The 144,179-nt window shown below is 44.5% G+C and overlaps 1 long non-coding RNA gene across 1 annotated transcript; it reads left to right on the top strand.

Moving 5' to 3' along the window:
* The first annotated feature begins 60,219 nt into the window (after nt 1-60,219).
* LOC130361865 (uncharacterized) lies at nt 60,220-138,047 on the top strand. Its single transcript, XR_008891185.1, has 4 exons — nt 60,220-60,450; nt 68,065-68,139; nt 69,634-69,718; nt 137,911-138,047. It is a non-coding gene; the product is annotated as an uncharacterized LOC130361865 (long non-coding RNA).
* Nucleotides 138,048-144,179: the final 6,132 nt, after the last annotated feature.

Below are 144,179 nucleotides of genomic sequence, written 5' to 3'. Positions count from 1 at the left end.
ACCGGCAAAGGCTGTCTGGGCATGCTGGTAGTTGTAGTTTCACAACAGCTGGAGGCCCCCTGGTTTTTAATATACAGTATTAGTTTTTACCTGCTCTGGCCGGCCCCCGCCTGCAGCCGCACACAGGAGCCGGCCCGGGCAGATAAAATCATAGGTTTTCCTATGCCGGACATCCCTATGTCCTGAAAAATCTTTTCGGGACATAAGGCTGTCCGCGGGTCACTCACCATTCCCCGGCCAATGCGCATCCTCCTCCGGTCCTCCTGCGGTCTTCCTGCGATCCTCTGCCTCTCTATGGTTGTACGCATGGGACCTCAGTGACGTCCCGTGCGTACAACCATAGAGGCGCCGGAGGACCGGAGGAAGACGCACGCCGACCGGGTCCCGGCACCTACTGCTATGGTCCATAGGCCATAGCAGTAGATGTGACACTGGGCCAGAGGAGCAGTGACTGGATCACTGTGGGGGCAGCAGTACAGACATACAGCCTCCAGCCATACACTGTATATGGCTGGAAGCTGTATGTCTGTGGGGGGGAGCTGCCTACTATTGCGGGGGAACTATACTGCCAGCCATTGTGGGGGAACTATACTGCCAGCCATTGTGGGGGAACTATACTGCCAGCCATTGTGGGGGAACTATACTGCCAACCATTGTGGGGGAACTATACTGCCAACCATTGTGGGGGAACTATACTGCCAACCATTGTGGGGGAACTATACTGCCAACCATTGTGGGGGAACTATACTGCCAACCATTGTGGAGGGTGGGGAGCTGCCTACCATTTTGGAGGGGGGGGGCTGCCTACCATTGTGGGGGAACTATACTGCCAACTATTGTGGGGGGGGAGCTGCCAGTGCCTACCATTGTGGGGGAACTATACTGCCAACTATTGTGGGGAAACTATACTGCCAACCATTGTGGGGGAACTATACAGCCAACTATTGTGGGGGAACTATACTGCCAACCATTGTGGGGGGGAGGGGGGAGGAGCTGCCTACCATTGTGGGGGAACTATACTGCCAACTATTGTGGGGGAACTATACTGCCAATCATTGTGGGGGGGAGGGGGAAGGAGCTGCCTACTGTTGTGGGGGAACTATACTGCCAACTATTGTGGGGGGAGGGGGGGAGGAGCTGCCTACCATTGTGGGGGAACTATACTGCCAACTATTGTGGGGGAATTATACTGCCAACTATTGTGGGGGAACTATACTGATATAAAATATTTTACTACAGTATTTGGTTCAGAATCTTTTTTTTCTAGATTTTCCTCCTTTAAAATTGGGTGCGTCTTATATGCCGGATCGTCTTATATGGCGAAAAATACGGTACATGTACGGTACATACGCACAGGCGAATGGGGGTAAAATTGCTTGATTTACTTAAAGTATACAATGATAAATTCCCCGCCTTAGACAGTAATAAAATCAAGATTAAAATACAAACAGGGTGAAACCGTGAGGAAACATCAGAGGCAGAATCAGAAGTCAGAAATGAGGTCAATATCAGGCAGGAGGTCAGAGATCCAGGAGTCCAATACAGTGTAAATGTTGCAGCCGTGTATGAAAATAAAAAAATTTACCCCATCAATCTGCACTCCATAAGGGTTTGTTCACACGTGCAGAATCTGCTGCATATTTTTGCTGCATATTTTGAGCAGCTGGATTGGCTATCCATTAACTTCAATGGGTAGCAAAATCAGCTGCACAAAATATGCAGCAAAAATATGTAGCAGATCCTGTAAGTGTGAATGTTTTCAGCAGAACACAGGATCGGAGCTAGACCAGCGAGGACGCCGGACCAGCTCACCGCTGCGAACACGCTCCTGCTCTCGTGTGCTCGCTGAGTTTGATGACCTGCCTCACTAGCAACCACCCGCTAAGCTAGAGGTGCCGACGGCAGTGCGAGCACAGAAGATATCGTGCCAGGCTGTTACCCAGCTGGATCGGGTGAGAGGGACATAGTCCCACCGCTTTCCTCCACAGGAATACATCTACATTAATGCTCAGCTGGAGCTAATTGAGAACTTTATATGTATGGGACTGTGAATATTTGTGCACCAGACCGGAGTGTTTTGCTTGCACAGGACGCATATCTCCTGCAAACTAGTAGAGACTTGGAATTTGCTCTTTTTTTTAATAGGAACCTTATTCTCACAAGTACCGTGCCTTACCTTTCTTCTGCAGGATTTTTTCACATACCAGTGAACATATGTATAAATGAACTCTGATATATAGGACTTTTTCTTCCATCTGGGGTTTTACCTATATTTTTTATATATTTATATGATTTTGATATTCTTTTTTTTTGCATCTTATTGGTCATTTAGCTATTTGTGGAGGAGATTCGCAAGGGCCCTGCATCACTTCCTCCCATATAGGCTTATTTTATTTGAATGTTATTTTTTATTAAGTATTTATTTTATTCATTTTCTCTGGTCTAATCTCATTATTCATCACTCTATAATACTTTACTTCACCTTTCCTCTTTCCCCTTCCCTCTACCCCCCCTTACCATTATCTTGTAGACTTGAGGACTGTAACTCTGTTTGTTTTTTTTTGTTTTTTTTGCATCATACCCAAGAAGACTGGTGGTGATCACTGCCAAAGATGCTTCAGCTAAGGACTGAATAAAGGGTCTGAATACTTTTGTCAATTCAATATTTTAGTTTTCCTTTTTAATAAATTAGCAACTATTTTTAACATTCTATTTTGTCTTTGTCATTTTGTGGTAGTGAGTGCAAAAAGATGGGGAATACAGTGGTCCCTCAACATACGATGGTAATCCGTTCCAAATGGACCATTGTTTGTTGAAACCATCGTATGTTGAGGCATCCGTGCAATGTAAAGTATAGGCCAGTGGTCTACAACCTGTGGACCTCCAGATGTTGCAAAAATACAACACCCAGCATGCTCGGACAGCCAACGGCTGTGCGAGCATGCTGGGAGTTATAGTTTTGCAACATCTGGAGGTCCGCAGGTTGAAGACCACTGGTAGAGGAAGTTGTACTCACGTGTCCCCGCAGCTCCGGACCATCACCGCTGCCCTGGATGTCGCCTTCCATCGCTATCGCCGCGTCCCCGAGGTGTCCCCGACACTCCGGTAAGGCCTCTGCTTCCCCGGCATCTTCGCTTTCTGTCGCCGCCATCACGTTGTTACGTACGCCGCACCTATTGGATGACGGGACGGCGTGCGCAGCGACGTGATGATGACGATGGAGAGCGCCGACGATGCAGAGGATCCCAAAGAGGACGCGCCGGAGCCCCGAGGACAGGTAAGTGATCGTCAGCAGACCACACGAGGCACCGTAAACGGCTATCCGGTGGCAGCTGAAGCAGTCTGCGCTGCCGGATAGCCGTTTATGCGATGGCCCCGACATACAAAAGCATGGTATGTTGATGCTGCCTTCAACATGCGATGGCCTCTGAGAGGCCATCGTATATTAAAATGATCGTATGTCGGGGCCATTGTAGGTTGGGGGTCACTGTACCTGATTTTTTTTTATGTCTGCAAAATGCCAAAATTTGAAAAAAGTTACTTTCTACATGCACTGTGCTTTCTATAATAAAGTGTCTGTTCAGCGTGTGCGTACGTATAGATATAATATACAGTATGTTGCATGTTCCATTAAAACTAAATGGTTATATATACATTGAGTCATGCATATAATGTTCTCATGCAATTTCAGACTTTGCTAATTAAGTTCATTGTATGAGCTTGTAGTTCTGGGAGTGTGATAAAGGTCTTATTTCTCTGCCTGAAGGTGTTTTAGCTAAGTGTTCTGGATAACGCTTATCATAATGATCCTCACAGCTTCCATCCTATATTATGATCAGCTTAATGCCATTTAGATAGAACTGAAAAAGCTATTTTACAAGCATTTGTTGATCATTCACGGTTCTTGCATCTTTGTGATAAAATGGACTTCTAACGGAAAAAAAAACCAGAGCAATGATCCTTTTAACCACTTAATGATTCCCATGCAATAGTAAGAGATGAATGTGAATGTGTCAAAGGTGTCAGTAAATCCGGTGAGATCAGGGTAGCTTGGAATTTTTCTGACATGAAGCATAATGCATCCCAATTATGTTGGTTTGTGCTAGAGGAAGTACCACGGTGGAAGGGAAAATCATAGTAAAACCCATTTGCTTAAAAAAAGGAAGTTTTTTGGACCAGGGGAAGACTTACTGGTCGGCCGATCAGGCACTGTGGGACAGGAGGTGAGTATGTGTTTTTTATTCTCATAGTGGCAAAAAGAGGGGCCATATCTGGCTACTGGGGGGTTCCTACTTAGCGACATGTGTAGTTACTTTGGGGGGATACTTACTTACCTACCTGGCTATTTACCTTCCTAGCTACCTACTTGGCTACCTACCTACTTGGCTTCTTACCTAGCTAGCTGCATAACTACCTAGATACATACCTACCTACATAACTTCCTAGCCACCCAGCTGACAACCTACCTGGCTACCTAACTAGCTAGCTTTCTACCTACATACCTGCATGCCTACCCAGCTACCTATTTACTGTACCTGCATGTATAGCTACCTACTTGGATATCTACCTAGCTACCTATCTTGCTACCTATGTAGCTACCTACCTTACTTTCTCTCTACCTCCCTGGCTACCTACCAATGTATTTATCTACTGGGGGGATCAATTTACCTAACTACCTAAGTATAAATGTATCTATTGCGAGGGGAGACCTCAGGTTCTACCTAATAAGGGTATTATCTAACTCCTGTGGGACTTACCTAACTAATGGGGAATTAACTCCACATTACCTCCCTACTTAAATGGGAAATCTACTATCCTACTCACTTTTATTGTGCTTTGCACCAAGGAGGGCGTTATTACAGTTTGGGGTCCTACAAATGGGGAGATTGTGTAGAGATGGGAGATGTAGAGAAAATACAGTCAGTTACTGTGTAATTTATAGTGTGTTCCTGATGCCCTAGTACTATTTTGCCCTGGTATTTTTTGTGTACTGGTATTATTGGTATTGTTGGTCTGTGTAAAGTGTTTTTTTTTTTTTTTACAAAGTATTGTGGTATTTTCCATTCTGTGTGTGGTAGTATAATGGTTCCATGTATACTGGTATTATTGGCAGTATTAGTTTCAGTATACAGGATGTGGTCAGTAACAGTTTGATGATAATATGTATGGTGATAATTTTTCCTCTTTGTATACTGGTATAATTAGTGATATTGGTCTCAGTATACAGGATGTGGTCAGTAACAGTTTGATGATAATATGTATAATGATAATATTCCTCCTTGTATACTGGTATTATTGGTAAGATTGGTCTCCATTTAATGCTTTTGGTCAGTAACAGTATGATGGTAATATGTATAGTGACAATATTTGCAACTTGTATGTTGGTATTGTTTGATAACTGTATGACTATGGTATTGCGCTTCTGTAGAGAATGCATGGAGCATTTTCATGGATTGCAAAGTGAGAAAATGAGCAACCATTAATGCAATGTGTTTACAAAGTAGTTTATCTTTTGATGAAGGTTCATTCCATATCTAACCTCTCACATGGTATTATAAGGGGGACTATGCATGTTGCTGCACTGATTATTTCAATTCAAATTGAAGCAAATTTATATATACAGTATTGTGTTAATTAAAAATGTCAGAACATTTTCTTGCATTAGGGTTTGTGCAATTCTTTTTTTTAACTGCATGTAGTATGCTGTCAGATATACTTACCAACTGCGTACTGTTCCTGTCTCATGCGGTCCTGGAAAAATGTGTAAAGTGGGGCACCAACTGCTAAAATATTGTACCAACACAGTTACAATTAGTCATTTCAGAAGACAATGGTGTTGCTACAGTGTTCCAAGATTAGAGGCCTAAGTCTCCAGGCCTATATCACACAGCCTCCTCTTTTCAATAATTTAGTCAATGATTTCAATTTCCCATGATATACACAAAGGAAAGGACACATCTGTAACCCCCCTAACCTCCAATACACACATACTTAAATATATATATATATATATATATATATATATATATATATATATATATATATAAATACTTTAATAGTTATCAAACAAAACAACAATATTAGGACTAGAGGTGAGAGAACTTTTCAAAATTTTGATTCGCCAGTTTCATCAAACTCTCATAAAAATGTTTGGGTCACGACAAACAAGTTCTCAGCTAGCTGGCAATAAAATAAGCCTTAAAACGTGTATAGCATTACATGTGTATAGCCCTGTATAACATTGTTAGGGTCATCTAGGAATGTATTCAAGTAGTTTTAAGGCTACATTATAGCAATATGCAGTAACCCATGGTAATTAATAGCTTGTTTAAAAACACACTGCAGATTTTGTATGCTTTTTAACACTAAAATAAAGGTGCACTAAGTATCTCGGGTTGTTGGCAGATGCCTGTTGGTGTTAAAATGCACCCAGAGGTAATGGTGCAATGGATTTTCCCAAGCGTTCCAAAAATGATCCCTTTTTAGGGAGTAGCAACAGGTTTTAATTCTTACAAGTGAAGAAGACACACTGGATTTTTTCAAGCATTCCTAAATGATCCCTTTTTGAGAGTAGAAACTGGTTTTGAGTTTGGCAAGTAAAAAAGACGCAATGGATTTTTCCAAGCATTCCAAAAAGAATTATTCCTTCTTTTTGGCATTACGGGTTGTGTATGTATAGACCTGGCTGCTAATTGTGGTAGCAGAAAGGGTGGTGGACTGGTGGGAGATGTAGTGCCAAGTGGACAGCAGGCAGTAGAGGACTGGTGGGAGATGTAGTACGCAGTAGACAGCAGTGGTGGTAGTAGTAGTGTCTTATCAGTGGCATCTAACACAGTAGGTTTAAATTATTCACTGCTCCAGCCCTGCTTAATTTGAACAAATATGAGTTTTTCAACGTTGCTGGTGATGACAGGCAGTAATGTCACCACCTGGCATGCTGAACACTCTCTCTGATGCTACGCTGGAGGGTGGATAAAGCATCCCTGGTTATTGGCAGGTGCTGCCGTTGTTAAAATTCACAAAAAAGGTATCAGAAAATGCAATGGCTTTTACCAAGTACATAAAAAAATTATTCTTTTTTTGGGAGTTGCAACAGGATATTGAAGAAACCATACACAACAAACAAATCACTTTTTAAAATAAAGTGACAATATTCTCCCTCTTTTGGAGTTGAAACAGCATATTGAAGTACACCTGTACACATTAGAGAAACAGCTTTTCTAAATTATGAAAAAATTGACACAATTAAAAGTAACTACTGTGGCATGCACTGTGCTGCACACTGACAACTGCATCCCCATCTTTTTCCCCACATGATTGTGAAGTGTGGACTAGTGGCAGCTGTAGCGAGTGAACAGCAGTAAGTGGTGAACTAATCTTAGCTGAGGTCAGCAAACAGCAGTCATTGGTGGACAACTGATACTTTAAGCCAGGCCTTGTGATGCCATGTGCTTTTATAGAGCTGTAATTCCCTGGCTATGCCTTATTTTCTTTTTGTAGAGACAGCACGGTATCTGGTTTGCTGCATCTGGTAAGATAGTAAAGCAGGATACTGCACAGCATGGGTGTCAAACATGTGCCCCGCGGGCCGCATGTGGCACACAATGAATATTTTTGCGGCCCAAGCAGAGCCAGTGCTTGCCCTGCAGTGGCGGATCTCCCCATCACTATCAAGGACATCCCAGTGCCCGAAAAGATGTTAGGGATATCCCCGTCAACTTTCAGCGGCCCCGCGTTAAGTTTAAAAATGCAGGGGCCGCCGGGAGATTATCGACGTCCTGTTTGTGCGCCCATAGCAATGGAGGCCCGAACGAGTGGAACATGGAAGAAGGTGTGGTTAGAGCACTGAAGTGGGGCAGTACACAGGCATACAGCCTCCAGCCATATACTGTATATGGCTGGAGGCTGTATGTCTGTGGCACCTAATGTGGGGAGCTATACTGCACCTAATGTTGGGAACTATACTGCACCTAATGTGGGGAACTATATTGCCAACTTAATGTGGGAAACTATACTGCCAACCTAATGTGGGGAACTATATTGCCAACCTAATGTGGGGGGAACTATTTGGTTGGCAGTATAGGGGCCTCCGGGGAGAGATAACGCACGCCGGGCCGTCACTGACGTACCGTGTGTGCGCCCATAGCAATGGAGGCGTGGAGAAGTGGAACATGGAAGTGGAAGACGCGCTGGCCTGCATGGTAAGTGACCAGCGGCACGTCAGCTTTCGTGCTCAGACCACCGCTCCTCCGGTCCTGGGACCTACTGCTATGGCCGGACCGGAGGAGTAGTGGTTAGAGCACTGAAGTGGGGCAGTACACAGGCATACAGCCTCCAGCCATACACTGTATATGGCTGGAGGCTGTATGTCTGTGGGGAACATACTGCACCTAATGTGGGGAGCTATACTGCACCTTATGTTAGGAACTATACTGCACCTAATGTGGGGAACTATACTGCCAACCTAATGTGGGGAACTATACTGCCAACCTATTGTGGGGGAACTATACTGCCAACCTAATGTGGGGGAACTATACTGCCAACCTAATGTGGGGGAACTATACTGCACCTAATGTGGGGGAACTATACTGCACCTAATGTTGGGGAACTATACTGCACCTAATGTGGGGGCCTCTTATTGACGTTCGCTCACATCACGTCATGCTCCCAAAATTCAAGGGCTGGCGTTACTACGTCCTTTTTTAGATGCGGCCCACATAAACTTAAACCTTATTTTTTAGCCCATGTTAGTCTTTGAGTTTGACATGCTTGCTGTACAGTGATAAGTACACTCCCACCTGACTGTACCTTTCCTCTGGAAGGATTTTTTTCTCAAGCCTGCAGATGCAGAAGCATCGCCGTCAACTCCTCCTCATTGTCCCCACCGATACTGCAAATTGAAACTTCTGATGTCTGATCGTGGGCTCTTTGCTCCCTCTCAGCATATTTATCATGATTCCTTACAATAGTGCTATGCTCGGCCACTGCTTCAAACTACACTACCTCTGCAACACACTACAGAGATTAAATGTCCTTGCGTAACTCCCCCTTCTGCTTAGCACTTGGAGAGGATGATGGAATATACCCTCTGGAATGGACATTTTCACAGTGACATGTAACTGTGGACAATGTGAAATCCACTGACACCTAGCTCAATGTCATATAGTCAGATACGTCTCCCTTCTCCTGAGAAGACATTGAACCAGTCAGCCAGTCCACAAGGGCTTTTCTGTCCTCCAAAACCCTACCTGCTCTATCCTTAAAACCACACCTGTCCAATAATTTATTTTACCACACGCATTTTTTTTATTGTAAAAAGTTTTTTTTTTTACCTTTTTAGGGTGATTTGTCACTTACCTGGTCAACTAGTCAACACTTTTAACTGTGTAGTTATGCACAACCCAGGTAGAAATACTATTTTAGACTAAACACAGTAAATACATTTAACTATGCTTTGGATGGCTATGCCAAGTTCACTCTCAACAATTTTAACTGAGTAGGTATGCAAAACCCAAGTAGAAATACTATATGTTAGAGTTAACACAGTAAATACATGTAATTGGTCCTTAGATGGCTAATGCATGTTCACTTTCAGTGCTTTAAATTGGCTTGTTATAGTAAACCCAGGGAATAATACTTATATAAAATGATTATACCCAGAAAATACACATAACTTGTCCCTAGATGGCCGTGTACACAACACTTTTAATACATATTTCTAAAATAAAAGTCAGCCCACTGCTTTGCTCCGTTTGCCAAGTATTTGTATATGTGATAGTCTTTATGGGCTGGTTGACTGCTGGCTGGGATTTGTAGCTCACCAACTGTATTGCAGGTGATAACAGGTCTCTGTCTGAGGTCAACCCACTGAACAATGCATTGCTCTGCTTGTAATATGAATGATTTTCTGTGCTCAGCTTGCCTTGGAATTGTAGAGGATTTGTAAAGGCTTTCTGGTATCAGTAGTCCTTGCTCTCTCTGAGCTTTCTCTCTCTCCAAAATGGTGGCCATAATGCAGTGCATGGGGCATATCAGCCTCTTAAGTCCACTCCTGTGCTGTGGCCTATTGGTCTGGGAGCTGTATGACACATTAATGCTAGCAAATGATTTGATAACAGGGGTCATGTAAAAGCTGCAAGGTGTGTCGGCCTACCCTGATGTAATCTCACTGTTCTCTGTACTACCTTCTTTTATTTAGGTACCAAAACATCATGTGTTCCTCATCCCTTTTACTATATTACGACATTGCCAATTATGCACAAACCAAATCTGGCAATGTTTGAAAGTTTGGTGAGCAGCTGTCATCCAGAAATTTAACTCAAATACGGGTTCACATGGCGCATCTCAAATTAGGGTCAAGTATTTCCATTATACAGAGAATAAGTATGTTACCAATAATACCACTGTAAAAGGCCCAGATAATACCATGTCACGACCACTATTAATACTACTTAATAGTCACTAAACAATATTACCATGCTGCTAATAAATAAAAAGCACTATACAATAACTAATATTACCTCCATACAGAAACAATATATAAGAGTGGATACCAGTTTTATGCAGTTGTTCTGCAAACCATTAATGTACAGTTAAATCTAGTGACTCACAGTTTATGTCTTCATAGATTACAGACCACCACAAAGACTTTTGTCTGCAAAGTTTACAACCCAGACATTTGGCTTCTTAGTTTTCCAATAGCCTCCCTAAATCTTGCAGATACCGTATATACTCGAGTTTAAGCCGACCCGAATATAAGCCGAGGCCCCTAATTTCACCCCAAAAACCCAGGAAAAGTTATTGACTCGACTATAAGCCTAGGGTGGGAAATACATCATCCCCCCCTGTCATCATTCAGGCCCCATCATTAACACCCCCGTCATCATCACCCCACATCATTTTCACCCCCGTAATCATCACCCTGTCATCATCCCTCCCCTTCATCATCACCCCTGTCAATCTCAGTGGTCTTCAACCTGCGGACCTCCAGATGTTGCAAAACTACAACTCCCAGCATGCCCGGACAACCATCGGCCTTAGTCATCATCCAGACCCCCCTTTAGTTTTCTACTCCCCTCCCCTCGGTGGGAAGGAAGGGTGAGCTGGTCTGGGCCATCTATGCTGCCGTCACCGTCCAGTGGGGAGGGTTAGTCGTTCCGGGCTGTCCATTTTCACCGGGAGGCCCTCTTCTCCGCTCCGGGCCGGCCCCAGACTAGTGACGTTGCCTTGACGACGACGCACAGGGACGTTCATGCGCAGGGACGTCTATTGCGCACGGGACGTTGTGAGGGCGCAGTAGACGGCCCTACAGCGGCGTGCTGTTTCCAAAGGGAGAGCCCAGATTAGACTGAATCTCCCTCTTATATACACCTCCCTTCCCTGCTGCTTCATTAATTAAGAAGCAGGTGAGAGATTCTCCAGGATGAGCTAAGGAAATACATTTCCTTGCCACCTTATCTCACTATCTCACTATACATATGTACTGGGAACCTTAAATCCTTGTTTAAAAATATTTAAATAGATTATCAAAATTTAGATATACTCTGACCGCCACCAGTGCTCTTGAGCGCTGCAGAGTCCCCTTATTTTGCACTATAATTCCACATACTGTAAGCTTGACTGTTATTACACAAATTGCACAGCAGCACACAACATTACTACATGTTATTGCATATTTGTCCATACCTTAGATTATTTCTGCTTGTGTGGAAGTTCAAAATCTATAATTACAAAAAAATATTTAAAAGTCCAGATACTCTACTGCAGCTTCATAATTACCATATTTATCGGGGTATACCACGCACCGGCCTATAACACGCACCCTCATTTTACCAAGGATATTTGGGTAAAAAAAGTTTTTTACCCAAATATCCATGGTAAAATGAGGGTGCGTGTGTGCGCGTATATACCCCGATACATCCCCAGGAAAGGCAGGGGGAGAGAGGCCGTCGCTGCCCGCTTCTCTCCCCCTGCCTTTCCTGGGGTCTAGAGCCCTGCTGCCGGCCCTTCTCTCCCCCTGGTTATCAGCGCCGCTGCCCGTTCTGTCCCCCTGACTATCGGTGTCGGCACCCCATTGCCGGCGCTGATAGCCAGGGGGAGAGAAGCGGCGCCGACAGCCAGGGGGAGAGAAGGGGCAGCGGCACCCATTACCGGCACCGCTGCCCCGTTGCCTCCCCCATCCCCGGTGGCATAATTACCTGGGTTGGGTCCGCGCTGCTCCAGGCCTCCGGCATGCGTCCCCTGCGTCGTTGCTATGCGCGGCGCGGCGCACTGACGTCATGCGCCGCACCGTGCAGCGCATAGCAACGACGAAGGGGATGCACGCCGGAGGCCTACAGCAGCGCGGACCCGACCCAGGTAATTATGCCACCGGGGATGGGGGGAGGCAACGGGGCAGCGGCGCCGGCAATGGGTGCCGCTGCCCCTTCTCTCCCCCTGGCTATCGGCGCCGGTACCGATAGTCAGGGGGACAGAAGGGGCAGCGGCGCCGATAGCCAGGGGGTGAGAAGGGCCGGCAGCAGGGCTCTAGACCCCAGGGAAGGCAGGGGGAGAGAAGCGGGCAGCGACGGCCTCTCTCCCCCTGCCTTTCCTGGGGCGGTATCGGCGTATAACACGCACATAGACTTTAGGCTAAAAATTTTAGCCTAAAAAGTGCGTGTTATACGCCGATAAATACGGTATATACAACAATATCCAGAATCGTCCTTATTATTAACGGCTCCAATATATTATTCTTGTAGAGCGTGTTGTACGTCTGTTGTAGCATACGGCCCCTAACAACATTAGTTAGTCTATTCTGCAAATATATCCTGACAATTTAACTTCTAGCGTTGAGCACGAATATTCGAACTGCTAATTTTTACCGCAAATATTGGCACTTCGTGATTTCATAAATATTTAGAAAATAGTGATATATATTCGTAATGACGAATATTCGTTTTTTGATGCGAATATTTATGCGAATATGTGTGCAAATATTTATGCGTATATCGGCACTTCCAGACTGGACATTGATCCCTCCCTTCTTTTAGGTGAAAGATATAATTGCGCATACGCACTATGCAAATTTCCTTACAAATTTTTGCATGAAAAAAAAGAACAAACATAGTGAATATTTGAATTTCTCAAACATAGGACAAATATTTGTCCATACATTTGCAAAATATAGTGAATTCGAATATGGCCCCTGCTGCTCATCACTATTCACTTCCACCGCTTTATAGGCATCTAGTGCATAGTTCTAGTGCATAATTCAATGCGGCATGTGATCACCCACTGCAATTGTCCAAGCAAGTAGCGCACTGAATAATACCGAACAGTATTATATTCACTTTCACTGCCTTAAGGACATCCAGTACACAGTTCACATTTAATGCGGTATATAGTCACTAGTGTTGATAGCAAATATTCGCAATTCAAATATTTAATGCGAATTTAGCATATTCGTATATTTGCGAATATGGTGAATATAGCGCTATATATTCGCAATTACGAATATTTGTAATTTTTTTTCCCCACAGAATATATCATGGTCATCTCATCCATCCCTGCTTCCAGCTTGTGGTCTAAAGAAGGCTCCTATACTATTTACTGTATTAGGCTGGAGAGTGAATATTCGCGAATATGAGAATATGCGAATATTGTCACAAAAATTTGATAGGTAGATAGATAGTGACGATATTCGCAAATATGACATGACAATATTCAAAATGAAAAATGTCATAGACCCATTATCACTTCGGTATAGACCAAGAATATTAGGAGATAGATAGATGGATAGATAATATACATAGATGGTGGATAGTGGTGGACTCTTCCCCTTTCAGAAAACTGATGGCTTGTGCCGAGCCAAGGTGGAGAATGCCAAGCCATCATTTCTTTGCGAAGAAGGCAGTACCAGCCCTGCACAATTTTGTGGAAGAGAAGGTGGGCCAGTCCTTGAGCCTGTCGGTTTGTACAAAAGTGCACAGCAGCGCCGACATCTGAAGGTGTAACTATGGTCATGGAAAATACATGTCCTTTACGGCCCACTGGGTGAATGTGGTTCCCGCTCAGCCACAACACCAACTTGAACAGGTCACGCCACTTCCTCCTCCACGCTCTGAGGCCATTGGTCCTGTGACAGTGTGCAACTCTGCCTCCTCCACCGCATCCTGAGCCTCCACTGCACAGACAAGTCTCAATGCCCGTTCAGCATACCATGTGTGCAGGGCATGACGGTGTCACGCTGTTCTTCGCATGGTTTGCCTTGGCCAACGGAGTCATACAGGGGAGGAACTGCTAAAAGTCATTCATAAAGAAATCGGAGCATGGCTTACTCCACAAAAACTGGAATTGGGAACCATGGTGACTGACAACTAGAAGAGCATCTTGTCTGTGCTGCAACAAGGAAGGCTGAGCCATGTGCCCTGCATGACATGTGTTCAATCTGGTTGTCAAGCGGTTCCTGAAGTGTTCCCCCATTTGCAAGACATCCTAACAATGGGAAGGAAACTTTTCCTGCACTTCAGCCACTCGTACACCGCAAAGCATAATACCGAACAGTATTATATTCACTTTCACTGCCTTAAGGACATCCAGTACACAGTTCACATTTAATGCGGTATATAGTCACTAGTGTTGATAGCAAATATTCGCAATTCAAATATTTAATGCGAATTTAGCATATTCGTATATTTGCGAATATGGTGAATATAGCGCTATATATTCGCAATTACGAATATTTGTAATTTTTTTTCCCCACAGAATATATCATGGTCATCTCATCCATCCCTGCTTCCAGCTTGTGGTCTAAAGAAGGCTCCTATACTATTTACTGTATTAGGCTGGAGAGTGAATATTCGCGAATATGAGAATATGCGAATATTGTCACAAAAATTTGATAGGTAGATAGATAGTGACGATATTCGCAAATATGACATGACAATATTCAAAATGAAAAATGTCATAGACCCATTATCACTTCGGTATAGACCAAGAATATTAGGAGATAGATAGATGGATAGATAATATACATAGATGGTGGATAGTGGTGGACTCTTCCCCTTTCAGAAAACTGATGGCTTGTGCCGAGCCAAGGTGGAGAATGCCAAGCCATCATTTCTTTGCGAAGAAGGCAGTACCAGCCCTGCACAATTTTGTGGAAGAGAAGGTGGGCCAGTCCTTGAGCCTGTCGGTTTGTACAAAAGTGCACAGCAGCGCCGACATCTGAAGGTGTAACTATGGTCATGGAAAATACATGTCCTTTACGGCCCACTGGGTGAATGTGGTTCCCGCTCAGCCACAACACCAACTTGAACAGGTCACGCCACTTCCTCCTCCACGCTCTGAGGCCATTGGTCCTGTGACAGTGTGCAACTCTGCCTCCTCCACCGCATCCTGAGCCTCCACTGCACAGACAAGTCTCAATGCCCGTTCAGCATACCATGTGTGCAGGGCATGACGGTGTCACGCTGTTCTTCGCATGGTTTGCCTTGGCCAACGGAGTCATACAGGGGAGGAACTGCTAAAAGTCATTCATAAAGAAATCGGAGCATGGCTTACTCCACAAAAACTGGAATTGGGAACCATGGTGACTGACAACTAGAAGAGCATCTTGTCTGTGCTGCAACAAGGAAGGCTGAGCCATGTGCCCTGCATGACATGTGTTCAATCTGGTTGTCAAGCGGTTCCTGAAGTGTTCCCCCATTTGCAAGACATCCTAACAATGGGAAGGAAACTTTTCCTGCACTTCAGCCACTCGTACACCGCAAAGCACACCCTCCTTGAGCTGCAGCATCAGAATGTTATCCCCCCAACATAGTCTGATTTGCCATGTTGCCACATGTTTTAATTCCACCCTCCATATGTTGGACCGACTATACAAACAGAGAAAAGCTATCACCGATTTCAGGATGATCCAAGCGGATAGGGGGACTCCCCTGTGTAGCTTCAATGTCAACCAGTGGCAGCTCATTCGTGACACCTGCCGTTTGCTCAGGCCCTTTGAGGTAGTCAAATTTTTAGTCAGTCGACAGGATTACGGGATGAATCCCTGCTTCCAGCTTGTGGTCTAAAGAAGGCTCCTATACTATTTACTGTATTAGGCTGGAGAGTGAATATTCACGAATATGAGAATATGCAAATATTGTCACAAAAATTTGATAGGTAGATAGATAGTGACGATATTCGCAAATATGACATGACAATATTCAAAATGAAAAATGTCATAGACCCATTATTACTTCGGTATAGACCAAGAATATTAGGAGATAGATAGATGGATAGATAATATACATAGATGGTGGATAGTGGTGGACTCTTCACCTTTCAGAAAACTGATGGCTTGTGCCGAGCCAAGGTGGAGAATGCCAAGCCATCATTTCTTTGCGAAGAAGGCATTACCAGCCCTGCACAATTTTGTGGAAGAGAAGGTGGGCCAGTCCTTGAGCCTGTCGGTTTGTACAAAAGTGCACAGCAGCGCCGACATCTGAAGGTGTAACTATGGTCATGGAAAATACATGTCCTTTACGGCCCACTGGGTGAATGTGGTTCCCGCTCAGCCACAACACCAACTTGAACAGGTCACGCCACTTCCTCCTCCACGCTCTGAGGCCATTGGTCCTGTGACAGTGTGCAACTCTGCCTCCTCCACCGCATCCTGAGCCTCCACTGCACAGACAAGTCTCAATGCCCGTTCAGCATACCATGTGTGCAGGGCATGACGGTGTCACGCTGTTCTTCGCATGGTTTGCCTTGGCCAACGGAGTCATACAGGGGAGGAACTGCTAAAAGTCATTCATAAAGAAATCGGAGCATGGCTTACTCCACAAAAACTGGAATTGGGAACCATGGTGACTGACAACTAGAAGAGCATCTTGTCTGTGCTTCAACAAGGAAGGCTGAGCCATGTGCCCTGCATGACACGTGTTCAATCTGGGTGTCAAGCGGTTCCTGAAGTGTTCCCCCATTTGCAAGACATCCTAACAATGGGAAGGAAACTTTTCCTGCACTTCAGCCACTCGTACACCGCAAAGCACACCATCCTTGATGTTGCCACATGTTTTAATTCCACCCTCCATATGTTGGACCGACTATACAAACAGAGAAAAGCTATCACCGATTTCAGGATGATCCAAGCGGAGAGGGGGACTCCCCTGTGTAGCTTCAATGTCAACCAGTGGCAGCTCATTCGTGACACCTGCCGTTTGCTCAGGCCCTTTGAGGAAGTCAAATTTTTAGTCAGTCGACAGGATTACGGGATGAACGATGTCATTCCACTGCTTCATTTCCTACAACACGTGTTGGAAATGATGGCTTGTCAGGGCAATGGAGACGTGGCGCCTACATCTCACGGCCACATGAGCCCTGTGGAGGCTGAACTGGAGGAGGAGGAGGAGTAGGGGCACAGTGGAGCACAATTTAGGTTTCACGAAATGGGCGGTTTTCTAGTCATCTTACAGGAGATGAGGATCAGGGGAAGCTAGAGGAGCTAGAGGGTTATGAGGAAGGCGAGACAGAGGACCCAGACACACCGTGGCAGTATGCAGTGGGGAGGGAGGCAACTAGTCTCTTTGAGTAACTTGCACAAATGGTAGAATGCATGCTCACTTGCTTGCGTAGTGACCGCCGAATTGTCACTATTCAGCAGTGGGGAACATCGCTACAGCCACAAAATGGTGGCCTTTTTTTTACACCCACTGAGAGGGAGACATCCTACGTAGTCAGTTGGCTGATGTCTATCAGCGCTATTGTCCATCCTCTCGCAGGTCTGACTCAAGGGGGCCTCTGTGCTCACCTTCCACAGCCATGTCTGCTAGGGAGGGGTGGGGTGGCATGAGCAGTACCAGCTCCATCAGCAGCAGCCTGAGTCTACAGTCACTGATGAGTAACTTTCTTCAACCGCATAGTGAAGCAACTAATCAGCAGCAGGTAGACCTGGAGCAGAACTTGAACCAGCAGGTGGTGTCATACATTGACATGCCCATGCCAACACACCTTGAAGATCCACTGGACTTCTGGGCAGCCAAACTTGATTTGTGGCCGCAACTAGCAGAGTTTTCCCTGTAATGGCTTAATGGCTGTCCTGCCTGGACAGTAGTGTGCCATCAGGGGGGGGGGGGTGTTTAGTACGCCGGGGCATAGTCATCCCAAGGAGAACTTGTCTGTCAGAGTGGAGAGACTGACCCTTGTAAAGATGACTCAGGCATGGATCAGCCAGGATTTCCACCCACCAATGCCTGATGCATGAGAGTAGATTGACCATGGTGCCCCACCAACACTTTACAAATATGTATAGTGTCTTAAACAGATTTAAGGCGCTGTTCCCCAGTTACAAACATTCCTCCGCATCTCACCCACCTTCCTCACCTGGTACTGGAATTGCCATCCACCACACCAGTCTGTCACTGGGTCACTTTCAGGACTCCTGATGCTGCTGCTGCCACCTCCAGGCTGTCTCATTCTGCCACCATATGGTCTCCTCATGCTTCCGCCAACTCCAGGCTGTGCCATTCAGCCACTATAAGGTCTCCTCATGCTTCTGCCAACTCCTGGCTGTGCCATTCAGCCACTATATGGTCTCTTCATCTGCAGCCAACTCCAGGCTGTCCCATTCAGCCACTATATGTTCTACTCATGCTGCCACCAACTCCACGCTTTGTCATTCAGCCACTATATGTTCTACTCTCACTGCCACCAACTCCAGGCTGTGCCATTCAGCCACTATATGGTTTACTGATGCTGTTGGAGCTGGGACATTACCTAAATTTTTTATGGTAGCACTAGCTACCATAAATCTTCAATTTAAATTAGAAAATTAATCTTTTAATCTTAGGGTTTGTGAAGCCCTATTGTCTCCTCATGCTTCTGCCAGCTCCAGGCTTTGTCATTCAGCCACAATATGGTTTACTGATACTGCTGGGTCTTGGACATTACCTAAAAATTTTTATGATAGCACTAGCTACACTAGGCTCTGTCATTGTGCGCCATGTTACTCCTTGTTAGTTTGGGTTTTGTAGTCATACAGTATTAACCCCTTAAGGATGCATTTAGGAAGCCCCTTTGGTGCCAGGACAGCAAAAAAAAAACCACATGGCATACCATTTTGGAAACTAGAGCCCTCGGGAAATGTAACAAGGGGTTAAGTGAACCTTAATACCCAACAGGTGTTTCACGACTATTGCATATGTAAAAAAAAAAATAATAATTTTTACCTAAAATGCTTCTTTTCCCAAAAATTTTACATTTTAAAAAAGGGTAAAAGCAGAAAATACCCCCCAAAATTTGTAACACAATTTCTCCCGAGTACAGCGATACCCCATATGTGACCCTAAACTGTTGCCTTGAAATACGACAGGGCTCCAAAGTCAGAGCGCCATGCGCATTTGAGGCCTAAATTAGGGATTGCATAGGGGTGGACATAGGGGAATTCTACGCCAGTGATTCCCAATCAGGGTGCCTCCAGCTGTTGTAAAACTCCCAGCATGCCTGGACAGTCAGTGGCTATCTGGCAATACTGGGAGTAGTTGTTTTGCAACAGCTGGAGGCTCCGTTTTGGAAACAGTGGCGTACCATACATTTTCCATTTTTATTGGGGAGGGGGGCTGTGTAGGGGTAAGTGTATATGTAGTGTTTTTTACTTTTTATTTTATTTTTTGTGTTAGTGTAGTGTAGTGTTTTTAGGGTACAGTCGCACGGGCGGGGGTTCACTGTAGTTTCTCGCTGGCAGTTTGAGCTGTTGCAGAAAATTTGCCGCAGCTCAAACTTGCAGCCCGATACTTACTGTAAACCTCCGCCCATGTGAGTGTACCCTGTACATTCACATTGGGGGGGAGGACATCCAGCTGTTGCAAAACTACAACTCCCAGCATGCGCTGACAGACTGTACAAGCTGAGAGTTTTAGTTTTGCAACAGCTGTAGGCACACTGGTTATGTATCACTGAGTTTGTGACCTTACTCAGTGTTTCAAAACCAGTGTGCCTCCAGCTGTTGCAAAACTACAACTCCCAGCATGTACGGTGCATGGTGAAAGGTGACTGCTGGGAGTTGTAGTTTGCAACAGCTGGAGGCACACCGGTCGTGAAACACTGAGTTAGGTAAAAAAAAAATGAGTTTCACAACCAGTGTGCCTTCAGCTGTTGCAAAACTACAACTCTCAGCAGTCACCGACAGCCAATGGGCATGCTGGGAGTTGTAGTTATGCAACCAGCAGATGCACCACTACAACTCCCAGCATGCACTTTAGCTGTTTGTGCAAGCTGGGAGTTGTAGTTATACAACAGCTGAAGGTACACTTTTCCATAGAAAAAATGTGCCTCCAGCTGTTGCAAAACCATAAGTCCCAGCATGCCCATAAGGGAATGCTGGGAGTTGTGGTGGTCTGCCTCCTGCTGTTGCATAACTACAGCTCCCAGCATGCCCTTTTTGCATGCTGGGAGCTGTAGCTAAGCAACAGCAGGAGGCTGTCACTCACCACCACGGAATTCCCACGGGCGTATGGATACGCCCTGCGTCCTTAAGGACTTGGAATGCAGGACGTATCCATACGCCCTGCGTCCTTAAGAGGTTAATTCAAAGTAAACACTGGGACATTAACCCCTTAAGGACCGGAGGTTTTTCAGTTTTTGCATTTTCGTTTTTTGCTCCTTGCCTTTAAAAAATCATAACTCTTTCAAATTTACACCTAAAAATCCATATGATGGCTTATTGTTTGCGCCACCAATTCTACTTCGTAATGACATCAGTCATTTTGCCCAAAAATCTATGGTGAAGCGGGAAAAAAAATCATTGTGCGACAAAATTGAAAAAAAAACGCTGTTTTGTAACTTTTGGGGGCTTCCGTTTCTACGTAGTACATTTTTCGGTACAAATGACACCTGATATGTATTCTGTAGGTCCATACAATTAAAATGATACCCTACTTATATAGGTTTGATTTTGTCGGACTTCTGGAAAAAATCATAACTACATGCAGGAAAATTAATACGTTTAAAATTGTCATCTTCTGACCCCTATAACTTTTTTATTTTTCCGTGTATGGGGCGGTATGAGGGCTCATATTTTGCGCCGTGATCTGAAGTTTTTAACGGTACCATTTTTGCATTGATAGGACTTATTGATCATTTTTAAATGATATAAAAAGTGACCAAAAATGCACTATTTTGGACTTTGGAATTTTTTTGCGCGCACGCCATTGACCGAGCGGTTTAATTAATGATATATTTTTATAATTCGGACATTTCCGCACGCGGTGATACCATATATGTTTATTTTTATTTTTATTTACACTGTGTTTTTTTTTTTTATTGGAAAAGGGGGGTGATTCAAACTTTTAATAGGGGAGGAGTTAAATGATATTTATTCACTTTTTTTTTCACTTTTTTTTGCAGTGTTATAGGTCCCATAGGGACCTATAACACTGCACACACTGATCTTCTATGTTGATCACTGGTTTCTCATAAGAAACCAGTGATCAACGATTCTGCCGGATGACTGCTCATGCCTGGATCTCAGGCACTGAGCAGTCATTCGGCGATCGGACAGCGAGGAGGCAGGAAGGGGCCCTCCCACTGTCCTGTCAGCTGTTCGGGATGCCGCGATTAGCCGCGGCTATCCTGAACAGCCCGACTGAGCTAGCCGGGAACTTTCACTTTCACTTTTAGCCGCGCGGCTGCGCGCTATTAGAGGCGGGTCCCGGCTTCACTATGACGCCGGGCCCGCCATGATATGACGCGGGGTTACTGTGTAACCCCGCGTTATATCAGAAGAGCAGGACCAAGGACGTACCGGTACGTCCTTGGTCCTTAAGGGGTTAAACTTGGAAATCTAATATAAATTTTAAAGTTAAAAAAATGAATGTAATCTTTTCAAGACTGAGGCCCTATGGTCGTCGATGTCACATTACCTGTGGAATTATAACAAGAATCCAATGAAACAACTTGGAGCGATAACAATGAACCATAACTGATTAAAGGGGTACTCCGATGAAAATTTTTTTTTTTTTTAAATCAACTGGTGCCAGAAAGTTAAACAGATTTGTAAATTACTTCTATTAAAAATTCTTAATCCTTCCTGTACTTGTATTAGCTGCTGAATACTACAGTGGAAATTCTTTTCCGTTTGAAACACAGAGCTGTCTGCTGACATCATGAGCACAGTGCTCTCTGCTGACATCTCTGTCCATTTTAGGAACTGCCAGCGTAAAAGGAAATCCCAATAGCAAACATATCCTGTTCTGGACAGCGGTGACATATCCTGTTCTGGACAGAGATGTCAGCAGAGAGCACTGTGCTCATGATGTCAGCAGACAGCTCTGTGTTTCAAAAAGAAAAGAATTTCTGCTGTAGTATTCAGCAGCTAATAAGTACAGGAAGGATTAAGATTTTTTAATAGAAGTAATTTACAAATCTGTTTAACTTTCTGGCACCAGTTGATTTAAAAAAAAAAAAGGTTTTCACCGGAGTACCCGCCATCTCGATGCTCACCAGAACGGGTAATCAAAAAATTTGAATTAATTTGAATTAAATGAAATAAAAATGACATAAAAAATCTGCCACATCCAGATGCTCTGCGGCAGTGATTCTAATAGCTATGTCTGTAATCTGCATGTCATACTGAATAACAGTATCATTTCACTAATACAGCACACTCCCTATGCATTTTGGGACAAACCAAAGTGTTGTACACCCCTATTGACCCTCTCTGTAGGCCAGAAATAGGCGTTTTAATAGTGATTCGCTGCGAATAAATTCGGACCGAACCAAATTTTTTCGGAAATCGGCAGAATCGAAATTTTTAAAAATTCGCTCATCTCTAGCTACAATAACAAAAAAAGGGCCACACAAAGACCACCCTTGAAAGCAATAGTAGTGCTAGATAGATTGTTTTGTGGACAGTGCTTAGAACAAATCTTTACAAGGATTTGCGTTAAAAATAGGAACAGTCCCATCAATTTAAGAACTGTCGAAAATATGAAAGACAAGGGAACGACATAAAGCAAAGCAGTTACATAGGTTATACTGGCCTTGGAGGGGGTAGCATAACATGGGGACACACGTGCAATTTTCAGTGGAGTGTCCCTTACAGTGGGATGTGCATGTCCAAAAATTATCCACTTAATGCTACTGCTAATACCCTAGCCCAAAAGCTAATAATTGACAGATTATTCCAGATATACAATGATAAGGAGAACTGGGTCTAAAACATTGGATAACAAAAAATTTGCTTTTTGGACACTGCTTGGTGCATCTTATAGATTCTTGTTTTATCATGTTTTGCTCACATTCTACAATGCCTTTTGTAGCTCAGGATCTGCACTCAGGGAAGGTTGCCTAAATTTTGTGGAACTATTACAGTTGGGCATGACTAGTCTGAATGGACACTGCCTCAAAAGGATAGCACATACGCAGATTATGCACATTACGTTCATCTCAGTTTGTATGTATTTTATTGGGACTTTTTTAAGTCATAGCATTGCCTAATGTAAGTTGCATTATCAGTAAGCCAGTTCTAGACTCAGGATGAATGGTGACAGTATAAATGTCTGGCTAATGTCGTAACAAGTACATGCTTAAGCCTTAAAGACGCACAATAACTTGAATTGTTAAGAAAGCAAATGAACTATAGTTTCGTAAGATTGGTGATTAAAATTAGGCCTCAGAGGTACTCCAAAGGCAATGCTGTTTGCTATCCCAATGATATGGCGAGAGCAGATGGATGCCATAACAGACTGTTACTCTGCTAAACTAATGTGTCTGGTTTTTCTGCTACAAAGAAGAAATCAATTGAAAACCCAATTCTGCCTTTAGCCATGAGACCAGTGCCACGTGACGACAGTCTTCCGATACCAGAGCCACCAGAAAAATGAAACTCAGACAAAACAGGTGATGTTGCTGCAATGCACCAGCTGAGCATGGATTTTGAACCATGCATGTATGGTGAACCTCATCTTAAATCACAGTCTGAATAAAACAATCTGGTGAGGGATTTGAGTCAGAACCCTCATAAATTAGTTCAGCTTTCCGGTGCTCCGGTGGGCTGGAAAAGATGCATACAGTCCTAGGAGACTCTTTCCTAGGACTGTATCCACCTTTTCCAGCCCACCGGAGCACCTGAAGGCTGTACTAATTTACGTGGGAAAAGTCATCAACTGCCGAACGGATAAGTTCGTGACAAATCCAATTTACTGTAAGTTCGCTCATCTCCAATCTCTACCTATTTAGTAGCTGAAGCCCTGAGCATATATAGGGAGGAATTCCCATTTACGTGAATGGATGACATGTAATGCTACAATTATAAGTAAGCATTTTATGTACGAAAGTAATAGTTGTCTTTCTTTTATCACATCTGCACCCCCAAATAGTTTGAAACCATTATCCATTATACATGTTAGAATCTTTCAATCAATACTTTTATTACAAAGCTGAATCCTAAATATATCTTGTTAAATTATACATTATTATTATTTGTATAGTTGTAAATGGTTAACCCATTAGTACTTTACAACCTCTTTCCTGATACCAGTTTGATGAGTTAATTGAAACTGCACATAATAACAATTTATATCTTTCCGGCCCACTAAGTAAGAAACCTTTTACAGTTCTGTGACAGTTCTGACTGCTTGGTTTGTCTTTTCTTGCTTCAGCTGGCACAATATTGAGCTGTAATTATGATGTCACCTTGTCTAAATCGCATAATTGCAGACTGTCAAAGAACAAAATTCTTATTAAATGTTATACTGTACTTTACCTGCTTGTATACTAAGATGAGAATCATCATTGTTTGCCTCTAAAGCTGTAGGTTGAAATCAAATTTTCCATTGTCAATGCTACTTGCTTAATTAATATGACTATTGAGGTGGAAAGAAAGTAGGCTCATAGATTAAAGTGACTGGGGATCAAATAGATATTTTATTCTACTCTCTGATGTTTGATAGCTGTTATGGATAATATCAAGCTGTATTCGAGCTGTAGAGAGAGACAGCCCATGGCATTTGGTGGCAAATTCCTTTGTAGGTGTACTAGGGAGTAGTGTTGAGCGGCATAGGCCATATTCGAATTCGCGAATATTCGCGAATATATGGACGAATATTCGTCATATATTCGCATATTCGTAATATTCGCATTTTATTTTCGCATAAGCGAAAATTCTCGAATGCGAAAATTAACATATACGAAAATTAGCATATACAAAAGTAGCATAAGCGAAAATTTGCATATGCAAAAATTAGCATATGCAAATTTCGCATATGCGAAAATTCGCACAGTAGTATTAGAGCCTTCTTTACACCACACAAGCTGGAAGCAGAGAGGGATGATCACTGTGATGTGTACTGTGAAAAAAAAATAAATAAAAAATAAATAAAAAATAAAAAAAAACGAATATTCGTAATTACGAATATATAGTGCTATATTCGCGAATATTCGCGAATTCGCGAATATGCGATATTCGCGAATAAAATTCGCATTGCGAATATTCGCGAGCAACACTACTAGGGAGTGCAGGGGAGCAGTTGTCTCGGACGAAAAAGTCTGATGATCAGACCAATGTACTGTATGCATCACCACACAGTGTACATAAGCAGGGAGTCTGTAACCCCTTAAGATCATGAGCTGTAAATGTACAGGGATGCTGCGAGTAACTATGCACAAGCTTCGCTGTACATTTTATGGTAAAATTAAAGATGTCATTACAAAAAAACAATTGATCCAGCAAAAAAACAAGCCCTCATGTGGGTCTGTAGATGGAAAAAATAAAAGAGTGATGTCTCTTGAGCACGGAAAATGAAACCTGTCTGGTGTCTTCAAGGCCCAAATGGGCTGTGTTCTAAAGGGGGTTAAACAGGAATCTCTGATCCTGTACGCACATTGGCCCTAATTTTTCTGTGTGTGGAATTTTGTATCAGACTTGATGATTTTGTCTGTCATAAGATTTTATTAGAATTATATAAAGAATAGACTAGAGAATAAGGGTTTAAGTATGAATAATGTGATACATTGTAATGATATGTATTAGAAAATATTAGTACTCCAGAAATATACAAGGCTTCTTCTTCTCCTCCTTTTTCTTTTTTTTTTATTATTATTATTGCGTTATATTTTTTTTTAACAATTACCTCAGTTTGAAAAGTTAAATACACATATAAAAATATCAATAGAAAACCCACACCCCTAATTCCCTAAGGGCAAGTACTGGAGTGGGGAAAAAAAAGGCCTAAAAAAATAAAGCATCTTGCCAACTACCCCACATGTTATTAAAGTTTTTCACACCTTTCTTTGTCTTTTTTGACAACATCCCTTCGTATTTCTTCCCCTTATCAATAAGTCCAATTCCTAACCACTAATAACTTACCATCGTCAATCAGTCTAATTACCAACTCCTCAACCTGAAATGTCCCCAATATCAATTTCCACTCTACTTCCAATTCCCTTGGTTCAATTAAAACTAATTTTATCAAAAACCCTTCTCCAATTTATTTGTAATTCAGGACACCCTCATAACAGATGACTGATGTCAACATCCGTTTGGTAAAGGGGTACTCCGGTGGAAAAAAATGTTTTAAATCAACTGGTGCCAGAAAGTTACACAGATTTGTAAATTACTTCTATAAAAAAAAATCTTAATCCTTCCAGTACTTATCAGGTTCTGTATAGTACAGATGAAGTTGACTTGTTCTTTTCAGTCTGACTACAGTGCTCTCTGCTGACACCTCTGTCTGTGTCGGGAACTGTCTGGAGAAGGAGGTTTGCTATGTGGATTTGTTCCTATTCTGGACAGTTCCTGACATGAACAGAGGTGTCAGCAGAGAGCACTGTGATCAGACAGAAAACAACAACTCAATGTTCCATTATGCACTCCGGCCGCACACACTGGCCGTGAGTGCATGGTCCAGTTATCTGCTGCCGGCAGGGCTGGGACTCACCTGGTGCTTCTCCTGCCCCTGCCTCTGCCTCTCTGCTCTGGCGCGCATGTCCCCATCCCCTAGGGCGCGCGCCGGAGCTTTAAGATTTAAAGGGCCAGTGCGCTCATTAGTGTAATTCACCTGTGGCTCATTGATAAATTCCTCCACCCTCCTCACTTCCCTGCTGGATCTTTGTTGCCTTGAGCCTGAGAGAAAGCATTCCTGTTATTGGCTTGCCGTGTATCTGATCCTTTGCTCTGTGACCCGACCTTGCTCCTCTGCCGCCTGCCTAGTGACCTCCTGCTACTTCCTGACTATGCTACTGTGCTGCCTGCCTTGACCTTCTGCTATCCTGACTACAAGCTGCCTTACCCAACCTGTGCCTCGCATCTCTTCAGCCGCCTATGTGGTCAAGCCGTGCTAGGGGTAGCGACCTGGGTGCCGCCTGCCGCAGCAAGTCCATCCTGTTTGCAGCGGGCTCTGGTGAAAACCAGTGGCACCGTAGACTCCGCTCCCTGGTACGGTCTGAGTCATCTGCCACACAGGTCCAGCGGATCCACATCCACCGGGGTTTCTGTCTTCTGAAACGTGAGTGTTACACTCAACTTCCTCTGTAGTGAAAAGCAGCTGATAAGTGCTGGAGGGATTAAGGATTAAGATTTTTTTATAGAATTAATTTACAAATCTGTTTAACTTTCTGGAGCCAGTTGATATGAAAAAAATTGCTTTCCCCTTTAACATTTCGGGCATTCCGAGGTAGGCGTTCAACCCATTTTGAATAAACCCTTAGGTGTATAATATAACCAATGTAACATTCGTAACTGAACCAACCTGTGCATTGTATCAATTTACAATTTCCTAATATTAGCCACATAGTTGTCCCAAGAGAGTTTTGAAATTTCCCCACGTTTCTTTTCGCATCTTTTTTTTTAATATTCTGTTGAAACTGTATATAGAAGTTTCACCTCCCATTGACTTATATTTAACACTTAGTGATGTTTTCCTCACAACGTGTACCTCTAAATAGTCTATAATTCCTTGTGATTCTATTATAAAACAATTCCTATATCTAGTCATTCTGAATTTGAAGAAACCTGAACTTATGCTTCTCCAAAATGCCAAATCATTTTTTATTCTCACTAAAGCAATACGTTTACTGTGAGTGAATACATGGCTCACTAATTTAATCCCTCTATCCTTCCAAAATTTGTGTTCCTCAATCTTTAAAAATTCCTTATCTCCTCCAGAAGGTTAGGCCTCTGCTCCTTTTTAGTATATAGTGTAGAAATATAGGTCCTTTCTCTCTGTGCTCTCAAAACATAAGGCAACATTTTATTGGGCCTTCCATCTTCTATTAAATATTTTTGACCTGCAGCATAGTGTTCTATGTCATGACAAACCACCTACTATAATTTCACATTATTTACAATTGAAATGCACAGGTTGGGAAAATAGAGATAATTCTGAAGATCTTATTATTGGTGAGAATTTTCAGCCATATATGACCATGATTTTGGGTGACTTTGTTAGTAAATAGATTGGATAGCACTGAACTCATGAGGCCACACCCCTTTTAAAAGGTTTTTTCCATGATTGGGTTGGGTATATCAGGTTTATATATTTTACACACTATGCCACAGATTCTGGCGCAGACAAAATTTGTGGTGCAGTGTGCCACATTTTGGTGCACAACCCAACAAAAGCAAGTCAGGTTCCAATAGGAAAGCAAGTCAGGTTTCAATAGGAAAGCAGGGCCATGCTCTGAGGGAGGGTCTCCTGCTCTGCCTGGTATTTATGCAAGACATCCCTCCCCAAACACAGATTTTGATAACCAGGTGAACATGATATTCATTATCTGGGTACCCACTTTTTCATCACAATAGAGTGTATTCAGTCTGAGTGCCAAAGGCAGAACAAGCTCTTAATATGGCACTGGGGGCACTTTCTTCTCTATGTCAGCTGCTGCAGTTAACTGTAAATGATATTGCCTGAAATTATGCTGTAAAAATTAGATGTATAAATTACACACAAAATAAGTGCTATTCAGTGCCCAACCTTTGACTGTTTATGAGTAATTCTGACAAACCTAGTGATTTTAAACAAGATATGTGAGGGGTGAACTGGAGGTGGCATGGAAACAGAAATCTACATGAATATGCAAAGGATATAGAAAATACAGCCTGGTATGAAAAATATTGCAATTATTAAAACTGTTACAGTAAATAAAGACTTAAAAACAGGCAAGTCTATTTATATGAAATTTATCTGTAATTTTTGAACATTCACTTAACCACAAGTCTATATCAATATTGTGGTGCCCACGTGAAAGATGGTAGTATTGGTGCAGGGCCAGTTGGTGGTAATAGTATTCCTCACAAAGTCAAGGGTATTACAGAAGCTTTCAAGTCTGGCTGAGCCCTATCTTCTTGTGGTCTCAGAAACTTTTGTAATTGGTGATTGGCACAGTAAAGGTAGTTCTTGACTCCAGGGCACACTATATTGTAAGTGTCTGGGTGCTAGAATGCCTGGGAATTTAAGGCATAGTAAGGAAAATGAAAACTAAAAGATTTCAAGTTTACAGTCATATGCAACAGTTTTGTTACGCCTAGCGCTCCGGGTCCCCGCTCCTCCCCGGAGCGCTCACGGCGTCTTTCTCCCTGCAGCGCTCCGGTCGGTCCCGCTGACCGGGAGCGCCGCACTGTCATGGCCGTTGGGGATGCGATTCGCACAGCGGGACGCGCCCGCTCGCGAATCGCATCCCAGGTCACTTACCCGTCCCGGTCCCCTGCTGTCATGTGCTGGCGCGCGCGGCTCCGCTCTCTAGGGCGCGCGCGCGCCAGCTCTCTGAGACTTAAAGGGCCAGTGCACCAATGATTGGTGCCTGGCCCAATTAGTTTAATTGGTTCCCACCTGTTCCCTGGATATATCTAGTCTCCTCCCTTGCACTCCCTTGCCGGATCTTGTTGCCTTAGTGCCAGTGAAAGCGTTCCTTGTGTGTTCCTTGCCTGTGTTTCCAGACCTTCTGCCGTTGCCCCTGACTACGATCCTTGCTGCCTGCCCCGACCTTCTGCTACGTCCGACCTTGCTTTTGCCTACTCCCTTGTACCGCGCCTATCTTCAGCAGCCAGAGAGGTGAGCCGTTGCTAGTGGATACGACCTGGTCACTACCGCCGCAGCAAGACCATCCCGCTTTGCGGCGGGCTCTGGTGAAAACCAGTAGTGGCTTAGAACCGGTCCACTAGCACGGTCCACGCCAATCCCTCTCTGGCACAGAGGATCCACTACCTGCCAGCCGGCATCGTGACAGTAGATCCGGCCATGGATCCCGCTGAGGTGCCGCTGCCAAGTCTCGCTGATCTTCCCACGGTGGTCGCTCAGCAATCGCAGCAGATTGCCCAACAAGGACAGCAGCTGTCGCAGTTGACCGCCATGTTACAGCAACTTCTGCCTCTGCTACAGCAGCAACCATCTCCTCCGCCAGCTCCTGCACCTCCTCCGCAGCGAGTGGCCGCTCCTAGCCTCCGCTTGTCCCTGCCGGACAAATTTGATGGGGACTCCAGACTCTGCCGTGGATTTTTGTCTCAGTGTTCCCTGCATATGGAGATGATGTCGGACTTGTTTCCTTCAGAACGGTCTAAGGTGGCGTTCGTAGTAAGCCTTCTCTCAGGAAAGGCCTTGTCTTGGGCCACACCGCTCTGGGACCGCAATGATCCTGCCACAGCCACAGTCCAGGCCTTCTTCACTGAACTCCGGAGTGTCTTCGAGGAGCCAGCCCGAGCTTCTTCTGCCGAGACTGCCCTGTTGAACCTGGTCCAGGGTAATTCTTCCGTTGGCGAGTATGCCGTACAATTCCGTACTCTTGCTTCAGAACTATCCTGGAATAACGAGGCTCTCTGCGCGACCTTTAAAAAAGGCCTATCCAGTCGCATCAAGGATGTGCTGGCCGCACGAGAGATTCCCGCCAATCTGCAAGAACTCATCCATCTAGCTACCCGCATTGACATGCGTTTTTCTGAGCGACACCAAGAGCTCCGCCAGGAAAAAGACTTAGATCTCTGGGCACCTCTCCCACAGTATCCGTTGCAATCTACGCCTGGGCCTCCCGCCGAGGAGGCCATGCAAGTGGATAAGTCTCGCCTGACCCAGGAAGAGAGGAATCGCCGCAGGGAGGAAAATCTCTGTCTTTACTGTGCCAGTACCGAGCATTTCTTGGTGGATTGCCCTATCCGTCCTCCACGCCTGGGAAACAAACGCACGCACCCAGCTCACGTGGGTGTGGCGTCTCTTGGTTCCAAGTCTGCTCCTCCACGTCTCACGGTACCCGTGCGGATTTCTTCTTCAGCCAGCTCCTCCCTCTCAGCCGTGGCCTGCTTGGACTCCGGTGCCTCAGGAAATTTTATTTTGGAGTCATTTGTTAATAAATTCAGCATCCCGGTGAACCGTCTCGTCAAGCCGCTCTACATTTCCGCGGTCAACGGAGCCAGATTGGACTGCACCGTGCGTTACCGCACTGAGCCCCTCCTCATGTCTATTGGACCCCACCTTGAGAGGATTGAATTTTTCATTCTCCCCAACTGTACCTCTGAGGTTCTCCTTGGTCTGCCTTGGCTCCGGCTTCATTCCCCCACCATTGATTGGACCACCGGGGAGATCAGGAACTGGGACTCTGCCTGCCACAGGAAGTGCCTCTCCCCCCCTCCCAGTCCCGTCAGGCAAGCCTCTGTGCCACCCCATGGCCCCCGTCCTGGTGTCACACTGCCCCGTGCCAGGTCTCGCCCTCTGCCCTCCCTCCCCATTCCCACTCCTGCTGTACTGCCTGCCGTTGAGGAAACCCTCCATTCTTTCCCGGTGTCCTCATCCCAGGGGAGGCAGTTACTGGACAAAGAGAAGGGGAGACCTAAGGGGGGGGGTACTGTTACGCCTAGCGCTCCGGGTCCCCGCTCCTCCCCGGAGCGCTCACGGCGTCTTTCTCCCTGCAGCGCTCCGGTCGGTCCCGCTGACCGGGAGCGCCGCACTGTCATGGCCGTTGGGGATGCGATTCGCACAGCGGGACGCGCCCGCTCGCGAATCGCATCCCAGGTCACTTACCCGTCCCGGTCCCCTGCTGTCATGTGCTGGCGCGCGCGGCTCCGCTCTCTAGGGCGCGCGCGCGCCAGCTCTCTGAGACTTAAAGGGCCAGTGCACCAATGATTGGTGCCTGGCCCAATTAGTTTAATTGGTTCCCACCTGTTCCCTGGATATATCTAGTCTCCTCCCTTGCACTCCCTTGCCGGATCTTGTTGCCTTAGTGCCAGTGAAAGCGTTCCTTGTGTGTTCCTTGCCTGTGTTTCCAGACCTTCTGCCGTTGCCCCTGACTACGATCCTTGCTGCCTGCCCCGACCTTCTGCTACGTCCGACCTTGCTTTTGCCTACTCCCTTGTACCGCGCCTATCTTCAGCAGCCAGAGAGGTGAGCCGTTGCTAGTGGATACGACCTGGTCACTACCGCCGCAGCAAGACCATCCCGCTTTGCGGCGGGCTCTGGTGAAAACCAGTAGTGGCTTAGAACCGGTCCACTAGCACGGTCCACGCCAATCCCTCTCTGGCACAGAGGATCCACTACCTGCCAGCCGGCATCGTGACAAGTTTATAACTAATTGAGTGTTGGGATCATCAAATTGAGGATCAGCTATTTAATTTTGAGCTATGAAATAGCTAAAAGACACAGTAATACTTCAGTAGTGAATCAGATTTATTGGATGAACAGGAAATGTGAACTCTACATAAAAACAAAAGTACACTGGTGCATAAATGTGGGCACCCCTACAGAAATATCACATTAATATTTAGATGAGCCTCATTTAGCAAAAGTAATTGCCTCTAGATACATCCTATAACATGTAATGAGGGTCTGGATTCTGAATGAAGAGATTTTGGACCATTTCTCCTTCCATCTCCAGTTCAGTCAGGTTTGATGGTGGCCTAGCATGGACAGCCCGCTTCACATCACACCACAGATTGTCAATGATATTCAGGTCTGGGGACTGGAATGGCCACTCCAGAACAATGTATTTGTTCTTCTGTATAAATGCCAGAGCAGATTTTGAGAAGTGTTATGGATCTTTGTCTTGTTCAAATATCCAGCCCTGGTGTAACTTTGTGACTGATTCCTCTATATCATTAAGTATCTGCTGATAAAAGCACACAGCCTCAAAGCATGATGGAACCTTCAACAAATTTTACTGTGGGTAGCAAGTGTTTGTCTTGGAATGCTGTGTTCTTTTGATGCCATACATAATACCCCATTGTTATGATCAAATAACTCCAACTGTGTTTCATTGTTCCACAGCACCCTCTTCTAAAATGAAGCTGGCTTGTCCAAATGTGTGTTTGCATACCTGCTGATCCAAATTGCTGGTTCAAGCACCCAATTATTTATAAAGAAAAATCATGGAAATTGTCAGAAGTGCCTAAGCTTTTGCATACAACTGTATTTTACACTATGGATAGTAAAATTGAAAATTAGAAACAATATCACGAACATAAATTTTTTAATTTATATATATATATATATATATATATATATATATATATATGTGTGTGTGTGTGTGTGTGTGTGTGTGTGTGTATGTGTGTGCGTGTGTGTGACTGTGTGTGTCTGTAACCATACAGAAAAACTGAATATAGCACATACACAATCTATACAATGATCTAATTGCATCTCAGCACAATTTAATAAAAACTAACAGGTTGTTAATGTACTTTTTGATCAAAATGTGCAAGCCCACTCACCAAGTCGAGGCCAACTGATAAGAGTTGAACCCTAAAATGACACTGGCATAGGGCCGGACGGCGACCACTGCCACCGAAATGACCCAGTGGCCAAGCAGCCCTGCTGCTGCCCAACCAAGCCCCTGGCTCTGGGACTCACCAAAACACAAAAAAAGCATCAAAAGATGCACTAACAACCTGTTAGTTTTTGAAATTATGCTGAGAAGCAACAATTTCATTGTATAAGATGCCATGTTCTCTTTCCCTATATGGTTACATTTGCAGTCTGTTCCCTGAGACTGAAGTGAATATTGCTAAACTTTTTAGGTCTGGCCAACATACATCTAAGTCATATAGCCAGCTCAAATAACATCTTGAAGCAGACCTGAATCTTTTTGTAGCTTATTAAACCTTCTTGTAATGTAGTACCTGAATTGTGTCTTTCTCATTTATCTTGAAGTTTTCAAAATTTGACATGATTACTAGATTGTTAATACAAAAGAAAAAATTCTCATTTTATGTTGACCTGACATTTAGTCATCATTATGAAACCCGTTATTTCTTCTGGAAAATTATTTGGTTTCATCTTCTCATACAAGTAACCTCCACCTCAAACTACCGATCACATGCTTCAGACTAATCATAATGAAGCAAAGAAAATACTGTAGTAATTATATATGTGAAGAAAGAAGCTTGTTATGAATTTGACAAAAACATTAATTGCATGTCATGTAAACAGTTCACCTGCACAACAGTCTTTTCATTTGAGGTAGCACATAACTAGAGACACAAAATATTTGTTTTTAAAATGATACCTTATCATACTGAATAATGATGTACATTGACGCATAGAACAATGATTAGTGTTGAGCAAACCCAACAAATAGAATTTGGGGTCAGCGTGGGTCAAAGGCACAAGAAAAGTCTATTAACGCAGCTGCATCAGCCATTTTTGGAAAAAGAGCTGTAAGGAGAAAATTTCTGTGAGGGGCAATGTATTGTCTGAGCCCAGAGAAACACTGCACTCCTTCTACAATACCAAAGCAGTATACATATAGCCCCTGCAGAGTGGGCTGCACTTGCTTTGTCAGGGTCAGAAGAAGAACTCTGTAAGGGATAGTGTGCATTCAGAGTACAGAGAAGCACTACAATCCTTCTGCAATCAAAGCATTATACATATAACAGCTGAAAATAGTTTGCTGTATATGTTTTATTAAAAGGGTACTTCAGTGGAAAACATTTTTTTTTTATCAACTGGTGCCAAAAAGTTAAACAGATTTGTAAATTATTTCTATTTAAAAATCTTAATCCTTCCAGTACTTATCAGATGCTGTGCGCTCGACAGGAAGGCAGTACCAGCATGTGAGCACCAGCCACAAACTCAGGCCAGGTACAAGTAGCAGCAGCAATGTGCCCAGGCTCAGTACAAGTAACAGCAGCAGCCATGTGCCTGGTTGTAGTAGAAGCATTATCAAGCCCATTTCCTCCAGGGGATGTGTTTAGGAGGATACAGATCTGTATTGTCAGTAACGTTGATTTGTGCACACACACAGTCTGTGCTCCCTCAGCAATATGGGAAATGCCTATCTTCGGCAATGGCTGCCAAATATATAGGGCTGTGACATCACAGGGTTGGCTGGCTGCTGATAGGCTGCATGCCGCCATGTGATTAAGGGGGATCTTGCCTACCCGCCTTCCCCAACTTACTTGCCCCATGTCCTTACACGTGTAGCCACCATTTTAGCCCCCCAGCCCGCACAAAATGTAATGAATGAAGTGATTTGTTACCACAAAGCTTTTTCATGAAATTCGGAATGAATTCGACCTCGTCAGCTTCGATTCGTCCATCTCTAATGATAACACATCATGCAATGTACTGAACTGGCTTCATGTAGAAATGGTCTAAGGTAAATTAAATAAAGTCATTGTAAGCAAAAATCCAGGACTAGATGGATTACATACAGGAGTACATACAGGGAACGTTGCAGGCAATATTTTGGATGGACATTTAAACCGGTTATCTATTTTTATCATTTTGGCTTTTTTATTATTCAGCATTTTATACCATTTATCTTATCTATTTGTATATATTAATTGCCTCCTACCAGCAAGGGCCCTGCTGGGGAAAGCATTGCGTATTGTTGACAAATATATCCTTTTAACCCCTTAAGGAAGCAGGGTTTTTCAGTTTTTGCATTTTAGTTTTTTCCTCCTTACCTTTTAAAAATCATAACCCTTTCAATTTTCTACCTAAAAATCCATATTATGGCTTATTTTTTGCGTCACCTATTCTACATTGCAGTGACATTAGTCATTTTACCCGAAAATCCACGGCGAAATGGAAAAAAAAATCATTGTGTGACAAAATCGAAGAAAAAACACCATTTTGTACATTTTGGGGGCTTCTGTTTCTGCGCAGTGCATATTTCGGTAAAAATGACACCTTATCATTATTCTGTAGGTCCATATGGTTAAAATGGTACCCTACTTACATAGGTTTGATTTTGTTGTACTTCTGGAAAAAATCATAACTACATGCAAGAAAATGTATACGTTTAAAAATGTCCCCTTCTGACCCCTATAACTTTTTTATTTTTCCACGTACAGGGTAAAATGAGGGCCCATTTTTTGTGCTGTGATCTGAAGTTTTTTTGTTTTGATCAGACTTTTTGATCACTTGTTATTCATTTTTTAGTGGTATAAAAAAGTTACCCTTTTTTTGACTTTGGAATTTTTTTACGTGTACGCCATTGACTGTGCGATTTAATTAATGATATATTTTTATAGTTCGGACATTTACCCACGTGACGATACCACATATGTTTATTTTTATTTACACTGTATTATTTTTTTTTATGGGAAAAGGGGGTGATTCAAACTTTTATTAGGCAAGGGGTTAAATGATCTTTATTAATACTTTTTTTAAACTTTTTTTTTTTAAATGTTATAGCTCCCATAGGGACCTATAACACTGCACACACTGATCTTTTACACAGATCACTTGCGTGTATTAACATGCCTGTGATCAGTGTTATCAGCGCTTGACTGCTCCTGCCTGGATCTCAGGCACGGAGCAGTCATTCGCCGATCGAACACCGAGGAGGGAGGTAGGGCCCCTCCCGGTGTCCTTTAAGCTGTTCGGGACGCCGCAATTTCACCACGGCAGTCCGACTGAGCAGTCAGGATAGTTTCACTTTTGCTTCAGACACGGCGGTCAGCTTTGATCGCCGCGTCTGAAGGGTTAATACAGCGCATCACCGCAATCGGTGATGTCCTGTAATAGCCGTGGGTCCCGGCCGTTGATGGCCGCCGGGACCGCCACGATATGACGCGGGGTCACCATGTGACCCCACGGCATATCGCGGAAGCTGGTGCAGGACGTAAATATACATCCTTCGTCATTAAGGGGTTAATATCTTAATAAAATATTTGCCATGTATTCAAATCTTGAGCACTAGTTACATTTGTTATTCATATTTATTATTTTATAGACACCTGTAGTTGCCCGGTCTACACACTGTTGTTTTACTATAAGAGAGCCATCCCATTCTATTTTTTCTTACATACAGGAGTTCTTAGAGAAATCAATTTAGTTATTTCTGTACCCTTGTTTATAATATTTGGAGATTCTCTGGTATCTGGAAGGCAAATATGATACCAATCTTCAAAAAGGGCTCTAGGTCTTTCCTAGCTAATTATAGACCAGTAAGCTTAACAAGCATTGTGATTGGTTGGTATGGGCTACTGCACCACTTTTCTGTACATAGAGGAGGAGATCCTGCACTTCTATGTCTCTATATACTGTACACACAGAGGAGGAGATCCTTCACTTCTATGTCTCTATACACTGTACACACAGAGGAGGTGATCCTGCACTTCTATGTCCCTATACACTGCACACACAGAGGAGATCCTGCACTTCTATGTCTCTACACACTGTACACACAGAGGAGGAGATCCTGTACTTCTTTGTCTCTATACACTGCACAAAGAGGAGGAGATCCTGCACTTCTATGTGTCTATACACTGTACACACAGAGGAAAACCTGCACTTCTATGTCTCTACACACTGTACACACAGAGGAGGAGATCCTGCACATCTATGTCTCTATACACTTTACACACAGAGAAGGAGAACCTGCACTTCTATGTCTCTATACACTGCACACAGAGGAGGAGATCCTGCACTTCTATGTGTCTATACACTGTACACACAGAGGAAAACCTGCACGTCTATGTCTCTATACATAGCACACAGAGGAGGAGATCCTGCACTTCTATGTCTCTGTACACTGTACACACAGAGGAGGAGATCCTGCACTTCTATGTCTCTATACACTGTACACACAGAGGAGGTGATCCTGGACTTCTATGTCCCTATACACTGCACACACAGAGGAGATCCTGCACTTCTATGTCCCTACACACTGTACACACAGAGGAGGAGATCCTGTACTTCTTTGTCTCTATACACTGCACAAAGAGGAGGAGATCCTGCACTTCTATGTGTCTATACACTGTACACACAGAGGAAAACCTGCACTTCTATGTCTCTACACACTGTACACACAGAGGAGGAGATCCTGCACATCTATGTCTCTATACACTTTACACACAGAGAAGGAGAACCTGCACTTCTATGTCTCTATACACTGCACACAGAGGAGGAGATCCTGCACTTCTATGTGTCTATACACTGTACACACAGAGGAAAACCTGCACGTCTATGTCTCTATACATAGCACACAGAGGAGGAGATCCCGCACTTCTATGTCTCTGTACACTGTACACAGAGGAAGAGATCCTGCACTTCTATGTCTCTATACACTGCACAAAGATGAGGAAATCCTGCACTTCTTTGTCTCTATACACTGTACACACAGAGGAGGAGATCCTGCACTTCTATGTCTCTATACACTGTACACACAGAGGAGGAGAAGATGCACTTCAATGTCTCTATACACTGCACAAAGAGGAGGAGATCCTGCACTTCTATTTCTCTAGACACTGTACACACAGAGGAGGAGAAGATGCACTTCTATGTCTCTATACACTGTAGACACAGAGGAGGAGATCCTGCACTTCTATGTCTCTATACACGGCACACAGAGGAGGAGATCCTGCACTTCTACAGTATGTCTCTATACACTGTACACACAGAGGAGAAGATCCTGCACTTCTATGTCTCTATACATTGTACACACAGAGGAGGAGATCATGCATTTCTATGTCTCTATACACTGTACACACAGAGGAGAAGATCCTGCACTTCTTTGTCTCTATACTTGGCACACAAAGGAGGAGATCCTGCACTTCTATGCCTCTATACACTGTCCACCGAGGAGGAGATCCTACACTTCTATGTCTCTATACACTGTACACACAGAGAAGAAGAAGATACACTTCAATGTCTCTATACACTGCACAAAGAGGAGGAGATCCTGCACTTCTATTTCTCTAGACACTGTACACACAGAGGAGGAGAAGATGCAATTCAATGTCTCTATACACTGCACAAAGAGGAGGAGATCCTGCACTTCTATTTCTCTAGACACTGTACACACAGAGGAGGAGAAGATGCACTTATATGTCTCTATACACTGTAGACACAGATGAGGAGATCCTGCACTTCTATGTCTCTATACACGGCACACAGAGGAGGAGACCCTGCACTTCTACAGTACAGTGACCCCCTGACCTACGATGGCCCCGACATATGATGAAATCGACATACGATGGCCTCTCAGAGGCCATCGCATGTCGATGTTAGCATCGACATACGATGCTTTTTTATGTCGGGGCCATCACATTAAGTGCTATCCGGCAGCGCCAAATGCTTAAGCTGCTGCCGGATAGCAGCTTAATGTTCCCTGTGTGGTGCGGTAAGTATTACATACCCCTCCACGATGCTCCGGGGTGCCCTCCGGGTCCAGCGCTGGCCTTCCGGCGTCTCCTCGGCCCTCTCCGATGACGTGATACGTTGCTGCGCATGCCATCCAATAGGAATGGCGTACGCAGCGGCGTAATGACGTCGCTACGCAGGCCCAGTAAGGCCTTGCGGAAGACAGAAGAGGACCGGAGAAGACAGAAGAGGACCGGAGAAGACAGCGGAGGACTGGAGAAGACAGCGGAGGCCTGGGATCACCATCGGGAGCGGCGGGGACAGGTGAGTACAGCTTCCTATACTTTACATTGCACGAATCCTTTAACATACGATGGATTCGACAAACGATGGCTCGTTTGGAACGAATTACCATCGTATGTTGAAGGACCACTGTATGTCTCTATACACTGTACACACAGAGGAGAAGATCCTGTACTTCTATGTCTCTATACGCTGCACAAAGAGGAGATCCTCCACTTCTTTGTCTCTATACACGGCACACAAAGGAGGAGATCCTGCACTTCTTTGCCTCTATACACTGTACACACAGAGGAGGAGAACCTACGCTTCTATGTCTCTATACACTGTACACACAGAGGAGGAGAAGATGCACTTCAATGTCTCTATACACTGCACAAAGAAGAGGAGATCCTGCACTTCTATTTCTCTAGACACTGTACACACAGAGGAGGAGAAGATGCAATTCAATGTCTCTATACACTGCACAAAGAGGAGGCGATCCTGCACTTCTATTTCTCTAGACACTGTACACACAGAGGAGGAGAAGATGCACTTTTATGTCTCTATACACTGTAGACACAGAGGAGGAGATCCTGCACTTCTATGTCTCTATACACGGCACACAGAGGAGGAGATCCTGCACTTCTACAGTATGTCTCTATACACTGTACACACAGAGGAGAAGATCCTGCACTTCTATGTCTCTATACGTTGTACACACAGAGGAGGAGATCATGCATTTCTATGTCTCTATACACTGTACACACAGAGGAGAAGATCCTACACTTCTTTGTCTCTATACACGGCACACAAAGGAGGAGATTCTGCACTTCTATGCCTCTATAAACTGTCCACCGAGGAGGAGATCCTACACTTCTATGTTTCTATACACTGTACACACAGAGGAGGAGAAGATGCATTTCAATGTCTTTATACACTGCACAAAGAGGAGGAGATCCTGCACTTCTATTTCTCTAGACACTTTAAACACAGAGGAGGAGAAGATGCACTTCTATGTCTCTATACACGGCACACATGGGAGGAGATCCTGCAATTCTACAGTATGTCTCTATACACTGTACACACAGAGGAGAGGATCCTGCACTTCTATGTCTCTATACGCTGTACACACAGAGGAGGAGATCATGCATTTCTATGTCTCTATACACTGTACACACAGAGGAGAAGATCCTGTACTTCTATGCCTCAATATAATCTACACAGAGGAGGAGAACCTGCACTTCTATGTCTCTATACACTGCACAAAGAGGAGATCCTGCACTCCTATGTCTCTATACAGTGCACACAGAGGAGGAGATCCTGCACTTCTATGTCTCTGTACACTGTAGACACAGAGGAGGAGATCCTGCACTTCTTTGTCTCTATACACGGCACACAGAGGAGGAGATCCTGCACTTCTATAGTATGTCTCTATACACTGTACACACAGAGGAGGAGATCCTGCACTTCTATGTTTCTATACACTTGTTTTGTGCCAAGGGGTGTGAAGATGAGGTGTATGGGGCAGATGTTGTTGCCCAAAGGCAGATGGGATTAACCCCTAAATGTCCATGATGCCAGGGCATGGTTTTCCTATGTAACCACCCGAAGGTAACCCAAGGCCAGGTCAGGGTTAACGGTAGCTTTATTGAGGCAGACAGATGGTAACAGTCTTTACAGCTAGGCCAGGATCCCAGAGAGGTGGCGAGTAACACAGAGGGGACCTTGCATCTTGCTGGGACTTGCAGTGACTTGACAGACCTTAGGACAGCCACGTTGACTATGATAGACTTGACTTGACTGAAGGTAGTGACAGCAGACAAAGATGACTTGACTTACTGACATGTGGCTGTAGGTTAGGCTTGAGGCCTCCAAGTGTGCTGGGCACTGGCTCTGAGATGTCTGGACTGAACTTAAACTCAGGATCTAAGAGCAATGAATGATCAAAGAGAAAAAGAGGCAGATTGCAGCAACTCCATTCCTTATAAAGGGGGGGCTGTGCAAGGAGTCCCTAGGTCAAGCTGCAGGTCACCTGGTTAGCTGGTGCTCTCTGGGTAACAAAACATGTGAATTGAACATGTTACCACATTATCATGTGACTAACTTAAAGCTCCTCAAAGGTCCTTTATACATAATACATATAACACTATGGGGGAGATGCTGCAGGAGAGCCGCTAGGGCACAGAGGGACTTTACCTGACAGGGCCTAAGTACTGTACAGGACTATATCCCGTACTGGGACATCACAAACCCCCCCCCTACCTAACAGAAGTTGCCCTCGACGAAAGTCCTGTCGGGCTTGAAAATCGAAGCTGTCTTGGGGCCGAATGCAGTCCTGGGGCATTGTAACCCAATGTCCATTTCCAGGCTGTTGTTTAACGAAAACTGATAATGAGTCTCTGTATCAATGTCCATACATGCTCTGGTAGATTTTTGGATTTAACGGAGATAACAACATACCTATGACTATGGTATAAACATGACTTATGGACTATGGCTATACATACTATGACATTTGACTATGCATAACAACACTATACATGACTAGACATAACACTGGCGGATTGGGTTGCCGGAGGCTCTCTGCCCAGTGCCTGGGCTACTGGGGTCCCTTGGCATTAAACACTTCTCCTCAGAACACTAGTTATTTTTATGCTAGACATTTTCTTATGCTAGACATTTTTCAGATGACATTTGACATTTGGTTACCTTTGACTTTTTGTTACGTTCTTTTGTGAGCAACAGGAATACCTTCTGGCCAGCAAAGTATCCTGAGCACAAGGACACAAGAAATTTCACATTTGACATTTTAGACATATGACATTTTTATGGACTTTGGTTGTGAGTGTTTCTTGGTTGTGAGTGTTACAATCCTACTGTACATGAAACATGTGTACATGACTTTATGTGTACTTTATGTGTACTTATGACAATGTGTAGTACACGACTTTGATGTTGACTGTACATTATGTTAGTGATGGGGTGAAATGTTGCTTCTCCCAGTTGGTTCAGGACAACCCCTAAAAGAAAACTGCCAGACATCAAAGAATACGGTACACTATGACTTTTTTGGTGTACAAAAAATGATATACCTTTTATTATGCTACACCCATTTTAGTACTGAAACCCAAATATATTGCTTGTGCATAATGGTAAGCAGAAATATATTACTATGGTATATTTACACAAATGTCCATGTATCACTCAGTAGTCCAGATACACTCTAGAGTTCAATTGCTAAGAGCTCATGTTAGTCTCCTGTACCTAAGGAGTCTCTTGGCCGAAGCCGGGCACAACACTTACGAGATTGGTTACTGCAAAAACTTTCTTGACTAGTCGCTCAGGCACTTTGCTTAAACGTTGCTGTAGAAACCTGGAACAACAAAATTTGTACTTTTCGCACAACCTAGAAACCTAGGTGAAGTTTCTGTACACAAGTTACATTGGCATCTTTCCATCTCAGCCTCGCCTATCGGACTGGGCCCTAGGTTGAGACATAAACCTAGAGTTGTGAGACTGGGCTTCCTGCATGGGGTCAACATGAGTGTGCCAGGAAACATGGGAAAAATGGGAGGCAGTGATAGTGGGACTGACAGTGACCACCTCTTGCACCGCAGCAGCGTGCGCCACTTGTCCGTGGGGAAGTAACCAAATGGAAGCTGAGTAGGATTCTTCAGGCGAGTCACAGCAGCTGCCCACTCTCCTCTCAGGCACTGCACTGGCTTGTACTCCACGATCTCCCCGCTCTCTACAGAATGCATAGCTACAGGGAGACAAGGAGGGTTCCCCCGTGTCGATAGTCCATAAGAGTACCAAACCCCCTCACTTTATTGAACTTGACTACAGTGGCACGACCGCGCTACAAGGGAGGTTCCCCCTCTTGGGGGTGCTCTAACTTCCGTATGTATAGGGCCTCCAACTGTTTGGTATCTTGCTGCTGCTTATGTCGTACCTCAAACAGCAGTGCCTTTGGCCCATATCTTTGTAACCTCTGTTCTTCTATGATAGCAGCCACCTCAGCACCTCTTTTGTCCCATTCGGACTGGGCATGAGGAAATGAGGGAAGGGGCTTCCCTGGCATGGTAATGAGACGTTCCCTCATATACTGGATCAATCCGGGCTGGTCGTCAAACAGCCATCTGGTTAACGGTGGTAACTGTGGGCATACTGGAGGCTGTTGGATCTGGGGGCGCGGGCTCTGGACTGGGGGTAGATGGAGGGGTGGAGAATGTGGCCTCAGCCAGGGTACTTACTTCCTACTCCTCTGTCTGTATCTCGGCCCAGGAACCCCAGCTCCGGTGATGGGGTGAGAACCACACCGGTGACAGCTCTCTTGACGACTCCGGCATACCTTCCACCGGTGTTGCAGACCACTCTCCATCGTCCTCTGGCAAAGGCACCCTCAGGTGGGCGTTGTTGGCCCCAGTAGATAGTTTGTACAGGCAATCCAATAACTCTTGGAGCACCCGTGCCGCGGCAATCAGGCAGTCCTCTGGTTCCATCTTGGGACTCTCGGTGCACGTGGATTGCTGAGACTCCGCCATCTTCTTGCTCGAAACCAGCACTTCAGTTGAACTGAAGAGGTCAGGCTCCACGTCGCTTCTTATACTGGTCTCCACCAAAATGGCAGCCAGCCGGAAGGACGTCATCAACGGGGCCTGGGACCGTAAGTGACTGAGCGACGCATCCTCTTCGTCCGCCACCCCCCCCCCCCCGGCAACAAGGGGTGGCCCTTTCGAATTCCACCTTGTACTTGACACAGCAACATGATCCCCACGCCCAGGGGTGGAATGCTGGCTTTGGCGGGAACCTTTCGCGCGCTTCTCGACTAAATACTTAACCCTTTCAGGTACAACAGCAGACATTTTGGCATGTAACATGGCTTCAGTTCTGATTTTGCACATTGTCACGATAACTTTCACATACTTTTCCACAATTAACAGCACAGTATTCTTCACCTCCCCCTCTACTTTATCAGCACCACAGAAGAAGCACATTACAATGACAAAGTCCCGTACACTTTTCTGGCGCAAACTTCTTCGCACCGGCATGCGATTTTTCCTGGACACAATTCAGACTCAGACTAGGGGGAAGGACTTGTGGCTTTATGGCTAAGGCACACACCCATATACTTGACTGAAGGTAGTGACAGCAGACATAGATGACTTGACTTACTGACATGTGGCTGTAGGTTAGGCTTGAGGCCTCCAGGTGTGCTGGACACTGGCTTTGAGATGTCTGGACTGAACTTGACAACAGGATCTATGAGCATAGAATTACCAAAGAACAAAACAGGCAGATTGCAGATCCCCCCTTCCTTATAAAAAGGGGCTGTGCAAGAAACCCAAAGGTCAAGCTGCCGGTCAACTGGTTAGCTGGTGCTCTCTGGGTAAATAAAACATGTGAATTGAACATGTGACCACATAATCATGTGACTAACTAAAAGGTCCTCAAAGGTCCTTTATACATAATACATATAACACTATGGAGAGACGCTGCAGGAGAGCCGCAAGGGCACAGAGGGACTCAACCTGACAGGGCCTAAGTACTGTCTGTGTCTCTATACACTGTACACAAAAAGAGGAGGAGATCCTACACTTCTATGTCTCTATACACTGTACACACAAAGAGGAGGAGATCCTGCACTTCTATGTCTCTATACATTGTACAGAGAGAGGAGGAGATCCTGCACTTCTATGTCTCTACACTGCACACACAGAGGAGGAGATCCTGCACTTCTTTGTCTCTATACACTGTACACACAGAGGAGGAGATCCTGCACTTCTATGTCTCTATACACTGTACACACAGAAGAGGAGATCCTGCCCTTCTATGTCTCTATACACTGTACACACAGAGGAGGAGATCCTGCACTTCTATGTCTCTATACACTGTACACACAGAGGAGGAGATCCTGCACTTTTTTGTCTCTATAGACTGTAAACACAGAGGAGGAGATCCTGCACTTATATGTCTCAATAAACTGCACAACGAGGAGGAGATTGTACACTTCTATGTCTCTATACACTGTACACAGACGAGGAGATCCTTCACTTCTATGTCTCTATACACTGTACACACAGAGGAGGAGATCCTGCACTTCTATGTCTCTATACACTGTACACTAAGAGGAGGAGATCCTGCACTTCTATGTCTCTATACACTGTACACACAGAGGAGGAGATCCTTCACTTCTATGTATCTATACATTGTACACACAGAATATGAGATCCTGCACTTCTATGTCTCTTTACACTGTACACAGAGGAGGAGATCCTTCACTTCTATGTTTCTATACACTGTACACACAGAGGAGGAGATCCTGCACTTCTATGTCTCTATACACTTTACACACAGAGGAGGAGATCCTGCACTTCAATGTATCTATACACTGTACACACAGAATACGAGATCCTGCACTTCTATGTCTTTATACACTGTACACACAGAGGACGAGATCCTGCACTTCTATGTCTCTATACACTGTACACACAGAGGACGAGATCCTGCACTTCTATGTCCCTATACACTGCACACACAGAGGAGGAGATCCTGCACTTCTATGTCTCTATACACTGTACACACAGAGGAGGCGATCCTGCACTTCTATGTCTATGTAAACTGCACACACAGAGGAGATGATCCTGCACTTCTATGTCTCTGTACTCTGTACACACAGAGGAGGAGATCCTGCACTTCTATGTCTATATACACTGCACACACAGAGGAGATGATCCTGCACTTCTATGTTTCTATACACTGCACACACACAGAGGATAAGATTCTGCACTTGTTTGTCTCTATACACTGTACACACAGAGAAGCAAATTTTGCACTTCTATGTTTCTATACACTGTTTACAGAGGATGAGATCATGCACTTCTATGTACCTATACACTGTACACACAGAGGAGGAGATCCTGCACTTCTATGTCAATACACTGTACACACAGAGGAGGAGATCCCTCACTTCTATGTCTCTATACACTGTACACACAGAGGAAGAGATCCTGCACTTCTATGTCTCTATACATTGTACAGACTGAGGAGGAGATGCTGCACTTCTATGTCTCTATACTCTGTACACACAGAGGAGGAGATCCTGCACTTCTATGTCTCTATACACTGTACACACAGAGGAGACGTTGCACACCTGTCTCTATACACTGTACACACAGAGGAGAAGATCCTTCACTTCCATGTTCCTATACACTGTACACACAGAGGAGGAGATCCTGCACTTCTATGTCTCTATACACTGCACAAACAGAGGAGGAAATCCTGCACTTCTATGTCTCTATACACTGTACACACAGAGGAGGAGATCCTGCACACTTATGTCTCTATATACTGCACACACAAAGGAGGAGATCCTGCACTTCTATGTCTCTATACACTGTACATACAGAGGAGGAGATCCTGCACTTCTATGTCTCTATACAATGTACACACAGAATAGGAGATACTGCACTTCTATGTCCCTACACACTGCACACACAGAGGAGGATATCCTGCACTTCTATGTCTCTCTACACTGCACACAGTTGCTATGTTTATTCTATTTAATGAATTACATTTTTTTGGTATTTTATAGTGTGAACCTAGTATGATATGTTGACCATTTATATTTTATATCAACCTTCTCCCTTTTGCCAGTTATCACACATATTATTTATATATACATCAAGTGGGTGTCAAGTATCTGCAGATAACTATCTATCACCAGCAGCAAGAATCAGAGATTTTTAACTTTGAACTTCATTCCTTTAAAGATGTAGGGTGTGATACAAAAAGATTAAAGTAACGGTACACTTCAATACATTAGTATTGCCGCGTATTGTATAAGTAATTTAGTTATCACATAGTAATGTGCCAAGGAGAAATAAAAATTAAAAAAGCAAAAAAGTAAAAAAAATATATATATATATAAAAGGAAGCTCCACTTTAAAATACAAATCACACCATTTTCCCATTTTTCAAAAAACCTTTTTTTACTAAAAATATGAACAGATTTGGTAACCCTGTAAATTGTCATTTTTTTCCTCCCTTTACATCCCAGGAAAAATGAATTGGAAGGAGATCAAAAAAGTCTGATATACGACTATTTTTATACTGATAAAAGTTACAGCTCATCATGCTAAACATGATGAAAAAGTAAAAAAGTCAGAATAGGGTGATGCAAATTGGGTATTACTCTAATTGTAGTGACTCACAAAATAATGTTAACATCTTAGTTTCAACTACAAGACTGATATGTAGTGGTAAAGCGTTAAGGGACCTGGTCAAAATTGAAGAAAAAAGGACACATTGGAACCAGTGCAGTTTGACACATATGAAAAAAAAACATGTATCATAAGATATGCAGATATGGGTCCTAATAGTTTATCTAACTGAACCAACATAATTTAGCCAAAGGAAGTTGGAGCCCAAGACAAAAGGTATCAAAACCCTCTAGAACACAGCATACAGCGGAGAAAAGGATAAGGCTCACACTACAAAATATCAGAGATATTCTGGGCAGATTCCGAGTGCAGTGGCTGCCGATGTAATGCACCTGTGCTAGGATCATGCGGATCACTATTAAAGGGGTACTCCACTTCCCCAGCATTCAGAACATTTTGTTCTGAACGCTTGGAGCGGATGGCAGGGGTCGTGAAGTCACACCCATGCCCTTGTGATGTCACGCCATGTCCCCTCAATGCAAGTCTATGTGAGGGGGCGTGGCATAGACTCACATAGTCTTGCATTGAGGAGGCATGGTGTGACTTCACAAGGGGCGTGGCCATGGTGTCCCGTCTCATGCCGCCCGCACCCAGTGTTCTAAACGAATGCCAGGTGCTGCATAGAGATTGCGGGGGTTCTAGCAGCGGGACCCCCGCTATCAGACATCTTATCCCCTATCAGTTGAATAGGGGATAAAATGTCTAGGGGCAGAGTACCCCTTTAATGGCAATGCAGTCCTCACAGGTTTTCAACAAATGAGAATTCCCGAGTAGAAATTCTGTAATGTGAACATTAGAGATGAGCGAACTTCTAGTAATTTGATTCGTCACGAACTTCTCGGCTCGACAGTTGCTGACTTTAGGCTGCATAAATTATTTCAGCTTTCAGGTGCTCTGGTGGGCTGGAAAAGGTGGATCCAGTCCTAGGAGAGAATCTCCCACCAGAGCACCTGAAAGCTGAACGAATTTATGCAGGCTAAAGTCAGCAACCGACGAGCCGAGAAGTTCGTGACAAATCGAATTACTGTAAGTTCGCTCATCTCTAGTGAACATAGTCTCAGAATAAAAGAAGGAAAGATGATAGACTATATACTCAATGTCGCTGCCGAAGCTGCTATGTTTTTTCTGTGTGCTTTATCTGAAGACTGTTTGCTTACACCTAGCCCCATTTCATTGACAGCGGGTACACAGGAGATGAACAAGAGGAGATGGGCTGGCTGACCCTGGGCACTTTTCATGCTTTCTATGTGTAAAGTTGACCCTCAATTACATATTAACAAACAGGGTTATATATCTGCACAAGAACATACTATGGAAATCATAAAGGTATGCCCAGAATCCTGATGACTAGCTCTATCTAGCATTGGCCTACCTGTTACCCCTGTTTAGCTTCTTTTGGGACCGCTTTAAGCCTAGAATAAGCAGAAATATAAATGTACTACTTCTCCAAAATCTTTTCTCCCAAAACTAAATCAACTTTCTCAGCCTGTTCAATGTGACAGGTTCCCTTTTACAGAATACGATGGCTCAACCTAGTGATATGCCAACGCATTTCATAATAGAAATAACTCCTTAAAAGTATATTAGGCAATTGTTCTAGCCTTAAAATTGAACACAATGGAGCAAATTAGGTGACTCAAATACTATCTTCTTATTAAGATGAAAATGCCACTTCTCAGATAATATCATCAAAGTAAATTTGGCTTCAGCGAAATGAATCTTTAACAGTCTGTCATCTATCTATATCAGGGTAAAAGGGAAATTTCTTGCTGTGCTTGTGTTCAACTGACTGTGCAGATTGGAATCATGATTCATGAAGGTAATGCCTGGGAAAAGTTTCATGTTAACAGTAATATCAAAGATGAGTTCTCTCAAATATTTGGGCGCAAAAATCTGCAAGTGACACGTGCAGCTAGAACAATACAGAGAATGTGTGCTGTAGTTTATAAGCACTATAGACTAAACCTGGCAGAAAGCATTAATTAACTCTTCTGGGTGGCATCACAGATGAGACTTGATAATTAGCTCCTGATTGGCCAGGCGTCTAACTCATCTGCATAATTACACAGCAGAAGTAGCATTGAGAAAGCAAAGGTGGAACACCGGGTACAGAGGTGAATTTTCTATCTTTCACAACTGAACCCTGTAGTGAGTAGTTCCGATTAATCACCACATAGAAAGTGCATTTTCCTTTACATCAGAGGACTACAAATGTCACATTTCCCAACAAATTGTATTTAAATAGTATGCTGTAAAGGCACATCATCCCCGTATCCAATTATATGACTTGGCTTTTATGCAAATGTGCCAGGTTTTTATCAATACATTATCAAGTAAAACCAATTTAGCACTTTGCATTATGATTTTATTCGAGAGCTGAAAAGTAGTTGTTGACCCACTACGTCCCTGTTATGGTCTCTTCTCTGCAACCTACAGTACATTGTTGGTATACTTCAGGAAATTGCTTCACTCTTTTTCGTTCAAAATTAAAAATGTCAAACTTAGACTATTTTAGGCTATCTTCAGATGTGCTGTTTACAACACATTTTTTTTTTCTGCCTGTGGGCTGTGGCTTTTTGTTGTGGCTTTTTTTTTTTTTTTTTGCGATTTTCTCATTACAAGCTATGTGATCCTTTCATCATGTTATGTACCGTATTTTTCACCGTATAAGATGCACTTTGTTTTGGGGGGGGAAGATGTTGCGTCTTATACGGCGAATACACCCCTATCGCGGCGGTCCCTGCGGCCATCAACGGTCGGACCCGCGGATAATACAGTACATAATCGATCGCGGTGATGCCCTGTATTAACCCTTCAGACGCGGTGATCAATGCTGACCGCCGCGTCTGAAGCGAAAGTGACAGTAACCCGGCTGCACCGGGAGGGACCTTACCTGCCTCCTCGGTGTCTGCTCCGTGCCGGGATCACCTGCATGGCCGGCGCTCTCCTTCGTCGTCATCACGTCGTCGCGCACGCCGTCCCGTCGTTCAATAGGAGCGGCGTGTGTAGCGACGTGATGACGGCGACAGAAAGCGTGGATCCCGGGGAAGAAGACGTCCGGAGCGGGGACGCGGCGACAGTGGTGGAGCGACATCCAGGGCAGCGGTGACGAGAGGTGATGGGTCCGGAGCGGCGGGGACACGTGAGTATTACCTCCTATACCAGTGGTCTTCAACCTGCGGACCTCCAGATGTTGCAAAACTACAACTCCCAGCATGCCCGGACAGCCAACGGCTGTCCGGGCATGCTGGGAGTTGTAGTTTTGCAACATCTGGAGGTCCGCAGGTTGAAGATCCCTGTTGGGTTCAGAATCTTTTTTTCTAGATTTTGCACCTTTAAAATTGGGTGCGTCTTATATGCCGGTGTGTCCTATAAGGCGAAAAATACGGTAAGTATTTTTATGGTGTGTTAAAAACACTAGACAAAAGCACCAACATTTACACATAACTTTTTTATACAGGTCTTTCTTTCAACCTATAAAGGCCTAGCTGTGCATGCTGTGTTTTGGACCCCAAAATATGCCACTGAAGGGAAAAAATAATGTCATAAACAAAACATATGATGGAATTTTTTTTTCGCAGAAAAAAATGCCATGCGTTAATCAAGGCTTTTTTTGAATGTATTTTTTGGCTGCAATTTTTTTTTTTTTCTTGTGTGAAACCACCTTAATATTGGTGTCACAATAGACATGCCAGACAAGAATGATCTGCTATGATAGTCAAAACAGGTACATTTTGCAAGCTATAACCATATCCACTGATGTACGTAAAGGGAATCTGTCAGTTGCAATTCACATCCCAAACCCCTATCACTGTTATACAGCTCTTAGGGCAAGGAGACACATGATACCATATATATATATATATATATATATATATATATATACATATATATATATATATATATATATATATATGTCTGTACTTCTCCTGTGCCAGATGTCAAAGAGGCACACTCAAGAAAGTTAATAAAAGCTATTCAATAGGTTAGATATACCACAAGGTGGAACCATTAAATATAAATCTACAATTTATTCTGATAAAAAATCAAGCTATCATACAGCAATACAGACGATAAAAAGTTATGGTTCTCAGAATACTGCAATACAAAAATTATTGTTGGTGGAGTCCAGGTGCTGAGAGTGTTCATATCTGATGGTCAACACTCTGCTTATATAAAGTCGATGAGTTTTCTGTCAATCCGTACAACGCTCGCACAGCTTTTGAAGCAGAATGGTGATGATCAGAAACAAACAGGCACTGTGCTCAGCTGAGTGCTGCTGTTTGTTAATTTTAGGGATTGAGGGATGATTTTAGGGATTTTGGGATGATTTTTAGAGATTTTGGGATCATTTTAGGGATTGTGGGATCTCTGACATAAGTTCTCAGGTCAGAAGTTTTTTTTTACAAACTCTTTTTAAAAAGTTGTGCATTTTATTGGCTTATTACAGAGAAATGTGGTTGCATTTTTTTATATCGCTTGATTCAAATAAAGATTTTTTTATATAATTTTTTTATGTTTAAAGAGAAGCCTGTAAAATTCCAAAACCAGAGAACATTGTGTTTTAAGGAAAATGTCACTGACCACAAAATGTTACAAAAACAGCAAAAAGCTAAATAATGTGTAGACTTATCAAACCATGACTGTAGACTCTCAGACTTTTTTTTTTATAAATCTTCATTATTTTCCATTGTTCATACATATAAATAAACAAGAAAAAAATGTAATCCACAAAATATTCTTATAAATAACCATATCCATCCCCCTTTCCCAACCCCCCTTCCCTCCCCCTTAGAAACGTCCGACACCCGGACACCAGGATTCATATTTATTTATTCATATATCTCTCTACTCTTTCTTCCGCCCCTCCCAGATCTTATTTAAACTTAATTCTTGTTTCTTTTTCCCCTTACAGGATTATAATTTATATTTCATAAAGACCTGGGACCCTCGAGGACATCCAGACACTCATATTGGATAAGTTAGCACAGAAAAACTGTTTTCTTAAAAGAGCTCCTTGTTCCAAGCTGCTTTCCTGAATACCCAATAGGACCTGAAGGGGGAAAACTCATTCTCAACCTGCAATCTTGTTTTAACTTCACCAAATATTTCTTGCCAAAATGTATTAATCTCCGAGCATGCCCACATAATATGAACAAAATCTGATCCTTCTGCCCCGCATCTGGGACACTTATCCTCTTTTCAGTGACCTATTTTCTTTAAACTAACAGGAGTGAAATACACACTGGGCAACATTTTTAATTGAAATAACCTGTAAGAGTTATTTATTGAAACAGTTTGAACCCTCCTTAATGCTGCCTTCCATTAAACCTATTCTTAAAATTTTAAGTAACTTCAAACCGTATTATTTTATATAGTCTGACCATCATTTTCTTACCGGAGCCTACTAATGTTCTTAGCTCTTCAAATATAGTATGGTGTTTAATAGTGAAAAAGCTAAATCTTTAGTGGACCTATGTGTACTTTGTATCTGAAAAAAATCTAAAATCTTTCTATTTCTCTTAATCCACAATACTCCCATATTTCTTTAAAAGTTTTCAAACCATTCTCCCCAATAATGTGGCCCAATTCCCTAATTCCTCTAGATTCCCAAAACACCGGCTCGGGAACTGTCAAAAATTCACTCAAACTTGGGTTATGCCAAATAGGGGTAAATTCCAAACCCCCTTTTATTTTACAAATTTTTTTTTTCAGGCATTTTCGCACCCTCATCAACATATTAGCATTGGTAAACGAAGGTAAAAGGGCATCAGAGGCTTAATAATACTCCTAAATCCCTCTCTATATTTCTATTTATTACATTCAGTTTCCCCGCCCACTCCCATTTTTCTGTTTTATAGCAGTCAATACTTGGGTAATAAAATATAGCCAAAAGGACAGCAAGGCACATCCCCCTTCCTCATTAGGGGCTACCAATTCCAAATATTTTAGTCTTGCTCTTTTCCTTCCCCACTAAAATGTATTCATCAATCTTTCAATTCTGGTAAACCAGTTATCGACTATCCAAATAGGGGACACTTTTAAAAAAAACAAGACTTGGGGCAGAACCACCATCTTCAATACCGCCATCCTGTCGGCCATATTTTATGGCAGTCTATTCCAAATTTCAAACTTTTTCTCAAGTTTATTTAACAATGGTTTTAAATTCTCCTTAAAATAATTAACCGTTACCCTAATACCCAAATATTCAAGAGAACCCACTTCTCCCACCACTTGCATTCCAAAATCTGATTGATCAAAACTATGACCTATGGGAAATGCATATGATTTCAGCCAGTTTATTTCCAGCACGGACTTGCCACCAAAGCCTTAAAAGATTTGTTTCAATCTTGGAACAGCTCTCACTGGGTCCTGCACAAATGAAAGCAAATCATTGGCATATAACACAATCTGTCCTCCTCCCCCCTGCTCCCAAACCCCCTTAATTCCACCATATCCCTAAATACCACAGCTAATGGTTCAATATAGAGGGAAAAAAGAAGGGGGGAAAGGGGACATCCCTGCCGGGTACCTCTAGATAACTCAAAGAGCATCGTCAAATCTTTCCCCAATAACAATTTAGCAGAGGGATGAGAGTACAACAACTTAATCGAATCAATATACCCTGGACCAAACCCAAATTTCGTTAACAAGACCCAGAAAAACCTCCACTCCACCCTGTCAAGCACCTTTGTAGACTCACAGTCAGTTTGACTTGAAACAGAACCAAGGCAATGAACAAGTAGTATATTGCACTGTAACAAACTGGATTTTTAGGAAATCCCTTTTAGACAATGTTGTCAAACTTTATGCGATTTTTATGACATAGCTTGATTTTCTTTTAAAAACGGCTGCATATCTTTTTGATTCCAATTTTTCCAATCAATTTGACTGAGGAAACCAGAACGTGAACAAAGCTTTCATTCCTTCTGCAAAGTGGTTTTCAAAAGATCCTTATAATACACAATAGGTTAGGGTTGCAACGATTTATCAATGTAATCGATCAAAATAGATAATAAAAATCGTTGTCAACTATTTCCATTATCAATTTGTCCACCATTGATTAATTGTTGCGCCTGACCTGTAGAATTTCCCTATCCAGCAGACACCTCTGCGTGCAGTTCCCTGTAGCAGGCCGCAAACCTTATAGATCAGGTGTGAATCCAGCTTATGTTGCATGAAAACAGTAGCTCAGTGTTTCGGCCAACCAGTGTGCCTCCAGCTGTAGCTTTTGGCTGTCCGGGCATGCTGGGAGTTAGTGTTCTGCAACAGATGAAAGCACACTGGTTGGAAAACATTGGCCTATAATATAGGCTCGGCTCTAGAGTATCAGCAAGCACCAACCTGTCCTGTGATTTACATAGAACTTAGATCCACCATAACTGAATACTTGCTATCATGGGTCACTAGCACAATAGAGGGGTTAGACTGTTCTTCAACTTTCTAATATACTTTGTTTTAATTCTTCACTTTTCTTCATTTTTCTAAATCTGCTTGTTGTCAGTGATATAATACAATGGCTAATCACTCTAGTGCCCATCATCCAAGTGCCAGTATTCAATCTATCTGCCAGTACCTTAAAGGGGTATTCCAGGCAAAACCTTTTTTTATATATATCAACTGGCTCCGTAAAGTTAAACAGATTTGTAAATTACTTCTATTAACCCCTTAAGGACCCGGGCTTTTTCCGTTTTTTCATTTTCAATTTTTCCTCCTTAACTTTAAAAAATCATAACTCTTAAAAATTTTCACCTAAAAATATATATAATGGCTTAATTTTTGCGTCACTAATTCTACTTTGTAATGACATTAGTCATTTTACCCAAAAATCTACGGTGAAACGGGAAAAAAAATCAATGTGCGACAAAATTGATGAAAAACACTATTTTGTAAGTTTTGGGGGCTTCTGTTTTTACGCAGTACATTTTTTGTCAAAAATGATACCTTATCTTTATTCTGTAGGTCCATACAGTTAAAATGATACCCTACTTGTATAGGTTTGAATTTGTATCACTTCCAAAAAATCATGAATACATGCAGGAATATTTATACGCTTAAAATGGTCATCTTTTGACCCCTATAACTTTTTTATTTTTCTGTGTTCAGGGCGCTTTGAGGACTCATTTTTTGCACCGTCATTTGAAGTTTTTATCAGTACCCTTTTTGTTCTGATCAGACTTTTTGATCACTTTTTATTCACTTTTTTGTGGTATAAAAAGTGATAAAAAATGCGCTATTTTGGACTTTGGAATTTTTTTGCGCGTACCCCATTGAACGAGCGGTTTAAAAAGTGGTATATTTTTATAATTCGGACATTTCCGCACGCGGCAATACCACATATGTTTATTTTTATTATTATTTACATAATGTTTTTTTTATTTTTGGAAATGCCGGGTGATTCAAACTTTTATTAGGGGAAGGGATAATTGAAAGGGTTAATGATTTTTTTAAACTTTTCTTATGCAATATTATAGCTCCTATAGGGGGCTATAACATTGCATGTACTGATCTTTTACACTGATTTCCATAGGAATGGATCAATCAGTGTTTTCGGCGATTGAATGCTCAAGCCTGGATCTCAGGCTTGAAGCATTCATTCGGCGATCGGACAGCACAGGAGAAGGTAAGAAGACCTCCTCCTGTGCTACAGCTGTTCGGGATGCCGCGATTATACCGCGGCGATCCCGAACCGCTCCCTGAGCTAACCGGCAACTTTCACTTTCGTTTTTAGCCGCCCGGCTCAGCTTTGAGCGCGCGACTAAAGGGTTAATAGCGCGCGGCACAGCGATCAGTGCCACGCGCTATTAGAGGCGGGTCCTGGCTTCACTATGATACCGGGCCCGCCGCTATATGATGCGGGGTCACCGTGTGACCCCGCGTTATATCGCAGGACCGGGACCCAGGACGTAGCCATACGTCCTGGGTCCTTAAGAGATTAAAAAAATCTTAATCCTTCCAATAGTTATTAGCTTCTGAAGTTTTCTGTCTAACTGCTCAATGATCATGTCACGTCCCGGGAGCTGTCCATGATGGGAGAATATCCCCATGGGAACTGCACAGCTCCCGGGACGTGATTCATCAGAAAGCAGTTAGACAGAAAACAACAACTCAACTTTAGAAGCTAATTACTATTGGAAGGATTAGGACTTTTTAATAGAAGTAATTTACAAATCTGTTTAACTTTCCGGAGCCAGTTGATATATATAAAAAAGTTTTGGCCTGGAATACCCCTTTAACCCCTTAAGGACGCAGGACGTAAATGTACGTCCTGGTGAGGTGGTACTTAACGCACCAGGACGTACATTTACGTCCTAAGCATAACCGCGGGCATCGGAGCGATGCCCGTGTCATGCGCGGCTGATCCCGGCTGCTGATCGCAGCCAGGGACCCGCCGGCAATGGCCGACGCCCGCGATCTCGCGGGCGTCCGCCATTAACCCCTCAGGTGCCGGGATCAATACAGATCCCGGCATCTGCGGCAGTTCGCGATTAAAATGAACGATCGGATCGCCCGCAGCGCTGCTGCGGGGATCCGATCATTCATAACGCCGCACGGAGGTCCCCTCACCTTCCTCCGTGCGGCTCCCGGCGTCTCCTGCTCTGGTCTGTGATCGAGCAGACCAGAGCAGGAGATGACCGATAATACTGATCTGTTCTATGTCCTATACATAGAACAGATCAGTATTAGCAATCATGGTATTGCTATGAATAGTCCCCTATGGGGACTATTCAAGTGTAAAAAAAAATGTAAAAAAATGTAAAAGTAAAAGTAAAAAAAAAGTGAAAAATCCCCTCCCCCAATAAAAAAGTAAAACGTCCGTTTTTTCCTATTTTACCCCCAAAAAGCGTAAAAAACATTTTTTATAGACATATTTGGTATCGCCGCGTGCGTAAATGTCCGAACTATTAAAATAAAATGTTAATGATCCCGTACGGTGAACGGCGTGAACGAAAAAAAATTTAAAAAGTCCAAAATTCCTACTTTTTTAATACATTTTATTAAAAAAAAATTATAAAAAATGTATTAAAAGTTTTTTATATACAAATGTGGTATCAAAAAAATGTACAGATCATGGCTCAAAAAATGAGCCCCCATACCGCCGCTTATACGGAAAAATAAAAAAGTTATAGGTCATCAAAATAAAGGGATTATAAACGTACTAATTTGGTTAAAAAGTTTGTGATTTTTTTTAAGCGCAACAATAATATAAAAGTATATAATAATGGGTATCATTTTAATCGTATTGACCCTCAGAATAAAGAACACATGTCATTTTTACCAGAAATTGTACGGCGTGAAAACAAAACCTTCCAAAATTAGCAAAATTGCGTTTTTCGTTTTAATTTCCCCACAAAAATAGTGTTTTTTGGTTGCGCCATACATTTTATGATATAATGAGTGATGTCATTACAAAGGACAACTGGTCGCGCAAAAAACAAGCCCTCATACTAGTCTGTGGATGAAAATATAAAAGAGTTATGATTTTTAGAAGGCGAGGAGGAAAAAATGAAAACGTAAAAATTAAATTGTCTGAGTCCTTAAGGCCAAAATGGGCTGAGTCCTTAAGGGGTTAATATTGGAGATTTGCCTATAACAGTGTTTCCCAACCAGGGTGCCTCCTGCTAAAGGCTGCCCAGGCATACTGGGAGTTATAGTTTTGCAACAGCTGAAACAACCCTGGTCGGGAAGCACTGGAGTAGGGTCATATAGTGTATATTAGCATGTACAACAAAAATAGAGAAACAATTGGTGGATGTGTGGCTGTGTTTCTGTTTCTCTATTTTTGTTTTACATGGTATATATCAGCATTTCTATGGAGTAGCTAATTCTACATAGTTGCTACCTATAATAGTGTGTACATCAGTGTTCCCACACTTGTGACACTTCATCTGTTTAAAAATTACAACTCCCATCATGTCCGGACAGCGTATATATCAGCAAAAACCCTACCCTCACTTTCCTCACTTTTCTGCCACCACCAGTATCAGGGATCTCCAATCCCGTTGAGTTGCTCTTCCAGTTTCAGTGATGGTACGTGGTATTGCCTACTTGGCCAATCAGGGGCCACCTCAGTGTCCTGCCCATGTTATTAATTGGCTGAGCAGGCAATACCATATGCTGTTCTGAGCCGAGTTTAGTTATATTGCTACAATGTATTGTATATTGGTGCACCAACAGGTACCTATGGGATATTAATGCACCAAATACATGGCAACAAGGTTAATAAGCTTAGAACATGTACCAAAATAAAATATTTTTTACTGTAGTAAAGGAGGGTTCAGACTGAGGAATTTCTAAGTGTAATTCCTCTAATGCCCAGAGATTCCGGTTCAGCAGAATTGTATTGCTGTCAATGGAATTTCCATTCACAATGGCATTTCCACCAATGGAATTTCGCTGCCAGAGGAATAATATCTGTCATTCTTTCAGCAGAATCCATGTAGAAAACATTGACATTTACGGTAGCAAGAATTTCCCAGCGCTCCTTGGATTTAAGGAGGCACTCGGATTCTTTGGCCAGAATATTTCCATCCGGAGAATCCTCAATGTGAACTCAGCCTAATAGTTTTGGCCCTCAGCAAGTTGAAAATAGTTCATGATGGACTCTTGAAGTTCTAACAATGTATTTGACTTTTATTTCAGTTAGAGTGTTTTACTTCCATTTGACTTTATTTATAGATTATACAAGGCTAACAGTTGTAAAATCAATATCTGTTTTCACTAAACCTTTTCTCCTGCTAGCTGGTTTGTCTCCTGAAAATGTAGTCATTTACCTGAAAAATGATTCAGAAGATGAGAATGTTTACCAAATCAATATTTGATCTCATCCATGAGCTATTTGTGTTTTGGATAATATAGGTTATTTTATTTGTAACTTGTTTTAGTTTATCATCCGATAAAAGGTAGTAATTACATCTGAAACTCTTATAGCGACACTAACAAATAATTTTTATATTATAGATCTAGATTTATTGAAACAATTACCAAAAGTGAAATGATGATAACCAGACATGAAGTGTACATTTAATGTGTATCTATAATTTCAGACAACAGCTTTAATGTCTATGTAGGTGTACATGAGGGGGGAGATTTATCAAAACCTGTCCAGAGGAAAGGTTGCTGAGTTACCCATAGCAACCAATTAGATTGCTTCTTTCATTTTTCATAGGCCTTTTCAAAATGAAAGACGTAATCTTATTGGTTGCTATGGGCAACAAAGCAACTTTTCCTCTGGAGATGTTTTGATAAATCTCCCCCGAGGTGTAGTGCTATTTCTCCCCACTATATAGATTATATATATGGCATATCTCCCCGAGCAAGTTGTCTCTAAGCAGATGGGGGGAGCCTAACGTCTCTGATGTCTCCCGTTTATGGCACTCACACAGAGAAAATAATCCCGTTCTCCATAGCAAACCTTTAAAAGCAACAGGAGTATGGAGGACATTATAAAGAGGCTGTCTTGACTCTCCAGATAGGTTTGAGCTGTCTTTTAGAATTATACTTAGAGTTTGGTTGATGGGAGGCGGCAGAAAAGGGAGACTGATAAGGGTATAAAAAGGCATTTATCACTGTAAAGTTTTTTTTTATATTGACTTGAACAAATGATTTATGCTACATTTGTTGAAACAAGAGTGACCATTTGAAATGCCCCAAACTGTACACAGTGAACCTGAATAGCCATCTTATTACATATTAGTTGTTTATCTTTATATCTTTATATCATTATATGCATTATATTCGTATATAATTTTGGCATTGTAAAACATTGCCAATCAATCATCAGGTCCATTAAAGAGGCTTGGTTAGTGAACTGATCAAGGACAGGGTTAGTGCAGTTAATCTATGAGCTTGGCCATGTATTTGGATCAGTTTTCCCTCCCTGTACCACTTTATTCATCGTGCATACTACTTGAAAACAGGGGCTGGCTGACAACACTCAGGGCCCCCAGACCAAAAAGAAGCAAGAGCCCCCTGTGAGGCTCTGCCGCTGGTCACACTTCTGCCATGCCCCTAGGTAGGTGACTAGCCAGGTAGGTAGGAAGGTAGCCAGGCATGTAGGTAGGTGGCTAACTAGGTAGATAGACAGCCATGTATGAAGGCCAGGTTTGTACATCGTTAGTTAGGTAGCCAGGTATGTAGGTAGGTAGCAAGATATGTAGGTAGGTAGTTAGATGGACGGTTACGTAGGTAGTTAGATAGACAGGTATGTAGGTAAGTAGTTAGGCATCCAGGTATAAAGTTAGGTAACCAGGTAGTTAGTCAAGTAGGTAGCCAGCACCCTCCCTCCAATCAGTGTCAGATAGACTCTAGTCTCAGAGTATTTTGTGTTAGCGGACAGAAAATAAGGTATTGCTTACTGAAGTTACAGGTAGGTAATGCCCCCAGGTAGGTAGTGTCCCCAGGAGGTAGTGGCCCCTAGAAGGTCATGCTCCCAGATAGTTAATGTCCCCCAGGTAGGTAGTCATGCCCCCTGTAAGTAAATCCCCCATATAGCTGCCCCCTCTATGGAAACCCCATATGTAGGTAGTAGGTAGCCCCCCTTTTAGTTTGATAGTTTGTCCCCATATTAGCTAGGCAGGAACATAGTAAATAGTCCCCCACGTTAGCTAGGCCGTAGTTACTCCACATTTATAATTTACCAAAAAAAAAAAAAGGAATGGAGTCACTTATTACAGTATAAAAATATTTATTTTATTGGTATACATTAAAATAACAAACAATAAAATTACATATCAAGGAAAGAAGAAATTCCACTGGGTGAGAATAAATGAGCGTCACTCCAGATCAGACCCACATCACCATAAAAGAAGAAATTATATGGTAGATATTCCCCATATATATATCTACAATATATGTAATTAAGGGCAAAAAGGTTTTCCCAGGACGAAGGACATCCCGAAACGTGCGTTGGGTTGGTGCCGCTCCAGAGACCTCCACAGAAAACGTTATACATTATCTTGGTATGTATGTATTCCCAATTGTTTTTTACCTATGGATATAATTTGAAAACCTTGTTGCCCCTAATTACATATATTGTATATATGGGGAATATCTACCATGTAATTTCTTCTATTATGGTGATTAGTGTTGCTCGCGAATATTCGCAATGCGAACTTTATTCGCTAATATCGCATATTCGCGAATTTGCAAATATTCGTGAATATAGCACTATATATATATATTTTTTTTCTTCACAGTACACATGACAGTGATCATCCCTCTCTGCTTCCAGCTTGTGTGATGTAAAGAAGGCTCTAATACTACTGTGTGAGACCGGTGTGCGAATTTGCGCATATGCGAATATTTGCATATGCAAATTTTCACATATGCGAATTTTCGCTTATGCTAATTTTTATACATGCTAATTTTCACATATGTTAATTTTCGCATTCGCGAATTTTCGCTTATGCGAAAATAAAGCGAGAATATTACGAATATGCGAATATTCACGAATATATGACGAATATTCGTCCATATATTCGCGAATTCGAATATGGCCTATGCCGCTCAACACTAATGGTGATGGTCTGATCTGGAGTGACTCTCATTAATTCTCATACAGTGGAATTTCTTCTTCCCTTGACATGTATTTTAATCTCTTTTGTTTTTTTAATGTATACCAATAAACATATATTTTTATACTGTAATATGTAATTCCTTTTTTTTTGGTAAATTATAATTGTGTAGGAGTACACAATTGGTCCTATGCTTCTGTGCACATGCTGACATAAAATAGTCATATAGCTATATTTTGCCTTTGTATTTCCCCTACATTAAGTATAGACAGCAGAGTTCCCCCACATTCGGCATAAGCAGCAGAGTTCCCCCAGACTCGGTATAGGCAGCAGAGTTCCCCCACAGTAGGTATAGGCAGCAGATTTCCCCCACAGTAGGTATAGGCAGCAGAGTTCCCCCACAGTAGGTATAGGCAGCAGAGTTCCCCCACATTCGTCATGGGAAGCAGAATTCCGCCAAATTTGGTATAGGCAGCAGAGTTCTCCCCACATTCAGTATAGGCAGCAGAGTCCCCCCTCAGTAGGTATAAGCAGTAGATTTTCCCCACAGTAGGTATAGGCAGCAGAGTTCCCCCACATTTGGTATAGGCAGCAGAGTTCCCCCACAATAGCTATAAACAGCAGAGTTCCCCCACAGTAGGTATAGGCAGCAGAGTTTCCCCACATTTGTCCTAAACAGCAGAATTCTTCCACAGAAGGTACAAGCAGCAGAGTTCCCCCACAGTAGGGATAGGCCACTGAGTTCCCCCACAATAGACATAGGCAGCAGAGTTCCCTCACATTCGGCATAGACAGCAGAGTTCCCCCACATTCGGTATAGGCAGAAGAGTTCCCCCTCAGTAGATATAAGCAACATAGTTCCCCCACAGTAGGTATAGGCAGCAGATTCTCACCACAGTAGGTATAGGTAGCAGAGTTCCCCCACAATAGATATAGGCAGCGGAGTTCCCCCACACTAGGCATAGGCAGCAGAGATTCCTCCCAGTTGGTATATGCAGCAGAGTTCCTTAAAAGTAGATATAAGCAGCAGAGTTCTCCCACAGTAGGTATAGGCTGCAGAGTTCCTCCACAATAGACATAGGCAGCAGAGTTTCCCCACATTCGGCATAGGCAGCAGAGTTCCCCACAGTAGGCATAAGCAGCAGAGTTCCCCCATAGTAGGTATAGGCTGCAGAGTTCCCCCACAATAGGCATAGGCAGCAGAGTTCCCCACATTTGGCATAGGCAGCAGAGTTCCCCCACATTTGGTATAGGCAGCAAAGTTCCCCCTCAGTAGATATAAACAGCAGAGTTCCCCCACAGTAGTAGGTATTGGCCGCAGAGTTCCTCCACAATAAGCATAGGCAGAAGAGTTCCCCCACATTCAGCATAGGCAGCAGAGTACCCCCACATTTGGTATAGGCAGCAGAGTTCCTCCTCAGTAGATGTAAGCAGCAGAGTTCCCCCACAGTAGGTATAGGCCGCAGAGTTCCTCCACAGTAGGTATAGGCAGCAGAGTTCCCCCACATTCAGTATAGGCAGCAGAGTTCCCCCATAACAGGCATAGGCAGCAGAGTTCCCCCACATTCAGTATAGGCAGCAGAGTTCCCCCTCATTTGGTATAGGCAACAGAGTTCCCCCTCAGTAGATATAAGCAGCAGAGTTCTCCCACAGTAGATATAGGCAGCAGATTTCCACCACCGGAGGTATAGGAAGCAGAGTTCTCCCACAGTAGGTATAGGCAACAGAGTTCCCCCACATTCAGAATAAGCAGCAGAGTTTCCCCACATTCAGTATAGGCAGCAGCATTCCCCCACAGTGGGCATAGGCAGCAGAGTTCCCCCACAGTAGGCATAGACAACAGGGTTCCTCAACAGTAGGCATAGGTAGCAGAAAAGCCCCATAGCAGGCATAGGCAGCAGAGTTCATCCACATTAGGCAAAGGCAGGAGAGTTCCCCACATTAGGCATAGGCAGCAGAGTTCCACCACAGTAGACATAGGCAGCAGAGTTCCCCCACAGGCAAAGGCAGCAGAGTTCCTCCACATTATGCATAGGCAGCAGAGTCCCCCCACATTTTGCATAGGCAGCAGAGTTCCTCTACATTCGGCATAGACAGCTGAGTTCCCCCACATTTGGTATAGGCAGCAGAGACCTCCCGTCCCCAGCGTGGAGAAAATTGTTCATCTATTTATATCTCAAGCAGCAACCTCCTCTGGAGCATAGCAGAGCACTGCGCCTTCCATCCTCCACAGAGCAGGCACCATCGGTGCCTGCAATGTGCAGCGGGGTGGAGGTCACATCTCTCTGTGTAGGCTGCAGATGCAGTTCACACAGAGAGGAGGCTTTCTGCTGTATGTGTGTTAGCCGCATGGAGACACAGTGCACCCCAGGGCAAGCACAGAAGTAGGGCAGGGTCCACTGAAGCTGGACAGTTGGACCTCAGTGTATTACAGCAGTCACCACAATGGGGCATTTACTAATGATGCCCTGACCAGTCCCTTGGTGTTATATTTTAAGAAGAAGCTAAGACACCAGGTCTTAACGGTATTGCAGCACAACAGGTAACTTTTACCCAACTTCTTCGATGTAGTGAAAGCCAATATCTTAAAGACTTTCAACAAAAACAGTACTTGAGTGAGTAGATGGCACTGTACCTGAATGGTGGCACTGAAGGAGTTAACCTTTGTGAGGTGTAAATGCTCACCAGCAGTTCCTGAGATTGTAGATCCACATTTTGAGACTTGAAAATCATTGTAGGTTGGCTCCCAACAGTGACCCAATCATCTGGCCTGACCAGAGGAGCAAAAACTGCAAACTCTTGCACAATTTCAATTCCACAATAACAAAAGGTCAGTCCCCTATTTTTCAGAGCTTCATCCAGCTCTAAAAATTAAGGCAATATAGTCAATTATAAGGCATTACGAAAGGCTGACAGACACCAGCTAGGTTTTACATTAAAGTAAGCCATACAGGTATGTTCAGATTAACATTTCTTTTGTTTCATGCCCCCCAAAAATGTGTTTAGATTTTTGAGCATGAGTACATGTATGCTTTGTATGCATTCATTTGAAGTAACAAAAATCTGTCTGTATGGACTACTTTAACCCCCTAAGGAGACCCCCAAAGTGGTACCCTAAACTGAGACCCTCCCAATAAAATGTAAAAAGTTAAAATATATGGTTCAATTTTGAACATACAGTGTAATTTATGAGATGTCCACTAGGTGTCAGGACCCCACTAGAGTTTAAAAACACAGCTCCAGTCTAATAACCATTTTTTTAATAAGGAATGTACACTAATGGTGTAGGGCCCATCCAGAATAGATCAGTTAGTGGTTTTATTGGAGTATGACTGTAAAGCTGCTTATTAAAAGCTACCAGTTTTCAGTTCATTTGACATTTCGCTGGTCCCCCAGCTTCATCAGAAAGGACTGGTGGTTAATGCCCAGCGGGCGTGCAGCTTCTCCTTAAGTAGACTGGCATCTGACATCAGTCATTAGTGACACTGTTCTTCCTCCAATTGGATGTTGGCAACATTATCATGTGATTCTGTTCGTGATCGCATCAGAACGCGCCGCACATGACTTCTAACTTACATGTTTCCCGTTGCATTAGGGTATTACTGCGCAGCTACAAATATCTTGCATAAGACATTGAACTTTTAACAGAATCACAGACGCAATCGTGCTCTCTGTGTATGACAATGGACTTAATCAATGATAACGTGCCGTTATCATTGCTGCACGTTCGCAGAATCCACGCATGGCATTAAACTTAGTAATCATCTCAGATCTCTACCACCTCGTCATTGTCATTGATATTGCATGCATCCGCCGATTTTGAATTGATTGCTGCAATCGCCAGTTATATCGGCATTTAAAACTAGTTGTTAATTCTCTTGATATGTTATCTCCATATTGGGGGTACCCTGCTCAAATAAATATGGATGATATTAAATGTGGCAATATTTGATGTATAATGAGTAATATGATATATAGGCTAGTTAGATTGCTAACTATGGCCACATATTAGATAAATATTTTCATTATATATTATCTGAAAGAAGATTAATATAGGGGTTAATATAGTAATCACTGAACTACTATAATCATGATGCATTACATGCAGTATAAAAATAAGTTGATTGACTAATTATCTATATTTGCCACATGTTTATAGGTTTACAGGAATAATTACCTACATAAAGGTCACCGGTGCCATATGTTTGTTAAATTAACTATATAAATGTCATCCATCAACAACCCCATTGCTAAATATACAAAATATTTGTCGGGTTGTGCGCCAGATTCTGTCGCATTGCATCAGAAATTCTGTCTGCGCCAGAATCTGCGCCACAAATTCTGTCTGCGCCAGAATCTGCGCCACAAATTCTGTCTGCTCCAGAAACTGCGCCACAAATTCTGTCTGCGCCAGAATCTGCGCCACAAATTATGTCTGCGCCAGAATCTGCACCAGAATTTGAGCCAGAATTGAAAAAACCCAGGCTAACTATCCATTTTGCTAAGAAAACCTGAAAAAGGGGCGTGGTTGCCGTGAAAAGGGGGCATGGTCTCTGAAAAGGGGCGTGTTCCCGACATTTTCACAAAAACCCAACATTTTTACTAAGGTTTCCACATAAAATGTGGTGGATTTCAGCTGAGGAAAACCCTAGAGGTCAGAGCATGTGTAAAAAAAGGAAAATGTAGGGAAAGTGGAAAATGTAGGGAAACCTTAGTAAATACCGTGGAAAATAAATTGTAGGAAATTAAAACCCACAAAGAAACCTACACAACACTCTTAGTAAATAAGGGCTAATGTGTGTGTGTGTGTATGTATGTATGTGTGTATGTTCCAGCATCACGTCCAAACGGCTTAAAATATTAACATGAAACAGACATGTTACTTATATGTCAACAACAAACATAGGATAAGAAATTTAACCCTTACCCACCCCCATTTGCCAGGGTCGTTTTTTTTTTTTTTTACAAATCTGTGGGAAATATGTTACTGCATAACTTCCAAACGGCTGGAGATATTTCAATAATACTTGGTCACATGTTACTTATATGTCCACTTAAAATATAGGATAGTTAATTTAACCCTTAACTACCCACATTTGTGAGTGTCAGGGTTTTTGTTTAAAGTCCCATGAAAATCAATGGAAAATGTATGTTCCCACATAACTTCCGTACGGCTGGAGATATTTCAATAATACCTGGTACAGATATTATTTATATGTCAAATAAAAAGATATGATAGTTAAATTAACCCTTACCTACACCCTTACATAAAAGATGGGTTTTTGTTTCAAGTTCCATGCGAGTATATGGGACTTCCAGTGCCTTACTCCACAAGCCCCGCTCTGCATCTCCTGGTGAATGTGTCAATCCGGCTTGCAAGCCAGACCCATTTCACAAAGACACACCCACTGTTTAAGCCCCACCCCTTTTGTTATCTACCCTTTTTGTGCATCGGTCTGGATTGCAATCTTGCCCAGTCCCACAAAGCCACGTCCCCTTCTATTTTCAGCTTACAATATCAGCTTAGAATAAATAATACATATGATAAAGCTCATGGGCACTGTATTCCTATAGGAGATAATGAAAACAAACCAAATGGAAACTCGAACCGACCCCGGAACACGTCGTCCATCACTGCCTTCATCTTCGGTAAGTATATGTTTTTTTAGTTATTCTTTTATTATTTCTTGTCTAAATGTCAATTGTCAATATATCCTATCACAAGAATCAGGTGATGGATCAGAAGGAGCAGAAAAGTGGGGAGGAGGAATCTGAAGTTATAAGAAACGTGTAGGAGATTAACCGATCCTCACTGTAACTGTGTGGTCACTAATAGAACAAAAATGTAAAATCAATCCAGAAATGCGGAAAAAGAAAACCCTCATTTAAACCTAATGGGCTTTTGCAATTTAACTGATAAATCCACCTAGCTTCTTCTCGTAATAGAATGCCATCCATATCTCCCTTGTGGGGTCCCAGTTTAATTTGTCGTATACCCCAAACAGTAAGTGCATTTATTTTAGTGCATCAATTTTAACTTCATATGTCTGCCCAGAGGGGTAGCAGCTTGAGATGTCATGGTGCTAATACGTTTACTGATGCGTCACAGTTCCTGAGTTGTTTTCCCCACATTCAATTTGGGGCAGGAACATTGTATTGCATACATGACATTTCTGCTTGTACAATTGATGAAGTCAAACACTGTATATACACGACAATTTACAGGATCAGTGAACTTCTTGGTTTTGTTCATATATTTGCAAAATGTGCAATGTCCACAAGGAAAATTTGTGTTCTTTTTGGTAACCAGGTGTCTCTGGGAATTTTAGTTTCCTGTTGGTGGCTGTACCAGAATGTCTCTGAGGTTGGGACCTCTCCTATAGGTGATGTTAGGTTTAGAACCCACTTTACCAATCAGATCTTGGTCTGAGACTAGACCATGCCAGTGTCTTTGTAGAATTCTCATCACTTGTGATGCATAAGCATCATAAGTCCCGATGCATCTGATGATCTTATCTGATTGCCTAGGAGAGCAATTGGTGGACAGAAGTTCTGTCCGATTGCTATTATATGCTCTATCATATGTTTTCCTCATGTGTTTTTTGGGGTAACCCCTTTGTACAAATCTGAACATCAACAACTTTCTTGTCTGAAATGTTGTTTGTCTGAACAATTGCACTTTGCCCGAAGGTACTGTCCAATAGGTATGCTTTTTTTGAGTGGAATGGGATGCCAGGTATATCAATGAAGAAAACTGTTGGTGGCAGTGGGTTTATGGTAAATATGGGTCTGTATCCTGTTATTGTCATCAATGTAAATGGTGATTCTAGATCTATATGGACAGAAGGTTGATCCAGGGATCTATTCTGGAGGGATCATATTTGGAGTCGGAAATTAAATTTTTACCTCGAGTATGAGTTTTTTTTTGCATTCCTCTGGATCAACTCAGTAGGGACTCATTAGGGATATAGGTTGAACTTGATGGACTCTGGTCTTTTTTCAACCTTAAGAACTATGTTACTATGTTTCCAGAAACTACTAGACGTCCCTTCAACGGGTTTGTGCCTTTATGTGTTTTGGGTAGAATTTAAAAAGTAGAAATTGTCGGACATGGATTGTAAATGAATTTAATTTCTTCCTCAGTTACTAAACCCTCTCCTCTATCGTCTGTAAGCAAGGTCTGCAACTCTGCCAGGAACTCTGCAGAGGGATCACGGACAAGTGGCTGGTAGGTATCTTTGTCTTTTAATAGAGCTTGGGCAATGTTGATATATGTCTCTCTGTCTAGAAGAACTATCTTGCCGCCCTTATCGTATCTGTTTGCAATGTTTTTAATTCAGTTTTTTCTTCATTTGACAAATTAGAGTGAATTAAATGAGATTTTGGTTTGATCTGTTGAATGTCTTGAGTTACTAAATTGCCAAAAGTATCAATTGCTTAATACTGTGAGAATGATGGTGTCAGCTTTGACCGAGGTTTTAGGTCTGTAAAGAGTGCTGTTAAATTAACTACTTGTCCCTCATTCTCTGTCAGCAAGGATTCTAGAGTCTTGATGGCTAAAGACTCCAGTCTTCTCATAGTTCTTTCTTCACTGGCATGTTGTACATGCAACTTGTGTAGTGCCAACTTACGGGCAAATTGGCTGATGTCCTTGATCCATACAAACTCATCAAATTTTGATGTGGGGGTAAAAGATGGACCCTTCAATTGTAAAGATCTTTTGAATGGACTCAGTATAGGGGAGGAAAGCTAAAAAATATGCATAGCATCAGTTTGTGGTGAGTCTACTGCTTCCATATGGTTCATTTCACTCTCCTCACAATTTGTCGGGCTATTTGTGATCATACAGTCTGACTGTATGTCTACTTCAATTTCCCTAGACAGTACCCTTGTTTCAGATTGTGTCCGTAATTGAGAAACCATTGATCAATGTAAAAGATCAGTGTGTGCAGTTTTATAGCCCAAAAAAGTGGAAAAAAAGTTAATAAAGATCATTTAACCCCTTCCCTAATAAAAGTTTGAATCACCCCCCTTTTCCCATTTAAAAAAAAAAAACTGTGTAGATAAAAATAAAAATAAACATATGTGGTATTGCCGCATGCGGAAATATCTGAATTATAAAAATATATTGTTAATTAAACAGCACGGTCAATGGTGTACTCGCAAAAAAATTCAAAATTCCAAAGTAGCGTTTTTTTGGTCATTTAAAAAAAAATAATAAAAAGCGATCAAAAAGTCCGATCAATACAAAAATGGGACCAGTAAAAACGTCAGATCATGGCACAAAAAATTAGCCCTCCTACTGGCCTGCACTAAAAAAAAATAAAGTAATAGGGGTCAGAAGATGATAATTTTAAACGTATACATTTTCCTGTATATAGTTATGATTTTTTCTGAATGTACGACAAAATCAAACCTATATAAGTAGGGTATCATTTTAATTGTATGGACCTACAGAATAAAGATAAGGTGTCATTTTTACCGAAAAATTTACTGCGTAGGAACGGAAGCCCCCAAAATTTACAAAATTGTGTTTTTTCAAAAATTTTGGCACACAATCATTTTTTTTTTCTGTTTCGTCGTAGATTTTTGGATAAAATGACTGATGTCATTGCAGAATTGGTAGAATTGGTGGCGCAAAAAGTAAGCCATCATATGGATTTTTAGGTGCAAAATTGAAAGAGTTATGATTTTTTAAAGGTAAGGAGGAAAAATGAAAGTGCAAAAATGGAAAAACCCCGGGTCCTTAAAGCGGTATTCCAGGATTTTTTTATGATCATAAAGTGCATGAAGCCCGCCAGCCTCGTCACGGCCACCTGGATGTGGCGGGTCCCTAACATCCCTAGCATAAAATGACGCGGCACCACGCGGCGACCACCACCGCCACGACACCAGTGCCCACGGGAGGGGAACGACCCGCTGGCCGAGCAGCCCTAAATGCCACTTGAACCAGCGAACGGGATGCCCCCCCATGCAGACACGGCGCCACGGCGGGAGCAGCCGCCACGCAGTACCACACCAGTGTGAACAGAGTGTAATAGTTCACCTACCATGTGCCTTCTGCCAGAGACTGGAAGCCTAGCCAGGAAGGGAGGGGCCCTAGAGCACTTCCTGCTCAACTTATATGTGCAAGGGCTATGGGGGAGAGGTGAAGTGCAGACCAAGCAAAAGCAAAAAAACGGAAAGGAGAATACAGAAATGTGGATACAGAGACAAAAAAAAAGACATGGTAGCACATCCACAAAATGCACTAATGATCTAACGCTTCTCAGCTTAATAACTTTACTTGGCATATATAAAACGTATATATGAAAAGAGGTACAGTCTTACAGTCTTATGAACAGCTATAACAGCATAACAGTGCAGTGACTAATGAAGATTTTGATGATGATGATGATGATGATGATGAAGAAAAAGAAGAAATGTTAGTTAAAGGGGTAATTCGGTGGAAAACTTTATTTTTAAATGAACTGGTGCCAGAAAGTTAAACAGAGAAGGAGAGAGCACTCTTAAGAACAGTATCACAGTATGCCAGTAGTACGGTCCTCAACGACTTATGTCGTAGTCTCCTGTGGGGTGCACATACAACAGTATGAAGTATCCAAAGTAAATACAAAAAGAAGCACGAACGTGCACTCACCGCAAAGCAGAGACAGTCAGGTGTGGAGATTCGGTGATGGGGTGCCGGGTCTCGGCATCGGCGCTGGCGTGTGGCGCTCGGAGGCTACGCCGGCAGTTTCGCATGTAAGTGCATGCTTCTTCCGGCCTCAGTGCTTCTTCTGGCCTCAGGCCGACGCCTATACAGCCTTATACCTGACGCCATGATCACACAACGGATCTGCTAACCCTTCCTAACACTTTCTCGAGCATGTTACCCGCCCAGTACTGCCAGCTGATCCACCATCCGTGGCTTTGCCGTGCCCGCTGTGAGGTATGTTCTCTACTCATCTTATCTCATCCTCACCCTCTTCCCCTTCTTCTCCTACCCCCTACCCTCCTCTATCCCCCTTTCTTCTGTCCTGTACCCACTTTCTCTTCTCCTCCTCTCCCCTCCCCTCTCCTTTCTGAGATGGCCTACATTAACCCGGAATCCGTTCTCCATGTTATGGAAATCTTGTCCCCTTTCATAAACCCCTTTGTTCTTTTTGACTCTGTTATGTTTTAGGCTATTGATGGGGTGCCTGCTGCCCATTACATACCTGCCTCATTTGGGCCATCATCACTATGTACTATGAATATTCTTTTGTGCCACCTTTGATGGAGGAGTTTTCATGCACATGTTTTCTATTTGATACCTGTGTTATGTTGGTTGTTACTCGTGTGTTTTCTCTGTATTGAAAACCTTAATAAATCTATATCATTTAAAAAAAATCTTAATCCTTTCAGTTCTTTTTAGCAGCTGTTTGCTACAGAGGAGATCTTTATTTTTTTTATTAATTTTTTTTCTTTATTTTTTGTGTTGTCCACAGTGCTCTCTGCTGACACCTGATGCCCGTATCTGGAAATGTCCAGAGCAGGAGAAAATCCCCATAGCAAACCTATGCTACTCTGGACAGTCCCTGGCACTGACAGAGGTGTCAGCAGAGAGCACTGTGGACAACACAAAAAAGAAATTCAAAAAGTAAATAATTTCCTCTGTAGCATACAGCTGCTAAAAAGTACTAAAATGATTAAGATTTTTTTAATAGAAATAATATACAAATCTGTTTAACTTTCTGGCACCAGTTCATTTAAAAAAAATTTTCCACTGGAGTACCCCTTTAAGCTGCACTCTTCTGAACCTGCTGGTCCCATGTTTAGAATGATGTCTCTTACTGTAACGGCAGAGGAGCAGTGAATCCCCTGAACCTGTATGGATGATGGTGTGGGCCGTACCAGGGAGCGGCATCTAAGGTGCCACTGGTTTTCACCAGAGCCCACTGCAAAGCGGGATGGACCGCGGCACCCAGGTCTCTACCCCTGATACAACTCCTCCACACAGGCTGCTGAGGTGTTACGTGGCACAGGTAAGATGAGGCAAACTCGTAGTTTGGACAAGCAAGAGGTCAGGGCAGGTGGCACAGGAGCAAGGTCAGGTAACAAAAGAGGTCTGGAACACTGTAGACAACACACAACTGAAATGCTTTCACTAGGGCTAGTGAACACACAGATCCGGCAAGGGGAAACAGGAAGTGTTGACACTTATAGTGTCAGCAAGCAGCAGTAACCAATTAAGGGCATACTGGCACTTTAAATCACAGAGAGCTGGCACGCGCATGCCCTAGAGGGCGGGTAGACACGCCGCTGCTGTGGGACAGCGGAGGAAGCAGGAGGTGAGTAGGGAGGGGCAGGAAAGTGCTCGCAGCCAGCGTGTCTGGCCGGAGCGCTAGTTGTAATAGTACCCCCCCCTTTTGGTCTCCCCCTCTTTTTAGCTCACAGAAAATTAAGGACCAGGTCACGGTCCAACATATTCTCCTCCGGCTTCCAGGACCTTTCCTCCGGACCAAACCCCTTCCAGTTCACTAGAAAATAATGTCTCCCTCTCACGGTCTTTGTTGCCAGAATCTCCTTAACTTCGAAGACATCAGAAGAACCAGACAAAGGAGTGGAAACAATATCTTTTTTCAAAAACCGATTGAGAACAACTGGCTTGAGAAGGGAGATGTGAAAAGAATTTGGAATACGTAGGGAAGAAGGTACACGGAGCTTGTATGAAATCAGATACATTGTTTGCAAAATTTCGAATGGCCCCAGTTATCAATTTGTAGCTGGGAACCCTGAAACTGATGTATTTGGATGAGAGACAGACCTTGTCGCCAGGAGAAAAAGTCGGAGGAGGCCTTCTCTTCTTATCCCCCTGAGCTTTCATACGGGAGGAGGCGTGAAGCAAAGAACGCCAGGTTTCCTGCCAGATGGACATGAAATCTCGAACTTGTTCATCAACAGCTGGCACACCAGAAGAGGCTGGAAGAGATAGAGGAGGATTAGAAAGATGACCGTAGACTACAAAGAATTGAGGCATCTTTGTGGACTTAGAGTCTTTGTGGATGTAGGAGAACTCCACCCAGGGTAAGAGATCGACCCAATCATCCTGTCGTGCCAAGACAAAATGACGAAGATAATCTACCAGGATCTGATTTACTCTTACTGCCTAGCCATTGGTCTGGGGATGATAAGCAGAAGAAAAGTCCAGCTTTATTTTTAGACTGGAATAGAGGGACCGCCAGAACTTGGAAACAAATTGCACCCCACGGTCCAAAACAATGTGAGTAGGAATGCCATGTAAGCGAAACATATGTTGAAGAAAGTGTTTCGCCAGCTGAGAAGCAGATGGAAGACCAGGTAAAAGAATGAAATGAGCCATCTTAGAGAACCAATCGACAACCACCCAGATGACCGAACTGTTACAGGAAGGTGGCAGATCGGTGATAAAGTTCATAGCAACACGAGACCAGGGGGTTTCCGGAATAGGCCAAGGCTGTGAGAGTCCTTCAGGTCTCTGCTGTGGAGTCTTGTCATGGACACAGATAACACAGGAACGGAAAAAAATCTGTGACATCGCGTTCTAGGTGTGGCCCCCAATAGTGCCGAGAGATTAACTGGAAGGACTTCCATACTCCTGAATGTCCAGCCAGTAAAGAAGAATGTCCCCAGTTCAAAACTCTACGTCTCAGTTGAGGTGGCACGAAGGATCTTCCAGGTGGAACTTGCTGGAGGTCAACTGGAGCAGCAGAAATCAAACATTCAGGTGGTACAATATGCTGTGGAGTGGAATCCAGCCCAACCACATCAGAGGACCTAGAGAGGGCATAGGCTCAGACATTCTTATCCGCCGGATGGAAATCAATAAAGAAGTTAAACCTGTAAAAGAAAAGAGACCATCTAGCCTGCCGAGGGTTCAGGCGCGGAGCAGACTGAAGATATAAAAGATTCTTATGATCCATGAAGATGCTAACTGGATGAGGAGAACCCTCCAATAGATGTCGCCACTCTTCTAAGGCAAGCTTAATAGCGAGGAGTTCCTGATCTCTGATAGTGTAGTTCCTTTCTGCAGGTGAAAAAGACTTGGAGAAAAAAAACACAGGTAACGGTTTTGTCCTTGGAGGTTTTTTGCGTCAAGACGGCTCCAGCTCCTATGGATGAAGCATCTACCTCCAAAAAGAAGGGTTTCTCAGGATCAGGTCTTGAAAGGACAGGAGCCGAGACGAATGCAGATTTTAAATGAGAGAAGGCCTCTTTGGCTTTCGGAGACCAAGACTTGGGATTACAGTTCTTTTTTTGTGAGAGCCACAATCGGGGCGACCAAAGAAGAAAAATGTGGAATGAACTGACGATAATATTTGTCAAATCCCAAAAAGCGTTGTATAGCTCGAAGGCCAGAAGGTCAAACCAGTCCAAAATTTCAGACAACTTTTTCAGGGTCCATCTGCAAACCTTGGTTGGAGACAATGTAACCTAGAAATGGAAGACTAGATCTCTCAAATAGACATTTTAAAGCTTGGCACAGAGATGATTATCCCTGAGGCGCTAAAGAACCTGTCGGATATGAGAGTGATGTTTCTCCAAATTGGATGAGAAAATCAGATCATCAAGATACACCACTAGACATGTATGAAGTAAATCGCGGAAGATGTCATTAACAAATTCATGGAAGACAGCAGGAGCGTTACAAAGGCCATAAGGCATCACAAGATACTCAAAGTGTCCATCACGGGTAATAAAGGCAATCTTCCATTCGTCTCCTTCACGTATTCAAATAAGATTGTATGCTCCCCACAAATCCAATTTGGAGAAAATCTTGGCACCATGTAGACGATCAAAGAGTTCATAGATCAAAGGTAGAGGATAGTGATTCTTGATCGTGATTTTATTTAATCCCAGCTAATCTATACAAAGACGGAGAAAACCATCCTTCTTCCCAACAAAGAAGAATCCAGCACCGGCAGGGGAGGAGGATTTTTGGATGAAACTCTTTTGGAGGTTCTCTTGGATATATTTAGCCATAGCTTGTGTCTCTGGGACTGACAAAGGATAACTTCTTCCCCGAGGAGGTGTAGTCCCAGGCTGTAGATCAATAGGACAGTCATAAGAAGGATGTGGTGGAAGAGACTCTGCATGCTTTTCGCAGAACACATCTGAATAATCCTGATAAGGAAGAGGAAGCCTCAGCATAGAAGGAGGTGAAGAAACAGTCTTAGGCTGGGTAGACTCAAAAGTTCCCCAACGAGTGACCTCACCAGATTTCCAGTCGAGACGTGGAGTGTGACTTTGAAGATAAGGAAGACCAAGAAGAAACTCCGAAGTACACTGAAGAAGCATGTAGAACTCATTCTTCTCCTTATGTAAGACTCCTACTTGCATGATGAGAGGTTCAGAGCAGAAAAGCACCGTACAATTAAGGTTTTCTCCATTGACAGAAGAGATATACAATTGCTTACTGTCACGATTCGGCTGGCAGGAGGTGGATCCTCTGTGCCAGAGAGGGATTGGCGTGGACCGTGCTAGTGGACCGGTTCTAAGTTACTACTGGTTTTCACCAGAGCCCGCCGCAAAGCGGGATGGTCTTGCAGCGGCGGTAGTAACCAGGTCGTATCCACTAGCAACGGCTCAACCTCTCTGACTGCTGAAGATAGGCGCGGTACAAGGGAGTAGACAAGAGCAAGGTCGGACGTAGCAGAAGGTCGGGGCAGGCAGCAAGGATCGTAGTCAGGGGCAACGGCAGGAGGTCTGGAACACAGGCTAGGAACACACAAGGGAACGCTTTCACTGGCACGATGGCAACAAGATCCGGCGAGGGAGTGCAGGGGAAGTGAGGTATACATAGGGAGTGCACAGGTGAACACACTAATTAGACCAACTGCGCCAATCAGCGGCGCAGTGGCCCTTTAAATCACAGAGACCCGGCGCGCGCGCGCCCTAAGGAACGGGGCCGCGCGCGCCGGGACAGGACCGACGGAGAGCGAGTCAGGTACGGGAGCCGGGGTGCGCATCGCGAGCGGGTGCCACCCGCATCGCGAATCGCATCCCGGCTGGGGGCGGTATCGCAGCGCACCCGGTCAGTAGATCTGACCGGGGCGCTGCAATAGCGAGGATGTTGCGAGCGCTCCGGGGAGGAGCGGGGACCCGGAGCGCTCGGCGTAACAGTACCCCCCCCCTTGGGTCTCCCCCTCTTCTTAGAGCCTGAGAACCTGAGGACCAGACTTTTGTCTAGGATGTTGTCCTCAGGTTCCCAGGATCTCTCTTCAGGTCCACAGCCCTCCCAATCAACCAAAAAGAACCTTTTTCCTCTGACCGTCTTGGAGGCCAGTATCTCCTTCACTGAGAAGATGTCAGAAGAACCGGAAACAGGAGTGGGAGAAACAAGTTTGGGAGAGAAACGGTTGATGATGAGTGGTTTAAGGAGAGAGACATGAAAGGCATTGGGAATACGAAGAGAAGGAGGAAGAAGAAGTTTGTAAGAGACAGGATTAATTTGGCACAAGACTTTGAAAGGACCAAGATAGCGTGGTCCCAGTTTGTAACTGGGGACACGAAAGCGGACATATTTAGCGGAGAGCCATACCTTGTCTCCGGGAGCAAAAATGGGGGGAGCTCTTCTTTTCTTATCGGCAAACTTTTTCATGCGAGATGAAGCCTGTAAAAGAGAATTTTGGGTCTCTTTCCATATGGTGGAAAGATCACGAGTAACTTCATCTACAGCAGGCAAACCAGAGGACAAGGGAATAGGGAGGGGGGGAAGAGGGTGACGGCCGTACACCACGAAAAATGGGGATTTAGCAGAAGATTCAGAGACTCTAAAGTTGTACGAGAATTCGGCCCAAGGTAGAAGATCTGCCCAGTCATCCTGGCGGGAGGAAACAAAATGCCGTAAATAGTCACCCAGGACCTGGTTAATTCTTTCTACTTGCCCATTGGATTGAGGATGATAAGCAGAAGAGAAGTTTAATTTAATCTTGAGTTGTTTACAGAGAGCCCTCCAGAATTTTGACACGAATTGGACACCTCTATCCGAGACAATCTGCGTGGGCAAACCGTGAAGACGAAAAATGTGTACAAAAAATTGTTTTGCCAACTGAGGCGCTGAAGGAAGACCAGGAAGAGGAATAAAATGTGCCATCTTGGAAAATCGATCAACGACCACCCAAACAACAGTGTTGCCACGGGATGGGGGTAGGTCTGTAATAAAGTCCATACCAATCAGAGACCAAGGCTGTTCGGGGACAGGCAGAGGGTGAAGGAGACCAGCAGGCTTCTGGCGAGGAGTCTTATCCTGGGCACAGACAGTACAGGCCCGCACAAAATCAACAACATCTGTTTCCAGAGTCGGCCACCAATAGAAACGAGAGATGAGTTGCAAGGACTTTTTGATGCCCGCATGGCCTGCGAGGTGGGAGGAGTGACCCCATTTGAGAATCCCGAGACGCTGGCGTGGAGAAACAAAGGTCTTCCCTGGAGGAGTTTGCCTGATGGAGGCTGGAGAAGAGGAGATCAGACAGTCAGGAGGAATGATGTGTTGCGGAGAGACCTCTACTTCCGAGGCATCCGAGGAACGAGAGAGAGCATCGGCCCTAATGTTCTTGTCGGCAGGGCGAAAATGAATTTCAAAGTTAAAACGGGCAAAGAACAACGACCACCTGGCCTGGCGAGGATTCAGCCGTTGGGCAGACTGGAGATAGGAGAGATTCTTGTGATCGGTGAAAATGATAACTGGAAATTTTGATCCCTCCAGCAGATGCCTCCATTCCTCAAGTGCCAATTTAATGGCCAGTAGTTCTCGATCCCCGATGGAGTAGTTCCTCTCCGCCGGAGAGAAGGTCCTAGAAAAAAAACCACAAGTAACAGCATGCCCGGAAGAATTTTTTTGTAGAAGGACCGCTCCAGCTCCCACTGAGGAGGCATCAACCTCCAATAGGAAGGGTTATGATGGGTCAGGTCTGGAGAGCACGGGAGCAGAAGAAAAGGCAGACTTGAGCCGTTTAAATGCGTCCTCCGCTTGAGGAGACCAGGACTTAGGATTGGCATTCTTCTTGGTTAAAGCCACGATAGGAGCCACAATAGTGGAAAAATGTGGAATAAATTGTCTGTAATAATTGGCGAACCCCAAAAAACGTTGGATAGCACGGAGTCCGGAGGGGCGTGGCCAATCTAAGACGGCAGAGAGTTTATCTGGGTCCATTTGTAGTCCCTGGCCAGAGACCAAGTATCCTAGGAAAGGAAGAGATTGACATTCAAACAGACATTTCTCCATTTTGGCATAAAGTTGATTGTCTCGAAGTCTCTGAAGAACCATGCGGACATGCTGGCGATGTTCTTCTAAGTTGGCAGAAAAAATCAGAATATCGTCCAGATACACAACAACACAGGAATATAAGAGATCACGAAAAATTTCATTAACAAAGTCTTGGAAGACGGCAGGGGCGTTGCACAGGCCAAAGGGCATGACCAGATACTCAAAGTGTCCATCTCTAGTGTTAAATGCAGTTTTCCATTCGTACCCCTCCCTGATGCGGATGAGATTATATGCACCTCTTAAGTCCAGTTTGGTAAAGATGTGGGCACCTTGAAGGCGATCAAAGAGTTCAGAGATAAGAGGTAGGGAGTAGCGGTTCTTTACCGTGATTTTATTAAGTCCGCGGTAATCAATGCAAGGACGTAGGGAGCCATCTTTTTTGGACACAAAGAAAAATCCAGCTCCAGCAGGAGAGGAGGATTTGCGGATAAACCCCTTTTTTAAATTTTCCTGGATGTATTCAGACATAGCAAGAGTCTCTGGGGCGGACAGAGGGTAAATTCTGCCCCGGGGTGGAGTAGTGCCCGGGAGGAGGTCAATAGGACAGTCAAAAGGCCTGTGAGGGGGTAAAGTCTCAGCTTGCTTTTTGCAAAATACGTCAGCATAGTCCATATAAGCCTTAGGGAGACCGGTTACAGGAGGAACCACAGGGTCACGGCAGGGAGTACTGGGAACCGGTTTAAGACAGTCCTTGAAACAAGAAGTACCCCAGCTCTTGATCTCTCCTGTGGACCAATCAAGGGTTGGGGAATGGCGTTGAAGCCACGGTAGTCCAAGGAGAATTTCGGAAGTGCAATTGGAGAGGACCAAAAACTCAATTTTTTCGTGATGAGGTCCGATGCACATTAGGAGGGGTTCCGTGCGGTAACGCACGGCACAGTCCAATCTTTCATTGTTAACACAATTGATGTAGAGGGGTCTGGCGAGACTGGTCACAGGGATGTTGAACCTGTTGATGAGAGAGGCCAAAATAAAGTTTCCTGCAGATCCGGAATCCTTAGTAGAGAAGGAGAAGGTAGAGGCAGATATCCGCACAGGCACAGTAAGGCGTGGAGAAGCAGAGTTGACATCAAGAACTGTGTCACCTTTGTGCGGAGTCAGCGTACGTCTTTCCAGGCGGCGAGGACGGATAGGACAATCCTTCAGGAAGTGTTCGGTACCGGCACAGTACAGGCAAAGATTCTCCATGCGGCGTCGTGTCCTCTCTTGAGGTGTCAAGCGAGACCGGTCAACTTGCATAGCCTCCACGGCGGGAGGCACAGGAACGGATTGCAGAGGACCAGAGGAGAGAGGAGCCGGGGAGAAAAAACGCCTCGTGCGAACAAAGTCCATATCCTGGCGGAGCTCCTGACGCCTTTCGGAAAAACGCATGTCAATGCGAGTGGCAAGATGAATGAGTTCATGTAGGTTAGCAGGAATTTCTCGTGCGGCCAGAACATCTTTAATGTTGCTGGATAGGCCTTTTTTAAAGGTCGCGCAGAGGGCCTCATTATTCCAGGATAATTCGGAAGCAAGAGTACGGAATTGGATGGCGTACTCGCCAACGGAAGAATTACCCTGGACCAGGTTCAGCAGGGCAGTCTCAGCAGAAGAGGCTCGGGCAGGTTCCTCAAAGACACTTCGAATTTCCGAGAAGAAGGAGTGTACAGAGACAGTGACGGGGTCATTGCGGTCCCAGAGCGGTGTGGCCCATGACAGAGCTTTCCCAGACAGAAGGCTGACTACGAAAGCCACCTTAGACCTTTCAGTAGGAAACTGGTCCGACATCATCTCCAAGTGCAGGGAACATTGTGAAAGAAAGCCACGGCAAAACTTAGAGTCCCCATCAAATTTATCCGGCAAGGAAAGTCGTAGGCCGGAAGCGGCCACTCGCTGCGGAGGAGGTGCAGGAGCTGGCGGAGGAGATGATTGCTGAAGCTGTGGTAGTAGCTGCTGTAGCATCACGGTCAGTTGAGACAGCTGGTGGCCTTGTTGCGCTATCTGTTGCGACTGCTGGGCGACCACCGTGGTGAGGTCGGCGACAACTGGCAGTGGAACTTCAGCGGGATCCATGGCCGGATCTACTGTCACGATTCGGCTGGCAGGAGGTGGATCCTCTGTGCCAGAGAGGGATTGGCGTGGAGCGTGCTAGTGGACCGGTTCTAAGTTACTACTGGTATTCACCAGAGCCCGCCGCAAAGCGGGATGGTCTTGCAGCGGCGGTAGTAACCAGGTCGTATCCACTAGCAACGGCTCAACCTCTCTGACTGCTGAAGATAGGCGCGGTACAAGGGAGTAGACAAGAGCAAGGTCGGACGTAGCAGAAGGTCGGGGCAGGCAGCAAGGATCGTAGTCAGGGGCAACGGCAGGAGGTCTGGAACACAGGCTAGGAACACACAAGGGAACGCTTTCACTGGCACGATGGCAACAAGATCCGGCGAGGGAGTGCAGGGGAAGTGAGGTATACATAGGGAGTGCACAGGTGAACACACTAATTAGACCAACTGCGCCAATCAGCGGCGCAGTGGCCCTTTAAATCGCAGAGACCCGGCGCGCGCGCGCCCTAAGGAACGGGGCCGCGCGCGCCGGGACAGGACCGACGGAGAGCGAGTCAGGTACGGGAGCCGGGGTGCGCATCGCGAGCGGGCGCCACCCGCATCGCGAATCGCATCCCGGCTGGGGGCGGTATCGCAGCGCACCCGGTCAGTAGATCTGACCGGGGCGCTGCAGTAGCGAGGATGTTGCGAGCGCTCCGGGGAGGAGCGGGGACCCAGAGCGCTCGGCGTAACACTTACCAAGCCGAGTCACTGGAAGACTGGAAGCAATAAAATCTCCTGCGGAACCAGAGTCCAAAAAGGCTGAGGCGACGAAAGATGTCTTAGAAAGGTATAGACATGGACCAGCATGGTCAAAAGAGGAGAGGTAGTATTCACACCATGGGACGCCTCTCCTATGTGCCCTAGGTGCGAGCATTTCCTGGATGCTGTGGAAGTAAAGAACAGTCTTTGAGAAAGTGCTCCGGACTGGCACAATAGAGGCATAAATTCTCACTGCGTCAACGGATTCTTTCCTGCTGTGTTAGCCGAGTTTGATACACTTGGTTAGCCTCTTCGGCAGAAGGCCATAGAGATGATAACGGAGAGCGTTGGAACACGGGTGCCAGACGGGGAAATCACCATGTACGGACAGGTTCCCTCTCCAAACGAAGTTCTTCCTGCCTCATGGCAAAACGCACATTAATCTGAGTGGCCAAAAGGATTAATTCACTTAGGGTAGATGGAAGATCACGTGCAGCGAGAGTGTCCTTGATTCTACTAGAAAGTCCTTTTTTGAATGTAGCACACAAGGCCTCGTCATTCCAGTCCAATTTGAAAGCTAAGGTGCGGAATTGAACCACATAATTGCCAACTGAAGAGTCCCCTTGGTGGAAGTTCAGTAAAGCAGTCTCGACAGAGGAAACCCGTGCAGGTTCTTCAAAGACATTGCATAATTGTTAGAGAAAGGCCTGCAGGTTAGAAGACACTGGATCATTATGATCCCAAGGAGGAGTATCCCAGGCAAGGGCTTTTCAAGACAGCAGACTGACCATAAACGCCACTTTAACTCGCTCCGTCGGGAACTGATCCGCCATGAGTTCCAAATGCATAGAGCACTGGGTCACAAAACCTCTACACAACTTGGGATCTCCTTCATACTTCGTAGGCAAGGATAATTGAAGCTTAGATCCGTAAGAAACTGCAGGGAGTGAAGGAGCCTCTGGAACAGGTTGCGGCTGCTGCTGTTGTTGCTGATGAATGGTAAGAAACTGTTGCATCATAGCAGACAACTGAATCAGCTTTTATGCCTGAAGAGCTGTTGCAACTGTTGAGCCACGATGGTGGAAAGATCCGTAACATCAGGCAGAGGCACCCCAGTGGGATCCATTGCTGGATCTTACTGTAACAGCAAAGGAGCAGTGAATCCGCTTAACCTGGCTGCTGAGTTGTCACGTGGCATAGGTAAGATGAGGCAAACTCGTAGTCTGGAGAGGTAAGAGGTCAGGGCAGGCGGCACAGGAGCAAGGTCAAGTTACAAAGCAAGAAGTCTGGAACACAGTAGACAACACACAACTGAAATGCTTTCTCTAGGGCTAGTGAGCACAACAATATGGCAAGGGGAAAAAGGAAGTGCTGACACTTAGTGTCAGCGAGCAGCAGTAACCAATTAAGGGCATACTGGCTCTTTAAACCGCAGAGAGCTGGCGTACGCGTGCCCTAGAGGGTGGGTAGACACATGCCAGCGACCTGGGACAGCGGTAGAAGAAGGAGGTGAGTAAAGGCAATCGTTCACATGCGAGTGCATCTCGCAATGCCGCCGGCAGAGGAGGACAGGGCAGGAGAGCGCTCGCGGACAACATGTCTGGCCGGAGAGCTAGTTGTAAAACTTACTAACTTGGGTGGGACTTATCTTGCCCAAGCACTTAGAAATTCTTATCCACATAGAGTTAACCCAATACCCTCTTGAGCGCAGCTTTCCTCTCTCTAGATAGATTATACTAGGAAAATTACACAAGAACTATGAACCACTGGCATGTGGTATATCCATCCATTCACAGTAATAGTTATTGCTATGTGTTTAGTAATAGCTTAGGCAAATGTGAGGAGCTACTGTTGCATTTGTTCTTCTGTTTTGGGTTTTTTCTATGTATAATTTAACTGTCCATATGAACAAATAGAGACATATATGCTGTAAAATGTGTTTAATGCATGTAGGTCAAGGGTTTTGTTGGGAGACAATAAAAAATTGATATAATTAGAATATTTTGAAATAATTGGCAGTGCCCTATTCCAACTTAATAGGTAGAATTGACTTTATGTAGGGGTAAGAATTGTACAGTTCAGTTGTAGGGTTAAATTAGTTCATGTCTCTATTTGTCTTACAAAGAATAGTTTTTGATTTATGGTAGAATTGCATAGTGCTACATGCCATGACCCCGATGCAAAGCCTTATTCATGGTGGAAAGATATAAATGAGTCTACATAGTCTAAGGGGATTTAAGTTGAGAAGGCTCAGGTGGCTTTGTAAAGCTAGACTGCGGAAGTGGATATTTGCATTATTTTAGGTTGTCTAAGTACTAATTTGGCCTTTTTGTTGTCATTTTGCTATAGGAACAATTGTGTTTTTTTAAACATATGTGAACACATTTGGGTGGCATTGTGTGTAAGATGCATCCACTTTCATTGCCTCTTTCAGACATTTCTCAGTGTTCATTTTATAAGCATTTTAAAACATTTTAACAGGTTCCTCCAAGTAGTTTAGAGTTATAACCTGTATGTCTATCTGGAGAAGTTTGATTACTACTGTACAGAAAATATTGGATTGATTTCTATAATAGGTGAGCTGTGGAAAATAAGTTAACTCTAAAAACAGTAACGATTGAGTTGCTGGACTCCAGATAGGGAATCAATGCCTGTTGCACAAAGGACATTTCTTTAGAGAATCTTATTTCAGCTCGATATCAAGATGAAGTATTTCCCGCTAGCACTGGATTTTACTGGAGGAAACACTTGCTTCCCTGACTTTTTCTGCAGTAAAAGAGATACAACAGGTTTAAAGCTCTGCTAATTTATTCTCTGTCTTCCTCTCAGGTGTGTTTCCTTTTCTTTTATTCCAATTCTTGGCTCATTGACAAGACCTCCCACTGTAACTGGGAACACTTGTCTTTCACGCTTTCATACATGATTATAATTTTCTTATCAAAGTGCAATTACTCTCTAAAATACAGTTCAACCCATTTGTGAACTTTTACAGATAATTCCTCCAAAGTAGTTTTTCTTTTTATTGTAACATGGAAATAAGTTCTTTCCATCTGTTTTTAACACCTGTTTCTGAGTGATAGCTGTTTTCAAATGTAAATTTAAAGACGCAAAATGTAATAAGTAGAGTCCCTGAGCTTCCACTTCTCAGTGGTTAAACCCCTGGACTGACAGCTATAAATGCCCTACTCCACAATATCATTGTCACTTATTGGACTCGGCTGAAAGTGTTTACTCTTTTTGGAACATCAAGATCAAACTGATCCCATTTGTTTGGGAATCTTCACATGATGATACATGTTCTAACAGGCACTTACTACAGCTAAACATCATAGTATAGAGCCGATCCTATCCACTGAACTGTAATTAAGTGGGGAAATCTTACTATGGTAGCATGTAGATATGATGGTATTACTTTATTGAGGCTATGTAGATACTGTGGTAGCATGTGCATGTATGCAACTGCTGGGTACACATGAACACGGGCATGTCTCTTGATCATAGGATCACCTATTGATCATAGGATTTCTCCACCAGGATTCCATCAAGATACTCTGTATGCTCAGGGGTTTAGTTAACAGGTGGAATACATTTATGCCATACATAATTAAAGGTCTCCCTTTGTTCTTATGCGATCTTATAGTCTGCATTTAGTTACCAATTCAATTTAAAGGGGTACTTTAGTGAAGTACATATAAAAAAAAACCCTCCAAAACAACAACATTACCTGTATATGTTACGTTTAAATGATCATGCCTGTTATGCATGGCTCTTGTAGCACCCGATGTCTTCTCTGGGTGCTTGGTATTATGTGCCTTTCTTCCACCTTCAGCATGAATACTACATTTCCCAGCAGCCATTGCAGCTCTCCTCTCACTGCTGTCCTGTCCTCACCCTCCTTATCTGTAAGCAAAGAGATTCAGTGTCTCAGTGGCTAAGGCTGCACAGGAAGCATGACTCATCAGGCAGGGCAGAAATCACGTGGTCTGTGTCTCTGAAGAGGGAAGGGGCTGATTTCAGAGAAGGATTTGTACAGAGACACAGTGGATGGCTGGATGACGTATTTTCCTCACTCCCTGCATGTAAGGTGACAACCAAAAGAGGAGACACAGATCTATATAGCTAATAAATAATAGACTAATAAATAGGTTGGTTTTTAGTTCCCCAGAGTACCCCTTTAAGGCTGCTCATGTAAGATAATGTTTAAAATTAGTACACCAAAGTAATAAAACCAATGTAGTTTTCATAAATCACATAGTGATACATTTAAAGTTTTACACCATGGAGAATAACTGTAAAAAAAACAAAGCAAATCCGCTGCATTTCTATTATTCTTCTAAAAAATGGCACAGTCAAAAACAACCAAGCCAAATAACAATTACAAGGGCAACACCAATATTTAGATTCCAATCAAAAAATGGAGCACCTTCCATAAGTAGTTTATATTTTTATCTTTAATAAATAATCTACAATAAGATATGTATAAAACAATTCAATATAGTATAATAATGATTAGAACAGAAGTAAAAAAGAAATTACAGACACACAATATTACAATAACAAAAATAATATTTTTTTTAGTAAAATAAAATAATGCCTATCTCAATTGGATATCTTTGTAATTGCATGGACCTACAGAATAAAAATAAGGTGTTATTTTTACTGAAAAGTGCACTGCGTAGAAATGGAATTTCACCCCAAAAATTTCATTTTTTGTTTCACCATAGAAAAACAAGGCTTTAAATGGATCTGTAGGTGGAAAATTAAAAGCTTTATGATTATTTGAAGGGGAGGAGGAAAAAACGAAAGTACAAAATAAAAATTGGACTGGTCCTTAAGTGGAGTTTTGTGGTCGTGATGGCACAGTTTTTCAGTGGCTTAATTTATTTTTTGGTGGAGGACCAGCTCCATCAAAACATTGAGTACCACAGGATTCAGTTCTAACCCCAATGCTATTAAGGCAGGTAATTCTGATGAAAAGGTAATTAACCCCTTAAGGATCAGGGGTTTTTCCGTTTTTGCACTTAAATTTTTCCCTCCTTACCCTTAAAAAATCATAACTCTTTTTTTGTGCAACCAATTCTACTTTGTAATTACATCAGTCATTTTACCCAAAAATCTACAACGAAACTGAAACTTCAAAATTGAAGAAAAAAAACACAATTTTGTTTCTACGCAGTACATTTTTCGGTAAAAATTATACCTTATCTTTATTCTATAAAGTACGCCCTTGGGTCCTGGTACTTAAGGATGAAGGGCGTATCCATACGCCCGTGGGAAATTCGGTCCCTGCCGCGCGCCAGCCAGGGACTGGACCGGGGTGACTGCTGATATCTATCAGCATGCAACCCCGTGCAAATGCCCAGGGCGGTCATTAGACCCCCCCATGTCAGCGATCGGTGCAAATCACAAGTGAATTCACACTTGCGATTTGCGTCGATTCAGGGTCATTACGGGTCCATGGAGACCTGGTGACCCGGAATATAAGGGGGATCGCGGTTGTCCAAGACACCTATGATCCCCCTGAAGGGATAGGAGTGAGGTGGCATGGTTGCCACCCCTCCTATCCCTGCTATTGGTCTGCTATTGATCGTCAAAAGCGACGACCTATAGCAGATCGGGGGCGGGGGGGTTAACTTTCGTTTTCCCCCTCCTGCCCACCTACAATAGGCGGGGCAGAACGGGGAACCGAAGGGGACTGGAGCCGAAGATCCACTTACCATCTGGAGGCTGCGGGTGGCGGAGATTGGCGGGCGGCAGAAGAGGACGTCTCCCTGGATCCGACGGAAGTCGGTAAGTTGCCTAGCAACATCTGGAGGGCTGCAGTCTGAGACCATTATACAGTGGTCTCTAACCTGTAGCCCTCCAGATGTTGCAAAACTACAACTTCCAGCATGCCCAGACAGCTGTTTGAGCATGCTGGAATATGTAGTTTTGCAACAGCTGGAGGGCTACAGTTTGAGACCATTATACAGTGGTCTCTAAACTGTATCCCTCCAGATCTTGCAAAACTATAACTCCTAGCATGCCCAAACAGCTGTTTGCTGGCTGGGCATGCTGGGATTTGTAGTTTTGCAACATCTGGAGGGTCACAGTTTGGAGCAGTGGTCTATAAACTGTAGCCCTCCAGATGTTGCAAAACTGCAAATCCCAGCATGCCCAAACAGCAAACAGCTGTCTCGGCATGCTCGTAGTTGTAGCTGCGTACCTCCAGCTGTTGCATAACTACAACTTCCAGCATGCCCTTCGGCGATCAGTACATGCTGGGAGTTGTAGTTTTGCAACAGCTGGAGGCACACTGGTTGGAAAATACTGAGTTAGGTAACAGAACCTAACTGAAGATTTACCAACCAGTGTGCCTCCAGCTGTTGCAAAAGTACAACTCCCAGCATGCACGGTCTGTCAGTACATGCTGGCAGTTGTAGTTTTGAAACAGCTGGAGGTTTGACCCCCCCACATGGGCAGGTTTACAGTAAGTTTCCTGCTTCAAGTTTGGGCTGCGGCAAATTTTTCGCCACAGCGCAAACTCCTAGAGGAAAACTCACTGTAACACGCCAGTGCGAATGTACCCTAAAAACACTACACTACACTACACTAACACAAAATAAAGGGTAAAACACTACATAAACACCCCCTTACACTGCCCCCCCCCCCCAATAAAAATTAAAAACGTATTGTACAGCAGTGTTTGCAAAACAACAACTCCCAGCATTTCTGGACAGCCACTGAATGTCCAGGCATGCTGGGAGTTTAGCAACAGCTGAAGGCACCCTGTTTGGGAATCACTGGCGTAGATTACTCCTATGTCCATCCCTCTGCAATCCCTAATTTAGTCCTCAAATGTGCATGGCGCTCTCTAATTTTGGAGCCCTGTCGTATTTCAAGGAAACAGTTTAGGGCCAAATATGGCGTATTTCCGAAATTGCACTACAAATTTTGGGGGCTTTTTCTCCTTTTACCCCTTATGAACAGGAAAAGTTGGGGGCTACACCAGCCTGTTAGTGTAAAAAAAAAAAAATTTACACTAACATGCTGGTGTTGCCCCATACTTTTTATTTTCACAAGCAGTAAAAGCAAAAAAAAGACCCGCAAAATTTGTAACGCAATTTCTCCTGAGTATGGAAATACCCCATATGTGGGGCATAAAATGCTCTGCGGATGCACAACAAGGCTCAGGAGTGAGAGCGCACCATGTACATTTGAGGCCTAAATTGATTTGCACAGGGGTGGCTGATTTTACAGCGGTTCTGACATAAACGCAAAAAAATAAATACCCACATGTGACCCCATTTTGGAAACTACACCCCACACGGAACGTGACAAGGGGTATAGTGATCCTTAATGCCCCAAAATTTGTAACCCCATTTCTTCTGAGTAAGAAAATACCCCATATGTGGATGTAAAGTGCTCTGCGGGCGAACTAAATGCTCAGAAGAGAAGGAGCGCCATTGGGATTTTGAAGAGAAAATTTGTCCGGAATTGAAGGCCATGTGTGTTTACAAAGCCCCCATAGTGCCAAAACAATGGACCCCCACATGTGACCCCATTTTGGAAACTACACCCCTCACGTAATGTATTAAGGGGTGCAGTGAGCATGTACGCCCCACAGGTGTCTGACATATTTTTGGAACAGTGGTCAGTGAAGATGAAAAATTAAATATTTCATTTGCACAGCTGTTACGCCAAGCGCTCCGGGTCCCTGCTCCTCCCCGGAGCGCTCGCAGAGTTCTTCTCTTTGCAGCGCCCCGGTCAGACCCGCTGACCGGGAGCACTGCACTGGTGTCACCGGCGGGGATGCGATCCACGTAGCGGGACACACCCGCCCGTGGGTCGCATCCCAATCTCCTCACCTGCGCCGTCCTCTTGCTGTTCAGTCCCGGCGCGTAAGGCCCCACTCTCTAGGGCGCGCGGCTCTCTGAAATTTAAAGGGCCAGTGCACCATTAATTGGTGCCTGGCCCAATCAGTACCTACACCTGCGCTATGTGTATAAAGACACACTTCCCCTTCCTGTCCTTGCCGGATCTTGTTGCCTTGTGCCCTGTGAAAGCGTTTAGTGTGTTCCCAAGCCTGTTGCTGCCTGCCCTGACCTTCTGCTACGTCCGACCTTGCTCTTGCCTTGTCCCTGTGTACCGCGCTTGTCTCAGCTGTCAGCTGGGGTTGAGTCGCTATCGGGTGGAACGACTTGGGGGTTACCTGCCGCTGCAAGTCCATCCCGCTTTGCGGCTGGCTCTGGTGAAAACCAGAAACCCCTTAGACTCCATTCCCCTGGTACGGCCCACGCCATCACCCCACTGACGCAGAGGATCCATCACCAGTGTCCTCGTTGCTTACCAGTCCGGATCCTGACAACAGCTCATTGTTCCAAAGATCTGTCAAATACCAGTGGGGTGTTAATACTCACTGCACCCCTTATTAAATTCTGTGAGGGGTGTAGTTTCCAAAATGGGGTCACATGTGAGGGGTCCACTGTTCTGGCACCACGGTGGGCTTTGTAAACGCACATGGCCCCTGACTACCATTCTGAACGAATTATCTTTCCAAAAGCTCAATGGCACTCCTTCTCTTCTGAGAATTGTAGTTCGCCAGCAGAGCACTTAAAGTCCACACATGGGGCATTTCCATACTCAGAAGAGATGGAGTTACAAATTTTGGGGGGCATTTTCTCCCATTTCCCTTTGTAAAAATTGTAAATTTGGGAAAAAACTGCACTTTAGTGAAAAAAATTTTTTTTTTCATTTACACATCCGATTTTAACGAAAAGTCGTCAAACACCTGTGGTGTGTTAAGGCTAACTGGACCCCTTGTTACGTGCCTTGAGGGGTGCAGTTTCCAAAATGGCATGCCATGTGGGGTTTTCTGCTGTTCTGGCACCATAGGGGCTTTCTAAATGTGACATGCCCCCCAAAAACCATTTCAGCAAAATTCACTTTCCAAAATCCCATTGTCGCTCCTTCCCTTCTGAGCCCTTTACTGCGCCCGCCGAACATATGAGGTATTTCCTTACTTGAGAGAAATTGGCTTAACAATTTTGGGGGGCTTTTTCTCCTATTACCACTTGTAAAAATTCAAAAAAGGGCTCTACAAGAACATGCGAGTGTAAAAAATGAAGATTTTGAATTTTCTCCTTCACTTTGCTGCTATTCCTGTGAAACACCTAAAGGGTTAACACACTTACTAAATGTCATTTTGAATACTTTGGGGGTGCAGTTTTTATAATGGGGTCATTTGTGGGGTATTTCTAATATGAAGACCCTTCAAATAAACTTCAAACTGAACTGGTTCCTGAAAAATTCCGATTTTGGAAATTCTGTGAAAAATTTGAAAATTGTTGATGAACTTTGAAGCCCTCTGATGTCTTCCAAAAGTAAAAACATGTCAACTTTATGATGCAAACATAAAGTAGACATATTGTATATGTGAATCAATATATAATTTATTTGGAATGTCTATTTTTCTTAAAAGCAGAGAGCTTCAAAGTTAGAAAAATTACATTTTCAAATTTTTCATCAAATTTTAGAATTTTTCACCATGAAATGATGCAAGTATCGACGAAAATTTACCACAACCATAAAGTAGAATATGTCACGAAAAAACATTCTCAGAATCAAATTTATAAGTAAAAGCATCCCAGAGTTATTAATGCTTAAAGTGACAGTGGTCAGATTTGCAAAAAATGCTCCTGTCCTTATGTTCATAATGCTCTCCGTCCCCAAGGGGTTAAAATAGTTTTTTTTCTGACCCCTATAACTTTTTTATTTGTTTGCGTACAGGGCAGTATGAGTGCTATTTTTTTGCACTGTGATCTCAAGTTTTTAGTGGTACCATTTTTTTTATTGATCGAATTTTCTGATCGCTTTTTATTCATTTTTTCAAGATATAAAAAGTGACCAAAAATACACTATTTTGGACTTTAACCCCTTAAGCACCACGGACGTATGAGTACGTCCCTGCGCCCTTGGTCTTAAGGACCAGGGACGTACTCATACGTCCGTGGGAATTCCGGCCCATGCCGCGCGACGGGCGAGGACTGGACCGGGGTGACTGCTGATATCTATCAGCAGGCACCCCGCGCAAATGCCCAGGGGGGCATTCACACTTGCGATTTGCGGCTATTTCGGGTCATATGGGTCTATAATTACCCGGTGACCCGGAAAATAAAGGGGATCGCAGATGTCCTCGACACCCACGATCCCCTTGAAGCAATAGGGGTGAGGTGGCAGAGGTGCCACCTCTACTATCTCTGCTATTGGTGGTCTAGACGCGACCACCAATAGCAGATCGGGGGCGGAGGGGTTTACTTTCGGTTTCCCCGTTCTGCCCACCCACAATAGGCGGGGCAGGACGGGGAAACCGACAGGGACTGGCGCTGAAGATCTGCTTACCCATCGGCGACGTCAGCGGGCGACGATCAGCGGCGACAGCAAGCGACGATTGGCAGAAGAAGAGGACGGCGACGCAGCTCCCTGGATCCAACGGAAGCCGGTGAGATACTTAGCAACATCTGGAGGGCTACAGTCTGAGACCACTATAGTGGTTTCTAAACTGTAACCCTCCAGATGTTGCAAAACTACAACTCCCAGCATGCCCAGAGAGCTGTTTAGGCATGCTGGGAGTTGCAGTTTTGCAACAGCTGGAGTTCTACAGTTTGAGACCACTGCACAGTGATCTCTATACTGTGCACCTCCAGATCTTGAAAAACTACAACTGATACCATGCCCACACAGCAGTTTGCTGTCTGGGCATGCTGGGAGTTGTAGTTTTGCAACATCTGGAGGTCCACAGTTTGGAGACCACTGTGCAGTGGTCTCTAAACTATAGCTCTCCAGATGTTGCAAAACTGCAACTCCCAGCATGCCTAAATAGCAAACAGCTGCCCCTGCATGCTGGGAGTTGTAGTGTGTACCTCCAGCTGTTGCATAACTACATCTCCCAGCATGCCTTTTGGCAATCAGTACATGCTGGGAGTTGAAGTTTTGCAACAGCTGGAGGCACACTGGTTGGAAAATACTGAGTTAGGTAACAGAACCTAACTGAAGATTTTCCAACCAGTGTGCCTCCAGCTGTTGCAAAAGTACAACTCCCAGCATGCACAGTCTGTCAGTACATGCTGGGAGTTGTAGTTTTGAAACAGCTGGAGGTTTGCCCCCCCAAGTGAACGTACAGGGTAAATTCACACTGGCGGGTTTACAGTACATTTACTACTTCTAGTATGAGCTGCGGCAAAGTTTTTGCTGCAGCGCAAACTCCTAGCGGTAAATTCACTGTAAACCTCTGCCAGTGTGAACGTACCCTAAAAACACTACACTACACTAACACATAATAAAGGGTAAAACACTACACTACACTACACTAACACATAATAAAGGGTGAAACACTACATATACACCCCCTTACACTGTCCCCCCAATAAAAAATAAAAAAACACATTGTACGGCAGTGTTTCCAAAACAGAGCCTCCAGCTGTTGCAAAACAACAACTCACAGCATTTCCGGACAGCCACTGACTGTCCAGGCATGCTGGGAGTTTAGCAACAGCTGGAGGCACCCTGTTTGGGAATCACTGGCGTATAATACCCCTATGTCCACCCCTATGCAATCCCTAATTTAGTCCTCAAATGCGCATGGTGCTCTCTCACTTCAGAGCCCTGTCGTATTTCAAGGAAACAGTTTAGTGCCACATATGAGGTATCTCCGTACTCGGGAGAAATTGCACTACTAATGTTGGGGGCTTTTTTTTTCCTTTTACCCCCTTATGAAAAGGAAAAATTGGGGTCTACACCAGCCTGTTAATGTAAAAAAAAATATTTTTTACACTAATATGCTGATGTTGTCCTTTACTTTTTACTTTCACAAGAGGTAAAAGGAAAAAAAAGGCCCCCAAATTTGTAACACAATTTCTCCTGAGTACGGAAATACCTCATATGTGGGTGTAAAATGTTCTGCGGACGCACAACAAGGCTCATGAGTGAGAGCGCACTGTGTACATTTGAGGCCTAAATTGGTGATTTGCACTGGGGTGGCTGATTTTACAGCGGTTCTGACATAAACCCAAAAAAATAAATACCCACATGTGACCCCATTTTGGAAACGACACCCCTCACGGAACGTAACAAGGGGTATAGTGAGCCTGAACACCCCACAGGTGTTTGACAAATTTTCATTAAAGTTGGATGGGAAAATGAAAAAAAATAAATTTTCACTAAAATGCTGGTGTCACCCTAAATTTTTCATTTTCACAAGGGAAAATAGGAAAAAAGCCCCCCAAAATTTGTAACCCCATTTCTTCTGAGTTAGAACATACCCCATATGTGGAAGTAAAGTGCTCTATGGGTGCACTACAATGCTCAGAAGAGAAGGAGCGCCATTGGGATTTTGTTCTGGCACCATAGGGGCTTCCTAAATGCGACATGCCCCCAAAAACCATTTCAGCAAAACTCACTCTCCAAAATCCCATTGCCGCTCCTTCCCTTCTGAGCCCTCTACTGCGCCCGCCGAACACTTGACATATACATATGAGGTATTTCCTTACTCAAGAGAAATTGGGTTACAAATTTTGGGGGGCTTTTTCTCCTTTTACCCCTTGTAAAATTTCAAAAACTGGGTCTACAAGAACATGCAAGTGTAACAAATTAAGATTTTGAATTTTCTCCTTCACTTTGCTGCTATTTCTGTGAAACACCTAAAGGGTTAACAAACTTACTGAATGTCATTTTGAATACTTTGGGGGGTGCAGTTTTTATAATGGGGTAATTTATGGGGTATTTCTAATATGAAGACCCTTCAAATCCACTTCAAAACTGAACTGGCCCCTAAAAAGTTCCGATTTTGAAAATTTTGTGAAAAATTTGAAAATTGCTTCTGAACTTTGAAGCCCTCTGGTGTCTTCCAAAAGTAAAAACATCTCAACTTTATTATGCAAACATAAAGTAGACATATTGTATATGTGAATCAAAATATTATTTATTTAGAATGTTTATTTTCCTTACAAGCAGAGAGCTTCAAAGTTAGAAAAATGCAAAATTTTCAATTTTTTCATAAAATTTTGGAATTTTTCACCAAGAAATGATGCAAGTATCGACAAAAATTTACCACTAACATAAAGTAGAATATGTCACGAAAAAACAATCTCGGAATCAGAATGAAAAGTAAAAGCATCCCAGAGTTATTAATGCTTAAAGTGACAGTGGTCAGAATTGCAAAAAATGCTCCCATCCTTAGGGTTATAATGGGCTCCGTCCCCAAGGAGTTAAAGTAGAATATGTCACGAAAAAACTATCTCAGAATCAGAATGATAACTAAAAGCATTCCAGAGTTATTAATGTTCAAAGTGACAGTGGTCAGATGTGCAAAAAACGCTCTGGTCCTAAGGTGTAAAATGGCCTGGTCCTTAAGGGGTTAATAATTTGAACATTTCCACACGTGGCGATACCACGTATTTTTATTTTTATTACACAGTTTTTTTTTTAAACGGGAAAAGGGGGTTGAATCAAACTTTTATTAGGGAAGGGGTTAAATGATCTTTGTTCACTTTTTTTTCACTTTTTTTTTGCAATGTTATAGCTCCCATAGGGGGCTATAACACTGCACTCACTGATCTTTTACATTGTTCAATGGTTTCTCATAGGAAAACATTGATCAATGATTCTGCCGCTTGACTGCTCATGCCTGGATCTCAGGCACTGAGCAGTCATTCGGCGATCGGACAACAGGAAGAAGGTAAGGGGACCCTTCTTCTGTCCTACAGCTGTTTGGGATGCCACAATTTCACCGGGGCGATCCCAAACAGCTCCCTGAGCTAACCGGCATTGGTTTACTTTCACTTTAAACACGGCATTCAACTTTGAATGCCGCATCTAAAGGGTTAATAGCGCGCGGCACTACATTCAGTGCCGCGCGCTATTAGCCACGGGTCCCAGCCGTTGTTAGAGGCCGGGCCCGACCCGCTATGACACTGGGCCACGCCGTGGCCCCTGCATTATAGTGAGGGAGAGGACGTACCGATACGTCCTTGGTCCTTAAGGGGTTAAAGGCAGGTAATTCTGATGAAAAATTCCACTTAATCCTTAATTTACACTTGTTCAAATAAACTTTCTGCTGCCACCTTTAGTAGAAAGCAGAATGTTAGTTAAATGGGCACTGTCATTAAAACAATTTTTTTGCTATTGCACCCCTTATGATAAATAAAAAAAAATCTTTCTAATGTACTTTGTTTAAAAATGAAGATTTCTATGTTTTATTTGTGTTTATAAAAAAGTGGCCACTAGGTGTCTCCCTACTTGTTCAGAGCACATTTCCCCCCATCTTTTTCTACAGGTTTTGGACTCTAAAATCAGGAAATGCTGAATTCTAATGGCTTTGAAGTCTCCTCAAGCTTTTTAAGCTCTGTGCCACTTGACTTCCTATACAATATTTTGTGGTGATTTGTACATTGTACACATTGACAAACATTTTACATGCTTGGGGGAGGGGTTTAGGCTGATGGGAGCCGTAACAATCACAATGCAGCGGGCTCAAGGGACAGATGCTTGTGCACCACAGGAATGATGGGACACAGGGCAGCTGCCCCTTTTACCCTAATTGAAAGACAGACCTGGACTAAAAATACAGTCACATCAACATAAAAATATTATGGCTTCTGGAATACAGGGAGACTAACATGAAAAAATCCTTACATTCTTATGCACAATTGTTAACATTTTAACATTTCATTATGGATTTTGAAATGATGATAAAAAAGCCACAGAGCTGTCCCTCTCCTAAACATTCTGTGAATATTCAGTATTATACATTTCTAGTGTAATTGGGATAACTGAAAGCATTTTCCCTGTAACCTGGCATTCTGTATACTCTGTATATCCACTGAGACCTTTTTAGGTAACAACACAGATGGCTGGCAGCCTCCTGACAACAATGCTCTGTCATTATGGGCCTTGAGTTGCAGGGCTAAGCACAGCTGTGAATATAACAGCTGGTATCATACAGGACACATTATAGCCATTTATACCACAGCTGAGTTCTTCCTGATCACCCAAAATCCGCTCTGCTCAGCCCATTATTCCCTGGTATTGTTATAACACTGTAACAGTTAATGAAACGTTAAAGCATCACTCTAATGGCTTACAGACTACATTGTAGAGATTTCTAACAATCCCCCAGCCATTAGAAAATTGTGCGATCATTTTATAGACCTGCACCTAAGAGCAGCTGTCAACAATTTCTTTCTTATACACCGATTGGTAATAACATTAAAATCACTGACAGGTGAAGTGAAGAACATTGATTAACTTGTTACATTGGCACCTATGAAGAAATAGGAGATATTAGTCAGCAAGTGAATAGTCACTTCTTGAAGTTGATATGTTGGAAGAGGAAAAAAAAAGGGCAAACATAAGGTTTGGAGTGGCTTTAACAATGGGCTAGAACACTAGATCACAAAAGTGATGATTGAACTTCCTTAAAGGGGTACTCCAGTGGAATTTTTTTTTTTAAATCAGCTGTTGCCAGAAAGTTAAACAGATTTGTAAACACCATTTACCAATGGTGGACATAAGTGGGGGGCTAGGCATTCATGAATCCTCCCCATATGAATTTCAGGTAAGAAATGCACCCTACCATGCTGATGACACAGACAGGGAGCTAAGAAGCTGTCAGCAGCTCTTCACTGACAGGTGTGACTGCTCCTCCTGCTCTGTGCGGTCTCAAGCATACAATTGTGAATCAGTGTCATATATTTATATGGTAAACACTTAAACAATTAATGTCATCAAAACAATATGTTACAATAAATGTGACAATAATGCAGTAGAAAAATACAGTCATATATAAAAGAATAATGAGCAGTACATACATCAAAATATACTAACCACATATTGTTCATGGGTTGGGCATGTTTAGCCTGGTGCCTTTAATTGGCCTGGGCTACACATGGCCATCCATGCACAGTGCCACACACATGGGGAACCATATTATTAATACTTGTAATTTTTTTGTAGTTCATTATTAAGATAATGCTCAGCCAGTTTTCCCACATATGCCGTGGGATTCATAAAATGTACGTGCATGCACCCTCTATTGGCTGTGTGTCAAACTCTAAAGACTGACTGTGACACAACTCCTCCTTGTGGTTAATGCTATTCTTCTGCTTAGCACTGGGAGAGTGGTGAGCAAAGAAAGAGATGATGGTACAGACTATCTAAGAACTTTTGCTTGCTGATGCAGCGGCTACTTCTACCACCAGGCAACCAGGTACCTGGATGGTGCTACTACCTGTACTGATACTGCCACCAATATTCTTACTTGCAGACAAGGCAGGAGTGTTCTGTCCTCTATCCCATATGTTTCTATTGAAAAAGATTTGGAGGTTAGTTTTTATGTTTTGGGGGTGATTTGTCACTTACCTACTAGTCAACTGCATAGTTAGGTTAAACCTAGGTATTAATACTATATGTTTGATTAAACCCAGAAAATACATATAACTTAGCCTTAGATGGCTATTGTGTGTTCAAAGTTTGTTAACACTTTAGGTGTTCTTGTAGCCCCATTTTTTTTCATTTTTAAAAGTAGTATAAGGAGAAAAAGCCCCCAAAATGTGTAGCCCAATTTCTCTTATGTATGGAAATACCTCATATGTTGACATAAAGTTCTCTGCGGGCTCACAACATGGCTCAAGGGGGAAAGAGAAACTGTGAGATTTTTGAAAACTAATTTAGCTGTCATGGTTTTTGGGGTCCATGCATTTAGGAAGCTCCATGATGCCAGAACAGAAAAATAACCCCCACATGGCATACTATTTTGGAAACTAAACCCCTCAAGGAACATAACACGGGGTATAGTGAGCCTTAACACCTGACAGGTGTTTGACGACTTTGCTTTGAAATTGGACGTGAAAATGGAAAATTAGATTTTTAACACTTAAATGATGGTGTTACCCCAAATTTTTCTTTTTCACAAGGGGTAATAGGATAAAATGGACCTAAAAATTTGAAGCCCAATTTCTCCCGATTAAGAAATCGCCCCATATGTGCAAGTTAAGTGCCCTGCTGGCACACTACATGTCTCAGAATAGAAGGAGCGCCATCGGACTTTCGGGGAGAGAATTTTGCTAAAATTGAAGTCGGGAGCCATGTGCATTCATAAACCTCCCATGATGCCAGAACAGCAGAAACCCCCTCAAATGTGACACTATTTTCGAAGCTACAGCCCTCCAGGAACGTAACAAGGGATACAGAGAGTATTTACACATCCCCGATTTTTTGAAAAGTGGTCCGAAAAAGTAAAAAATTTGATTTTTAACACTAAAATGAAGGTGTTACTCCAAATTTTCATTTTCACATGGTATAATAGGAGAAAATGGACCTCAAAATTTTAAGCCCAATTTCTCCCGATTAAGAAAATGCCCCATATGTGGACATTAAGTGCTCTGCTGGCGCATTACAGGTCTCAGAACAGAAGGAGCGCCATTGGACTTTTGGAGAGAGAATTTTGCTGAAATTGAAGTCGGGGGTTATGTGCATTTACAAACCTCACATGGTGCCAGAACAGAAGAAACCCCACACATGTGAAACCATTTTGAAAACTACACCACTCACAGAATTTAATAAGGGGTGCAGAGAGCATTTACACCCCACTGGTGTTTGACAGATCTCTGGAACAGTGGGCTGTGCAAATGAAAAATCTAATTTATCATTTTCATGGACCATTGTTCAAAAAATCTGTCAGACACCTGTGGGGTGTAAATGCTCACTGCACCCCTTATTATATTCCTTGAGGGGTGTAGTTTCCAAAATGGGGTCACATGGGGGGGTCCACTGTTCTGGCACCACGGGTGGCTTTCTAAAAACACATAGCCTTCAATTCCTGACACATTCTCCAAAAGCCCAATGGCGCTACTTCTCTTCTGAGCATTGTAGTGCACCCGCAGAGCATATGGGGCATTTCCATATTGGGCATTTCCATACTCAGAAGAAATTGGGTTACCAATTTTGCGGGGCTTTTTTCCTATTACCCCTTGTGAAAATGAACAACTTGGGATAACCCCAGCATTTTAGTGAAAAAAATTAGAAAAAATTAATTTTCACGCCCAACTTTAATGAAAATTCTTCAAACTCCTGTGGGGTGTTAAGGCTCACTATACTCCTTGTTACATTTCCTGAGGGGTGTAGTTTCCAAAATTGGGTCACATGTGGGTGGTTATTTTCTTTTTTGCGTTTATGTCAGAACCACTGTAACGATCAGCCACCCTTGTGCAAATCACTTCAAATGTACATGGCGCTCTTACTCCTGAGCCTTGTTGTGCGCCCACAGAGCATTTTACGTCCACATAATGGGTATTTTTTACTCAGAAAAATTGTGTTACAAATTTTGGGGGCCTTTGTTTCTTTTTACTTCTTGTGAAAATGAAAAGTATGGAGCAACGCTAGCATGTTTTTGTTATGTTTTTTTTTTTTTTTTTACAATAACATGCTGGAGTAGATCCCAACTTTACCTTTTCATAAGGGGTAAAAGGAGAAAAAGCCCCCCAAAATTTGTTAGGCAATTTCTCCCAAGTGCGGACATACCCCACATGTTGCCCTAAACTGCTGCCTTTAAATACGACAGGGCTCCAAAGTGAGAGAGCGCCATGCGCATTTGAGGCCTAAATTAGAGATTTGCATAGGGACGGACCCGGATGCAAGAATTACACTTGCCTCCGATACCAAAATTACCCTACGACAGTGTTTCCCCAACTGGCTTTTGCAAAACTCCCAGCATGCCTGGACAGTCAATGGCTGTCCGGCAACACTGGGAGTTGTTGTTTTGCAACAGCTGGATGCTCTACCAGATGTTCCTCATTTTTATTGGGGGGAGGGGAGTAAATGTGTAGGGGTATATTTATATTTAACGTGCAGGAGAGCGTTAGAAAATAAGCGGCACTCACCACCAGCAGGGAGACAGGAACGCCGGAGAATCGGGCAGACTGGTCACAGCCCTGTCGTGCTTCCGCACTTTGTCAGAACATCTCGTCCACTGAGAGCTCACCAGGTAAGTACCTGTTAGACTCCACCCGTGGGCGGTCATTTCTGTTATACATGTAAGTGTAAGTGCAAAATTACAAAACGTATAAAAACATTTAAAAACAGAAACTAGCCAGGATTCACAATACTGTGGCAAGAACAGGGTTAAAGAAATATACTTAAATCAAGTTTATCGTTCAAGCCGAGGTCCCCTTGTGCGTTCGTGCGCATTATCCACCGGGCCTCGGCTTGAACGAGCAACTTGCGTCTGTCAGAACCGTCTACGCTGTCAATTCTCTCAATCCCAAAGAATTTTTGTGATTTTGGGTCCCCTGCATGCATATTGATTACATGATCGATCACTCTTGGTGATCCCTTTCTTGACTTGATGGAATACAAATGTTCCCGAAATCTGTGGTGCATTGGCCTGGTAGTGCTACCGACGTAAAATCGGCCACAATCGCACACCAAGCCATACACCACAAATTTCGTCTCACAACAGAAAAGATCCCTGCATTTAATCTCCACGCCTCCAATTGTTATAACTTTATCACAAATCAAAGAGGGGCACCATTTGCACCCTTCACATTTATAATTACCCTTCGGGCTGCTAGATTTTAACCAATTCGGGTTAGGTTTACTGGACGAGAATTTACTTTTAGTAAGGACATCCCCCAAATTTTTTGCCCGTTTAAATGTGACTAGGGGCATTCCCTCACTAAAGTTGGATAGGACAGTGTCCCTTTGAATCAAGTACCAGTGCTTGGATATGGCTTTTCTTATTGCTGCACTCATTGGGCTGAATTTGAAAGAGAAGGAGAAGTGTTCCGGCCTCTCTCTTCTCGATCCAGACCCATGCAGCAGCGTATTTCTATCTTGGCTTGATGCCCTTTTTAAAGCCTTATCCAAAACTGGTTTGGGGTACCCCCTGTCCTCCAACCTAGCGAGTAATTCTTGGGCTTGAATTTTGAAACTCTCTTCAGAACTATTAATCCTTTTTAGTCTAAGTAGCTGCCCATAAGGAATAGCCTATTTTGTATGATCTGGATGATAACTAGAGTAGTGTAATAATGAGTTACCTGCTGTTGTTTTTCTAAATCCAGATGTGGATAAATCCTCATCATTTAGGGTAACCAACACATCTAGAAATTCAAGTTGGGTAGAACTGGTTTTGAACGTGAAACTAAGATTCATGTCATTGACAATGTTAAGGAACTGGATTAAATTTTCAAAGTTGTCTGTTGTACTAGACCACATAACGAAGATATCGTCCACAAAGCGGACGTATCCTTTTATGTGGCACAGAAAAGGATTCATTTGTCCATGCTTGTACCATGCATCATCGAGCAAAAGGGTATTATTCTCCAAAACAAAAAGCAAAGCATCACAAATGAAATCGATGCACTGACTGCTTTTACTAGATTTAGTCAGCAGTTTCTTTATCCACTGTACACTCAAATTCTGGGGAATATATGTGTACAGGGATTCGATGTCGATGGAAGCTAGGATACACCCTTTTTGCCAACTCATATTATTAATGACAGATATAAACTCGTTGGTATCCTTAACTAAAGCAGGAACGTCCTTAAGAAGGGGTCTCAATAGATAATCTACGTATTTCGATAAGGGCTCGGTAAGGGACTCCACCCCGGACACTTATGTACTTTTGGTAAAAAGTACCAACACGGGTACCTAGGATAAAGGGGAATTAATTTCTCTGCTGTCCTCTTGGAAAGAACTCTGTTATCTACCGCTTTTCTGAGTAAAGATTGGAGTTTAGAAGAGATTTTAGGAATAGGGTTAGAGGGAAGTTTCTCATAATTTTTAATATCCCCTAACTGGCATAACGATTCTTTAATATAATACTCCTCAGTCATTAAAACAATATTTCCCCCCTTATCAGCCTTCTTGAATATGACTCCCTTTAGGGAGCGCAACCAAGAAAGCGCTTCTTGTTCATTTTTATTAAGGGGGGAAATATCTGTGGGGTATTTTAGAGCTCTCAACTCTTCTGTAACTTTCATTTGGAACAGGTCTAAATTGCTTCCAGGAGGTATAGGGGGACAAAAATTCGATTGTACCCAACCACTAAATGGGGGGGGGGGGTGGTCGTACCCTGCCCTGCATTCGAGTTCAGATTGACCCCCAATAACTCAGTGAGGTCACACAGACACTGTTGTTCCGTGTCCTCTGCTTCATCAAAGGGGGAAAATCCCAACGGTCCCACAAAGGCTGGGGTCTCACCTTCTTTTTTATTTTCATCACAAACTTTATTAGAATTTTTTTTCAAATTTAACCTCCTAATGGCCTTAAACAGGTCTACCTCAAATTCTACCATATCGAATTGTTCTGGAAAACAAAAGTTAAGACCTTTGGACAAAACAGAAATAGTTGCCTCACTGAGTACAATAGATGTTAGATTAATCTAACACCTATTGTACTTAATCTAACACCTATTGTACTCAGTGAGGCAGCTATTTCTTAGACTAAAAAGGATTAATAGTTCTGAAGAGAGTTTCAAAATTCAAGCCCAAGAATTCCTCGCTAGGTTGGAGGACAGGGGGTACCCCAAACCAGTTCTGGATAAGGCTTTAAAAAGGGCATCAACGCTTCTCCTTCTCTTTCAAATTCAGCCCAATGAGTGCAGCAATAAGAAAAGCCATATCCAAGCACTGGTACTTGATTCAAAGGGACACTGTCCTATCCAACTTTAGTGAGGAAATGCCCCTAGTCACATTTAAATGGGTGAAAAATTTGGGGGATGTCCTTACTAAAAGTAAATTCTCGTCCAGTAAACATAACCCGAATTGGTTAAAATCTAGCAGCCAGAAGGGTAATTATAAATGTGGAGCGTGCAAATGGTGCCCCTCTTTGATTTGTGATAAAGTTAGAACAATTGGAGGTGTGGAGATTAAATGCAGGGATCTTTTCTGTTGTAAGACGAAATTTGTGGTGTATGGCCTGGTGTGCGATTGTGGCCGATTTTACGTCGGTAGCACTACCAGGCCAATGCACCACAGATTTCGGGAACATTTGTATTCCATCAAGTCAAGAAAGGGATCACCAAGAGTGATCGATCATGTAATCAATATGCATGCAGGGGACCCAAAATCCCTAAAATTCTTTGGGATTGAGAGAATTGACAGCATAGACGGTTCTGACAGACGCAAGTTGCTGGTTCAAGCCGAGGCCGGGTGGATAATGCGCACGAACGCACAAGGAGACCTCGGCTTGAACAATAAACTTGATTTAAGTATATTTCTTTAACCCTGTTCTTGCCACAGTATTGTGAATCCTGGCTAGTTTCTGTTTTTAAATGTTTTTATACGTTTTGTAATTTTGCACTTGCACTTACATGTATCACAGAAATGACCGCCCACGGGTGGAGCCTAACAGGTACTTACCTGGTGAGCTCTCAGTGGACGAGATGGTCTGACGAAGTGCGGAAGCACGATAGGGCTGTGACCAGTCTGCCGGATTCTCCGGCGTTCCTGTCTCCCTGCACCTGTATGTTTTAACTGCACGTTTAAGAAATAAAGAAGTTGTCGCCAGCTTGGATGTGATTAGTGCCGCTTATTTTCTAACGCTCTCCTGCACGTTTGATGTTTGACTCTGTCCTGGCTGAGCACCCCAGCAGCGACATATATATACACACCTGTTTCATCAAGAGCGATTCTCAGGCTGCACGGCTGGCTGTGCCAAACGCTGTTTCTCTTCTCAAGTGTATATTTATATGTAGCGTTTTACTTTTTTATATTGTGTAGGTGTAGTGTAGTGTTTTTAGGGGACACTCACATGGGCGGCTTCACACCAAGTTTCCCGCTGAGAGTTTGAGCAGCAGCAGAAAATGTGCTGCATCTCAAACTTGCAGCGAGAAACTCACTGTAAACCCCTGCCCGTGTGAATATACCCTGTACATTCACATGGGGGGGCAAACCTCCAGCTGTTGCAAAACTACAACTCCCAGCATGCCCTTTGGCTTTCTGTGCATGCTGGAGGTTTTAGTTATGCAACAGCTGGAGGCACACTGGTTGCAAAACACTGAGTTTGTTACTTAATTCAAAGTTTCGCAACAAGTGTGACTCCAGCTGTTGCAAAAGTACAACTCCCAGCATGTATGGACAGCCAAAGGGCATGATGGGAGTTTTAGTTTGCAACAACTGGAGACACACTGGTTGTGAAACACTGAGTTAGGTAACAAACTCTGTGTCTCGAACCAGTGTGCTTTCAGCTGTTGCAAAAACGACAACTCTCAGCATGCAATGACAGCTGAAGGGCATGCTGGGATTTGTAGTTATGCAACAGCTGGAGGCATACTATTATAAGTTCCAGAATGCCCTTTGGCTGTCTGTGCATGCTGGGGGTTGTAGTTATGCAACAGCTGGTGGCACACTGGTTGCAAAACACTGAGAGTTGGTTGCTTAACTCCGTGTTTCCCAAACTGTGTGCCTCCAGTTGTTGCAAAGCTCCCAGCATGCCCAGACAGCCAAAGGGCATGTTGGGAGTTGTGGTGATGCAACAACTGGAGAAGAACAGTTTGAACCTGTGTAGTGGTTCCAAACTGTAGCCCTCCAGATGTTGCAAAACTACAACTACAAGCATGTTCAGACTGCCCAGTTGTAGTTTGGAAACATCTGAAGGGCCATATGTTACAGAACTACAACTCCCAGCATGCCTGGGGACCTAGTGAGTGGCAGGGAGCGGAGAAATTCAGGGCATACCTGTACGCCCTGAGTCCTTAAGGACTCGGAAACAGGGGCGTATGGGTACACCCTGTGTCCTTAAGGGGTTAAACACTGTTAGAAATACTGTGTTTGATTAAACCCAGAGAATACACATAGCTGAGCCTTAGATGGCTATCCTGAGTTCAATTTCAATGTTTTCAACTGTGTAGTTATGGTAAACCCAGGTAGCAATACTATGTTTGATTAAACTCAGAAAATATACATAACAGCCTTTGATAACTATTCTGAATTCAATTGCTTTAACTGCAGTAGAAATTCATATGTTTAATTAAACCCAGAAACTATAAGTTACTGAGCCATAATTGGCTATTCTACATTTACTCTCAAAGCTCTTAACTGCATAGTTATGTTAAACCCAGGGGAAAATATACGTAACTGAGCCTTATATGGCTATTCTACGTTAACATTGCTTTAAACAAGTATTTATGCTAAAATACAGGTCAGCCCACTCCTTTGCTCAGATTGCTAGGTATTTGTAATGTTATACCTTTTATGGGCTCGTTCACTGATGCCTAAGATTTGGAGTTCACCAACTCTACACAGTCCTGATGATAACAGGAGATCTGAGGTCAGCTAACTTAAAGGGGTGCTCAGGTGAGGTGAAAAACAGTATATATATTTTTTTTAACCAACTGTTGCCAGAATGTTAAGTAGATTTGTAATTCACTTCTATTTAAAAATTGTAATCCTTCCAGTACTTATCATCTGCTGTATGCTCCAGAGGAAGTTATTTTCTTTTTAAATGTATTTTCTTTCCGATCACAATGCTCTCTTCTAACACCTCTGTCTGTCTCAGGAACTGTCAAAACAGGAAAAGTTTTCTATGGGATAGCACTGTGGTCAGACAGAAAAGAAATTTCAAAAGAAAATAACTTCCTGTGGAGCATACATCCGCTGATAAGTACTGGAAGCCCTCATATAGCTCTGTATATGGAAAAATACAAGACTGATAACTAAAAATTATGCCCTGAAAGCCAAATGGCACTCTTCTACTTCTGGGTCCTGCCAGGTGGCAAAGGAACCAAATATGGCCTAAGCAGGGGTACTTATGAACACTGGACGAACAGCATAATAAAATATGGGATACATATCCTCATTTTCAGACGCAATGTACAAAAATTTGTCCGACAAATTATGCATTTGTGAAAAAAAGCTCATTTACATTTTTTTTTTTTTTTACTGACTTTTAGTCTAGGTGAATATTTTAGGGGTGTAGTTTCCAAAATGGGGTCACATGTGGGTGTTCTGTATGGTTCTGGCAGCTAAAACCCTTTTCAGGCATAAAGGGCAGCCTATAATCTATTCGGCCTAAAATGATGCCCTGAAAGCCAAATGGCGCTTCTCTCCTTCTGGGTCAAGTTAAATTGTTAGGCTTCTTATTCATTTAAAATGTTCATTAAAAATGCTGTCAAAATAAAGTTGACATGAAAGTATAAGTTTCATAAACTATTTGCTCAGTATGTATACAGTATGTATAATATACAGTAACCCCCCGACATGCGATGGCCCCGACATATGATAAAATCGACATACGATGGCCTCTCAGAGGCCATCGCATGTCGCTGTCAGCATCGACATTCGATGCTTTTATATGTCGGGGCCATCGCATTAACTGCTATCCGACAGCGCAAAATGTTTAAGCTGCTGTCGGATAGCAGTTTAAGCATCCCGGACAGGTTCACTTACCTATCCCCGCTGCTCCGGGTCCACTTCGCGATCCTCCAGCATGCTGCCTCTGTAGTCTCCTGGGGGTTGTAGTTCACCACACCTCTATAGGGCATACATCAGTGTTTCCCCACCAGGGTGCCTCCAGGTGTTGCAAAACCCAAACCACCAGCATGCCCGGACAGCCAATAGCTGTTCGGGCATGCTGGGAGTTGTACAGCTGAAGACACCCTTGTTGAATAACAATGCACTTTTTTTTTGTAATATACTGAATTGCCTAGAACAGTGTTTCCCAACCAGTGTGCATCCAGCTGTTGCAAAACTACAACTCCCAGCATGCCCGAAGGCTGTCATGGCATTCTGGGAGTTGTACTTTTGATACAGGTGGAGGCACACTGGTTTGTAAACCCAACATACACACACATAAGAGGGACTACAACTCCCAGCATGTGTCATTCAGGAGTCCCCCCCCCCCTTCACACCTAGAAATCATCCCCAGTCCGAGATTTATTCCCCTGCAGTCTATACATCCCCAGCCCGTGCACTTTGTTATCCTCCCCTTCCGATAACACTCTTATCTTCTCTGTCTTCTTTTAGTTCAGACCTGCGTCCTCAGAAGACAGAGCAGGAGGAGGGGAGATGAAGAGCTGTGTATGTCCTCTCTCCCCCAGCTCTGGCTTCTTTCTCTCATGCTCGCCGCATCCTCCAGGAGGGGAGATGAGGGGGCGTGGCTTCTTTCTCTCATGCAGACGTCCGTCCTCCGGGAGGGGGAGATAAGGGGGCGTGGCTTCTTTCTCTCATGCAGATCTGCGTCCTTCGGGAGGGGGAGATGAGAGGGCATGGCTTCTTTCTCTCATGAAGACCTCCATCCTCCGGGGGGGGGGGGGGGAGATGATGGGGCGTGGCTTCTTTCTCTCATGCGTCCTCCGGGCTATGAAAGAACAGAGAAAAAAAATCTCTGACGCATTGTCCACAACCTAATCCTAACATGGCCAATGCTATCTACAGTTAGATATCCAACACAGAACTATAGAACTTCCTGGTCCACAAACAGGTAAAAAAAAAAAAGACATATTGTTACGCCGAGCGCTCCGGGTCCCCGCTCCTCCCCGGAGCGCTCGCTTCACTCCCTCCGCTGCAGCGCTCCGGTCACGTCCTCTGACCCGGGGCGCTGCGATCCTGCTGCCAGCCGGGATGCGATTCGCGATGCGGGTAGCGCCCGCTCGCGATGCGCACCCCGGCTCCCCTACCTGACTCGCTCCCCGTCTGTTCTGTCCCGGCGTGCGCGGCCCCGCTCCCTAGGGCGCGCGCGCGCCGGGTCTCTGCGATTTAAAGGGCCACTGCGCCGCTGATTGGCGCAGTGGTTCCAATTAGGGTTTTCACCTGTGCACTTCCCTATATTACCTCACTTCCCTTGCACTCCCTTGCCGGATCTTGTTGCCTTAGTGCCAGTGAAAGCGTTCCTTGTGTGTTCCTTGCCTGTGTTTCCAGACCTTCTGCCGTTGCCCCTGACTACGATCCTTGCTGCCTGCCCCGACCTTCTGCTACGTCCGACCTTGCTTCTGCTTACTCCCTTGTACCGCGCCTATCTTCAGCAGCCAGAGAGGTGAGCCGTTGCTAGTGGATACGACCTGGTCACTACCGCCGCAGCAAGACCATCCCGCTTTGCGGCGGGCTCTGGTGAAAACCAGTAGTGGCTTAGAACCGGTCCACTAGCACGGTCCACGCCAATCCCTCTCTGGCACAGAGGGTCCACTACCTGCCAGCCGGCATCGTGACAGTAGATCCGGCGATGGATCCCGCTGAAGTTCCTCTGCCAGTTGTCGCTGACCTCACCACGGTGGTCGCCCAGCAGTCACAACAGATAGCGCAACAAGGCCAACAGCTGTCTCAACTGACCGTTATGCTACAACAGTTGCTACCACAGCTTCAGCAGTCATCTCCTCCGCCAGCTCCTGCACCTCCTCCGCAGCGAGTGGCCGCTCCTGGGATACGCTTATCCTTGCCGGATAAATTTGATGGGGACTCTAAGTTTTGCCGTGGCTTTCTTTCCCAATGTTCCCTGCATCTGGAGATGATGTCGGACCTGTTTCCCACTGAAAGGTCTAAGGTGGCTTTCGTAGTCAGTCTTCTGTCCGGAAAAGCCCTGTCATGGGCCACACCGCTCTGGGACCGCAATGACCCCGTCACTGCCTCTGTACACTCCTTCTCGGAAATCCGAAGTGTCTTTGAGGAACCTGCCCGAGCCTCTTCTGCTGAGACTGCCCTGTTGAACCTGGTCCAGGGTAATTCTTCCGTTGGCGAGTATGCCGTACAATTCCGTACACTTGCTTCAGAATTGTCCTGGAATAATGAGGCCCTCTGCGCGACCTTCAAAAAAGGCCTATCCAGCAACATTAAAGATGTTCTGGCCGCACGAGAAATTCCTGCTAATCTACATGAACTTATTCACCTAGCCACTCGCATTGACATGCGTTTTTCTGAAAGGCGTCAGGAACTCCGCCAAGATATGGACTCTGTTCGCACGAGGCGTTTCGTCTCCTCGGCTCCTCTCTCCTCTGGTCCCCTGCAATCTGTTCCTGTGCCTCCCGCCGTGGAGGCTATGCAGGTCGACCGGTCTCGCCTGACACCTCAAGAGAGGACACGACGCCGTATGGAGAACCTCTGCCTGTACTGTGCTAGTACCGAACACTTCCTGAGGGATTGTCCTATCCGTCCTCCCCGCCTGGAAAGACGTACGCTGACTCCGCACAAAGGTGAGACAGTCCTTGATGTCTACTCTGCTTCTCCACGTCTTACTGTGCCTGTGCGGATGTCTGCCTCTGCCTTCTCCTTCTCTACAGTGGCCTTCTTGGACTCTGGATCTGCAGGAAATTTTATTTTGGCCTCTCTCGTCAACAGGTTCAACATCCCAGTGACCAGTCTCGCCAGACCCCTCTACATCAATTGTGTAAATAATGAAAGATTGGACTGTACCATACGTTTCCGCACGGAGCCCCTTCTTATGAGCATCGGATCTCATCATGAGAGGATTGAACTTTTGGTCCTCCCCAATTGCACCTCGGAGATTCTCCTTGGACTTCCCTGGCTTCAACTTCATTCCCCAACCCTGGATTGGTCCACTGGGGAGATCAAGAGTTGGGGGTCCTCTTGTTCCAAGAACTGTCTAAAACCGGTTCCCAGTAACCCTTGCCGTAACTCTGTGGTTCCTCCAGTAACCGGTCTCCCTAAGGCCTATATGGACTTCGCGGATGTTTTCTGCAAAAAACAAGCTGAGACTCTACCTCCTCACAGGCCTTATGATTGCCCTATCGACCTCCTCCCGGGTACTACTCCACCCCGGGGCAGAATTTATCCTCTCTCTGCCCCAGAGACTCTTGCCATGTCCGAATACGTCCAGGAGAATCTAAAAAAGGGCTTTATCCGTAAATCCTCCTCTCCTGCCGGAGCCGGATTTTTCTTTGTGTCCAAAAAAGATGGCTCCCTACGTCCTTGCATTGACTACCGCGGTCTTAATAAAATCACGGTTAAGAACCGCTACCCCTTACCCCTCATCTCTGAACTCTTTGATCGCCTCCAAGGTGCCCACATCTTCACTAAATTGGACTTAAGAGGCGCCTATAACCTCATCCGCATCAGAGAGGGGGACGAGTGGAAAACGGCATTTAACACCAGAGATGGACACTTTGAGTATCTGGTCATGCCCTTTGGACTGTGCAATGCCCCTGCCGTCTTCCAAGACTTTGTCAATGAAATTTTTCGTGATCTGTTATACTCCTGTGTTGTGGTATATCTGGACGATATCCTAATTTTTTCTGCCAATCTAGAAGAACACCGCCAGCATGTCCGTATGGTTCTTCAGAGACTTCGTGACAACCAACTCTATGCCAAAATTGAGAAATGTCTGTTTGAATGCCAATCTCTTCCTTTTCTAGGATATTTGGTCTCTGGCCAGGGACTACAGATGGATCCAGACAAACTCTCTGCCGTCTTAAATTGGCCACGCCCCTCCGGACTCCGTGCTATCCAACGCTTTTTGGGGTTCGCCAATTATTACAGGCAATTTATTCCACATTTTTCTACCATTGTGGCTCCTATCGTGGCTTTAACCAAGAAAAATGCTGATCCCAAGTCCTGGCCTCCTCAAGCAGAAGACTCCTTTAAACGACTCAAGTCTGCCTTTTCTTCGGCTCCCGTGCTCTCCAGACCTGACCCTTCCAAACCCTTCCTATTGGAGGTTGATGCCTCCTCAGTAGGAGCTGGAGCTGTTCTTCTACAAAAAAATCCTTCCGGGCATGCTGTCACTTGTGGTTTTTTCTCTAGGACCTTCTCTCCAGCGGAGAGGAACTACTCCATCGGGGATCGAGAGCTTCTAGCCATTAAATTAGCACTTGAGGAATGGAGGCATCTGCTGGAGGGATCAAGATTTCCTGTTATTATCTACACCGACCACAAGAACCTCTCCTACCTCCAGTCGGCCCAACGGCTGAATCCTCGCCAGGCCCGGTGGTCTCTGTTCTTTGCCCGATTTAATTTTGAGATTCACTTTCGTCCTGCCGATAAGAACATTAGGGCCGATGCTCTCTCTCGTTCCTCGGATGCCTCAGAAGTTGATCTCCCTCCGCAACACATCATTCCACCTGACTGCCTGATCTCCACTTCTCCTGCCTCCATCAGGCAGACTCCTCCAGGAAAGACCTTTGTTTCTCCACGCCAACGCCTCGGAATCCTCAAATGGGGTCACTCCTCCCATCTCGCAGGTCATGCGGGCATCAAGAAATCTGTGCAACTCATCTCCCGCTTCTATTGGTGGCCGACTCTGGAGACGGATGTTGGGGACTTTGTGCGAGCCTGCACTATCTGTGCCCGGGATAAGACTCCTCGCCAGAAGCCCGCTGGTTTTCTTCATCCTCTGCCTGTCCCCGAACAGCCTTGGTCTCTGATTGGTATGGATTTTATTACTGATTTACCCCCTTCCCGTGGCAACACCGTTATTTGGGTGGTCGTTGATCGATTCTCCAAAATGGCACATTTCATCCCTCTTCCTTGTCTTCCTTCTGCGCCTCAGTTGGCTAAACAATTTTTTGTACACATTTTTCGTCTTCACGGGTTGCCTACGCAGATTGTCTCGGATAGAGGGGTCCAATTCGTGTCTAAATTCTGGAGGGCTCTCTGTAAACAACTCAAGATTAAATTAAATTTTTCCTCTGCATATCATCCCCAGTCCAATGGACAAGTAGAAAGAATTAACCAGATCCTGGGTGATTATTTGCGACATTTTGTTTCCTCCCGCCAGGATGACTGGGCAGATCTCCTTCCATGGGCCGAATTTTCGTATAACTTCAGGGTCTCTGAATCTTCCTCCAAATCCCCATTTTTCGTGGTGTACGGCCGTCACCCTCTTCCCCCCCTCCCTACCCCCTTGCCCTCTGGTCTGCCCGCTGTGGATGAAATTTCTCGTGACCTTTCCATTATATGGAGAGAGACCCAAAATTCTCTCTTACAGGCTTCTTCACGCATGAAGAGGTTCGCGGATAAGAAAAGAAGAGCTCCCCCCGTTTTTTCCCCTGGAGACAAGGTATGGCTCTCCGCTAAATATGTCCGCTTCCGTGTCCCTAGCTACAAGTTGGGACCACGCTATCTTGGTCCTTTCAAAATTTTGTGTCAAATTAATCCTGTCTCTTATAAACTTCTTCTTCCTCCTTCTCTTCGTATCCCTAATGCCTTTCACGTCTCTCTTCTCAAACCACTCATCCTCAACCGTTTTTCTCCCAAATCTGTTCCTCCCACTCCTGTTTCCGGCTCCTCGGACGTCTTCTCGGTCAAGGAAATTTTGGCTGCCAAAAAGGTCAGAGGGAAAAATTTTTTTTTAGTAGACTGGGAGGGTTGTGGTCCTGAAGAGAGATCCTGGGAACCTGAGGACAACATCCTTGACAAAAGTCTGCTCCTCAGGTTCTCAGGCTCCAAGAAGAGGGGGAGACCCAAGGGGGGGGGTACTGTTACGCCGAGCGCTCCGGGTCCCCGCTCCTCCCCGGAGCGCTCGCTTCACTCCCTCCGCTGCAGCGCTCCGGTCACGTCCTCTGACCCGGGGCGCTGCGATCCTGCTGCCAGCCGGGATGCGATTCGCGATGCGGGTAGCGCCCGCTCGCGATGCGCACCCCGGCTCCCCTACCTGACTCGCTCCCCGTCTGTTCTGTCCCGGCGCGCGCGGCCCCGCTCCCTAGGGCGCGCGCGCGCCGGGTCTCTGCGATTTAAAGGGCCACTGCGCCGCTGATTGGCGCAGTGGTTCCAATTAGGGTTTTCACCTGTGCACTTCCCTATATTACCTCACTTCCCTTGCACTCCCTTGCCGGATCTTGTTGCCTTAGTGCCAGTGAAAGCGTTCCTTGTGTGTTCCTTGCCTGTGTTTCCAGACCTTCTGCCGTTGCCCCTGACTACGATCCTTGCTGCCTGCCCCGACCTTCTGCTACGTCCGACCTTGCTTCTGCTTACTCCCTTGTACCGCGCCTATCTTCAGCAGCCAGAGAGGTGAGCCGTTGCTAGTGGATACGACCTGGTCACTACCGCCGCAGCAAGACCATCCCGCTTTGCGGCGGGCTCTGGTGAAAACCAGTAGTGGCTTAGAACCGGTCCACTAGCACGGTCCACGCCAATCCCTCTCTGGCACAGAGGGTCCACTACCTGCCAGCCGGCATCGTGACACATATGCTACACAAACATATAATACATATCAATTGCAAAAAATATGAGCATTAAAAGAAGATGCAATACAGCCAAAAATCTTAACCATCGGAGTACCCCTTTAAGGACCAGGCCAATTTTATTTTAGCATTTTCGTATTTTCCTCCTCCCTTCTAAAATCCATAACTGTTTTATATTTCCAGCTACAGACCCATATAAGGGCTTGTTTTTTGCATGACCAATTGTACTTTGTAATGAAACCTCTCATTTTACCATAAAATGTACGGTGAACCCCCAAAAAAAATTTTAGGGAGGAAATTTTTATGAAAACCAAAATTTTGCACATTTTGGAGGGTTTCGTTTTCACACTGTACAATTTACGGTATAAATGACATGTGTTCTTTATTCTGTGGGTCAATACAATTAGAATGATATCTATGGCTAGATACTTATATATTTTTGTACCGTTTAAAAAAAAATCTAAAACGTTTTGTAAAAATTCAGTAATCTAAAATCGCCCTATTTTGACCACCTATAACTTTTTCATTTTTCCGTATATGAGGGCTATTTTTTTGTGCCATCATCTGTACTTTTTATTGACACCACATTTGCATATATAAAACTTTTATATAATTTTTTTATTATTTTGTTTTAAATAAAATGTGACGAAAAAGCAGCATTTTTGGACTTTAAAATTTTTTTTATGTTTAAGCCGTTCACCATACGGGATCATTAACATTATATTTTGATAGTTCGGACATTTAAAACGCAGCGATACCAAATATGTTTATTAAAAAAAATCACGCCTTTTGGGGGTAAAATGGGAAAAACTGACATTTTTCATTTCTATTGGGGGAGGGGATTTTTCACTTTTTTTTTTTTACATTTTTTAACTTTTTTTTTACACTTTTTATGTAACAAAATGTAGCAATCATTTTATTTCTAATACTGTTGAGTTCTATGAATAGGACATAGCACTGATCAGTATTATCGGCTATCTCCTGCTCTTGTCTGCTTGATCTCAGACCAGAGCAGGAGACGCCGGGAGACGGTGAGGGGACCTCCGTCCACCATTACAGATGATCGGATTGCCGCGGCAGCGCTGCGGGCGATCCGATCATCTATTTTATCAAGCGCATTGCCGCAGATCACACCATCTAAGGGATTAATGGCGGACATCCTCGTGATCGCGGACATCGGCCATTACCGGCAGTTCCCGGCTGCTATCGGGAGCCTGCCATGTATGACGCGAGTATACACAGGACGTTAATGTACGTCCTGGTGCGCGAAGTACCGCCAAACCAGGATGTACATTTACATCCGTGGTTGTTAAGGGGTTGATGCTTAGAGCATGCAACTAAAGTAGTACATATATCCAAACAGTAGAATACCATCTAGGACCACTCTACTGACCATATTGCATTGTACCCTCCTATGCACAGCCAAACACTTGACATGAGTTTTCTGGTTAAGCTGCGGCTAAATCAATATGCTGTTTTGCTGGATTAACAATTCCCTTTTCTGCCTCATTATTGTACAATCAAATAACAGTTTTACAGCTAGACTTTTACGATGTTTTCATGACCTTCCAAACCAGCCAGGGAGTTATATCTCTATTTCTAAGCTGTTTTTTAAATGGTCAGCTCTCATAATACGAACCCTTTGAGGCATTCCTAATGAATATTTTAAGATGACTAATCCAATTAACTTTAAAGCTTTTTAACTCTCAAGCCAGAGTAATGAACAAAGAATCAACATTAAAAAAGGAATAATCCTATTCTAATTTTTCTGCTGGGATTATATTTTATTAAAAAATTAAGTCTGGAGACCAATACGACTCTTTCTAAAATATTCATATTTATTACTTTGTAACATTTCACTGTCTCCGAAACCATTTAATCACAAATCATAGATGTCACTGAAAAGTCACCATTTCCTTTAAGGACCATAAAAATAATTTTTGTTGTAGAGGAAGGTGCTATATGTTCTATGTGCTATTAATAATTATTGCTATTTTGCCCTATGCTTGTATTTTCCTAAATGTCAGCTATGCTCCCAGGTATAATCACATGACACAAGTACCTTCTGCATGTTTTCAATGAGGAAATATTAGAAAGGTAATTGTCGAACTTTATTTTTACATGTGATTATAGATAGTGCCTATAGCTTGTAAATCAGTCCTTAAAAGCTAAAAACTTTATCATTAAATAAATGACTGAACTGTCCTATACTAAAAAATTTTTTTAGCTCCTGTAGTTTTTCAGATGCAATGACTAGGAACTTCAAAGGTATACATGGAATAATACTACAGGCATGCCCATATTGTTTTTTTTTATTTTATTTTGGTTGTTGTTTTTTAATTTGAAAATGACAAGTTTGTTGGATGACCAGTTTGCTATTTCTTATAAACCCATTCCTATGTAGTGCTACTGACGATGGTGTTTTTTTTTTCTGGTGATCATCCATTTGCCTTAGGACAAATAGCTATTAAAGTGAAACTTAATGACACCACTTTAAATGCCAGAGAAATTACAATTTTATTTGTCCATTTTATTATACAGTGAATGTTTAAAGTTATTTACTCTATAGGACCCTGATGAAATTATATATATATCTATATATATAAAACTCAACATGTGTGTGTGTGTATGTATGTATGTGTGTATGTTCCAGCATAACGTCCAAACGGCTAAAAATATTAACATGAAACTTGGCACACATGTTACTTATATGTCAACAACAAACATAGGATAGGTAATTTAACCCTTACTCACCCCCATTTGCCAGGGGCGGGGTTTATGTTTAAAGTCCCATACAAGTCAATGGGAAATATATGTTACTGTATAACTTCCAAACTGCTGGAGATATTTCGACAATACTTGGTCACATGTTACTTATATGTCCACTTAAAATATAGGATAATTCATTTAACCCTTAACTACCCCCATTTGTGAGGGTCAGGGTTTTTGTTTAAAGTCTCATGCAAATCAAAGGGAAATGTATGTTCCCACATAACTTCCATACGGCTGGAGATATTTCAATAAGTGGCACACATATTACGGGTCGGGATAGGAGGTCGACATAGGAGGTCGGCATAGGAGGTCGGCATAGGAGGACGGGATAGGAGGAAGGGATAGGAGGTTGTGATAGGAGGTCATGATAGGAGGATGGGATAGGAGGACGGGATAGGAGGGCGGGATAGGAGGTCGGGATAGGAGGTCGGGATAGGAGGACGGGATAGGAGGACGGGAAAGGATGACGGGATAGGAGGACGGGAAGGGAGGACAGAAAAGGAGGACGGGATAGGAGGACGGGATAGATGGACGGGATAGGAGGACGGGGTAGGAGGATGGGAAAGGAGGACGGGAAAGGAGGTCGAGATAGGAGGACGGGAAAGGAGGTCGAGATAGGAGGACGGGAAAGGAGGACGGGAAAGGAGGACGGGAAATGAGGTCAAGATATGAGGACGGGAAAGGAGGACGGGATAGGAGGACGTGATAGGAGGACGGGATAGGAGGACGTGATAGGAGGACGTGATGGGAGGACGGGATAGGAGGACGGGATATGACAACAATATATGAGGACGGGATATGAAGTCAAAAGCTTCCTCCTTTGTTTATTTTCCTCCCCAACAAGGATTAGGAAGGAAAAACCGGGCAACGCCGGGTACTCAGCTAATATATATATATATATATATATATATATATATATATATATAAAACTCAATGGGGGAGATTTAACAAAACCTGTGGAGAGGAAAAGTTGCGGGATATGAGGACGGGATAGGAGGTCGATATAGGAGGACTGGATAGGAGGACAGGATAGGAGGACAGGATAGGAGGTCGGGATAGGAGGTCGAGATGGGAGATTGGGATAGATGGACAGGATAGGAGGTCGGGATAGGAGGTTGAGATAGGAGGTTGAGATAGGAGTACAGGATAGGAGGTCGACATAGTAGGACAGGATAGGAGGTCGGGATAGAAGGTCGGGATAGGAGGTCAGGATAGGAGGTCGAGATAGGAGGATGGGATATGAAGACGGGATAGGAGGTCGGGATATGAGGACGGGACATGAGGTCGAGATATGATGATGGGATAGGAGGTCGGGATATGGGGTTGGGATCTGACAACAATATATGAGGACGGGATATGAAGTCAAAAGCTTCCTCCTTTGTTTATTTTCCTCCCCAACAAGGATTAGGAAGGAAAAACCGGGCAACGCCGGGTATTCAGCTAGTGTATATATAAAACTCAATGTGTGTGTGTGTATATATATATGTGTGTATATATGTATGTATGTATGTGTGTATGTTCCAGCATCACGTCCAAACCACTAAAGATATTAACATGAAACTTGGCACACATGTTACTTATATGTCAACAACAAATATAGGATAGGTGATTTAACCCTTACTCACCTACATTTGCCAGGGGCGGGGTTTATGTTTAAAGTCCCATACAAGTCTATGGGAAATATATCTTACTGCATAACTTCCAAACAGCTGGAGATATTTCGATAATACTTGGTCACATGTTACTTATATGTCCACTTAAAATATAGGATAGTTAATTTAACCCTCAACTATCCCCATTTGTGAGGGTCGGGGTTTTTGTGCAAATCAGTGGGAAATGTATGTTCTCACATAACTTCCGTACGGCTGGAGATGTTTCAATTCCTGGTACACATATTACGGGTCGGGATATGAGGACGGGATGGGAGGTCGAGATATGAGGTCGGGATAGGAGGATGGGATAGGAGGAAGGGATAGGAGGTCTGGATAGGAGGTCAGCTTAGGAGGTCGAGATAGGATGACGGGATAGGAGGTTGGGATAGGAGGACAGGATAGGAGGATGGGATAGGAGGTCAACATAGGAGGACAGGATAGGAGGTCAAGATAGGAGGTCGAGATAGGGTCGGAATAGGAGGTTGAGATATGAGGTCGAGATAGGAGGACGGGATAGGAGGACGGGATAGGAGGTCAGGATAGATGTACTGGATAGGAGGACGAGATAGGAGGTCGGGGTAGGAGGTCGAGATAGGAGGTCGAGATAGGAGGACGGAATAGGAGGTCGAGATAGGAGGTCGGGATAGATGGACTGGATAGGGGGACAGGTGGATAGGGGGACAGGATAGGAGGTCGAGATAGAAGGTCGAGATAGGAGGATGGGATAGGAGGACGGGATAGGAGGACGGGATAGGAGGTCAAGATAGGAGGTCGAGAAAGGGTCGGAATAGGAGGCTGAGATAGGACAGGATAGGAGGATGAGATAGGAGGTCGAGATTGGTGGTCGAGATAGGAGGACAGGATAGGAGGTCGAAATAGGAGGATAAGATAGGAGGACGGGATAGGAGGTTGGGGTAGATGGACTGGATAGGAGGACGAGATAGGAGGTCGAGATAGGGTCGGAATAGGAGGTTGAGATATAAGGTCGAGATAGGAGGACGGGATAGGAGGACGGGATAGGAGGTCGGGATAGATGGACTGGATAGGAGGATGAGATAGGAGGTCGGGGTAGGAGGTCGAGATAGGAGGTCGAGATAGGAGGACGGGATAGGAGGACGGGATAGGAGGTCGAGATAGGAGGTCGAGATAGGAGGACGGGATAGGAAGTTGGGATAGGAGGAAGGGATAGGAGGTCAAGATAGGAGGTCGAGATAGGGTCGGAATAGGAGGTTGAGATATGAGGTCAAGATAGGAGGACGGGATAGGAGGACGGGATAGAAGGTCGGGATAGATGGAATGGATAGGAGGACGAGATAGGAGTTCGGGGTAGGAGGTCGAGATAGGAGGTCGAGATAGGAGGACAGGATAGGAAGATGGGATAGGAGGTCGAGATAGGAGGTCGAGATAGGAGGTCAAGATAGGAGGATGGGATAGGAGGTCGAGATAGGAGGTCGAGAAAGGAGGACGGAATAGGAGGTCGAGATAGGAGGTCGGGATAGATGGACTGGATAGGGGGACAGGATAGGAGGTCAAGATAGGAGATCGGAATAGGAGGTTGAGATAAGACAGGATAGGAGGATGAGATAGAAGGTCCAGATAGGAGGTCCAGATAGGAGGTCGGGATAGATGGACTGATTAGGGGGACAGGATAGGAGGTCGAGATAGGAGGTCCAGATAGGAGGTCGAGATTGGAGGTCGAGATAGGAGTTATAGATAGGAGGACAGGATAGGAGGACAGGATAGGAGGTCGAGATAGGAGTTCGAGATAGGAGGTCGGAATAGGAGGTTGAGATAGGAAGTCGAGATAGGAGGATGGGATAGGAGGTCGGGATAGATGGACTGGATAGGAGGACGAGATAGGAGGTTGGGATAGGAGGTCGGTGTCATGGTCCGGACTGGTATTCAGGGAGGACACGGGAGTGGGTCCTCTGTGTCAGTGAGGCGATGGCGTGGGCCGTACCAGGGGAACAGAATCTAAGGGGTTACTGGTATTCACCAGAGCTCGCTGCAAAGCGGGATGGATTTGCTGCAGCAGGCAACCCCCAGGTCGTTCTACCCGATAGGGACTCAACCTCACTGACAGCTGAGACAGGCGAGGTACACAAGGACAAGGCAAGGCAAAGTCAGACGTAGCAGAAGGTCAAGGCAGGCGGCAAAGATTCGTAGTCAGGGGCAATGGCAAAGGGTCTGGATACACAGGCTAGGGAACACACAAAACGCTTTCTCAGGGCAGTAGGGCAACAAGATCCGGCAGGGACAGGAAGGGGAAGCGGGTTTATATGTGTAGGGAGTGATTGGGAACTGATTGGACCAGGCACCAATTAATGGTGCGCTGGCCCTTTAAATCTGAGAGACCCGGCGCGCGCGCCCTAGAGAGCGGGATCGCGCGCGCCAGGAGTGAGCAGGAGGACGGGGCAGGTGAACGGAACGGCATGCGACCTGCGGGCAGGGACGCCCCGCCACGCGGATCGTATTCCCGCCGGGGAACACAGAGCAGCGCTCCCGGTCAGCGAGTCTGACGGGGGTGCTGCAAAAAGGAGCCAAACGCCGCGAGCGCTTCGGGGGAGGAATGGGACCCGGAGCGCTCGGCATTACAGTACCCCCCCCCCCCCTTGGGTCTCTCCCTCTTTTTGGAACCCAGAAATGTATTAATTAGCTCCTTGTCAAGAATATTGGCCTCGGGTTCCCAAGACCTCTCTTCGGGGCCACAGTTCTCCCAATCAATAAGAATTTTTTTTTTTTACCTCGGACAACCTTGGAGGCGAGAATCTCTTTCACGGAGAAGACATCAGAGGACCCAGTGACAGGAGCAGGATCGGTGACCTTGGGGGAATAGCGGTTAAGTATGAGAGGTTTGAGAAGGGAGACATGAAAAGAGTTAGGAATACGAAGAGAAGGAGGAAGATGGAGCTTGTAGGAGACAGAATTGATTTGGTTTTTGATTTTAAATGGCCCGGCAGAGAGCCACACTTTGTCCCCAGGGGCAAAGACAGGAGGAATTCTTCTCTTCTTATCCGCATGTCTCTTCATGCGAGAAGAGGCCAGTAGGAGCGACTTTTGAGTCTCCTTCCAAATAGAGGAGAAGTCCCGGGTTAATTCATCCATGGCAGGCACTACCGATGAAGTGGGCATGGGGAGGGGGGGCAGCGGGTGACGGCTGTACACCACAAAAAATGGAGATTTGGAGGAAGACTCAGAATTTTTGAAATTGTGCGAGAATTCAGCCCAGGGCAGAAGGTCGACCAAATCATCTTGACGGGAGGAGACAAAATGTTGCAAGTAGTCACCAAGAATCTGGTTCACTCTTTCCACTTGTCCATTGGATTGGGGGGTGATAGGAGGAAGAGAAATTCTATTTAATCTTTAATTGATTGCAGAGTGCTCTCCAAAATTTTGAAACAAATTGAATGCCTCTATCCGAGATGATATGTGTGGGAAGCCCGTGGAGACGAAAAATCTGCAGAAAAAATTGCTTCGCCAACTATGGAGCAGAAGGAAGGCCAGGAAGCGGGACAAAATGAGCAATTTTGGAAAAACCATCAACGACCACCCAAATGACAGTGTTGCCATGAGATAAAGGAAGGTCAGTGATGAAGTCCATGGCTATGTGGGACCAAGGCTGTTCAGGCACCGGCAGAGGAAGGAGCAGCCCTGCAGGCTTCTGGCATGGAGTCTTGTCACGTGCACACACTGTACAGGCCCATACAAAATTGGTGACATCTTTTTCCAGGGAGGACCACCAATAGTGTCTGGCAATCAACTGTAAAGATTTTTTGATTCCAGCGTGACCAGCCAGATGGGAGGAATGGCCCCATTTGATAGTCCGGAGACGAAGACGTGGAGGAACATAAGTTTTTCCTGGAGGAATTGGTACCAGAGAAGCAGGAGCAGAAGAGATCAGACACTCAGGAGGTATGATGTGCTGAGGAAGAGTCTCGGCTTCTGAGGCATCGGTGGAACGTGATAGAGCATCAGCCCTGACATTCTTGTCTGCAGGACGAAAATGGATTTGAAAATTTAAGCAGGCAGAAAATAACGACCATCTGGCCTGGCGAGGATTTAACTGCTTGGCGGATTGGAGATAAGACAGGTTTTTATGGGCAGTGTAAATGGTGATGGGGTGAAGGGATGCCTCCAGGAGATGTCTCCATTCCTCAAGTGCCAACTTGATGGCCAACAGTTCACAGTCTCCTATAGAATAGATCTTTTCAGGAGGAGAAAAAGTTTTGGAGAAAAAACCGCAAGTGACGTTGTCACGATCACACCCTATCGGTCCAGCTAAGACGCTAGAGAGAGTGTGATGGTGCAAGGGTTAAAGCTGCCAGACCTCTGGGTATCCACTACAAGTCCCAGCAAGTCACCAAATTAACCCTTAGATAAATGTGTTTCCACCAGAGCTGCCTTCAGAAAGTTGAGCTCATATATTTAGAGATCAAAGACCAGAGCTGATTAATTAAACATTTAATCTGATATAAGGTATCACAGTGCTGACTATATAAAAATACAGAAACAAATGACACACAGTTACAAAAATATATAAAAGAGTTTTGCAAGGCAAGTTCAGAAAACAAAAAAAAGAAGTTCTTACGGCATGATGATATAGGAGTCCTTCAGTGAGCGAGAGTGCTGTTCTTAGGATGGCCTTGTCAGCTTGGGGCACAGCCTTGAACACCCAACTTTGAGTCTAGCAATGTTTTAAATATCATATCTGCTTTCTTGGGAGGGAGACTCCATTCTTTCCGAGAAATCTTTCTTTCCGAGAAACGCATATCTATGCGGGTGGCCAACTGCATAAGTTCAGGCAAGGTAGCGGGAATTTTTTGTGCGGCCAGAGCATCTTTGATGTGGCTGGATAAACCTTTCTTGAAGGTCACGCAGAGGGCCTCATTGTTCCAAGCTAGCTCAGAGGCGAGGGTGCGGAACTGGATGGCATATTCGCCCACTGAAGAGCTTCCTTGGACGAGATTCAGAAGAGCCATCTCGGCAGAGGAGGCCCAGGCTGGCTCCTCGAAGACACTGTGTACTTCGGAGAAGAAGGACTGGATAGAAGCAGTGGCAGGATCGTTGCGGTCCCAAAGCGGTGTGGCCCAGGACAATGCCTTTCCATATAGTAAACTGACCACGAAAGCCACCTTTGACCATTCTGTGGGGAACTGGTCCGACATCAACTCAAGGTGCAGGGAACATTGGGACAGGAATCCCCGACACATCTTAGAATCCCCATCAAATTTCTCGGAAAGAGACAAATGGACTCTAGAGGAAGAAGTGGCAGCTCGGAGTGGAGGAGATGCTGGAGCTGGCAGAGGAGATGGTAGACGCTGTGGAGGCAGAAGCTGCTGGAGCATGGCGGCCAACTGCGACAGCTGTTATCCTTGTTGGGCGATCTGCTGAGACTGCTGGGCAACCACGGTAGTGAGGTCAGCAAGACTTGGCAGCGGGATCCACGGCCGGATCTACTGGGCCGTACCAGGGGAACAGAATCTAAGGAGTTACTGGTATTCACCAGAGCCTGCCGCAAAGCGTGATGGACGCGCTGCGGCAGGTAACCCCCAGGTCGTTCCACCCGATAGCGACTCAACCTCACTGACAGCTGAGACAGGTGTGGTACACAAGGACAAGGCAAGGCGAAGTCAGACGTAGCAGAAGGTCAAGGCAGGCGGCAAAGATTCGTAGGCAGGGACAACGGCAAAGGGTCTGGATACACAGGCTAGAGAACACACAAAACGCTTTCTCAGGGCACTAGGGCAACAAGATCCGGCAAGGACAGGAAGGGGAAGTGGGTTTATATGTGTAGGGAGTGATTGGGAACTGATTGGACCAGGCACCAATTAATGGTGCGCTGGCCCTTTAAATCTGAGAGACCCGGAATGCCGCCCTAGAGAGTGGGACCGCGTACGCCGGGACTGAGCAGGAGGACTGGGCAGGTGAACGGAACGGGATGCGACCCACGGGCAGGGATGTCCCGCCGCGCGGATCGCATCCCCGCCGGGGAACACAGAGCAGCTTTCCCGGTCAGCGAGTCAGACCGGGGCGCTGCAAACAGCAGCCAAACGCCGAGAGCGCTCTGGGGAGGAGCGGGCCCCGGAGCGCTCGGCGTTACAGTCGGGATAGGAGGTCGAGATAGAAGGACAGGATAGGAAGTCGGGATAGGAGGTCGTGATAGGAGGTCGAGATAGGAGGTCGAGATAGGAGGTCGAGATAGGAGGATGGGATATGAGGACGGGATAGAGGACGGGATAGGAGGTCGGGATAGAAGGTTGAGATATGATGACGGGATAGGAGGTCGAGATAGGAGGACAGGATAGGAAGTCGGGATAGGAGGTCGTGATAGGAGGTCGGGATAGGAGGTCTGGATAGGAGGTCGGGATAGGAGGTCGGGATAGGAGGTCGGGATATGGGGTTGGGATAGGAGGTTGGGATATGGGGTTGGGATAGGAGGTCGGGATATGGGGTTGGGATATGACAACAGTATATGAGGACGGGATATGAAGTCAAAAGCTTCCTCCTTTGTTTATTTTTCTCCCCAACAAGGATTAGGAAGGAAAAACCGTGCAACGCCAGGTACTCAGCTAGTATATATATAAAACTTGTGTGTGTGTGTTTGTATGTGTGTATGTATGTATGTTCCACAAAAACGATCAAACAGCTAAAGATATTAACATGAAACTTGGCACACATGTTAATTATATGTCAACAACAAACATAGGATAGATAATTTAACCATTACTCACCCCCATTTGCCAGGGTCGGGGTTTTTGTTTAACCCCTTAACGACCACGGACGTAAATGTACGTCCTGGTTTGGCGGGACCTCCCACACCAGGACGTACATTTACGTCCTGTGTATGACCGCGAGCATCGTAAGGGTGCTCGCGTCATACACAGCAGGTTTCAGCTGCTAGCAGCAGCCGGGGACCTGCCCGTATTGGCCGACATCCGCGATCGTGCGGATGTCCGCCATTAACCCCTCTGATGCCGCGATCAATACAGATCACGGCATCTGTGGCATTGCGGCACTTTGATTGGATGATCGGATCGCCCGCAGCGCTGCTGCGGGGATCCGATCATCCAGCATGACAGCCGGAGGTCCCCTCATCTAGCTCTGGCCATCTCCCGGGGTCTTCTGCTCTGGTCTGCGATCGAGCAGACCAGAACAGAAGATCACCGATTATACTGAGCAGTGCTGTGTCCTATACATAGCACTGCACAGTATTAGCAATCAAAGGATTCCTATAGATTGTCCCCTATGAGGACATAAAAAGTGTAAAAAATAAGTTGAAAAATGGAAAAGTAAAAAAAAAGTGAAAAATCCCCTCCCCCAATAAAAATGAAAATTGTCATTACAAAGTACAATTGGTCACGCAAAAAACAAGCCCTTATATGGGTCTTTAGATGGAAATATAAAAGAGTTATGGATTTTAGAAGGCGAGGAGGAATAAAACAAAAACGCAAAAATAAAATTGGCCTGGTCCTTAAGGTGAAAATGGGCTTGGTCATTAAGGGGTTAAAGTCCCATACAAGTCTATGTGAAATATATATTACTGCATAACTTCCAAACAGTTGGAGATATTTTGATAATAATTGGTGTCACGATGCCGGCTGGCAGGAGGTGGATCCTCTGTGCCAGAGAGGGATTGGCGAGGACCGCGCTAGTGGACCGGTTCTAAGCCACTACAGGTTTTCACCAGAGCCCGCCGCAAAGCGGGATGGTCTTGCTGCGGCGGTAGTGACCAGGTCGTATCCACTAGCAACGGCTCACCTCTCTGGCTGCTGAAGATGCTGAAGATAGGCGAGGTACAAGGGAGTAGGCAGAAGCAAGGTCGGACGTAGCAGAAGGTCGAGGCAGGCAGCAAGGATCGTAGTCAGGGGCAACGGCAGGAGGTCAGGAACACGGGCTAGGAACAGACAAGGGAACGCTTTCACTAGGCACTAAGGCAACAAGATCCGGCAAGGGAGTGCAGGGGAAGTGAGGTAATATAGGGAAGTACACAGGTGATCACACTAATAGGTAATTGGGAAGATTGGGCCAGGCACCAACATTGGTGCACTGGCCCTTTAAATTGCAGAGACCCGGCGCGCGCGCGCCCTAGGGAGCGGGGCCGCGCGCGCCGGGACAGGACCGACGGAGAGCGAGTCAGGTACGGGGACCGGGGTGCGCATCGCGAGCGGGCGCCACCCGCATCGCGAATCGCATCCCGGCTGGAGGCGGGACCGCAGCGCACCCGGTCAGTGGATCTGACCGGGGCGCTGCAGCAACGAGGATGAGGCGAGCGCTCCGGGGAGGAACGGGGACCCGGAGCGCTCGGCGTAACAGTACCCCCCCCCTTGGGTCTCCCCCTCTTCTTGGGGCCAAAGAACCTGAGGGAAAAAAAGTAAATTTTTCCGTGATGAGGACCGATGCACATTAGGAGGGGTTCTGTGCGGAAACGCATGAGATAGTCCAATCTTTTATTGTTAATACAACAGATGTAGAGGGGTCTGGCGAGACTGGTCACAGGGACGTAGAACCTGTTGATAAGAGAGGCCAAAAAAAATTTTCCTGCAGATCCGGAATCCAAGGAGACCATAGTAGAGAAGGAGAAGGTAGAGGCAGATATCCGCACAGGCACAGTAAGGCGTGGAGAAGCAGAGTTGACATCAAGAACTGTGTCACCTTTGTGCGGAGTCAGCGTACGTCTTTCCAGGCGGGGAGGACGGATAGGACAATCCTTCAGGAAGTGTTCGGTACCGGCATAGTACAGGCAAAGATTCTCCATGCGGCGTCGTGTCCTCTCTTGAGGTGTCAAGCGAGACCGGTCAACTTGCATAGCCTCCGCGGCGGGAAGCACAGGAACGGATTGCAGAGGACCAGAGGAGAGAGGAGCCGGGGAGAAAAAACGCTTCGTGCGAACAAAGTCCATATCCAGGCGGAGCTCCAGACGCCATCCGGAAGAACGCATGTCAATGCGAGTGGCAAGATGAATGAGTTCATGTAGGTCAGCAGGAGTCTCTCGTGCGGCCAGAACATCTTTAATGTTGCTGGATAGGCCTTTTTTAAAGGTCGCGCAGAGAACCTCACTATTCCAGGACAACTCGTAAGCAAGAGCACGGAACTGAATGGCGTACTCGCCAATGGAAGAAACACCCTGTTCCAGGTTCAGCAGGGCAATCTCGGCAGAAGAAGCTCGGGCAGGCTCCTCGAAGACACCACGGACCTCAGCGAAGAAGGACTGGACTGTGGCTGTGGCAGAATCATTGCGGTCCCCATCAAACTTGTCCGGCAGGGACAAGCAGGGGTTAGGAACGGCCGGTTGCTGCGGAGGAGTTGCAGGAGCCGGCGGAGGAGATGGTTGTTGCAGCTGTAGCTGTGACTGAAGTTGCTGTATCTGCGGCAGCAGCTGCTGTGACTGAAGTTGCTGTATCTGCGGCAGCAGCTGCTGTAACTGTGACTGAAGACGCTGTGTCTCGGAGATCAAGTATGCCAGCTGTTGATCTCGTTGGGCGATCTTTACGCCAAATTTGTCCGGCAGGGACAAGCAGGGGTTAGGAACAGCCGGTTGCTGCGGAGGAGTTGCAGGAGCCGGCGGAGGAGATGGTAGTTGCAGCTGTAGCTGTTGCTGTATCTGCAGCTGCTGTATCTGTGACTGAATACGCAGTGCCTCGGAGGTCAAGTATGCCAGCTGTTGATCTCGTTGGGCGATCTTTAGGGCTAGCTGGGCGACCAGTGTAGGATCTACAGCGGGATCCATGGCCGGATCTACTGTCACGATGCCGGCTGGCAGGAGGTGGATCCTCTGTGCCAGAGAGGGATTGGCGAGGACCGCGCTAGTGGACCGGTTCTAAGCCACTACAGGTTTTCACCAGAGCCCGCCGCAAAGCGGGATGGTCTTGCTGCGGCGGTAGTGACCAGGTCGTATCCACTAGCAACGGCTCACCTCTCTGGCTGCTGAAGATGCTGAAGATAGGCGAGGTACAAGGGAGTAGGCAGAAGCAAGGTCGGACGTAGCAGAAGGTCGAGGCAGGCAGCAAGGATCGTAGTCAGGGGCAACGGCAGGAGGTCAGGAACACGGGCTAGGAACAGACAAGGGAACGCTTTCACTAGGCACTAAGGCAACAAGATCCGGCAAGGGAGTGCAGGGGAAGTGAGGTAATATAGGGAAGTACACAGGTGATCACACTAATAGGTAATTGGGAAGATTGGGCCAGGCACCAACATTGGTGCACTGGCCCTTTAAATTGCAGAGACCCGGCGCGCGCGCGCCCTAGGGAGCGGGGCCGCGCGCGCCGGGACAGGACCGACGGAGAGCGAGTCAGGTACGGGGACCGGGGTGCGCATCGCGAGCGGGCGCCACCCGCATCGCGAATCGCATCCCGGCTGGAGGCGGGACCGCAGCGCACCCGGTCAGTGGATCTGACCGGGGCGCTGCAGCAACGAGGATGAGGCGAGCGCTCCGGGGAGGAACGGGGACCCGGAGCGCTCGGCGTAACAATTGGTCACATGTAACTTATATGTCAAATAAAAATATATAATAGTTAGATTAACCCCTAACCTGCCCCCATATGTGAAGGATGGGGTTTTTGTTTCAAGTCCCATGCAAGTATATAGGACTTCTGGTGCCTTACTCAGCAAGCTCCGCTCTGCTTCTCCTGGTGAATATGTCAGTCCAGCTGGTAAGCCACACTCTCCCTGCATGCCATGTCCCATCTCACAGACATGCCCACCTTTTAAGCCACCCTCCTTTTATTTTCATTTTACAATATCTTTACCACAATGCAGCCCCACCTGCGGATGGGATAAGAGGATTAGAAATGGGGATTAGACATGAGGACGGCATAGGTGCTCGGAATATGAGGTCGGGATATGAGGTTGGGATATGAGGTGGGGATATGAGGTCGGCGTATGAGGATGGGATATGAGGACAGGACATGAGAACAGGATATGAGGTTGGGATATGAGGTCGGCATATGGGGACAGGATATAGGGACAGGATATGAGGACAGGATCTAGGGACGGGATATGGGGACGGGATATGGGGTCGAGATATGAGAACAAAATATGAGGACAGGATATGAGGTCAGAATATGAGGGGATTTGAGATCGGGATATGAGAAGGGGATATGGGGTCAGGATTTAGGGACGGGATATGAGGACAAAAGCTTCCTCCTTTGTTGCTTTTCCTCCCCCACAAGGATAAGGTAGGAAAAACCGGGCAGCGGCGGGTACTCAGCTAGTAAGTGATAAAATGCGAAAGCATGATGGACTGATGACCAATACTATGTGCAAAAGTACCGTAAGTCCCTCATGTCCCTCATGTAAAAACAGGTCATCCTAACGTATGTCTGTTTTCCTCATCTCTTTTTTCCATCGACTTATGTTCCTCTGCTCATTACCATTTCTAAGACAGGTCTTCTCAGTAGGACCTGACATACAACATCGCTGAAGCAACTCTATGTAATTCTATGGCACGAGCATGAGTCTCGCTGCTAGAGATGGTTGCTATGGATGGGGAAGCTGTGTCTTATAGAGCAAAGTGATATAGAGCTGATACTGGCAGGGAACATGGAGAAAAGCACCCGTTCAGGTATTTAGGAGCTGATTGTGTAATGCATTGCATTTAGACAAATGACTATTGCGCACAATGTTGCACGACAGTCATTTGCCAAGAAAGCGCTAGAGGTACACTTTACGTGAGCAGCAATGCAAGTGTACAGGATCAGGGATTTAAGCCTTTGATAGTTCCTGCTTCTTTACATACATTCCATAGATCACAAACTTATATATTGATGGCCTTGCAATGGTTGTCTTGGCATAGTGCATTTTCTGAATTATATTCAAAATTGTATAACTTTAAAGGAAAACTGTCAGCCTGTTCACCCACGCTAAACCCAATACACCTGGGTGAACAGGAGTCCAACGAGGGGTCACTTTGTAAAATATGCCAGTAGATCCTGAAATATGTCCCCTAGAAGATCCTCTGTTGAATTCAGTAAATTGTGTGCTAGAGGCAGGGCCTGGCTGGTTCAAATTACATAAACATGGTCTGTGGAATGTGCTCTATAATAATGAGCGGCAGGGGCCATATTCGAATTTGTGATATTTCACGAATATATGGACGAATATTCATCCTATGTTTGCCAAATTTGCATATTCGCACATGCGCAATTATATTTTTCACCTAAAAGAAGGGAGGGATCAGTGTGCAGTCTGGAAGTGCCAGTATTCACATAAATATTTGCATAAATATGTGCATTAAAAAAAAGAATATTTGTGATTACGAATAAATATCACTATATTCTAAATATTCGCTTAATCAGGAAGTGCCGATATTTGCGGGAAAAATTAGCATTTCGAATATTCGCGCTCAACACAAGTGCTCTATGCAGAGCATTAACGTGACCAGCGACTCCACATCAGTAGAAGCCCAAATCACCACCCCCTTCACCAAGTTGCTTGAGATGAGATGTTTGTGCCGATGTTGTATTTGGTTTTCACCAAATGTGCCACCGTTAATTATGGCCAAACATCTCCACTTTGGTCTTCTCTGTCTAAAGGATTTTGTTCCATAAGTGTTAGGCTTTGTTTAACTTAAGAATCAGCTGTGCTGACATGTTCTTTTAAGAAAGAATAGGTTTTCTCCTGGCAAACGTTGAAAACTAGCCATACTAGTCTTTTTCTCAATGTACTGTCATGATTTGGAACATTTAAAAAGCTAACTGAGGCCAATAGTGTCTGTATTGTAGATCTCTTGGATTTTTTTAAACATTTTTTTAATGCAATGTCTCTGAGCACTGCACGTGGGGTAAATTTTCTGGTATATCCACACTTGGAAAATTGACAACTGTCTTGCATTTGTTCTCACTGTAGAATGAATGTACTTCAAATTGTTTGAAAAATTGCCTTATAACCATTTACAGATTGATAAGCAGCAACAATATATTCTCTAAGATTATTTCCTTGACATTATGTTTACTCACACACAAGTGCTTGATAACATTAATCCCTTAACAACCACAGATGTAAAAGCATGTAATGGTGCAGCGGTACTTCGTGCTCCAGGATGTACATGACCACGAGCATCGGAGCGGTGCTCACGTCACGCGCGGCAGGTCCCAAATGCTATCAGCAGCCGGGGACCCGCCGGCAATGGCAGACATCAGTGATCGCGCTGATGTCCGCCATTAACCCCTCAGATGCCGTGATCAATACAGATCACGGCATCAGCGGCAGTGCGGCACTTGAAAGCGCTGATCTGATTGCCTGCGGCATGGCCGCAAGGATTAGGTAAGCTCCCCTGCCTCCGCTGCCTTCCCTGGGTCTTCTGCTCTGATCTGCCTTCCAGCAGACCAGAGCAGAAGATCGCTGATAATACTGATCAGTGCTATGCCTATGCATTGCCCTGAACAGTATTGGCAATCTACTGATTGTCATGAATAGTCCTCACTGGGGACATAATGAGTTAAAAATAAAAGTAAAAAAAAGTTTAAAAAAAATTTAAAATCCCCCCCCCCTTCCAATAAAAATCTAAATCACCCCTCTTCCCTATTTCAAAAAAGGTAAAAAAAAATAATTATTAAAAATATTTGGTATTGGCGCATGCGTAAATTTCCGATTTATCAAAATGGAAGGTAAATGATCCCGCACGGTGAACGCTGTAAACGTAAAAATAAATAAATAAAAAAGTACAAAATTGCTGCTTTTTAGTCAAAATTGCTGCTTCATACATCCCCGTATGCGGAAAAATTAAGTGGTTATAAGTGATAAAAATAGGGAGATTTTATTGTGGCGCCCCGAACAGCTTGCAGGAAAGCAGGGTGACCCCTACCTGCCTCCTTGCAGTCCAAATGACTGCTCCATGCCTGAGATCCAGGCAGGAGCAGTCAAGCGCCGATTACACTGCTCAATATCTTGCTATTGCATGGCAATGGCCAGTGTAAGAGATCAGTGTATGCAGTGTTATAACCCCCTAACATTGGGGTAAAAAGTGTTAATAAATGTGATTTAACCCCTTCCATAATAAAAGTCAGAATTACCCCCCTTTTCCCATAAAAAAACAATGTAAATAAGAATAAATATAAACATATGTGGTATCACTGGGTGTGTAAATGTCCAAACTATAAAAACATATTGTTAATTAAACCGCACAGTCAATGGCGTACACGTAAAAAAAAAATCCAAAGTCCAAAATAGCGTCTTTTTGGTCACTTTTTATACCATTTCAAGATTTTTAAAAAGCGATCAAAAAGTCTGATCAAAACACAAATGGGACCGATAAAATGTTCATATCACAGTGCAAAAAATTAGCCCTCATACATCCCAGTATGCGGGAAAAAAAAAAACAGTTATAGGGGTCAGAAGATGACATTTTTAAACGTATACATTTTCCTGCATGTAGTTATGATTTTTTCCAGAAGTACGACAAAATCAAGCCTATATAAGTAGGATATCATTTTAACTGTATGGCCCTACAGAATAAAGATAAGGTGTCATTTTTACAGAAAAATGCACTGCATAGAAACGGATGCCCGCAAAAGTTACAAAATGGTGTCTTTTCTTCAATTTTGTCGCAGAATGATTTCTTTTTCAATTTTGCCATGGATTTTCGGGTGAAATGACTAATGTCACTGCAAAGTAGAATTGGTGGCACAAAAAATAAGCCATGATATGGATTTTTAGGTGGAAAATTGAAAGGGTTATGATTTTTAAAAGTTAAGGAGGAAAAAAAGAAAATGCAAAAACTGAAAAATGCTGAATCCTTAAGAGGTTAAAGGGGAACTCCCATGGAAAAAAATTTTTCTACTTGTTTCCACTGGAGTTCCCCTTTAGGGGGTAAACTACCAAAACTTCTGCTTTTATATAAGTGTTCACACTTGCTGATGACCAATAAATCAAGGGCATTTGGTTATCAGCACCTGGCCACTACCTTTATGGAAGCATTAAAGGGGTACTTCACCCCTAGACATCTTATCCCCTATCCAAAGGATAGGGACCCCCGCAATCTCTGCTGTGGCACCCCAGTCATCCAGTGAATGGAGCAAACTTTGCTCCGTGCCTGATGAATAGAGATGCTGCGCCGAAGGCTCGTAATGTCATGGCTACGCCCTCCTGTGATGTCACGCTGCTCTCAATGCAAGTCTATGGGAGGGGGCGTGGCAGCTGCTATGCCCCCTCCCAAAGACTTACATTGAGGGGGCGTGGCTGTGATGTCATGAGCTTCAGGCACTGCAGCCAGCGTTCTAAAGGAATGCCGGGTGCTGCAGAGAGATCGCGGGACCCCCGTCATTAGATATCTTATCCCCTATCCTTTGGATAGGAGATAAGATGTCTAGGGGCGGAGTACCCCTTTAAGGGTATAATTCATTTTTCACACACTTCTTCTGCATTTGGCCTTGTTTTTATTAAATCAATAATGACAGTGTAATTTGTCCTGTGTTATAGTTTATCTGAGGTTGTATTTAACATCTGAGGTTGCATTTAATTTTAAGACTTGGTGTTTTTTTTTATTATATCCTGATATGAAAAAAAAATAGAATTCAAAAAGGGTATACTTTTGCTTTCTCATATATATATATATATATATATATATATATATATATGTATGATTTTTGTTGTTACTTTGAGAACATGATGAAATGAAGTGTTGTTTTACAGTGCAATGAAAACACTGTGGAATTTAACACCCAATGAACACAATCTGCCTGACATGCCACATAATTAAAGTGAAGCAGAAGGTTATCCTTAGAGCTATTGATCTGTAGAGCTATTGAAACAGTTCAACATCTAGTCACAAATCTCTGGAGAGACAATACCTTTCTTAGGACTGAAACTGGTTGACACAAGACAATAAACTCAGCTGCATTCTAATCAATTTTACGGTGTGTAACATGAGAAAATAATGTCTGTTCCTCGTTTAAAACTGTCTTTTATCTTGATTTTTGATTTCTAAAAAAAACTAGTGTTAAAGGATTTCAAGCTTAAGTTTACTAGTTTTTTCAAACCACAAAGAAATGCTTTTATACATAAATGATACATCTTTTTTTAACTTGTATTAGGGGAAATTTAATATGTAATACCAGTGTCTCACACTCCGGTCTCAAAGGGGGTTTCCACCCCTAGATATCTTATCCCCTATGCGAAGGATAGGAGATAAGATGTCTGAACGCGGAGGGTTCTGAACATTTATGTTCAGAATGCCAGCTTCAGAAGGCCGTTTTTTTGACGTCATGTCTCTCCCTTTTCATTCATGTCTATAGGAGGGGGCGTGACACCATTCTAAGAGACAGCATTTTGCCACCATACATATGGAGTAATCTCTGAGGAGGTTTTTTCCCCCTTACTATCATGTCCCTTCTCACTCTTCCAGTAGTGATAGAGGCATATGATGGATTTTACTGGGACAATTAAAGGAATATTCTGGCAACAATGTACTTATCTCCTGTCCACAGGATTAGGGGTTAAGTAACTGATCGCGAGGGGTCCGACAACTAGGGCTCCCCGCAATCACCGGGAGGGCACCCCAGCTCTCTCAGTGAGGATCGTGTGTCGTATAACCGGTAGACAGCACACACTCTATTAATTTCTATGGGAGAGCCGATGAGGCCCGAGAGCTGTACTTGGGTCTTTTCAGTGGTCCCATAGAAATGAATGGAGATAGTACAGGCTGCAGCATGCGTTCCTCACTGAGCGCCGGGCCCCGTCCCAGTTGTCGGATCCCCCGCATTCAGCTACTTCTCCCTTATCCTGTGGATAGGGGATAAGAAAATTATTGCCACCCCACAGGTTGGGATTATGTTTTGTCAGCATTTTGGTACATGGCCATATTGTGCAAACTATTTAACATAAATGTATTTATTAGTTCAGTATATCACATACTGTAGAATGCCACTATATGTGGTAAATCTTTGCTGTGGATTTTTATCTTTGAACACATGCATCAAAATCTGTTTAAAGAAGGAAGGATTGTCCGGCACCAGGTATGCTCTAAAAGATTGCTTTTATTCATGCCATAGCAAGGAAACAGACATCACAGGACTGTGGTAATCTGACGCGTTTCGCTCTCTCTTGAGCTTAAACGTAGACTACGTTTAAGCTCAAGAGAGAGCGAAACGCGTCAGATTACCACAGTCCTGTGATGTCTGTTTCCTTGCTATGGCATGAATAAAAGCAATCTTTTAGAGCATACCTGGTGCCGGACAATCCTTCCTTCTATACGCTGTTGAAGCCGGGGCGGGACCGGCGGGTCCGTGACAGCACAGGTGTGTCGGAGATTCGGCTCCGGAGGTGAGCGGACACCACTGCATTTGGACAAAATCTGTTTAAACATAGCTACAGAAACGTAGCTCTAAACTTTTGAAATGATCCCACAAAATTATATTGTACTAAAGCAACTCTTTCCATGATTTACAAATAGCTATGCTATGCAGTAGTTTATCAGATATTTTATGCAACTTGAAGACATTTTTCCTATAGAACAGGTCTTTTTAGCTCCCAAACACATAAAAAAAGCTCTAATGGCCTAGGCCACCATAACCATATTCTCATATCCTAGATCACACTGTCAAACCCCAGTGATCTAACCCCATGGCTTCACCGAAGGGAAATCTAAATAAGTTGAGAGAAGTGGAACCATAATGCTTGAGTGTGACCAATTACAGAAAGCCCAGTGTCATGTCCCTTGAGTTCTGTAGTGATGCAAGCCTCACTGGACAGGGTTACTGGTATGAGATAAAGGTGGCCTAATAAGACACATAACAAGGGTTTTCTTGACCCTTGTTATACAATGAACTTATGTGAACCTTGAGCAAGTATTTTTAAAAATTTTTTTAAATAAGATCAAAATTATAATAGACATTTTGTCTATCATGGTCCTCCCCAAAGTTGTTGACTTATAACCAGATATTTTTAGACTGCAGTTACAATAACTACTATAAGCACAAAATAATATTGTAAAACAGATATCAATAGAGCAATCTGGGTAAAACTTTTATACTGTTATACCTAGTACAAATGCAAAAGGGGCAATGAATTGAGAAAAACAGAAGGATGCACTCACCCGATTAGCTTGCTTGAAGAAATGTATTTCATAGATAGCCTACAAAGGTACGGCGGGTATATACAGAGGAGTGGCCTCACAGCTCAGGCTGTGATGCCGCTCCTCTGTATCTACACGCCGTATCCTTGTATGCTATCTATGAAAAAAATGTCTTCAAGCTAGCTAATGGGGTGAGTGCATCCTTCTGTTTTTCTCACTTCATGCCATTTGTATCTACGCTATTGGAGTGCACCCCACTAGTGTTCCACATGGAGCAGCTGGCATATGTGAATAGAGTGTTTATTGGTATCATCAGCAGTGTCGGACTCTCTCGTTCCTTTGTGTGAATTGGACTTTGCAAAAGGGGCAATGCTTCACATGGGGTCTTGAAGAAAACCGAAGAGAGAATCCCTGTCTTGCCCCCTCAGACCTTGTGTTAGGCATAATACAGTCAGATGTGTAAGAGTATGCCTTTTAGTGTGTGAACACTAACCCTATCGGGTCAATCCTAAACTGTTACAAACTAATGTCTAAAAATACATGTTATTACATGTCACAATGTATGTGAAAAAGTGGACGACCTAACCTAGCATTGGCATTCATCTAAAACCAAAGTATCCATTCACCCCTTACAGGCTCTAACTTGTTGACTGCCAGTGCAAATCTTTATTTGCTACGGAGACTGTGACATTAAACGTGTTCAAATTTTAATGAATTTCCAGATCTCATTGGTGTCTGAGGTTGGATATGAGCATTGTTATCACAGCTATGCAGCACCTAATGATAACCGTGCACAAGCTCTATTGTACTTCTGTATAATCTGTCTTTTATTCCTTCCCCAGTCCCAGCAACTGACGCCCCTTATCTGTGCAACAGGAGCCTCAATTTCCCCCATCATCTTCAGAATACAATGCCAGGGAGGCCTGCCCCTTGTCTCTGGAGAACCATCATTTTGTGAAATGTAGAATAAGTACGTAACAGAAAGACAAAAGAAATTTTTAACTAATAAAAAAAACAAAAAAAAAAAAAACTAAAGGAAATCCACTGTAATCACCTATCATTGATATTTCAGGAATGGGTAAGATGATGTGAAAATGTTAACATGCAAGCTATGGGAAAGTGTTTTAGGCATTTAAAATGAGCATGAAAGATATCAGAATAAGTTTTTCTGATAAGTATGCACAGTAATATGAAATCCAAAAAAGTTATGGATTAAAAAGCAGTTTTTACCTGTATAGGGAACACAAAATCCTTCTACTTTGAGAAACTAAATTGCTGACTTTCATAGTGAGCTTTAGAAGGCTTCCAAAATAGGTGCAAAAAAAATTTGATAATTTAAAAATGAATAGAAAGACAGGCATAGGTAGACAAAGCTATGCCCCGCCCTCTACAGACAGTATTGTGTTGTGCAGTGTGATAATCTAGAACCTGTAATTCTGCATTCTATATTCCGAAATAACAATACCACTACATTCAGGCCTAAAACTTGTCCGAGTTAAGGAATCGATATATTAAATATGTGTATATTATCTTGGGTTATTATTTCTGCAGTGATGTTTCTATAATGTTTGTTACATTAAAGGGTTTCGTACAATGCACTCCATGGCTGTATACCGGAGGCTCCTTCACAGTGTGAAAACACGGATTAAATTAAGCATCCTCTGGTGTATAAACATTGTGATGCTCTTCTTCAGAACAAGCATAGATTCCAGGGTGTAATTAACATATTAACATCCAGGCCACTGCTGCTTGGCAGCCCATCTACCAATGATGCCAATTTATCATAGCAGCCCAGGCTGCTTTTCACTTAAGCTGTAAAGTGAGCTGTATTGCCTCGGGTTTCAGCCATCATTTTATTATAATGTGTTACAGTACTTGAAATGTAAAATTACACACCTTCACAATAAAGTACAGCTTTTATCCTTCAGAATTGGACCAACCCAACAGGTATTTATGAAATGTGCAGTAGGACTTGCTGGATTATTCTGTGACAATGATACGGTTTAAAATTAGCGAAGCAAATGCCCCTACCAAAATGTATCATATATACTTGTGGTGATGTCACAAACTCTATGCAGAATTGCCGGGCATTTGCACAACTTTGCTAGACACTTTTATATTCCAGTAATCCCTCTTTATGCATCTAGTATCAGGGCCAGGACAAGGAGTAAATAGGTACTGTTGGTAGGTGGGTTGAAATTTACTCTTAAAATGCCACATTAGGGTAAATATCAGCACAGACTAGTGCTCTCCTCAACCACTGTCTCTACCTTCTTGGATGATCCATGCTAAACATCCTCAACTGAACAACAGTCCCTATGTTAGGCTAAGTGCAAGTATGTCAGGATGGTCAGACAGACCAGGTCAGCAACACACAGGCAGGTACGATACAAAATCAGCAGACAATGGGTTAACCAGGTAAAAAACAGAAATAGTCAGTACCTCCATTAAAAAGATGAAAACAAATGTGCAGGTGCCCACTGCCATGGGACTAGCCAGAAGCCAGAAACCAAGAGGGCAGCAAAGTACAAAATCACAAACTAAAGGCAGAGTGATGATAGGTAAGGGTCAAAACTAAATAGCAGTGAAGTACAAAGTCAGCCGACTAGGGAAACGTCTGGTCACAGGCATAGATCAGAATACACAGTTAAAGTCAATATCCCACCTCTTGGAGCCGTGTGCACAAACGCTGAAAATGTTTGGCCCAGCACTCACACCCACTCACTGGCCTGGCTGGCTATGTCGCTTAGGGATTAACGGCCCTTCTACATGTAGGACCACTGTCAGGACAACAAGAGACAATGTAGCCCCCGAGGGAAGACCATAAATGGCGCTGGAGCCCTGGCAGCTATGGAGTCCAATGAGGGCTTTCCTTGCACTTTAGGAAATAAACAATGTCTATCATACAGGAATAGTCTTTCAACATGTGAATAACCAGACCCACTATAACCTGCTATAAATAAATGGATCGGTCAAAATCTGTCATGACTGCAATGCAAAAGATATCAAAAACAAAGATGCAGCAGCATTCATTTGAGCTACGATGCATACAAATGGAACACTTTGTTTTGTCAATTGCTTTAGTGCTAGACACATTTGAATTTGACATTCTTAGAACATATGTTGATCAAATTGTGTAAGCCCACTGGCTACGACAAGGCAAACTCACTTAGATATGTCCCTACATTACACAGTGTACCTGTACAATAGGAGACTTATAAATGTCGGGAATGCCAACAGTAGTATAGTGGGGCAAAACTGAGTTAAAATAGTGCACTGAACGCACAGCAGGTGGATGTGTGGTGAGTGGTGTTGACCTAATACCAGATCTTACAATTGTATAGTGAGCAATAATGGAGGATAAGTACAAATCAGCTTTGTTTCATACTAAGTAAAAAAGCAACCAAGGAAGTTATCACACCCACATATGTAATGTAAAGACCTTTCCTCTGAGGCTACTGTTCAGGAGCATAGGGCATCTGTCTTGGAGAGAACTAAAATGGATGTACTGTATGCGTCATACATTCTGGAAAATCAGGATTATGAAAAACTAAAGTAAGTGGTCCTAGATTGGTATTAGTAGAAAAAACAACAATAATACTGAGGGTATGTGGGAGGGATGAAGCCATAAAAATGAAGTGTGGTTATACTGTGATGCTTCCTTCTCCTAGCCCACCTATTGTTGTCACGATGCCGGCTGGCAGGTAGTGGATCCTCTGTGCCAGAGAGGGATGGCGAGGACCACGCTAGTGGACCGGTTCTAAGCCACTACAGGTTTTCACCAGAGCCCGCCGCAAAGCGGGATGGTCTTGCTGCGGCGGTAGTGACCAGGTCGTATCCACTAGCAACGGCTCACCTCTCTGACTGCTGAAGATAGGCGAGGTACAAGGGAGTAGGCAGAAGCAAAGTCGGACGTAGCAGAAGGTCGGGGGCAGGCGGCAAGGTTCGTAGTCAGGGGAGATAGCAGAAGTTCTGGTACACAGGCTTTAAACACACAAAACGCTTTCACTAGGCACAAGGGCAACAAGATCCGGCAAGGAAGTGCAAGGGAGGAACTCAGATATAGCCAGGGAGCAGGTGGAAGCCAATTAAGCTAATTGGGCCAGGCACCAATCATTGGTGCACTGGCCCTTTAAGTCTCAGGGAGCTGGCGCGCGCGCGCCCTAGAGAGCGGAGCCGCGCGCGCCAGCAGATGACAGCAGGGGACGGGAACGGGTAAGTGACCTGGGATGCGATTCGCGAGCGGGCGCGTCCCGCTGTGCGAATCGCATCCCCAACGGCCATGACAGAGCAGCGCTCCCGGTCAGCGGGACTGACCGGGGAGCTGCAGGGAGAAAGACGCCGTGAGCGCTCCGGGGAGGAGCGGGGACCCGGAGCGCTAGGCGTAACAGTACCCCCCCCCTTAGGTCTCCCCTTCTCTTTGTCCGGTAACTGCCTCCCCTGGGATGAGGACACCGGGAAAGGATGGAGGGATTCCTCAACGGCAGGCAGAACAGCAGAAGTAGGAATGGGGAGGGAGGGCAGAGGGCGAGACCTGGCACGGAGCAGTGTGACACCAGGACGAGGGCCATGAGGGGACACAGAGGCTTGCCTGATGGGACTGGGAGGGGGGGAGAGGCATTTCCTGTGGCAGGCAGAGTCCCTAACGACCTTAGGGGGACCGGGTACAGGAGGAACCACAGGGTCACGGCAGGGAGTACTGGGAACCGGTTTAAGGCAGTCCTTGGAACAAGAGGGACCCCAACTCTTGATCTCCCCAGTGGACCAATCCAGGGTTGGGGAATGGTGTTGAAGCCAGGGTAGTCCAAGGAGAATTTCGGAAGTGCAATTAGGAAGGACAAAAAATACAATTTCCTCGTGATGAGGTCCGATGCACATTAGGAGGGGCTCCGTGCGGTAACGCACGGTGCAATCCAACCTGGCTCCGTTGACCGCGGAAATGTGGAGTGGCTTGACAAGACGGGTCACCGGAATGCGGAATTTATTCACTAAGGACTCCCGAATAAAATTCCCAGAAGCTCCAGAGTCCAGGCAGGCCACGGCTGAGAGGGGAGAGCTGGCTGAAGTAGAAATCCGAACAGGCACCGTGAGACGTGGAGAAGCCGACTTAGCATCAAGAGACGCCACACCCACGAGAGCTGGGTGCGAGCGTGCGTTTCCCAGACGTGGAGGACGGATTGGGCAATCCACCAAAAAATGTTCAGTACTGGCACAGTACAGACAAAGATTCTCTTCCTTACGGCGATTCCTCTCTTCCAGGGTCAGGCGAGACCGATCCACTTGCATGGCCTCCTCGGCGGGAGGCCTAGGCGCAGATTGCAGTGGAGACTGTGGGAGAGGTGTCCAGAGATCTAAGTCTTTTTCCTGGCGGAGCTCTTGATGCCTCTCAGAAAAACGCATGTCAATGCGAGTGGCTAGATGAATGAGTTCATGCAGGTTAGCAGGAGTCTCTCGTGCGGCCAGAACATCTTTAATGTTGCTGGATAGGCCTTTTTTAAAGGTCGCGCAGAGAGCCTCATTATTCCAGGATAGTTCAGAAGCAAGAGTACGGAATTGTATGGCGTACTCGCCAACGGAGGAATTACCCTGGACCAGGTTCAGCAGGGCAGTCTCAGCAGAAGAGGCTCGGGCAGGTTCCTCAAAGACACTTCGAATTTCCGAGAAGAAGGAGTGTACAGAGGCAGTGACGGGGTCATTGCGGTCCCAGAGCGGTGTGGCCCATGACAGGGCTTTTCCAGACAGAAGGCTGACTACGAAAGCCACCTTAGACCTTTCAGTAGGAAACTGGTCCGACATCATCTCCAAGTGCAGGGAACATTGCGAAAGAAAGCCACGGCAAAACTTAGAGTCCCCATTAAATTTGTCCGGCAAGGACAGGCGGAGGCTAGGAGTGGCCACTCGCTGCGGAAGGGGTGCAGGAGCTGGCGGAGGAGATGGTTGTTGCTGCTGTAGCTGTGACTGTACTTGCTGTAGTTGTGACTGGAGTTGCTGTGTCATGGTGGTCAAGTACGACAGCTGGTGATCTTGTTGGGCGATCTGACGAGCTTGCTGGGCGACCAGCGTAGGGAGGTCAGCGACAACTGGCAGAGGAACTTCAGCGGGATCCATGGCCGGATCTACTGTCACGATGCCGGCTGGCAGGTAGTGGATCCTCTGTGCCAGAGAGGGATGGCGAGGACCGCGCTAGTGGACCGGTTCTAAGCCACTACAGGTTTTCACCAGAGCCCGCCGCAAAGCGGGATGGTCTTGCTGCGGCGGTAGTGACCAGGTCGTATCCACTAGCAACGGCTCACCTCTCTGACTGCTGAAGATAGGCGAGGTACAAGGGAGTAGGCAGAAGCAAAGTCGGACGTAGCAGAAGGTCGGGGGCAGGCGGCAAGGTTCGTAGTCAGGGGAGATAGCAGAAGTTCTGGTACACAGGCTTTAAACACACAAAACGCTTTCACTAGGCACAAGGGCAACAAGATCCGGCAAGGAAGTGCAAGGGAGGAACTCAGATATAGCCAGGGAGCAGGTGGAAGCCAATTAAGCTAATTGGGCCAGGCACCAATCATTGGTGCACTGGCCCTTTAAGTCTCAGGGAGCTGGCGCGCGCGCGCCCTAGAGAGCGGAGCCGCGCGCGCCAGCAGATGACAGCAGGGGACGGGAACGGGTAAGTGACCTGGGATGCGATTCGCGAGCGGGCGCGTCCCGCTGTGCGAATCGCATCCCCAACGGCCATGACAGAGCAGCGCTCCCGGTCAGCGGGACTGACCGGGGAGCTGCAGGGAGAAAGACGCCGTGAGCGCTCCGGGGAGGAGCGGGGACCCGGAGCGCTAGGCGTAACAATTGTTTGTCATGCTCATGGTAAAACTAATTTTATTATACAGGATGATGAGGCTGCTTTATATTAAAGGGTACCTCTCATCAAAAAACTTTTGATATATTATAGATTCTTGTTTGCAGAATAACTTTCCAATTGCATGTTATTAAAAAATATGCTTCTTTCTATTTAATTTTCCACTTTGAAAAAATGACCACTAGGGGTCTCCCTACCAGTCCTGGCAGCAAGCATTTCCGACTCATGCTGGAGTCCTAAACACTCAGAGCTGCCAGCCTGCTTTGTTCACAG

The sequence above is a fragment of the Hyla sarda genome, chromosome 3 (genome assembly GCF_029499605.1).
Source record: "Hyla sarda isolate aHylSar1 chromosome 3, aHylSar1.hap1, whole genome shotgun sequence".
NCBI classification, from domain to species: Eukaryota; Metazoa; Chordata; class Amphibia; order Anura; family Hylidae; genus Hyla; species Hyla sarda.
Note: the sequence above shows the minus strand (reverse complement) of the source record. Positions and strands in the feature narration are given on the sequence as shown.